The following is a 143,303-nucleotide window of genomic DNA, read 5'->3' on the forward strand; positions in this document are numbered from 1 at the left end:
CACATTCACCTGGAGATTGTTAGCTCAGACCCCTTGGTGAAAGTGTGCTCATTGAAATACATCTCAACTGTTTCATAGAAAAGGTAGAAATTCCTCTGCTATTCCTCTCCAATGTTTATATAACAAGCTGCTGAGCTCCAAGCGCTGATCTCAAACAACTTATTCAAGACTCGAGATTTAACCATTACTTTTGAAAGCATAGTTGTTATTTTCCTTGTTACATTTTAGAGAGGCAGAGAGAGGTAGGGTGGTTTTCTGGCTCATATTTTGCTTCACTGTGGGTTGTGCTCCAACAGGGCTCATTCTGTGCCCAGCCAGGACCAGGACTGTGCCCCCCTCAGTCCCTGCTGCCCCCCAAGCCACCAGTACGTGTGGTCATTTCTCACTGGGCAGGCCAGCCCTTCCTGAGAGAGGGTCCAGAGGAGTCTGCCCCTGATGAGGAGTTTTGCTCCTGCTGCTGATTTCAGAGCAGAGCTGGGCATGAGGTGGGGGCTGGGACCTGCTCAGAAGTGAAAAGGCTTCAGGATGGTGGGTGCTTCAACTCACGGTGGGGATTTTGGAAGCAACTTGTGACTTGCAGTTGGTCTCAGCTCCTCCAGCTGGCAGACACTGAGTGGCACCTGAGGATAGTCCCATAAATGTTCAGGGTTTCTGTGTTGGCTCCTGAGCCATCCACAGAAGAACCAAGTGAAGTTCCAGGGCCTCTGGAGCTCAGTGTGGAGCACTCACAGCCCTGTGGTGCTGGCAGGGAGGCAGCGGCTGGTTCCCTGTGAATCTGTTCCTCTGCACAGCCTGGAGTGCTGTCCCCACTGTGCAGCTTCATCTCTCGGGTCTGGGGGCTGCCACCAGCACCCTCCCTCCAAGCACCCTGACAAAGCACAGGGCAGCAGAGCAGCTGAGATTCATTAGGCCTTCAATCCTGGCAGAGCACCGACAGGAGCACGGTGTGTTTGTTTTTGAACAGGGCACATGTCACCGTAAATGCCAGCGGCCTTGGTGCTCAGAATAATAAATGTGCAAACAGCAATTAACAGTTGCGTCTTCTGCGCACATGCAAAGGACATAATTAGCCAGTTCCATCTGTTAATTATACCTGGCATGGTGCAGATATTCATATCCCAGCCAGAACTCAGAGAAGGAAGGTGAGCTTGTGCAAGCAAAGCTCCTCTCATCCAAACATTAGATCCCTTGAGCCTCATCTCCCCTCTCTTGGGTGTTGCTCAAAGCAGGAGGGCACAGCTCCCATCCCCTGCTCCAGCTCTTCACTAGGGCTCTCCCCAGTGGCATTTCTCCACTTTGTGAGGCCCCAGAAATAGCTTCTCACTGGAAATATCTGCAGAGCCCTTAGCAAGTGTTTTCCAGAGACAGCTTGGCTCAAAGCCCATCCAGGGTGGCTTTGAACAGAGTGGCACCTGTACTGCAGTAGGAGGTCTGGGCCAGACCTTGGGGACTGATGGGGCTGAGCCCAGCTCAGACAGAGCAGGAGCATTACACAGGCAGTGCCTGGAGCTGGCACTCCCTCAGGGGATTTTCCAGCTCCAAGGAGCTGGAGGATGGATGTGGCTGCCTTGCCACACACCAGCTGTGGGTGAGGGTGGAGGCAGCTCTGGGGAAGGGGCTGGAGACACAGCCAAGGAGCCTGGTGTGAGGGATGCTGCCTGGGGGCCATTGGTGCACATCCCACCCCTGCCACCTCTACCATTAGGAGTAACTCCACATTCCAGCAGGGAGGGCAAAGACCAAGCCCTGGCTCACAGCCCCACTCCTGTGTGCTAATTTCAAACAGACTTGCAGGATGTGCTCTCATGGATCTAAGCAAGCAGCAGAATCTTAACTATCAGAGCTCCTTGCTGGCTGATAAAATATGGATAAAGGAGCCATCACTTCAGAGCAGCAGGAAGAAAAATAATTGCCAAGGTTGGCTCTCATTTGAATATTGTTAAAACCCTTGTAGCGTGGCGATGGCTGCTGCAGGTTCATTCTGCTTCTGGGAATAATTTTGCCAGACAAGATTTCACTCTGCACAGAGCAGTGGTAACAAGGGGTGCCTCCTAATTGCCCCAGCAGCCCCAAGTGGTCTTCCTGCTCCAGCCAGGTCCCCTCCACCCTGGTAGGGGGACCTCGGGTGTCACAGCCCCATGCACCAGCTGGGATGCAGCAGGAAATAGTGTGAGCCATGGAGGAAGGAGCCACAGAGAGAGGAGCTGAGTTTTGGTATGATTTGGTTTGGTTCGAACAGGCTTTATAGGGTGGGGTTTTGGTTGGTTTTTTCCCCCGAGCTGGTGCAGAGGCTGACAAGGACGGTAAAGTGACACTGACTAATTGAATTCTGAACTAGCAGGAGCAATGCAAATATCTGACAAATTGATTTAATTGCGTTCACGTACAATAAAGCTGAGATCTAAAAGGTCAGCTAGAAAATGGAAAGGGTCCCTGGAGTGCTAACAGAAGGAAGCTGACTTTAATACACATTCATCACATTTTATCATCTAATTAGTTCACACAATGCCAGACTGATAGACAGAGGCCTAAACAAAAGTATCGATTGATTATTAGCCACATATCTATCATATTGCCTGGAGCTGGCTGTCAGCACGGGCTGGCAACTCCTGCCTGGTGTATCAGCAGAGGGGGGCATTTGATATATAGTTTTTCTATAGCAGAATTTAGACTCTGGAAAGTGTTTTACACAGACACTGAATGATAAAGATCCCTGCAAAAGCTCTCTAGCAAAACCACCATCAAAACCCAGCCAGTCTTGCCTGCATCGAGAATATTTATGAGCGTGTGGGCAGCCAGCCCTGCTGGGTGAGGAGTCCAGCCCCAGCATTGCTCAGCACCTTCTCTGCTGCGCTGGGACGCTGCTCCTCTAATTCCCCACGGTGCCAACACACCCCGGGACACTTGAGCTCCTTTCACACTCTGGTCCAGAGCCAATGCTTCACCTTTCCTGGCTGGGAGCCTCCCTGGAGGAGAGAGGGCAGGTCCAGGGGCAGCTCGGCATCCCCCAGGTGCCGCGGGGCTGAGCCCAACCTGTGTCCGCTGTGCTCTGCTCTCACGGCCCCTTGGCCGCACTCCCTGGGACTGAATTTACTCCTCATTAGTAAGACGGCAAAGTTGTAATTCCATCAGGAGCGGGGTGGCTCCAGGGTGGCCCCAGGGTGGCCGGAGCCGGTTCCTGCCAGCCGGGCGGGAGCTGTGGCAGCGCCGGCCCATCGATAACCCGCGCTGGAGCTCGGACACGAGAGGATGACTCCGGACAGCGGCTCCTCACCGCCCTGCTCCATCCGCCGCTCCAGCTGGAACTGGGGCCAGCCTGGAGCAAGTGCCGCAGCCAGGGAGCGCTTTGGAGGCGTGAGGGGACCCCTCCGAAAACAGGAAAACACCGCGCAGAGCACAAGCAAACCAAGGATGCCAACCGAGTCTGCAAAGTCACGCTCCAGTCCTGCCGCACACCTACACCTGCCTTTGTTTGCATTATTTTTGTCAGAACATATGGGATGGGACCTCACTAAGTCGACTCGTTTTCCCTTTTCCTTTTTCTCAGGCTTTATTAATTTGTATCTGGGATTATCTAATCATTTGGGCTTTAAATATCTACAGTTAGAGAAGAGATTTCACCATGGCCTGATTCAGAAGAATTAGCTCCTGCAAAGATTGACATGTTCAACAGCTGCCAAAATAACATCAGACTTGCAAAGAAAATGTCCTCACTTTTTTATTGTTAAAAAGTGCGTGGAGTTAATGATGGGGATGGGGGAGTCGGCTCTGTGCACAGACTGTGCTGGATGCAGTCGTTAGTTGGACTGAGCTCAGAGCCCAGAAGTGAAGCAGTTCTCGGTCTCAGTGTTCAGCTGGGGTGGGCTGTAGGTCAGACCCCTGGCCGGACCCGGCTCACCCGCAGCACAGCAGCCACTTCTCGCTCCCGAGCCAGCCCCAACGCTGGGAAAACCTTCCCTCGGAGACCCCCGGCAGCGCAGGCTGGCCAGGGAGCGTCCCCCAAAGGCTGTGGGGTGTGCCCTGCCCGTACCCCTGCCCCTCTGTATTTTGCCAGCGGGGGAAGGAGCTCGGTCCTGGCAGTCCTGCAGCACCAGCCTGCACCGCCTTCATCTCCCAGCGGCATCTCACCCCCACTCTCAGTGCCTCCAGGAATGGAGCAGAGGGCCTGGGCACAGTGTGATGAGCAGGCTCGGGCACAGAGCTGGCTCTGCAGCCTGGTGTGGCTCTGACCTGGGGAATGCTTCCTGCATTCCGGTGTTTAGCCTGACCCTCATTATCTCCCTGAACAGAATACCACAGCTAAATTATTTTGAACAAAGCTAGAAATAAAAGGATAATCAGGTTATCCCAAATGACAGCTGCAACATCTGTATTTTCTGATACAGTGGCACATTTGTTTTACAGAATATTGTAATGAAGCTGAAAAACTTGTTGATGATATTTCTTTTGTCCCTTCCTCAAATGAGCAATAGTTGGCTCTCCAAAAGAATATAAATTGATGCCAAATGTGGGAAACAGGGTTTTTCTGCAATATCTGTCATCTGTTCCTGCCTTTGTGCATAAGCCCCCTCCTTGCAGCAGTGAGCACATGTGGCCCCAGCCCTTCCCTGGCTGGTGGGCAGTGTCTGGAGCTGCCTTCTGGAACCTTCACATCCCCAACAAGTTGAGTTTCCAGCCAGAGCCCCTCCCTGAGCGGCTCCAGGCCTGGAGCTCAGCACTCACTGGCTCAGGCACTCAGGGGTCTCATGCCCAGGCCCCCTGATGGAGCAGTGGATATCACAGTGCCACAGCATCCACAGCCACTGCTGGCTGCAGCCCTGGCCACACAGAACACCATCCAGCCAGTTTGCTCATCTGCAGGAACACTGATAGGTCTGTCAGCTGGGGTAAGAGCCACTCTGCCACCCACTCCGCTGTCCCCTGCTCAGCCCTGCCTCTGCCTGGGCACGAGGGCTCTCCTGGAGCCTCTGCAGGACCCCCTTCTGTCCAGTGCTCTCCTGGCCATGTGGATCATTTCTCTGCACACACAACTCCCCTGTGGCATCTTCTGGGGACACTTAGGGCTCCTCATCACCCAGAGCATCCCCTAAGGGCATGGGCAGAGCCCCTGGCCCCTGTGCCCAGGTCTTTGGGTGCAGGATCTGGCCCCCAGCCAGGGTCTCTGTACAGGTGCTGGAGCAGCTCCCAGTAAGCAAAGCTGCACAACAATTGCAGATTTTCTATTTATGCTCTTTTTTGCTTTCAGCTCTTTAGCTCTGCTTATTCTGTAGGGATTATGTGCTACTCACTGCTGGCCTATTGCTTCAGTATTTTAATTCCTTTTTCAGCTGTAAACCCATTTTCCACACTCTTTCAAGGAAAGCAGCAGCCACCACAGATTGCTGCTACTGGATGGAGGCCAAAGGCAGGGCAACACCTTCCCAGCTCCAGGGCAGGACCTGTGCATGGCCCTGGCACCAGGAGGGGCTGGCTTTGCTGACTGTGACAGCAGAGACTCTTCCTGAAGTCCTGATGAAACTTGGGGCAGCTCTTGTCACAGATTTTACTTTCCCAGGCATGTTACTTTTATCCCAATCAGTGGCTGTGGCTCCCTGTGGGCCTGGCTGTGGTTATGCCAAAGGTGCCAGTACAGCAGGACCACATGGGGTGCTGGCTTGGGTGACAACCCACAATTCCCCGATTTTCATTTAAATCGAGCTTTGCACCGCCTTGATGAGGGAATGCATTAAAGCCAGGATGGCTGATGGTTTTTAAATAAATTCCAAGATGAATTCCACACATATCCTGCATTAATGTGGAAGGTGGAGATAGAGGCTGGTGTGAGCTGAAGCAGAAAGTATACTGTAAATTGAGGCTTGGCACCGAATATAAATGGCAAAGGTTTCTGAGTGCCAGTAACAGTAAATCAGGCCTGAGCAGTGCAGTGATAAGCAGCGAGATGAATTGCCCCCTGCCCAGGCAGGCACACGGTCTGTGCTGCCCCGGGGGACGCAGCACACTGCTCCCCTGCTGGCCACGGTGCCAAGCTGGGGCTGCCCAGCCACAGCCTCCCCTGCAGCTCCAAACAACCTCGGGAGAGCCCTGCAGGAGCCAGCCGGGGCAGAAACCCAGAGGTGAGGCATGGGAAGTTGCAGGGGTTAAGGAGTTTCTGAGGCTTTTGCTCCTCCAGACAGCCCAGGTAAGGAAAGGTGATTGTATCAGCAGCAGGAGAGGAGAGGGGGGAGAAGGAAAATGACCACAGAAAGACAATTTTGAGAAATGAAAAGACAAATCAGAATGTTTTTATAATGAAAAAGGAACCTATGCAAAATTGCTTTTGATTAATTGTGAGTTAACTGAACTTATTAAATTGGAATTATTTTTCAGAGTGCCACATGAGAGCAAGGAGGTGTCAAACCCGCACTGCTGGCAGAGTTTGGTGTCAGGTCCACCCAAGCAGGGAAAGCAAGAGGGAAATTGTGTGCCCAGCCTTTGCTCGGCCACTTTCCTGGGGGCTGTTGGGGAAAACAGGAGTGTTGAATGGGGTACTCCAGTAGAATCTTGTGGTAAATTGCCTGTGGGGCACCTCCCACCCATGTCTTCACACAGGAATGCTGTGGCATTGGACCCAGTATTACCACACCCTGTGTGCTCTGTGCTCAGCCTGGCACCAGGCTCCCCACGTTCCACTGGCAGAGGAGCTGTCCAGGTACAGTGAGATGCTCAGGATCACCCAGAGCAGTTCTGCAGCCCTGGGAAAGGCCTGGATTGATCACAGCAAGGTGGGACAGCAGCTCTGGACCACCAGGACTGAGGATCTGAACTGGCTCCAAGTTCCTCCTGGAAACCCAGCTGGAGTGGGGTGCTGCCAGTGATTCTGGGCTGCAGCATTTGCTCCTCAAAGGCAGAGGAGCTCCAAGGTCACACACAGAGGAATCTTCAGGACTTAGTGCCAGCTCTAATCCCAGGTCTGAGACTCAGGAACAAGTCCTGTTTTGTAAAAACATCCCCCAAATCATCCATGTCAGCGCACTCTTCCCAGGCTGGGTTTTGCTGTGACAGCAGCCTGATTCCTCTGACCTGGAGGATTATTCCAGATTTATGCTGGGATGTGAGAAAACCAAGGACTGATCAGGCCTGATGGGAACAACAGAAGGCAAATCCCAGCTGTCTTCCTAACATGTCCCTAATAATTAAAACCTTTTAACATAATAATTTTGCAAACAGATTTATCACAAATGGTCTGACAGCCAGTCTGCTCCTGGAAATCACTCCTCCCATTCCCAGCTGGGAGGAATCTACAATACAGGGCTTTCATGATGGCCAGTCCCAGTCCCCTTGCCTTGCTGGTGCCTCTCCCAAGGGAGGTGAAGTCAAATAGTCACAGGCACTTCAGATCCTTGGGGGAGGAATGGCCCCAGTCCCCCCAAGATTTAGGTGGGCAATTTTCAACCTGCAGAAGCTGTTTTCCAGGAAATGATCAGCACTCATTGAAACTCCATGGTGGTGCCATTGCCTCAGGTCCTTGAGGATCAATTTCCACATGGATCAGTCCAGCTGTGCTCTTGGCAAGGTGACGTGGATTCTCTTTTGTGTAAACAGCCATAACTTCAGAATTATTCAGGAAAGACAAGAGACCTCAAGAGATGTGTAAATGACCAACTGTCTCATTAATCAGACACAAATGCAAGCCCAGCAAAGGCTCTGGTTGCTGAGCTGGAAAATGCTTAAATTTATTTATTGAGACAGCAGGAATAGTGGATCCCTGCCCAGGACTAGGAGGTCCAAGAGCTGGGGTGTGGCCATGCTGGCAAGTGGGTCTGGAGTGCTGCTGGCCTGGGCACCCATGTCCTGCACTTGAGTTTGCTCCTGCTTCACCTGGGCCAAGCTCAGCCCTTCCACAAGAGGGAATCCAAGCCCAGGAGCATCCTGAGAGCTGGACTCACATTTGCCACCAGCTGCTCTGGTTGGGATTGTGGCACCATCTGCCTCGACCAGCGGGAGCACAGGCACGGAGGAGCCAGGCTGTGTCTGCATTGCTGAGAACTACAGCAAGGCTGTGCCATCCATCCTCCCAGGTTGCCATGCCAACCAAGAGGAGGCAAGAACCGATGTAATTTGCAGAATCACCCTCTTGACACACAATCCAAGCAGCTTGTGAGAAGTAGGGTGAAAGATGTCAAGGGATCAGGGAGAGACTCTCAGCGCCTCTCTGCAACCAGCACGTGGCTCTGTTCCATTTCCCAGAAAGGATTCTGACACCTCTGCTGCAGAGCTGGAAGTACAGGACCCAGACACTAGCCCATGGGAAGGTCACCTGGCGGTGGGAAAGCAGATTTCCATGGGAGCCCATGGGAAATCTCAGCACAACGTACCTCAGCATGTGGTGCTGTGATGACCTGGCTGGGTCACTGACCCAATGCTTGGAACTGCCTCAGGAGCTTCAGTCTCCCTCCCCATTGCAAGGAGAGCAGGGAGAGAAATGGTGGAAATTGCAAAGCCCTTTCTGCTCTTCATCCTCTTATTGTCATGCTTGAAGCCAGCTGGGACTATGGATGATGAAGACTCAGCATTGTTCCTCTGACCAGCTTCTGCCTGAACTTGCAGCCCAAGGAGGTTCTTTCCCTGGAGAGATATCCAAAGGGCTGGAAGTGACTGCCTGTGCTGAAGGTCTTGCTCAATAGCTGATCACATCCATGAAGCACAATCCATCACGTCCAGTCATCCCTGGAGCCCTCCAGGTTTGTCTTTCTGAGTGCATATCCTATTTGTATCCTGCAGAATGACACTGGAAACACAGGAGCTCCGTGCTGTGCTGCCAGGAGTGGGGCTTACCCAGTGTTGTTCCACAGGCTTAACAGCTCGTGCAGAGGGGAAGAGGGCACAGGGCTACCTGTGCCATTTCCTTGTGCCCAGTTGTGGATGCCCCCCAACCAGGGAGGTCACAGAGGTAAAAAAGAAAAAAAAATTATTTCTTCAGACATCCTGTGGTGATGCTCCGTCTTCTTCTGCACCAGCCTCAGCTCCTTGTTTTCTTTCCAGGTCTGTGCAGTTGCCACCCTGTGCACTGTGCTCCAGCCTGTGTCACCCTCACTGCACAGACCCTGTCACCCACTGTGTGTGCTGTGTGGGGCTCTGCTCCTGCCTGGGGTCCTTCCTTGCCAGTGGGATGGATGTGGCAAACAAGTCATGGGGCCTCAGTATCCTGAGCAGCTGCACGACATTTAATTCCATGTTCCTGCTTCAGCCTCTGATCTGAAATCTGAAGAAATACAGATTGCTTTTGAGAGGACTTTTGGGGTTTTCATGGCTGTCTGGAGCACCTGGGATTGCAGGTTCAGGTCTGAGCATCTCAGCACTGGGCTGCCATCATCACCAATCAATATCCCAAATTACCTCTTCACACCAAAGGTGCTGTGCTAATTTTCATGGATCCCCTGTATTTCATGCCCTTGGTGTCCTGTCATGCACTGGTGGTTTTAGCCCACAAGCTGGAGTGCAATATGCTTATGAGTAATAGCATCTTATTGGAGTGTAAAGATGTTCCTATTTCTCTGATTTATCCTGCACTTAAACTAATTCAGAATTCACTTACTTCAGAAGTACTGGAAGCAAAATGCTCTCTGTAAATAGCCTTGCTTTTCTAAACTGATATCGCTGAATGGGAAGATGGAATAACTCTCACTATCTATTTTCCCTCAGAGGGAGCATCGCTGTATTATTTTGACTGTTTTCCATAATGAGAACTATAGTTGATTCTTCTCTCAGAAAGGCTCATGATCTGGGAAGGACTATTTGACCTTTATGGTGGACACTTTAGAAACTCTGCTCAGGTGAAGCTGAAGTTTGTTTCAGCAGTGTCAGGCATCCACTCTGCCTCCAGCCCCCTGCACAGTGGGTTCTGAGTCACACAGTGCCCGACTGCAAGCCCTAAGCCTCTTCCTTTGGCATCATGGGGCCTTTTAGCTTTTCCTTTCCTTAAACATTCCCAAGACTCTCTCAAGTTTATGGGCTATCACTTCTCACATCCTGGAAGAAAATCTGCACCTGGCAAGGAGCGGTTGCATTGCTCAGCTGTGAAAGAAAATGTCACAGCTGCAGAGGGGGAAACAAGGAAGGGGCAGGGGATGTTCCCAGCACAGTGTCAGCCATTCATGGGACAGGGACAAGGAGAGCAGGTGGGAAAGGGCACAGTGATCCCTGCACAGGTATTTCCACCTCCATCACAGCATCCTTTCCCTGCCCTGTCCTGAACTCTGGGCAGGATGTAGCTGCCTTTCCTTTTGGGTCACTGCTCCAGTTTGGAGTCAGTCCAGGATCTCCCCAAAATCTGTGCTGGGGATTGGAGAGGTCCTGGGAGCCGAGTGCCATGGCAAGGACAAACCCAGGCTGTGCTGGCCAACCTGCTGGAGTTGTTGGAAGAGGGACCAGAGCTGGTGAGGGCTGGGGTCTGCCATCTGCTCCTGCTGCCAGCGAGGCCAAGCCCTGGTGCTCCCAGCCCGTGGGTACAGAGGAAGGGCAAGGTACAGAGAAGTGCAGCAGGGCAGAGGAGGCACTTGCAGCCTGGTTGTGGCCCTGACAGCCATGAGAGGAGGTGGTGTGAAGACACAGGGGCTGTTCCCTGGGATCTGTGGGCTGTAATTGCAAGTAACACCCTGGCCTGCCATGCACTGACACCAGCTTGCTCAGTCAGGCTCCCAGTTGAAGCCAAATGTTTTTTACATGAGTCGATTCTACCTGGAACTCATTCCTGCAGCTGGACTGGATCACAAACTGAAAACATTTGCTGTATTCTCACAGCAGGGGATAAGCTCAGGTTGTAGGATTCATCAGAGAGGACTACATGTGGCAAACATCCATTTTGTTGCCTAGTCCTCATCATTCCTCAATGTTCTGTCCTCCAGAGCAGGACTGCTCCATCTCTGGCAGCTATGGAATGGGAAATATAATCTCCAGGGAATGCTTCCAGACTCAATCCCAAGTGAAATAATTCAAAATCCTGAAAGAAAGGGTCCCTCAGGAGCCAAGAGAGCAGAGCCCTGCCAAGGAGGTGGCATGGGTGTTTCTGAAGAATAAATCTTAGTGGTAGCACACTGGGTACCTTGTTACCAGGCAGAGTGATAAATTAGGCAGCTCACAGAAGAGCTACAGAAATTATGAGGTAGGTGGAGGATCTATCTAATAAGCAGGGATTACATTACTGAAATCAGCAGGGCTTGGCTGAGTGGCAGGTGAGGAGGGAGAAGGAACCATGCAGGGAAGGGGAGGGATGAGAGAGAACAGATGATTTACAGGGATTCACACTTGGCATTGCTGCTTCCAGCAAAGGGCAGTAGTGACTGTCTTTGCTCCTTGGCCCAGGAAGGGACAAAAAAGGGAGAAGAAAAGGGACAAGGAAAGGGAGAAGTAAAACAACTTGGCTGGTGCTCAGCAGGGGCTGCATCCCCTTGAACACATGGCTGCAGAGCCTGGACTGGCCATTCCCTCTCTGAAAGCTACAGTGCATGAGGAGCACCTCAGAGCATGGTGTGAGCTGGAGGAACTGGGGCTGCACATCTGCAATGCATCCTGTCTCTGGCCCCTGAGCAGGTACAGGAGGTGTCCTGCATCGAGGATAGACTGTGCAGGGCTGCAGCATGTGGCCCATCTCCTTGGGCAGCCAAGCCACCCAGCTGGGTAGTTCTGGTGTGGCCTGTGCAGCTGGTGAAGGGCATTTTAGAAAGCACAGAATATACTGGTGGAACATTTCTAATCCAGCCTCCTGATATGAATGTGGCAGCAGGCCATGCAGCAGATGAGCTGTGTCCAAGGTAGGTGTGTCCCACTTCTTCCCATTTCAACATTTCCCCCAGTGTTTTAGGGACTCTCCCAGCACCAAGTGAGCAGGGCATTAACAGTGGGAGTCACAGGGGTCAGGTGGCACAGAAGGGAGGCCAGGTGGCCTCCTGGCTGTCCTGTTATGTTTGTCCTTGGCTGACTGGCTGCATGGTGTCCTGATGGCTCAGAATGAGCTCCTGAGCAAGCGCTGTGCAGTCCATGAGAGCAGCAGGACAGGGCCTGAGTCACAGCTGCCCTGGAGGCAGCCCTGGCTGTGAAGGCTGAAGCCACACAGTTGGGGCTGGTCTCTGCATGATGAAGCCTCTGCCAGCCTCTGCTACCTCTGCCAGCCTCTACTCCCCTTGGCCAGACTCTGCCAGCTTCTACTCCCCTTGGCCAGACTCTGCCAGCTTCTACTCCCCTTGGCCAGCCTCTGCCAGCCTCTGCAGCCTCCACTCTGCAGACTCCAGCCCTGGGTGTCATGCTCTCATCGGGGCTGGGGTTGAACAGTGTGACTTCTAAAACTGGGATCAAAGTCACTCTGTGAGCACAGGTGATCTCTGTGTCCCTCCCTGCCTCAGTTTCCCTCCCTGCCTCAGTTTCCCTCCCTGTAGCCAACTGATGATGCACTCAGATACTTTTCAAACCTGAGACAGCTTCTCTGTGGCTGCTGTCTTCCCCTTCTGACTATCATCACCGTTTAGCCCAGGATGGAGACAGCCAACTATCACCGTGTTCAGCCTGGCTTTGGGATGTCATCCTGCCATGCAATCAGCAAAGGGCTGCCTGCACAAGCCCTGCTCCTCATTCTGGAAGACCAAGATTAGAGTGGGAGATTATCTCCTGATCCTGTGCAGATAGAGCCACTCACCCATTTACGGCAGATGGGTCCTGCCTGCAGTGCCCTTCCCACGGGGCAGCAGACAGTGCCCTGCTGAGTGAGAGGCTTGGCTGGGGCTTGCAGAGAGGGAGCAGCTGCTGGGGAGCCTTGGGCTGGAACTGCAGCCCCCTCAGCAAGACACTCCTGGGGCTGAGCCCTGTGCAGCCCTACTGCCAGGGCCCTGGGTGCTGGCTGTGCCAGGCTGGGCTCTGGAGCTGGGTGCCACAGGCTCTGTGTGTCTCCATCTGTTCTCCCCAAGGAAAGGAAAGGCTGGCTCTCCACAGCACCAGAGGCGTCAGGTGGGCAGGGGCTGACTGAAGGAAACGTGAGGGGAGGAGGGGGAGCCCCAGAACTGCAAAGGGAAGTTTAGAGGGAACAGATCTGTAATTCAGTTGTCCAACAAAGGAAGGCAAATTTCCTGGTTTCAATTTTTTCTTGACTTTCCTTAGAGCTTGTTTGTCCCAACAGTGATAGAAGAAACCAAAGATCCTGAAGCTCCTGCATTCTCTGTGTTTGCCATAGCTACTCTGATTGCTGGGACAGTGGGGGCCAGGGGCATTTAGATCCTTTGAGTGTGCAAAGGCAGACTTCAGGAGCTGGTGGGACCTTGAGGGACCATTTGTGTCACCTGTGAGTGCCCCTTTTCTCCCCTTATCTCTTGCCTCTGCTATCACACCTCTCAGGCTGACTGGCTTTCCCTCTGGCTCCACTTCCAGGACTATACCCTGGATAAACCATGTTCCACAGCATATTTGTGGCACATGCATTTTTCTAAGTCCAAGAGTTGTTCCTTTTTTTTATAGCAACTGTTAACAGCATATCAGTGCAAGTGTGGGTTTGGTGCCTGAGCAGCTTGCCCAGTGATGTCTTCTTCCACCTTTGTAATTTTAGGTCAAAGAAATGAATGTAGGTTCCCAGGCTGTGCTGCTACTAACAACCATCAGAATTACCAATGATTCTAAACCCGAAGCTGTTTCCATGAATGGGAAAATGGCTTGACGGAGTGGAATGCCACCGCAAAACATCTTGAGTGCCTTCATTGACTGGAGTTTAAATGTCATTGCAGTTTTACTGGTTTTTTGCTATTCAGTATATATTTACAAACTTTATTCATTCCCTGAAGGATGTAGAGCACTGTGTGCATTAATCCACTTCTTTTCAAGGTGTTTCATTGCTTCTGTTGACAAGTAAATAATGAGGAGGAATTATGGGAGGTTAGCCTCTCGAGTTTCCTGAAAAATATATTCCTAGTGTTCATAAAAGTCAGGAAATTGAGGTGATAATCTCTGGAATTTAGTCCTTAGCAGAAGCAATAATTGGAGTATTGGCATATAGAGATTTTCAGGCCAGAGACTCCTGCAGGGACCACATCCTGGCTCACAGCTGGGCCCAGGTCTTTACAAAGAATTCCAGTTGCAGTGTAAAGCCTTCCAAGAGAAGAGTCCTGTGATATTCCTTCACAAATTATTACAAAAGGAAATTACTGTCCTTGTTAAAATACATCCTTTTCATTGCACTCAAATGAGTCTAATTCCTGATTCTCTTCAATGGATCTTGTTAAGCCTTTGATAGATTAGAGAGCCCTTTCCTGTTAGAGGGCTCCTGCTCTGCTCAGTGCTCGTGAATGACAACAGGAGCATGGAACTAGAAGGGACAGCTTGGGCCATCAAATCCCATTTCCCTGCAATTGCTGGCAATGATGTTATAAAGTCCATTTCAAACTCAATCTTAAAACTAATTGCATACCTTGCCCCCAATGCTCTTCTCAGGAATCTGTTCCAGAACAACATTTCTCCCACTGTTAGAAACCATCTGATTTTCAGCCAAAAGTTATTTGTGCCAACTCATACCTCTTTGTTTTTGTGCCAGCATGGACTATTATCTGAGGCCATTTTCCTCCTTTCTTGGTGCTCATCTGCTTGTGCATTTAGAGAGAAAGGGACATGCTCTCCAGCTCCCCTCTCACTTGGCCAAATATGCCCAGGTCCCCCTCAGATGGGCTCTGCAGTCTGAAGATGTCCTCGGAGTCTGACTCTTCCCTGCTCCTCTCCCAGTTTCTGTTTGTCAAGCAAAGGTGTGAGAATACTGGAGCAGACAATCCCATGTCTAAGCAGTGAGTGTGCCAGCACTCAGTCATCTCAGCCTTGGAGTGGAGTTCTGCTTCCCCCCATGAGCCAGGCCACGAGCCTTTGCACAGCACCAGCTGGGGTAGCAACACCTCTGAAAGGGCTTCCCAGTCTGTTCTGTGTGAAACATGGCTCTAACTGGAGCCTGGTCATCAGCATGTGCACTCAGACCCTGGCAGCTGGTGCAGGGAAGGGCTCTTAGCTGCCTGCCATGACTTATTGTCACATGTCCCCATAACCAAGATTCTGGGACAAATCTCAGCATGGCTGTCCCTGTGGATACGAGAGCATCACAGGCACATTGCCCACGTGGGGTGGCCACAAGTCACGCCAAGTGATGGGAACTTAGGAAATTCTGCATGCGAGGGGCGGCTGCTCCATGGTAGCCCACAACACAATTCCTTTCCCTTTGTCAAAATCAACTGATCTTGATCCCTGCCAAAATGTGGGGCATGAGCCTGGTGATCCACTGGACCAACCCACCCGGGAAATTCCCAGCTGGCCTTGCTAGACTGGCCATTGCTGCCTGCCTGGGAAGTGCTCCCATTGCTAATTGATGTGCCTTGGAGAGGCAGGTATGCAGGGTAAATACAGAAGCCTTTAAGAGCAGAACTGTCAAATAAAGTGTTACACTCCATCAGCTCCTATTGCATCCATGGCTGAACAGCACTAGCCAGCATTGGATAACACTCAGATCTGCTCATGGATGCGTTTGACATCCGCGCAGGAGAAATACACACTCTGTGATGAATCAGGAGCTGGAGCCCAGCAGCAGGCATTTAAGGCTGAACCATTTGTTTTAGAGGTCTTTACGTTTGGGTTATAAAATTTCCTCTGGGCTGGAAGCTGGTGCCCGAGAAGAAATTGTCTCTCTGTTCTGTGTGGTTTGCTGTAAATCCTGTTAGTCTCCTGTGCAGCAGGAGCCAGAGCCACAGGGATGGGGCATTCTGCTAAGCACTGCAGTTTGGGTGTGTTCTCAGTGTCAGAAAGACCAAAGCACTGTGACTTCATTAAATAGAGTCCAGTTTGAGGTTTATCTTATTTTTGAAACTGAAAACTATTTGGGTTTTGGCTTGGGTTGGGTTTGGGGTTTTTTTGATATCGGGAAACTTGAGAGCAGGCTTGTGGCTGTCAGTGGGTTCTCTATTTCGGAATAAACATATCTCCATGTTTGAGAAGGATTCATCTCTCAAGGTAAATCCACACACACCAGAACAATTACACGAGAGGCCATGTGTATGTGCTAATCAGAGCAGCCAAGCCAACCTGCTCTGCCAGGACTTCCTGGGATCATCCATCTGTCCCCAGTCCTGCAGTATGACCCACACTGGACCTACTGGGATTCTCATTTAAGGTTCAAGCCTGATTTCCGAATTGGCAGCAGCCTTCCTGTGGGCTCGGGCTGTCCATGACAGGAGCCGTGTTCCCCCCGGGCAGCGCCTGAGGGGACACCCGGGGCCAAGCGCTGCTGCCCCGGGCGGCGGTGCCGCTCCCCCGGCGCCGGGCCAGGCACGGCGGGGACGGGAGGATTCGCTTCTGTCGGCTCGGGTTAGTCCCCAAACATTCACATTACCGTAATGCAGTTGAAAAGGAATCCACAAGTTACAGGAAATGATTTACAGGACACAAGACACCGCATTTCAGAGGTCTCATGTGTGCCATAAAAAATATATTATGAAGGAATTATCTCCATTGGAACTGGAGCTGCACAGGGAGAACACATGTCCAGCTGAGAGCAGCATTGAGCTTTTGTTCATTATGGGAAACACTGGTGCTTTTCCTCTTTTTTTATGAATACATTTCTCAGCTCTGGGTAGCTACCTAATATTGGCATTTAATTTTTGTTTCCAAACGTTGCTTTTGCAATGAGATCAAGCGTAGATTAGACTCCAAAGGCACATTGCTCTGGTGGGAGTCCTGAGGGATTTTGGTCAGGCAAAGAGTAAAGTCAGGGCTCTGAATTTTAGGAAAGCAAACTGCCAGCTCTTCAAGGAGTTAGTCAATGTGACCCCTGGGAAACTGCCTTCAGGGACGAGGAGCAGAGCAGAGCTGGCAGGTCTTTAAGGACACTTTCCATAGAGCACAAGAGCTCGTGATCCCCAGACACAAGAAATCAGGCAAGGAAGGCAGAAGTCTGACATGGCTGAGGTGGGAACTGCTGGGGAAACTCCAGGGGAGGAACAGACTGCACAGGCAGTGGAAACAAGGAAGAGGTATCATGGGAGAAACATAGGGAAAGTGCCCAGTTGTGTAGGGATGGAAGCAGGCAGGCCAAGGCTGGAGCTGAGCTTGGCAAGGGACACACAGAATGACAAGAAGAGCTTCTACAGGTATGTCAGCTGAAAAGGGAGGTCAAAGAATGCAGGGACAGGACAAAGGGGAATGGCTTCACACTTACAGAAGACAAAGTTAGATGGGATATTGAGAAGAAATTCTTCCTTGTGAGGGTGGGCAGCCCCTGGCACAGAGAAGCTGTGGCTGCCTCATCCCTGGAAGTGTTCCAGGCCAGGGTGGACACTGGGGCTTGGAGCAACCTGGGATGGTAGAAGGTGTCCCTGCCCATGGCTTCTATGACCTTGAAGAATATCTTGCAATTCAAAACATTCCATGACTCTATGTTCCCTATGCAACAGCAAGGTTTGGAGATGGGCTTCCCCTGTAAAACCAAGGCCATGGCTCATCAGCTGGGGGAGCACAAGGAAGCTCTGCCAGCTCTCTCCCATCCAGGCTCACTCAGAACACCTCTGTGTGATGGGATGGACAATCCAGCAGTTCCCCAGACTGGTGAGTGGTGAAGTGTCACTGGCTCCAAATACTCATCCTGCTGACAGGCAGGATGAGTTACACAGCTGCACAGGCTGGAGACACAGTCTGTATTTTCCCAGTCCTGGCTCAAAAGTGCAGCTGTGGCCCTCATAAGTATGAACATGTAGCTGTTCTACAGCTTTTGCCGCTGGGGTCAGGTGCTGGGTGTTCCTGTGATCTGCTGCCCTCAGGTAGGGCTGGCAGTGCGGGTGCACAAGGTTAGATTGCTGCTCGTTCACCTGTGGGTTTAGCAAATGCCCATGTTCCTCAATACATCTCCATACATGGCACTGTTCTGCTGTGGGGCAGGATGCCAAGGGCTGTGACATGCCTCAATATCCCAGGGCAACACTCATGATGGAGAGACTCCTGGAGACCCCAGATGAGGTACAGGAAAAACCTGACAGACAATAATGAATTCCTTCCCCTCACAAAACACATCCTAAAGCCAAACCTGAGAACTGGAGGTGGGAAGTGACAAAACGTGGAGCTGGAAAGAGGTGATGGCTGCTCCAGAAAACTGTGAGGAGGGAGGCTGTCAGCCCCAGCCTGCTCCACTGAGGCTGGGACAGAGTTCCTGGAAGAACATCGTGTGAGGGTGTAATTGGCCTCATCTCCTGGCACCTAAACTATGAACCCTCCATGCTCCAAATTAAGTTCCTGCCTGCCCCTGCCCACAGTCTGCCACCTCTCCTCAGGATCCCAGGAGAAGGCTGCCCTAAGAAACTGTCCCAGATGCCCAAAGGGCCAGAACCAAGGCACCTGTGCCCTGCTGCACGGGACTGTCCCAGAGGATCTGTCCCTTGGCAGCTGTGCAGGAGCCACGGGCTGGGGTCAGAGCAGACTTCGGGGAGGTGGAGGGGAGCAGGCCAGAACAAGGGGCCCAGGAGCTGTGGCGCGGTGATTTTTTAGGGGAAAGGGAGGAGGATTTGTCGGGTACAGCCGACGCTGGCCCTGTTTCCGAGGCCGTGAGCGCTGCCACGAGCGGATGCGGCACGGCGGGTGGCTCTGGGCGGCAGATGGGGCAGGCGGGCTATGGGGCGGTCGAGGGCTGTCCCCGGCCAACCGGGCGGGCCCGCGGGGCTGCGGCAGCCGAGCCCGCCCGGGCCGGGGCTCCCCGGGCTCCCGTCGCTGTCCGCGGTGCTGCCCGGCTCGGCCCGGCCCGGCCCGGCCCGGCGCGCTCCCCGCGCTCTCGGCGGCGGCGGCGGCGGGGGCGGGCCGGGCCCTCCCCGCGCCGGGAACGCGCTCCCGCCTCCCACCCGACACAAAGTTTCGCGGCAGGAACTCGGGCGGCAACAGTGCGGAGCCGGTGGCAGCGGAGCGCGGCCGCGCCGAGCCCGAGCGCCCCGGTACCCGGCGGGGGCCGGCGGCGACCGTGCCATGCGGGCCCCCCCCCCACCGGCGGCGGCGGGGCGGGCGGGCAGCGGCGCCCCATGCGGCCGGGGCGGCCGGGCGGCGGCTGACACCATGTGCGCCCGGTGCCCGGGGCGAGGAGCGGGGAGCAGCCATGTCCCCCCCCGCCCAGCCGGGGGTGCCGGGCGGGCGCGGCTCTAAGGGGCCCCCGGCGCGGAAGCTCCTCTGCATGTGCAGCCTCTCCCTGTGCCTCACCTACCTGTGCTACAGCCTGATGGGGGGCACCGCTCCCGCCGCCCTGCGCTCCCCCGCCGCGCTGCCGGGCTCGGCGGCCCCCGGGGCCCCGCGTTCCCCCACCGCCTTCCCCGTCACGGCGGCCCCGCGCTCCCCCGCCGGCCCCCCGGGCAGCCCCGGCGCCCCGGCGCCCTCGGCCGCTCCGCCGCGGGCCTCCAACGGCAGCCGGGAAGGGGCGGCGGGCACCTGGCCGAGGACGCCGCTGGCCCCCGGGGAGGTGATCACGGCGCAGAGCGGAGCCTTCGAGAGGGACCCGCAGGAGTCGAGCACGACGGACGAGGAGCTGAGCCGGGCCGGCAGCCCGGGCGGCCGCGGCGGCGGCGGCAGCAGCACCACGCCGGACTACGGGGAGAAGCGGCTGCCGCAAGCCCTCATCATCGGGGTGAAGAAGGGGGGGACGCGGGCGCTGCTGGAGGCCATCCGGGCGCACCCCGACGTGCGGGCCGTGGGCACCGAGCCCCACTTCTTCGACAGGAACTACGAGAAGGGGCTGGAGTGGTACAGGTGAGGGCGGGGGACTGCGGGCGCGATCCGCGGCGGTGGCGGGGAGGGAGGAACGCGTGTCCGTGCCGGGCTGGGGAAGCTCCTGCGCGGTCCCGGGGATCCCCCGTTACCCCCCGGTGGCAGCGGGGGCCGAGGTGCGAGCTCCGGGAGCGCTCCGGGGACGCGGAGCCGCAGAGCCGAGCCGGGGCCGGGGCAGGCGGAGGTCGCCGGGGACCGCGCCTGGCAGCGGCGGGGATGGAAAACGCGCCGTTCTGCTGGGAAAGCAGGAAATATCTAATAACGTTCGCTCTCGGTTGCTCAGAGTGTGTGAGCAGACCGTAACAGTTCTGTTATACTTGGTGAAAAATACGCCTAAATAGGTCAGTAATTAATAATTACTGAAATAAACAAGATCGCAAGTTATTCCAGGTGCTGCTGGGGCTGGAGGGCTGAAGGATGCTGCCTTCATGTGAGCACAGGCTTTGCTTCACTAATGAGGTTTACTCTTTATTCAACAAGTTCCATGTCAGGAAGTTTTTTTTTTTTCCATTGACGAGATCTAATTCTGTTCGTGAAGAAATCTCTAAATACTGTTGTCTGATGTTAAGTAATATTTAAAAGGAATTCTATGCTAAAAGTCCTGGTTATTAGAAAACACTGGACTGTGGTAAGGAAGTGTTAAACGTCTTAACAGATTTAGCAAACCAATGGATTATGATGGCTCAGTGTTTCTTCTCTCTCTTAAAAATTTCTGAGCAGAATGCAGCACATCAGGAGAACTTAAAAATTCCCAGTAGCACTGTTCAAAGCAAACCATACTGGTTCTTGATGAGAAGTGGTCTGTGGCTGAGCTGGTGAAGCTCTTGTTGTGATTAGTATGGCAGCTGCTTAGTTGCTCTGAAAATGAAGCTAAAAATGAGAGGCAGCAGGCTAGTTACTGCCTGGATTATCTGGTCATTCTTTATTAAAATAAAGTACATGGTCTGCACCTCAGGGGTATTTAAAAGTGAGAAACTCCAGGCAGTTTTCTGTGGGGATTGTGGAAGCAAAATCTTCATAACACCTGGTGTGGCATTCACTTGGCTCTGGTGAACTGCTGTGGGATTTTCTAGAGGGATTTCAGGAAAGTGGACATCAGCACTGAAAAAGTGAGGTTATCCCTGAGAGTGTTTTCAGTGTGCTGCTCTGATGCGGGGAAGAACTAAAGGACCGGCTATGGTTTTGTGTTTATAGATGTAATTTCAGACACAGTATTTTATTATACTGAATTTTCCTGGAGGAAAGGCTTCCCTTGAAAAATAAGTTTAGAAAACTGTCTAGAAGAGGATAGAAAGTGGTGTATAAAAAAAGTTTGGTTTTATTCAAAACAGGCAGAAGATCAAGTGCTGAATATGATGAGCAGCTGGCTTTTCATCTTTAAAGTTATGCTACTAGAAAAGGGCTAGTGAGTGGGTGTAACTCCTCTCGTGGAGTAAGAGGCACACACACAGACCGGTTTTCATTTGCAGAATGCAGTTTGATATTTTCTATCCCTGCAGCAGCTCTCTGGTGTGTGCCGCTCATTTCAAGCCCTGGAGCTCTGCTGCTCGGGCAGGAGAGGTGGGAGAACAGGTTGGGGCACCCTTGGTGTGTGAGGGTCTGGGCAGAGCAGGCTGTGGGATGGATGCTCTGGGCACAGGGCAGAGAAATGCCTCTGGAGCTTTGTGCCATTGCAGCCCTGGCTGCCTGACCTACAGTTATCTTCACGCTTGCCCAGCCCAAACAGGTGCTTCTCCCTCCTCCTTCCAAGAGTGTTCAGCCTTGCAGGGGCAGGACACTGCTGGTGGTCTGTGCCTCAGCAGCAGCCACAACTTCCCTAGTGCTGTACTGGTGCCAGGCTGTCTTCATGGTCTGGCTTTTAGTGCCATCAAACACAAACCAAAAGCAAAATGGGTAAAGATCACCATCTATCCCAGAAGCTGTTTTCTTCCTGACCTTCCCTGAGATAACCTGATGGAGTGCACCAGGGAGGCTGACAGCTCACAGCTGTGTCCCAGGTAGAGTAATTGGAGATTCTTTTCCTATCCACAGAAATGTCAATGTTTTTTTAGCAAAGAAACAACAATTGAAGTTTTTACCAGCATCTCCTTATGGTGACTTCTGCATTACACACTGTGATCTTTTAACACGGTCATTTTTTTTCTTAAATAGTGGAATAAGGGAATGGCAGACCTTCAGGGTTTCTTGCTTTGTTGTTCAGTCACAGGATTATCTCCCAGCCTCGAGGAGCCGGAGGAAAGGGAAATGCCCTCTCCACCTTGGTTTCTCCACCTGTAAAATGGAGACAGCACCAGGGCATTGCCATTTCTTTGTGTGTACTCCACACTGCATTACCTGTGTCTTTGCTGCCTTGAGATTGAAAAGCCCTAAACACCCTGGATGTCTGGTCCAGGATCTCTCAGTGGCTGGAGTTGCTGCAAACACTGGGCCAGGGGACACCAGCTCTGTGCTGCTGGAGGCAGGGTGGCATGTCAGGATGGCAGTTCCTGCTCTGTTTTTTCCTGGGAACCTATAGGGAAGGCTGAAGGTTTGTATGCTCTCTCTGATGTCCTTAGCTCAGTTCATGTGGCAATTGCAAACAGAGGTCTTCCCACACATGAACTGGTTCAAACTGGGCAAAGATTAGTTTTGGTTAGTTTCTGTAATGCTGCCAGAATTGTTTGTGTGGTTGCAGTTTATGATTCTGTCTGTCCTAATGGTGGGCTGTCTGAAGGACGAGTTCCATGGTACAGCTTTCCTTAAACGACATCCAATCTTCCTCTGCTGTTCCTTTGTAAGCCGTTGTCTTTAGCTTGCCCCTTCCTTCCCCAGGATATGCCATCTTTCCTGCAGGAGCTGCTGCTGATTTTTAGCCTGTGTCCAAGTGTCCCTTGCTCTCTCACATGCCCAAGCACAGAGTGATCTCTGCATGTCCCCCAGGGCCAGGCTGGACTGCAGCCATTTGCTGTCTCCAGTGGGATGCTCATGCCTCAGTGGGCATGTCCCATGCCATGAGCTATGCCCTGAGCTACCCTGTGTTTGGAAAAGCATTGAGAGCCTTTCTCAGAGCACAAAAAGGATGGCAGAATGACAGAGAGGCCTCTGAGGCCAGGGAATGGAGGTTACATTCACAAATGGTCGTTACAAGCACAGGCGCAGCATTTGGGACATGCCTGAGTTGGATCAAGGGCACACAGTTGTGCAGGGGTGCTGTGGATAATGGGAACTGCAAACTGCCTGCAGTGTCCAACACCTGGACAGGTTTGTCCCCTTGTGGTGCTGGAGGCTTTGGTTTGGTCTCAGGGAGGTGGGCAGGGGTCTGCAGGGGAGCCCTGGAGTTGGTGTGGTCCCACTGGCTTTGTGTGACTGGAGGAGGAAGGGGAGGTGGTCCTGTTTGGCCCTGGGCAGTGGCCACCCTGCCCTGCCCCAGCGCTGTGGGTGCTGCATTGGGGTCACCTGTGCAGATGCCAGTTCCTCGGGATGCTCAAATGCTGCTGGTGACTGGTCTGGGGAATTCAGGAGACAAATGCTGCAGGTGGCTGTTGAAGGGAGTGGGAGCTCCGAGCCCTGCCATGGGGGGGCTTTAGCTGTGACTTTCTGCTGGTACAAATGATCAGCACAGGAGACCTCCTCACTTGGGCACCCTTGAGGTTTTCTGAGCTGAGTGGAACAGCCCAGTGCTCCCAGCCACCGTCCCCAGCTGCCTGCAGTCTCAGCATGGTGAGGGGGTTCAGTTCTGTCATGTTAGGCTTTCAAGGCTATTTTGACATCCCGCCTTTAGCAGAAAAACTGGGGATTTGTAACAGTATTTTGGGAACAAACTTGCAGTTTTAACACGAATATGATTTCTATAACACAAGGAGAACACATGATAGTGATGAGTTGAAATTGAGTTTTAAGGCTCACTGATTGGAAGAGTTAAATTCTGTGTGTATACATGCACATTCCTTTACTCCTTGCTTCCTCCTCAGTGAAACCCTCATGGAGAGGCTGCAGCAATATCTGTGATTAGATCACATTCCCCTCTCTGCCCTGGGCCTCCAATGCTGAGCACTTGGACAGGGTGTAGCTGTGTGCATGGAGTGGCCCTGCTGCAGGAGCCGTCACCATGACAGGCAGGGGAATGGCTTGCATGTCTAATGCTATTTGCACCGCCTGTCTGGGTTTTTTGGAGTGTTCTCCCAAGCAGTCAGGCCTGCGTGTTGTTTGGTGAGCTGCTGCCCTCATACAAATAATGAATAATGCCATGACAGGGAGCTCTTCTTTCAGTAATAAACACGTGCTCACGAGTCAGCGGTTCCGTGGCTCCAGAGCTGGCACTCCCGGTCACATCCCTGTGGACACTGAGCTCGTCTGTATGTGGGAGGTGGCTGCTGTGTGTTGTTATTTCTGCCATGGGCTCCACTCCCCATGGGCCATCTCATCTTCCTTCCTGTGCTGACCTGAGCAGTGGGGCCAGCCCTGAGTGCGCAGGGGTGATCCAACCTTGGAGCAACCCACGGCTGCTGGCAGGAATTGTGTCCATGTGTGTGTGGGGGGACCTTCTTCAATATCCCCTAGCAGCTGTTGGGCAGCAATAGCTTGGGGCCATTTCAGCCTCATCCCACACAGTGTCACCTCGCTGTGAGCTGTAGCTCGCTGTGAGCTGTAATTGTGTTGCTGGGTAATGCCTGTGCTGTTCTGATCGGCTCAGGGCACTCAGGAAATCAAACCCTTTCCATCAGCACCGTGAGCCTGTGCTGGCAGCACTGTGGGAACACCTGCAATGGGCGGATGGATTGGGGTCTGCTGTTGCCCACAGGCACTGCTGCAGAGCCTGGGAACTGCTGTGTTTCTCTGCAAAAGGCCTTCCCAGAGTGTTGTACCCACTGCACTTCTGGTAACTTAGGGAAAGTGTATTGATTTTGTTTCTGGGCCCTGCTGTGAGTTGGCTTTTGCTGAAATGTAGTGACTCAGCTGCCTCTCCCTTCTGTGGATCCAGTGTATTGGACTTTGCTGACACCTGGGTCAGCTCTGGAGTGGGGACTGTGGGCAGGGGTCAAGGTTTGTGCTGGTTGGCCCCAATGTTTCACCCATCTGAGGACTGAGGAGAGGCCACTCCAGCAGCAGGCATGGATTTTCTTCTGCATCCTGCAGCGACTGCAGTGAATCTGCTGTGTGCCAGAGCTGGGGGGGTCTCCTGGCTCTGCCCCTGCCTTGTGTGCTGGGCCAGGGGTACCCAACCTGCACCCTTCCTGGGCAGCAGTTGTCTCTCTCCTTTCTGCTCTGTTTTAGCTCAAGGAATGGGATGAAGGAATGGATTGTGTCTCTTGGCAGTGTTTTATCACCTGGTGATGGTTATCCACATGCTGCTTAGTTGTAGCCATGGGAATGGCAGCTGCTCTCAGCACCTGCAGCCCCTGTGTGCTGCTCTGGCTCTTCCTGCAAAGAGAGTGAGAGAAGTGCCAGGGCCAACACTCTGGCAGGAGGGCTCTGGAGCACCCGCTCCTGCAGGGCTTGTCCCTGCTTCTGCCTCCATGTGATATGTCTTTGTAGTTAACAGAGGGCACAGAGTGCTGGGAGAAAGGTGGGAGCAAGACAGGGAGGCAGCAGGGTGCTCTGTGTGCCCCTTGGCAGCCCCCAGGCACCAGTCCCCCTCTGCCTTGGCAGGGAGGTGTCTGGCCCCATTCCCTCAGACAGGTGCAGTGGAGTGACCAGGGCCATGTCCCAGCACCATGCCCAGCTGGGGCTCTGCCCTGCTCCCACTCTGATCCTGGTGTGTGTGGGAGAACAGGAGCAGCCACACAGCTCCCTCAGCAGGGTTATGGACACAGAGCTCGGCACACCAGCCTCATGTTGGGGACGCCTTTTCCAATGACTGTTGAAACATCCCTTGGAGCATATAGGAAACTAGCACATGTCACCAGCCCTGAAATCATTGAACTGTTGCACTGTAGTCTCAAGAACATCCTTTCTCTAGGATTTTGCTCAATAACCAATTTTGTAAACACTCTGGTGCTTTGCTGCTAATGGTTTAAGTGTTATCTGTGATGTGAAAGTTTGTGAGCTTTGCTCTCTTTGTGAGTGCAGTACTGCTTGTGCATGTAGAATTTACAGAAGACTCAAAAATAGGCCTGGGGAGAAACAGCCCCTTGGCAAAGCAAAAGGGGAAGTGCTGGGTGGTCACATTTTCTGGTTTAAGTGATGCACCTGACCCCTGCTTGCTCCCTGGCTCAGCAAGGCTCACTCTGCTCTGCACCGAGCCCAGACTGGCAGAGAAGGAGCAACAGCTTCTCAAAGAAAGTTATGGGCAAAGGCTTTAGATTTTCAAAGTCAAAATTCCAACACAAATTTGTGACACCTTGTATCAACAAAGGTCAGAGTCTTTTTCTTTTCATGGGTTTCTTTTACCTCTTCTTGTCATGGGGACTCCTTTTCTCTGAATCATTATTTCATGCACTTCAGGATGAATTTTATTGCTTTGGGGGCTGGGCTGATTCATGTGGGACATTTCTCACTGCTCAGAGTCTGATACACAGAGGTAATTTCTTTCAAATGATTTTTGCTTGAAGTGGTTTCAATGAATTGCAGAGGGTATGAGCATGAATGAATGGCTGAAGCATTTGTATGGAGTCCAAGTGAGGAACCTGCATGATCAAACTTTCCAGAGCATCCAGTGTGGATATTGTAATTTCACTGCTCTGTGCATGTGAGCAGCAGTTCATTTTAGCCTTTTAATCCACTTCTCAATAAGTATTATTTAGGGTTGTATGCGGTGTAAATTGGTTTCCCTTATATTTGAAAAAGTTTAAAGGAAACCTCAGAATTACAAGAGTCTTTTCAGTCACAGTGAGAAATTCCTGTTTAGATCAAAGGTTGGGGGAGTGGGGCCCTGACCTTGCCAAGAGCAGCTCCTCTTCCTGGAAATGGCCAAGCTGCTGCCCAGACTCTGCTCCATGATGGCACGTGGGCACCGCTCCCCACATTTGTTATTTAGGTAGCTGCAGTTTCCAAGCTGAAGGAGAATGTTGAAAGCTGACTGTAGAAGGCTGGGGAAAAGATTCATACTTATGAAAAGGAAGAAGAAAAAAGCCAAAAAACAGCTCTTAAAAAATCCCTCCAACCTTTTTTTTTTCTAAGTCTCCCATTTCCCTCCCCAGTGTCAACACACTAATTTAGTAAATGTTGCAAGGCACGGTATTTCCCCCCTTGTCATATTATACATCCAGGCATCAAGGATGGATCATAAACTTGCTCTTTATGGCTTTAACATTTCAATTGCTAGTCACATTTTATGTAAATGAAGGTATTTACCTTGACAAGCTCTCCTGTGAAGTACAGTACTTCTTTACAGAATATATTTGGCAATATAAACAGGCCAAATGCTGGGGGTGGATGCAAAATTCACAATTGATTTTTACAGCTAAGTAGGATCCTCCCAAAATATACTGGAGTTGTCGGCTCCAATCTTGTCAGTGCTTGGAGAAACTGAGGCAGGCAGACCTGGGGGAAGAGGAAATAGCAAAAGGACATCAGTTATAGCCACCGACCTACTAAACAGAACTAGCTTTGGATAAAAATAACTCCATCTGCCAGACTTTATTTTGTATTGCAGAGATTGCTGTAACACATTTCAAGCCAAAATCTGATTTCCATTCCCTTCAGAGCCAGGCTGGACAGGACTTGGCCCCCTCCTTTATTAGCAGTAATAATTTTGGGTCTGAGCAGAGCAGCACTGCTGTGATAGCCCAGATCTGCAGTTCTCCTTTGTTTTACAGCGTATTTCCTTTCATCTTGCATTGAGATGGGTACAGTGATATGTTTAGTATTAGTGTTCATCCACATCTGCAAATAACTTTATTTCAGCCCCAGCTCTGCCCTTTCTGTTTTGTTCTTGATGGAGACTCACACAATTAAGCTGAGCCATGAACGCGCTCGTGGGCAGCCAAGGTCAGGATCAGGACTGGGTGTTAAACCATGGATTCCACAGCTCTCAGCCAGGGGGGAGACAAACCCACACAGCCTTTGTGAAGTCACCATGGTGGTGGACCAACCCCAGAGGCTTTGAGGCCCCTCCAGGTGCTTCTGTGCCCCGGGAGGCTCAGCTGCTGCCCAGCCCTGAGCCCCAGACATGTGGGAAGGGGTCAGCTCCCAACTCAGCCCTGGGTGGAAGGTGCTGCATCACCTGTGCAGGTGACAAACTGTCAGTTACTGGGCTCTTCTCCTGCTGGTTCAACAACTAACTGACCGTTTTCATCCAAAGTGCTGACTCAAGAAATGCTGGTGGCAGACCATGGATCCTAAACTTGTTGCTGCTGGAGGTCTTTAACTGGCTGGTGGTTCATCTCTCCTTGGCGTGTTCCCTGGGGAGTGCCAGCACTGATTCTGCAGTGTCACTCCCCTGCACTGTCAGCACTCACAACTTTCAAGCTCATTTTAGGGCTCTCTATTTCTACCCTTTTAATTCCTGAAGTACCAGTCACTACCTCTGCTTAATGCTCTGTGGCACTGGGCTTGCAGAGCCGTGCACTGAGGAGCACTGCTAAGTCAGGAAAGGGCTCTGGGTACCCTAGGAAAGGGCTCTGCCTCCTCTGCACCTTGCACAGAAAGGCAAATCCACAGTCAGGCATGAACTAGAGGGGCTCTGAGACGCTGGGCCATGTGGTGGGGATGGTGATTTCACAGGATGAGGGAGGATGTTGTGGCCATTAATGGTGCTGGTGCTGAGCTGTGCCATGGAAAAAAGAACATTACATCTGCCCAGGGCCTGGCCACGAAGGGATGGCACCCAGCAGTGTTCCTGCTCCCAGCAGTGTTCCTGCTCCTAGTCTCTGTTAATGGCTCCCCCAGAGAAATGGGTATTGGCCAAATTAGCACAGTCCAGGGCACACAGGCACTGCTGCATTTGCTGTTGTAACCGTGTGTGTGACCCTCCAGGAGCTGGGTCTGGCAGGGCAAACCCCAAAAGGGCTGTGGAGTGTGGAGGGGTAGAGACCCCAGGGCTGCACAGCCCCTGAGATGGGGCAGCTGTTGTTTGGGCTGCTCATCCTGCACTGTCCATGTGGGGAAGAGGCTGCAGCAGCTCCATTGCTGGGTCTGCTGCACACGCAGGGATCTGGAATGATAACAGCTCCTTACTCAGCTCAAAATCATCTAGAACCCCCTCAAAAAATCGAAACCGTGTGGAAAAATGCCCGAGGCAACAACTTCATTGGTAAACTAAAGCATCTTGCTGAGAATTTCATAGACCCAGCAAATCATAATGCAATTTCCTATGCAAAAAGGGTTTATCTCTATCTAAATATTATTCCGCACCGTTACTCATTGTAGGGAAGTTATTGCTCTCCTAGGTTAACTGATTGAACTTTGGAAATAGAGCTCCAAGCTTATTGTACAGACGGGAGCTTGACTTTTATTGCTCCTAAATTGTAGTGATACAATTAGATGTGAATAAAATATACACTGCATTTAGAAAATATTGAAGTTTGGTATCACTTTAAAATTAAAAAAGATTTAAAAAAGCGTTTCTGCAGTCTAGCCCACCATGAAATTGGAGTCTATTTGGTATGTGAAACGTGTGATACAAATAGCCTAACAATTAATGACAAAGGAAGAGCTGGGATGGATTTATGGCTTAAACTACCCTGGATTTCACAAGGCTGGAATAGCAGCAAGGGAAATGTGTTATTAGATCATTACAGGCTTTTCTGCTAGAGCCACTGCTGCTAAAGTTACAGCAAGGTGTTTTATTATTGCTCTGTTCCCATATAATACTCCGAAGCACTCTCGTCTTGGGATGTGGTCGTCTCAGTGGGAGGCAATCCATGTCTCTGCTGCAGATGGGCTCCTTTGGAAAACCTTATCAGGAACTCCTCAGCTATTTTTTCCCATAGGCAGTGGTGAAGAAGGGCTTTCCCATGGCCAGGCTGTGTAAAGAGCTTGTTGATGAGTGTGTGAGTTCTGAGCTGCTGGCTGTCAGGGGGTGATGGATGTGGGAGCAGGGCTCTGGCTGGCGAGGGCCCCATGGCACCATGGTGGGTCCATCTCCTGCTGCCCTGCTCAGGGTCCTTCCCCGGGGTGCTCTGCCATGGCACTGCCACTGCAGCTCCCCTCATGACCCCTATTAACTTTTTCTAATGCTTGGAGTGTGTTGCAGGCAAAGGTGAACCTGAAGCTCTTTGCTGTGCCCAGAGGGAAAGGATTTGGGATGCTGGTGTAGGGAGGAAGGGAGGGCTCTGCAGGGAGGTGGATTTCACCTGTGCCTCTGCCTTCCAGTGAGCCTGTAGAGAGCTGAGCCCCCAGTTACCCCAAGGCTGGGGAGACACTCTCATCCTGCAGCACTACTGCTGCTGTTGGGGAGGATCTCAGCTGCAGCCCTTCCCCTCCCACATGTGGCTGTCAGCATCCAGGAGGGATCCAGGCACAGTACACCCCCAGCAGCAGCAGCATTGTGCCTTGGGCCCTCTCCTGGGTGAGGAAAATAGATGGAGGTAGGACTGGTGTTTTGGGTGCCCTTGGGGTGCAGGTTCAGGGCCTGTGCCATAGGAACATTGTATGGCCCTTGGGAGTATAAACTGCATTTCTAATCCAGCTTTCCCACCTTGCACTTCATATGAGAGTCATCTTGTACTGGTGCCTCTGTGCTGGAGCACACAGTGCAGGTTATGTATCTCCTTCTTCATTAATGGGATTTATATCCTTGGTGTTCCTTGCTAGATGACTTAGTATTGTAATGAAGAACATGAGTGCTGCTTTAATTAAAATGTAACCCCTGTATTAATATATATGTTGCCACTGAAAATTGAAATTCACTGAAAACTGAGCTTAAAAGCTTGTGGCAGGTGTAACTGACATGTGCAAGGGGAGGTGGTTTGGGGTGAAGTGTCCCAGCTCTGCAGCCCAGCCAGGCAGTACCGTGCTCAGCCCCCACAGCAGGCAGGCAGCTCCTGTCCCCATGCCTGGTCCTGGGGGTACCAAAACTGTCCCAGGGCTGTGAGTTGCCACCCGCCCTGCACTCAGCATCGCTGGGAACCTGTGCCAGTCCTGGTGCTCACTCCCAGGATGTTCTCTTTTACCAGGGAGGTGCAAAGCAGCTTAATGAACCAGAGAATTTGTTCCATAATATTACTTAAAAAAAAATCTTGTAAATGCAAACATTCCAAACCTGTCTCCAAGCTGTGCATGCACTGCCATTGGCAGTATGATCAGTTATGAAGATATTTTGCATTCAAGGATTTGCGGTTTCTAAGTCCATGAATATTCAGGCTCCAGCTCGCCCTTTTTGTCTGTGTTCCACACCTACCCTTTCCATTCCTTTGCTCTTTTTTTTTTTTTTCCAGTGGATTCAATTAGTTCTATTTGCTGCTTTAGCAATAAAACAATTCCCTCTGTGGCATTAAAATGAGTTTCTTTCATTATTTCATTTGGCTTCTTGTTATATGTGGAAGGAAGGTAGGGAGCTGTGCTCTGTGCCCCAGCTCACAGGGGCTGCCAAACCCTGGAGGACATGAGATGTACTTGGGGCAGCATTAGGAATTAATGAAGGGCATTGCTGGCGCAGAGCTGCAGGAGCTGCGCTGACAGAGCCACAGTCAGAGCCACCAGGAAAATCTGACCAGCCCCAGAGACCTTCTGTAGGACTTTGGCACCAGAGTCACTGCAGCCTTCAGTGTGCTGTGCTCCTGACCATGCTTGAGTTGTTGGGTCTGGTCAGTTCTGACACAGCCTTTGCATTACCTGTTGGTACTGAAATGCAGGGACTGGAGCCCCTGCTTGGCTCAGATGAGGCACAAGTCAATCTGAGCTGAAATATCAATTAAACCAGCAGATTGGTTTGTGGAAGCAGTGTGGCTGGTGCATGGCAGCCGGGGCTGAAGCTGGTCAAGGGTCTTGGTCCCGTTGCCTCCCTAAGCAGAGCCATGTTCACTGTGAGGAAGGCACAGAGGCACTGTGAGAGCCAGGGTAGCAGTGATGGTGTGGGCAGTGTGCACAAAGAATTACACTTAATGCCAGAACACTCTCGTCTGGCTACTCTTGGAGTGCCCTTTCAGGGGGCTGCAGTGGCATTGGGAGAGTGTAGTGTGGACAGACCCATAAATCATTCGTTTCGCACTGTGCTAAACACAAATCCTATTAGTGCACTGAGGAGCATCTAAGTAGAGAAAACAAAAAGGCAAGATAGAAAGAGGAAACGAGATTTAAATCTAATTGTTTTTCTGCCCGTGTTTCACCCCTGTTTGGCTGGGACATGATGAAATGCAGCAGAGGAGAGCCGACACAGGTGGGAGTGGGAGCCAGTGGTGTTCCTGCTCTGCTGCCCCGACAGCTGACGTAAGTGTTGAAGGTCAGCAAGAGGAGATGTGGCTTTGTGTATTCAAAATTATTTTTATAATTACTTTTCCTCCTCTTTCTATGACTGGGGAAGGTTAAAGCAGTTGTGCTGATTCCAGTTGCTTTTCCATTCTGAAGTTAAATCTAGAACCAAATGAGAATTTCCAGGCTGGTGGAGGGGCTGCGGACCCTAGGGTCTGACAAGCACCCAAATTTTTTGAAAAAGAGGTTTGTGCCTTTCCTGACCCCACAGAAAGGTCCATGTGCCTCTGCAGCAAAAAGCAAGTGGCCATTGGGGCTGGCTGCCTCCGGATGCAACTGCAGATTCAGGCAGGATGGGTGGCTGCCAGGGCAATGGGTTAGTGACAGCAGGTTTCAGAGGGACAAAGTACAGGAGCTGAACAAGGAAAGGTGTCTATTAGGGATGGAGAGCCATTTTAAAAGGAAGCAAAATTAGAGCATGCAGTAGGGTAAGTAGGACTGCAAAGTTCCATAATTAATCACACTTCTGGAACTCGGAAAGGAAATAAATGTGATAAAAGGATTTGTCCGAATACATTACAGGCAAATTGAAAAGAAAAAAAAAAAAGGCGGGGTCATCACAGCCTTGGAAATTGTGCTCTTCAGAAATCTTCAATCATCCTCACAATCAATTCTGCGTTTCTTTAATAGCACTGTCTTGGATTAACCGCTACCTGCATCCAGACATTAAACGAAGTATCGAGTATTTGTCTCTCAACAATACACTTGGAAATTGTTTATTTCCCTACTTGTCTTTTGTGATGTATTTCAGTGTTGTAACCCAAGCTGAAATCCAACCTGCCCAGCGTTTGGTCCTGCTGGCTCCTGCCCCAAGGATCTGCAGCATGGGAGGGTTTTCTCATAAACTACTTGTTTGTTTGTGCAGACGATTACACCGGCTTTGCTATACAACAGTATGTTTCTCTGCAGCAAACAATCTGCTTTATGGGTTTTCCTAGGAAAATATCAGCTCGCTGTGCTCACTAATATGATTCAATTGTGTTGTGTTATCTGACCTTTAAGGAACTTGCAATCTATAATGACATGGTTCTACAGCAGAGCCACTAGTAAAAGCCCTGGCTCCTGGGGAATTCCGGCTGCAAATAAGTGCAGCCCGGCTACAGAAGCAGTAACAAGGCACTTTAACCCCTCGGCTGCTGGCCTGCGGGGGCGGGTCGCCATCCTCCCGGCAAGGTGCTGTAGGGATGTGTGTGTGGGCAGCTGGAGGTGGGAGCGCAGCTCTGTCTATCCCATCCAGGAGCAGCCAGAGCTGGTCCCCTTGCCCCTGTCCCCAGAGGGCCGGGTGGGAGGCAGGGGACAGGGAGGGGACCCGGCCAGCAGATGTTGGCTGTGCTGAGCAGGCAGGAGAGAGTCACCCGTTCCCCGTTCCCAGGTGCAGTGGTTGGCATCAGGGCAGCACAGACTGTGCCCATTGCAGGCTGTGCCCATTGCAGGCTGTGCCCATTGCAGGCTGTGCCTTCCTCAGGCTGTGCCCATTGCAGGCTGTGCCCTCCTCAAGCTGTGCCCATTGCAGGCTGTGCCTTCCTCAGGCTGTGCCCATTGCAGGCTGTGCCCATTGCAGGCTGTGCCCTCCTCAGGCTGTGCCCTCCTCAGGCTGTGCCCGTTGCAGGCTGTGCCCGTTGCAGGCTGTGCCCATTGCAGGCTGTGCCTGTTGCAGGCTGTGCCCTCCACAGGCTGTGCCTGTTGCAGGCTGTGCCCTCCTCAGGCTGTGCCCGTTGCAGGCTGTGCCCATTGCAGGCTGTGCCCTCCACAGGCTGTGCCTTCCTCAGACTGTGCCCACTGCAGGCTGTGCCCACCTCAGCTTTTCCCACCGTCTGTGCATGGTGCCACGGAAATGATTAACTCTGCTGTCATCACCACCCACCCACCGCTCCCGTCTGTCCACTCCAGGCACTCTGCCACTTGTGGAGGCACCAGCAAGCTCTGCTGCAGATGGGGGGACCCCACATGTGTCCCCTTGCCCTCTCTGTGCCATAGGAGTGATGTCACTGCCAGTGCTGGCTCTGGGCTGCCACCAGAAAGCGTGGGACTGTCCTGACCTGGCATAACACGGCCTCTGCCCCCCTACTCCCTCCGGGTCTGCCAAGGGCCCAGGGAGACACAGCACTGCAACCCATAGACCTCACGGCACAGTGGAAGCTCAGGAGGCAAACTGTTATGTGCCCACATCATCCCTTACCTCTGGCTATTCTTTTCCCTCTTAGAATTTATCCACAAGGTGCTTAGGGGAGGTCTGTAGGTCTTGGTCTCAACCAGGACTGGAGTGACCCCCAGCTCGTAGATCAAATAGCCCGGTTTTCCCAGGAAGGGACAGATACACCATACACCAGCTCACGCTGCTGGTCCCTCCCTGCATCTGTCCCAGCATGGTTGGGAGGACCTCCGGCTGGAGCAGGACACGGTGCTGTTGAGGAGGCCGTGGGAAGCCTTGGGGTGTCTGTCCACGGTGCTCTGTTTCCTATATTTTCAGCCCACTAATCACTGTCTGATCCCTCTGATTGCTTCTGTCTGACTTTCCCTCCACGGCTGGAATGCTTTACCTAAGAGGCATTTCAGGGATTTTATTCAGCTGAGTGAAAGATGGGGGATAGTCGGGAATCTGTCAGACCCAGGAAACTGGCAAGAGATAGGGAACTTGAGCAGAGAAACAAACACTCCAGAGATTCACAGAATGATTTGGGTTGGAAAGGATGTTGAAGATCATCCTGTTCCAAGCCTCCTTCCACCCAGGTGCAGGGTGGTGTGGCTGGAGTGCTTGCTGCCAAAGACTGAGACTGAAAAATTTTGAAGGCTTGGTTTATCAGAAGCTAAGGACAGCCTGTGCCAAGTTCTAGGTGCTGGGTTTTAAGAAAGTTTCCTCAGTCTGCTGCACCAGCTTTTGGCAGAAATCTTTGTGAAACGACTTTTCCACTGAGGAACGGGAGATCAGAGAACTGTTCCCTTTAACACTTGAGTGTGCATGAACTTGCAGGGATGTTGTTTGAAGCTCTGCTACCCTTGTTAAAGGTCACCTTTTGATCCCATCAAATACCCTCTTTACCTGGAGATAAGATTTAAAAATGGAAGACGAAAGAGAAAGGGCTTAAGGAAGAAGGAGAAGGGGGAAGCTGGCTGAGCAGCCTGCGCCTGGCTGGCAGCAGGGGGGAGATTAAAGCGGGTGCAGGCACAGCCGGGAAAAGGGCTCTGCAGGGTGGGGATGGAGTGAAAACAGAGGGTCGGAGCATCTCCAGGGCTGTGGGGCAGCCCCTCGGCGTGTCTGGCCCCAGAAGTGCCCATCCTGTGCTGCCCTGCCCTGCCCTGCCGGAGCCTGCTGCCGCCACCGCCACGGGGCAGGGAAAGGAAACCGCGCCGGGACAAGGTCACGGCTCAGGTCAATAAATTATACATGACAATTAATCTTAGAAACCTGCGATTCGGGGGAGAAAGGCGAGGACACTGCGGATCCTGAGCCGGGCTGGCAGGCGGATGCCTTGGCTCCGTGTCAGCGCGGGGAAGTCGGTGGAAAACAAGGCTGTGCTGGGATGATGCTGAGAGCCGGAGTGAGTCACCCGGCACGGCTGGTCCCGGGGCCCGGCACGGCGGGCAGGGCTGGGGCTGTCACCCTGCTGGGGCTGTCACCCTGCTGGGGCTGTCACTGCCCGGCCCGGGCGCTTGTTCTCACTGTCCCCCCCGCTCACCCCTGCCAGCTGCTCAGCCCTCCGTGCTGGGGGTGCAGCAATTGGTTTGCCTGTTGCAATCAATTCCCATATGAGCTGTTTTAAAATGTATAACTGTCTCCTTGAGACTACAGCATTCAGCAGGTGGTAACACTCAAAGCTTTTTTTTTTTTTTTTTTTAATCTGTAGTAAGGATTTACAAAGGAAACCTTGACTTTTAGATTGATTTTTAAATAAGCATATATTTAGCTGTTAGTGCTTGAAGTACATATTGGATTATATTCTTCTGCAAACAGAATATTCTAATTGATCTTGCTAATAAATAATGAAAGCCAGCCCTGCTACATATAATTCAAGGTTACACTGCATTTTGTATCAGCAGCACTGGGGAGTTTTTTAATGCTTAAAAGATTATTTCTTTTGAATAAGGAAAAAAAAATGTGGGTGGGGGTGAGACTAAATGCTGAACTTTTCTCTAGAATTTCCTTTTGTTGTTTTCTAAACTGTAGTTAGCAAGTCTCACTGTTGAGACCCTCCTATACACATAAAGCTAAACCTAAAAGCCTCTCCCTCACCCCAGTGGCTGCCCCTGGGGAGTGGCAGCAGCCAAGGATGTGCAGCTCAGCCCTGGCTGCCTGCAGCTGGCCCTTTCACTGCCTGGTGGGTGGGGTGGGGCCGGGCCCCCCTTCCCGGGCTGTATTGGGGTACAGGTAACCTTGGCAAGTCCAGAGGAACCCCTGGGAGGAGCACAGTGCTGCCACTGGGACCTGAGATCAGCTGGAGCGTTGGTGTGCATGTTCAGCCTGGCACTGATCAGCCCTGGGATGGGGCACCTGGCTGGGGCAAGAGCAGCTTCCAGGAGCCTCTGGGATGGGACAGGTCCAGTCCCTGCACACCCTGGGGACACAGGGCCCCTCTGGGGCTGGGCTGGGAGCTGGGCATGGCCATGGCTCCTGGTGAGGGTGCAGAGCAGCTCTGTCAGCCAGAGCCCACTGCAGCCACGCTCTGGCCCAGCACCAGCCAGGGGCAAGAAGGGCTGCCTGGGGCTGGGGCACTCAGTGTGCAGGTTGTTGTGATTTGCAGATGTGGTGCAGGTTCCTGGAGTGCAGAGCAGGCATTAATCACCCAGTGACATTGCAATTACCATAGCGGACAGGCATTTATTTGGCATTTAAGTTGTAATTAGGGGAAATAACTATTTCTTCCCCATTCACAGAAGTTGCAAGTTGCAGCTGGCCAGCTTTGACCTGGTGAGTTTGTGCAGCTGAGCTGCATTGGCTTTGCCACGGGGCACAGAGCTCTTGTATCCAGTGGAGGTGACACGGGCTGTCACAGGGACATCCAGAGCAGCTGTCCCCACTCCACACCATGGCCTCTGCCTCCGGAGTGGTGGCAGTGACTGGAGCAGTGGAGAGGGCAGGGCACCTAGCCCAGGGTCATGCCATCCCACAGGGACCATGGGTCAGGGACACAGGACAGTATTGCTCCCTAATTCCTACAGTATTTCTCCAATCTCAAATGCCCTCAGCCTGAGGACTGGGACAGAGGCCAGGCAGGCACGCAGTGGGGACTGGCAAAGGGTAAAGCTGTGTGGCTCTGCATCCCACGGACTGCTGGAGGGAGAGCAAGATCTCCAGGGCTAAAGCAGTGGCCAGTGGGTCAGGGCTGAGTGGATGCAAAAGGTTCCATTCTGTTCCACACCTGTGAGACCAGCAAAGCTCCTCATTCCTGAGCAAAGCCCTGTGTACCTTGTGCTGGGACCTGCCACTCCATTCCCCATTGGGGATAGGGCAGGGGTCCATGGTGGCACAAGTGTCTCCTGACCCTCTTGCTGCCTCTCTGCTCCTGCTGCAAGAAGCCATTTGTCTATGGAGTCAAGAGTGGTGCAGGAGGATGAGCCAGTGCAGGTCTCCCAGGCAAGGGGAGACATTCCTGTCATGCTTTTCCCATAGGCAGCTGGCAATCTCTCACCCACCAGCTGGAGAGACAACATGATCAGCCAGGAAAAGCAGCATAATATTAAAGAGCTGCTGACACCTCATGGGAAATTCACTTTAAATTATTTTATTTAGGTGTGTGCCTGTGGATTTTTCTGCTTCTCCTCCCCTTGCTCCACACTCCAGGGAGGACTCTCTGGAGTGCAGGCATTGTACTGAATGGGATCTCCTAGATCTCAGAGGGGAGGGGACAGGGACACAGAGCCAAGCCCACAGAGTGGCTGGAAGCCACATGCCATGTCCCATGCCTCCAGGGCTGCCTCATGCCCAGCACACCCAGGTGTGGGAGCAGACTGACGTGGAGCCACAGAGCCCCAAGGGCTGCACGGGTGGGTGTGTTGGGTGGGGGCAGAGAACTGGAGGGTGATGGGATGAGGACAGATGGACTCCTCTGGGTCTGGCCAGGATCAAGGGCTGCTGCTGGTGGCTGTTTATTAGCTAAACTTCTCATGGGCTTGCCTTTTGTCTGTCCTAGGAAGTCATAATGAATATGGATATGAGTGCACAGGGAGATGGGATGGTTAATTAGAGGGGAGTCCAGGGAGTGGGATCTCCTGGGCTGTAATCACACCCTGGGGAGGAATCTGGTCCTGTAGGGACCCTCCTCACACTGCCAGGCTGTGAGACCTGGGGCTGTGGACTTCCCTCTCCACAGACCTAATTGTACCTCATAGACTTGTTGTGTGAGTCGGAGTTAATTAATGCTCATAAAGCAACTCAGCATCTTTGGACAAGAGCAAAGGTATTGTAGCTGCTGTTAGGATTTACTAGGCAATGCACTTAGTGCAATTTCAGAGAGTTATCAGCCAGGCAGCCCTTTCCACAGCCACTGTGCTGTCTGTGTTTGCCACAGACAGGTTCACAGAGAGCTCGTGCTGTCTGCCAGGGAGGAGACAGCAGCACTCTTTGTCTGCTCCTCCTGAGCACCTCTTCCCCCCTGCCCCATCCCTGCTTCTTGAATCATCCCAGTTGTCACTCTTTGTCCTATTAATGGCCTGATGTCATTGTGACCTGTGGCTCTGGTCACAGTGGCCACCAGTACTGTCATGAACAGATGAAGAATAAAAGTCATCCCATTTGTCCTCAGCTGTTTACCTTGCCACCAGCTCTGGTGATGTCAGTCCATCTCCTCCAGCTACGAAGCTCTCTGATGACACCCCCACACTACAGCCCAAACTACTGGGAGCCCAGATGAAGGATGTGAATCCAAACTAGCCTTTGCTCTGGTAATAGTCTCCTTTTTTCATGCTGCTTCTGGCAAGCAGAGGTGTGGGACAAGCTCTCTCTCAGGCTAGGTCCCAGCTCTTTCAGTGTTAGAATGTTCCTGTGTCCTAGAGACTTGGGAAAAGTGGAGCATTAAATCTGTCACGGGAGGAGAAGAGGGTGAGCGTGGCTGGGGAATGGCTCAGCCCAGCCTGGCATGCCTGCAGGATGAGGTGGGGTGGAGGGTGTCAAACCGGCGGGTGTATTTATAAATATCTATATGTATGTACATGTGTCTCTGTGTGTCTGTATACATTTATTGGGTTAAGAACTTAAGGACCATCTGTTCCAGCTTTTGGGGGAAGCTAGAGCCATTTCTGGCATATGCTGAGGCTGTAGGTGATTAATCACCAAGGGCTCAGTGGTTTGCTGCCACAGAGGGGGGTTTGCTCTGCAAACCACAGAGACTGGCTCTACCAGCCCGTGATCTGAAGCCAGGGTGATCCCATCACCCTCGCTGGCCATGAGCAGTAAGGGCTGTGGTGGGTGGCAATGTCCCCTCCATGTGTTTTGTCTCAGGGCACACGGTTCCCACCCTTGAGGAGAGGAGAGCTGCAGCCTCGAGTTCAGCTTGAAGTAGTTGGACTGGTCACTCCTTTCCAGGCTGCCTCAGGGAGAAAGTCCAGTGTCAACTTCTGTGCCCCATCTCTGCACAAACCATTCTTTGTCACCAGCTCCTTTTTCCTCCCACGACATGAAAACTGAGACCTGTCACCTTTCTCTTTGCCTTTGCAGCAGATGAAGATGTCAGGAGCCTGACTGGCTGTTGAAGAGATCTGCCATTACCTTTTTTCTCCTCCAATTTTTGAAATCATTTCATAGGAATCCAATTTTCCCTTTCATATTCACTTCTGCAAACAGATTTGAAAAACTCTTTGTTAGTCAGAATCATCTCTGAAATGTACTGCTGTATTTCTTTTTGCTATTCTAATTAGCCTTTTAACTCAGCACTGCTTGTATTTATAGCTGGCTAATCCTCCCTCTCCAGGCCCCATCCTCCTCCATAGCGGAACATTTCCACTGTTTAGAAGCCATTTGCTCTTTCCTGTTTTGTGTTTCCCAGTTCCTTTGCTGTCGCTGTTTCAATGCTCCAGCTCTTGACTGAGCTCCCTGATCAGACGCAGGGTCCCCTTTGCTGCAGCACCTTTCCTGGAGTGAGATTCAGCTCCAGGCTGGCACAAGCCTTTGAGCAGCTGCCTTGATTCTCTCCTTCAAGATTATTTCAAGACCATCTATTTTAGCTCTTCAGCTCCCACCATCCTCTCCTGCAAAATGGGCAGCCCAGGGTGGGCATGGATGTGAATACGATTGCCTTGCCCATGCCAGTGTGGGCAAAGAGCCTCTGGCATGTTTTTGGTGGCTCCAGTCTTGTCCTACCATCCTTTGCAGTGCATGAGTGTGACCCCTGTGTTCTGACCTCCCTGGGTTCCTCTACTCAGACCAGTTCCTGCATCTGTGCAAAGGAAACAATGGAACCAGATTTTTTGTCCTCATCCATCATCCTAATTAATCACCATAGTTTAGAATACATTTTTACTTTTTGATGCTTTTATGTACTTAGGAGGAATCATTTTGCTGGAGTGTTCTAGTAAAGCCCTTCAGCTTAGCATTGGGAAGCATCACAGTGTGCCCAGGGTGGGTGTGGGGGAGTAAATACAGTCTTATCCCCCAAAGCCAGGGGGAGGGCACCCCCTAAGAGCCCATTTTGCTGTGTGCCTCTAACCCTTGACTTAGGAGCAATTCCTTTGCTAATGCTTTAGCTCTGCATTTATGAAGCTTAAGATAACTCAGAGCTCTTCTGGAGCAATGCCAAATGCTGGCATAAAATATCAAAATGTCTTGTGTGGTGCAGAGCTTTATCTGTGGGCTGGAGCTGTGGGGCTTTCCCTTTATGTGGCCCTCCTGCCAGAGCTCCTCAGAGTGGGCTTTCAAAGAGCAAATACGCAGGAGATCTGCTGGCTTAGCACAATTCCTAAATGCAGATAAGGCTTAGAGCCTCACACCAGGTAGGAAGATTCCAGCATCAATTAAAGGGGCTCGGTTGTGCAAATCTCTGGCTGTGGCAGGCAGAGATGGGGAGCACTGACAGATGGTCTGGCACAGGCAGCACGGAGAGCTGCTGAGGCACCCTGGGTAAAAGATTTCCTGGTGGCCTTGTGGCAGAGTCTAGGATGACCTGGGGCTCCCAGCTCCCCATCCCCCTGTGTCTGGTCCCACCATCGTGGCCACTGTTTTCACACTCCTCAGCATGTAATCTCAAACTGTCTCCAAGGGCAGTAACCACAGAAATGTCAATCCCTAAGGCTGAGGGGGATCCTGTGCTGAGAGAACACCCCCTGGCACAGGGAGTGGGGCTTGGGGCAGCCCCTGGTGTGATGTGGGGATTGGGGCATGTGGGGTGGGCTCTTCTGCATCCAAAGTCCACCCATGGCACTGTCCATCGAACTTTGGGAGAAGGTGCTCCCTCTCCACATTGGAGAGCTGGAGCCCCAGGGCCATTCCAGCATGGCAGCTCCTGTGGGGAGGAAGGAGGTCAGGGAAGAGGAGGATGTTGGAAAACAAGGCAGCACTGAGGGCACGGTGAGGAAATTGTTTCTGTCAGGGACTCGGATGAGAAGCAGGAGAAATCAGGACTTTCTTCCTAATACCACATTTTTAAATGTGCAAATTTGTTGCTACTGAATTATTTGCTCCACATAAAATATTAGTTCTTGTCAAGATATATCTTTCCTGTGCATAAACTGCATAGTTTGATGCCTTGGGTTTTTTTATTCAGTATCTCTGCTCCTGAAAATTCATCTACATTTTATCATTTGCTCAATTTTCACATTTGTGTGACATTTCTGAGCTAGTCATGGCATCAATCCTCTGTTTCAGGAATCTCAAAGCCCTGGTGAGAAAGAGGGGCTCGGAGTGCCCCCAGTGACAGATCTGCCCCTGGCATCAGGATGCACATAGCAGGGTTTGGAGCAGGGAGAACAGATGTGGGTGGGTGACAGCTTCCCAGGGATCTGTTCCAGGAGTGGTGCTGAGAGGCTCAAACATGGACTGTGGCCAGAGGCACAGAGCCCAGCTCACTGCAGCTCACTGGGCACCAGGGCACAGTCCTCAGCAGCCTCGGGCTGAGGACAAAACATCATTTTCAGGCTGAAAAATTGTTTAATTGCATGTAGCACTGGGTCACAGCATAGGAAAAATATTAAAAGAGGTAAAGCAAGAAATCCCCCTAGGAGCATATTCAGCCACCAGGATTGGACATGACTGCCTCAATGTTTCAGCAGTCACAGGCATCTTCAATTCCAGCTTCTCAGTGTGGATCTGATGCTTCAGTCTCCCTCATCCAGCCTCCATCAGATCTGGCAGTGACATGCATCTGCCTTTGGGATACCATATGGAGCTTGGAGAGATGGCTCAGGCTGCTCCTGACCCTTCTCCAGCCTCCCCAGGTTTCCCTCTCAATCCTTCCCCCAAGCTGGCATTCCCTCAGCTGGTGCTCCAGGCTCACAGCCTCCTCAAGACCTTGCAGTAAAACTTCACACATCATTTATCACGAGATGTATTAATGGTACAAACAATCTCTTAGCTTCCTTTTATCTCAGCAGGCCCACCATGTGCTTTGCCCATGACTATTAGCAGCACAGATGACAGTTTAGGCAGTGAATGGATGTTTTCTAGTTTCTTTTCCTTACCCCACTGTATTAGTGGGGGTTCTACCACCAGCCTAATGTGAGAGCAGACAAGGACTTATAGCATGCAGGGGGTTAAAGTCGTGTGTGTCATTTGGGTTAAAGTCGTGTGTGTCATTATGCACAGAACAAGATTTCTGTCTCCCAGTCCAGTTGGTGTTTTTTAAGCATCATAAATCTGTCTTCTTGCTGCTGGAGCCAGCAAGAAATCACACCTCACTGTGTCAGTCTCCAGTTGGTCTCTTGTCCTGATTTAAGCAAAACCATGCAGCTGATGTTACTGTATGGGAATGCAAACGTTAACACCTCATCTGCGATGCTGCCGGTGGTTCTGCAATCATTAATCTAATGAAACTGGTAATAACTCTTGGGGATGTGGTTCTGGGTGAAATCTCAGCTCAACCAGAGACATGCTGTGCAGCCTGTCCGTTCAGGCAGCGATTTGTCATCTGCAGGATGGAGGCACCTGGAATGAGATGACTCCTGGAAAAACTCGATGCTGTTTCTTGCTGGGAGCAGACTGGGAACGGTTTGCTGATGGAGTTGCACACACAGCACCGCACCAGCAGCCCCAGGGCAGGGATGGGCAAGTGTGGTCTTAGCAGGAGAACTTACAAAGCCTGAAGGCTCCTTGTCAAACCTGACTGAGCACCTTGCAGCCAGGTGTGTCAGCACCTTTCCAGCAATGTGAGATGTTTCTCCAGGTGGTTTCACTGTCAGGGGCCAAGGGGAAATGCAAGTGCTCATTCTCATTCTCACTCTCGGTGAGAAGCTGAGAAAGAGCAGCCAGCAGAGAGGCAGGAGGTTTCTGCTGCCAGGAAAGGGGCTCCCAGTAATTTGCCCACAAGCCTTGGGAAGGTTTACTCCTCTTCGGGGGTGATGCACCCTGGTGTCCATGGTGGCACCTTCCTGGTGCTCAGGCAGGGATGTAACCCACCTTGAGGGTGTCTGAGTGTGATGGGGGCCAGCAAGGGCCTGAGCTGCCAATCCAGCACCCCAGGTACACAGAGCCACAGCCCTGCTCTGTTAAACAACGCACCATTTTGTTGTCTTTATGGCTGGAGGCTTTCATGAGAACATGCAGTTTTTGTCTGCACTCCAGCAAGAGGAAGAAGGATGCTTATAATCTGGTGCTGGAGAAATTGGCTGAGAATCAGAGCTCTGTGCCAGCCCCCTTTGCTCTCCCAGAATCTGCAGCAGAGATGCCTGGGAGCATTTCTTAACCGTTCTTTTTGCCACAAAAAAAAAAAAAAAAAAAAAAGAGAAAAAAGCTGCTAAGTCAAAACCTAAACAGTTTGCAAACTAAAGTTGATTTTGATGAACCTTCGGATTTTAATGTGTTTGGGGGAAAAGTTCCATTGTTGACAGAACACCTTCTCGCGGCTGCGCTGGTGAACAGGCTGGAAAATGAGTCAGAATGTGAAGACTTAATTACTTCAGGCCTAGCATGTAAAAAACCCAAAACTAATAGGGCTGATTTCTGTGAAGGCAACATTTCCATAGATGCCAAAATCTTTCCATAGATGCCAAATAATTTATTGAGAGATCATAAGATGTTGGTCTTTCATTCTCACAGGAAGAAAATTTTATATTTTAAAATCTCTTCAGGAGAAGAGAACCATTTATGGCTTGTCTGTAAGCAGGAATTCCTTCCAGACAGGCCCCAAGAGGTGTTTGTGTGAGCTGGGCAGGCTCTGAGAAGGACCAGGAGCTGATTTCAGGCTGGCAGCCCTTTGTGCCCAGAGGTCCCACTCTCCAGCACACCTGGGCCAGGAGCCTTGCCCAGGGACACCCTCCCAGGCAGCCCCTGTGGATGTGGAGAGATTTAATGTGCAGAGATCCAGCTCCCTTGCTCTGTGCTTGCCCTTTTCTCTCTGCCCAGGCTGGCACGGCGTGAGTGATGGTGCCAGCTCTGGGAGCTCCCCAGGAGATCTGCCCAGCTACTGAGCCCTGTTTTAGCTGTTGCCTCCTCAGAGGCCTCCCAGGATGATGCTGGTTATCCCGCTGGTTTTATGCACTTCCGAGGGGGCAGAGGGAGAAAAGTTTATGGCTGCATTTATGAGGAGCTTGAGATTATCTGCATACGCTAGAAAAATCACAGAGGCTATATAAAAAAGGGAAAGTGCCATCCCTCAGCAAGCGGAGTGAATTGGTATTAGCCTGCAGTCAAAGAGGATCTTAAATTATTGTTGTCTTTTTGTATTGCTGTACAGTAGTTTAAAGATAAAAGCCATCTGGGAAGAGTTGAGATAAGTTGTGGGGGGAGCCAGCCGAGCTCAGAGCTCAGACACTGACTGCAGCGTGCTGGAATGAACGCGCTGCTTGTGAGGGTTTGTGCTTCACTTCCCTGGGCTCAGGGCCATAAAGCTGGGACACCCAGGGGGGCAGGGTAAATCCTACCTGAGCTCTTCAGCCTCTTCCCCACAGCTGCCTCTGCAGATCCTGCTGGCTGCACCTGCCTGTTGCAGACACCTGCTCATGCAGCAGCTCTGGCTATAAATTCCCTTGCTGTCCTTGGTGTGTATTATCACTGCTCTTTCCCCAAAACAGAAGCTGCAAGCCCTGGGCTGGCTTTTCCCCATGTCCCTGTTGCCTGTGACTTCTTCTCCATCATGGGCACAGATCAGATGAGGTGCTTGTTCCTTCTTTCCCAGCACTGAGGCGTGTGGCTGGGCATGTGGTGAGTCTCTTTGGCTGTCCTCGGGCATGGGGGACACAGCTGAGGTCTCACCCAGTAGAGGAAGGGGGGCTGCAGGGCCCCATCCCAGCTGAATGTGGGCCTAGTGCTGACTGCAGTAAGGCTAACGGAGTGAGAAGCCCTCAAATCAGCTGGCCCCTGCCTGGGTTGGTAATTTAAACATGGGTTTATTAGAAATAATTAATTTAGCCTGCAGCAGAATGGCGCAGGGAGAGCAGCAGGAGCTGGCACGTGGTGGGAAGAGGAGATGGTGGCACCTGTGGCTGGGGAGCCAGGAGTGCCAGTCTCACTGGCAGCCCCTCTCCCCTGCTGCTGCCACCCACAGCTCAGTCCCACGGGATGGTCTGGGGGCCTTGCTGCAGGCTGTGGTCACTGCCTGAACATACAGTGACCCTTTGGCCCTTTCCTGGGAGGAGGAGGAGGTTTCTGGCAGCTGTACCCTGAGCAGGGAGTGTGCTGGGCCCAAAATGCCAAAGCAGCTCCACACAGCCGGGTGTGATGGCAGCCTCAGAGAGCAGCCAGCAGGGACAGGACACTGCTGGAGAAATGGCCTGCTGGGAATGTTGAGAGGCAGCAGTGGAACTCCCGGGGCTCCTATGCCAGGGCACAGCCTGGGTGACATCAGTGCTGGCTGCTGTGCCCCTGGCAGCTGGGCAGTGGGGGCACAGGGAGCACAGACTGGGCTGAGCACTCAGGGCATTCCAGAGCTCTCTGCTTTCCAGACTTGTCCAGGAGGGAAACCCACCGGGAGCAGCCCCAGGCAAGGTGCTGGGGTGATGGTGGGCACACTCTGTGCTGCCCGTGGGGCTGGGGGCTGCTAATCAGCCCTCCTGGCAAGCATGGAGGCATTACTGTAATCTAGTCTGCAGGAGATAAAAGCTCCGAAAGCTTTGTGGAGTCAGACAAGGATAAGCACCGACAAAGTCTGGAATGTTTTTTCAAATGATAATGGCTGTTCTTAATAAAATGCCAAACACAACAGTGGGCAGGGCTGAGAGCAGCGGCAGCTGAGGCTTCATGGCCATCCTGAGCATGGCCACCCCAGCCCAGGAGCCAGCTGGCCATTAACATTGATCTGGCAGCCCAGAGGATTGCCCAGCTCCACCTCAGCCAGCAGCACCCACTGGCTCCAACACCTCAGCAAAGCCCATTCCCACCCTCCAGCAGCTGGGAGCAGCTGCCCACTCCACGGGCAGTGCCAGCACTGCCCCTGCTGCTGCCGTGTGATGGACAATGCTGGGAGGGACTTCTGACCTGTGCCGGCCTTGCTGGGACGGAGCCACTGCCTGGGCACCAGCTGGAACACAGCTGGAACACAACTGGGGCTGGAATACAGCTCAAATCCAGCTCAGGACGGGCGCAGAGCAAGGGAGTCTGAGAAACTATTGCTGATTCCCCAACGGCCTCAAAATCTGTCTTTGTGTGGTGGTGCTTTTTGAATTGCTGCATTCACACAGCAGCTTGAGGGGAGTGATAAGGCTCATGAATATGGAAATTTTTCTCAGATGGGGGAAGGGGGTTTGCTGGGACCTGGGGTGCTTTCCTGAAGCGTTCTGATCCTGCCTTTCCTGGAGCACCATGTGCTCCGAGAAGTGATGTGTGAAGCAGCCCCCGGTGCTCACACCCACCCTGGCTCTTGGAGCCAGCACAGCGCTGGGACCAGGGGCCCAGGACAGGGTGTGGGGGAGCTCTGTGAGGATACCAAGACATTTTCTGTGCCTGTGTGCAGACACCCGGTTTTCCAGCAGCACTGTGGGACTGGGATGCAGCCCGTGCTCTGCAGGAACAGGCTCATTCAATTCAGCACGCACTGTCCCCGCCGGCAGCACAGCCCAGCATCGTGCTGTTTGCCCAGTGCAAATGGCTCTCCAGTTTCTTGGCTTTGAGCACTCCTCTCCCTGCTAATCTGCCTGCCAGTTTGAAGCCAAACTTCCCCTTGCTCCTTGCAGCCATCTGCATACAGCCAGAGCTCAGAATAGACATGCAGGAGCCCTGTTGCTGGTGAGGCTCTGTGTGCCTCCAGCCACAGAGTGGCTGCATGATTTGGTGTGTCACGGGAACCCCACCAATGCTGGCCTGGTTTAGTTGTGTCCTGGTCTGAGCCCCAGGGCTCAGTGCCAAGGGCCCCCAGTGCCATGGGGGTCAGCATCCCAGTCCCCAGAGCCCTTCACTGCCATGGTGCCCCCAGTCCCGAGCCGTGGGGACAGCCACCACCCTGGGGCTCAGTGTGGCTGCACTGCTGCTGTCCCCAGCCGCTGCTCCAGCCTGCTCTGCACACATCCACTGCTTATTGATCGCTCTAAAATCTTTAAAGATTAACTTCTGGGAACAAATATGACATCTTTATGGAGAGGCAGAACAAGCTGCTTTAGCATTCGGGTGGCTGCTCTGCTGCACGGAGACATCTGTTTGCACCAGAGCAAATGATCTGTCAGTGTTCGGGGGCGCGTCCTGCAGCAGCTGCTCCCCTTGATGGCAGGAACAGGTAACCTTGCCATCCCTGCAGCTGCACAAGTTGCACTCCTCACACTTGTTACTACACCAAGTTCCTGGCATGTGCTGTGAAACCAGACAGTGTTTTCACTGTGTTCAAACTCCAGCATAAAGCCAGGTAGGGCATGGCCTTCCAGAAGCTTGGAGGGAGCAGCTGGCAGCAGCTGAATACATCCCAATTTCTTTGCCACAGCTGGAGAGAGCTTTTCTTGTGGCCACGACGGCAGAGCACACCTGGGAGCAGGGGCCTCTGGCTCCCCAGGGGTACAGGCACCACACTGAAGGACAGCAGAGTCTCCACGGTTATTCTGCTGCAAGAGGATAACCTGCTGCAAAGAAATAACTCTCCTGGTGCAAAGCCCAGCCTGTGGCAGGGCAGCAGACTGTGTGAATGAAGGCACCTTTACCCAGAGCAATGAATCATCATTAGAAATCACTCGATGTCAGGAAGAGCAAGTCACATATTGGGTCATCCTGCTCATCTCACTAGCCAGCATTTGTACATTCCCTCTGGGATACTTGCCAGGGATCTCTGATCCATCTCATGCTGTGGAGTTTTCCCCCTTTCCCTAGGATGGCAATTTCCTGATTAGCATGGTTTGCTTCCAGAAAACTTTCTCCAATATTCAGTCTGTGTTTTCTTTATGTTAATTTCTTGCCTTTACAGCACCTGATTAATAACTCTGTTTATGCCACTAGAATATTTGCAGACCATTGCCTTTGATGTGGGGACACTTAATAGAAGAGAGATGTCTGTAGATCTAATTGCTTGATGAAGGGATGAAGAACATTCTCTGTTCCCCTGGGTTCTGTAGGACCAGCAAATGTTTCTGTGGTCTGACTGTGTTGCAGCTGATGATCCCCTGGGCTGGCTCCAGCTTTCTGGTCACCGTTGTGACCCCCTTCTGCAGGCTTCTTGTCCCAGGGAATATTGCTTCCACAATGCAATCCAGAAATGGGACAGGGTTTCTGTGTGGGTTTTTACTGACTTGCAAATTAGGGTAAAAACCCACAGGAAAGATGCCCAACAGTGAGTGCCTGGGGGGGTCCAGGCTCTTTGGCTCCGCTGTCCAGGTGTGTGTGTGCATTTGGCACTCCCTACCTGTTGTTGAATCTGTCAGTTCTCTCTGTTTCCCCAGCTCTGGCTGTTGTTTTTCCTCCCTGGCACGTGGCAGTTCCTCCTCCATAGACACATAACGCTGCATCCCCAGGCAGCAGCTGACATCCAGCCCGATGTGCATTTCCCAGTTATCCCAGTTTTCCTGTAGCTCTGCTGAAGCCAAACTCCCTGTGCAGCCCAGGGTGCCAGCTGGGCAATGCTGGCACCTGAGCCTGGAGATCAGTGTGGCTCCCTGCTGCTGCCCAGGCAGCTTCTCCATGCAGCAGCTTGCAGGAGCTCTGTTCCCCTCCTTGGCTGAGACTTTGGCAGCCTCAAAGTAAAAAGAGGCTCCAAAAGGTCTTCTGACCCCCTGCAAGGCTCCCCAGCCTGCTTGAGTGGAAGGAAAGGATCCATTAATGTTTGGCTTCATTTCTGTTTATCAAAGAGAAAAAAAGCTTTTGTCAAGCATCAAAGTGGGGATTCGGGACACAAAGCAACTGCTTTGCTGTGGGCTCCTGAGGAACCTGAGGAAGGAAAACACTTGTTCAAAATTCCCCACTAAACTGGTGAATCTGAAAACCCCAATTTGTTAAAAGAAGAGGATCAAGAAATTCCCTGTCTGCTGTAAACCTCTCTGGAGCCTGGAGCTCCATCCAGGTCTGAAATCTTGGGCAACAAGGATGCCGGCACTGCGCCCTGTGGGGATTTGGGACTCCAGGCTGGGCTGAGGCTGGAGCTGGAGCCAGAACCAGCTGTGCACAGAGCCCTCAGACAGACCAGAAAGCCCCAAACAGGCTGAAGCAGCTGCAAGGGAAATGTAAAATAAACATGTGGCCTGAAGTCCGGATGTGCAGTTTATTTTAAAACCTAATAACTCCAGATAATTGATAGTGGAGTGCAGTATTTTCCATGCGTTGGATTACGAGCGTCTGTCGCTCACCAGAAGCTGTAACCTTGAGCTATGAGACATTATTGGCAGTATTTAACACAAATCTGTTTTCCATCATTGTCAAATCCCACTTCAATATGCACCACAGGAAGAAAGCCGAATACTAAATTGATTTCTTTAATGGGAAGTGTTCTTCAGGAGATACCGACCTGTGTGGAGATGCATTAATAGGATTACAATGGAACCTTTTTATTTTGCTTTATTTTTAATGGAGATTTCCTATCCTGACTCACCTACGAGATGCTGCTTGGCCTCAGACAAGCAAGTAAAGGCAAGGCAAGGCAAGGCAGTGTACCACGAGGAGAGTGTCTGTCAGTCTCTGGAGATGTAGCTCCTGAACGTGGGACTGTTACTGGAAACAGCAGCATTCACCAAACACCAAAGGAGAGCTCACAGGCACTGCTGACTGGGATAAGGTGCTGCATCCTGCTGCCACCTGAGAGCACCCTGGATATCCCTCCTTCTCCTGACCCAGCAACCATTGGGAGGACGTGGAGAAGCATTTGGAGAGAAGCAGGAGAAAAGCGAGCCCAGACTTGGCCTGGAGCTGGGTGTGGAAGCCGGGGGCCCAGCACAGGCTGTGCTCAGCCTGTCCCAGCGCTGGTGCTGTGCCCGGGCAGCCAGGGGCCAGGGCAGTGGAACCAGCAGCACTGGCCACCGTCTCCTCAGGCACCGGGTGATCAGTCTGGGGATTGCTGGTGCCAAGCAGGCAGGAGGAAGGTTTGCCTTCTCCAGGAGAGTGGGAGTTCTGTAAACGACAAGGTAATTACCTTACTTCAGCATACGCTGATTGACAGGGACCTAATTGACTGTTAAGAGCCCCATGAACTGCTCTCACTTCCTCCTCCTGACATTGCTTGAGCTGAGGCTTGGCTGAGAGTCCCAACTCCGGGCATTTGAAACCTCGCAGCTCTTCGGGGGGTCTCTCCAGTGGGATGAGGAGTCGGGAGCTACAACCCCCCTTCAGGGCTGGTGGTGGTGCCACAACCTTTGGACAGCAGGTTCACCTGGCAGCTGCTGACTCAGACGTAGCTGGGCGCACGACAGTGCCACATTAAAATGTCTGTGGCAGAGTTGTGGGCTACTGCAAGGTTGTTTTCAAGTCTGACTGGGAAAGCTGAACCTTTCCTTGTGATATGCTGAGGATTTATGTCTGTAAATATTGAGGGGATGTGGAGGAGGTGTGATGAGTAATGAGACCATGCAGGGCAGACCCTCCACAGGCAGAAGATTTGCTCCTCACAGCTGCCCTCTAGGGCTGGATGGTGCTGCCCAGCTGAGGGTCTCAGCATCAGCAGGGTCTGTGGCAAGCAGGGTCTGTAGCATGCAGGGGCTGCACTTGAAGGATGCTGTTCCCGCAGAGAAGAACCACCAACCTTTTAACAAGCAAGGCTCTACAGATTTACAGGAGCACATTACGTGTTTCCAAAGGCAGTATGGTATGCTCTGGAGCTAATTTGAAGGAAGATTTTGGATTCAGAGACAATGCTGCTCTGGCATACCCTGACAGTAAGTGATGCTGTTGCCGTGACAACTCCCCAAATCTTCCATTCTCAAAACCCACCTGGGTCTCCAGCTGCTCTGGGAGTGCACAGGGTGGGCTAGTGCTGCACCCCCTCTCCCTGGACACCTGCCTTTGACTCATCCCACTGGCCCTGCAGCTCCAGCCCATCAGGCACTCACAGTGCTTTGCTGCAGCTGCCCCACTTCTCCTCTGCTGCCTGTACAACACTGGGCTCTGGGTAGGTATAAACAAGCTGCCACTGTGATGGATAAGAAAATCACAGCGTCAGTTAGAGTGGATTATAGCTTTTTCTCCCCTGACAGGAAGGAGATGTCTCTCCATACAAGCCTGAGGTTGCTCAGGGCAGCCACCACCTTCATCCGTCAATGCTGGTCCCCAGGCACTCCTCAGCCAGAGATGCATTTGGTCGGAAATGCATCCACGTGGGCTGAGGCTTTTAAGGTGATCAGAGCTGATGGAGGCCGTGCTGCCCGGAGCTCTGTCTCAGGCAAGAAAGTTGTCCTGCTGCCTCCAGAGAAGCATGGCTTGTCCCTTCAAGCTGCAAAAGGCAGAGAGAGTCTGGAAAAGCCCCAGGTGACAGGGGGAAAAGTGACTTTGCCCCGGGCAGCATGTGTGCCCAGCCCATGAAGTGGGATGGAGTGTGAGCACCTGCCTGTGGGCAACCGTGAGAGATTCAAACTGAGCATCATCAGCTGGAGCCAGGGGAGCTGGGTCTGCCTTAGAGCAAGGTTTGTGATGGGCCAGATAACACAGAAACATCTAATGGGATTACTTGTGATGCTGAGAGTGTTTGGTGTGCTTCAGCTTTGTCCTGTGCTCAGCACAACCATGAAAGGTAGAGCTACCAAGTGTCCTGTGTGGTAGAGCCCCTGGAAGGTAAAGGGGTCACACAGGAGCAGCACTGAGCCTAGGCTGGGGTTGTTGTTCCTGGCAATGTGGGCAGGTTTCCCGGGGAGGCTGCTGCCCTCTTGGGAAAGGCTGTGCAGGGAGAGCAGTGCAGCAGCACACAGCCGTGCCAGAGACATCCCTCACTGCCGTGCCCCGGTGACACTGGGGCCTCTGGGCTCCGGGAGGATGCCCTCCTGGTTGTGTGGGAGCACTCTGAGGGACACAGGCCGTGCAGCATTTGCTGGGAGTGCATTGGAGTGCATCGCCTGTCAAGCAGCATTGATCCGGGTCTGTCTTATCTGAACGAGCTGTGGCCCCGAGCAAGTGCCGGGAAGACATTCCACTTAACAAGCGCAATTAGGGCTGTGACAATGGCAGGAAAGGAGCTCAGCAGCGGTGATTAATGTCCTCACACCTCTGTGTGCTGCAGTGGGGCTGCACGGCTGCCTCTGGTGCAGGATGGGTTGACCCCAGCCCTGCTTACCTGCAACACCTATTTGCTGGAAACTTTCAGGAAACTTTCAAGTATGAAGGAGAAACATTTCCTCTAGGAAAGTTTGTGGAAATGCAGTGTTTGCTGTTGGAACCAGACCTGTTGATGTTTTCCCTGGCAGACAGGAGCCAGGGCAGGGGCCGAGGCAGTGACATGGTGCTGCCCTGCAGTGACAGTGCAAGGGTGGCACTGCGGTGTGGTGTGCCACAGCAGCTGCCTGGGCCAGGACAGACAGGGCACAGGTGCCACTGTCAGCTGGAACCGAGCTACTCGCGTTACAGAACTCTTTCCTGCTGAGGCTGTGCCCATTTTCCTTCCCTATAATCTGGGGCTTCTTCAGCTGCTTCCCACCCGTGCTCTGCCAATGCCACCAGCCTAGGCTCTCTTAAGGTCGTGCTGTGGTCCCAATGCTGGACCCTGCTGTTGGTGAGTGCCAGAGATTTCATTGTTTGTTTGCTAGTGGAGGTGAGGATTAACGTGATTATTTTGCACAGCAATTACTGGCATGTGTAGCAAGGAGATCAACATGTGAGGAAAGAGGAGTGAAGAGGTTTAGGGAAGTGGGATGCTTGGGGGTTGAGACAGGGTGTTTGGGTGCCATGAATCAGTGCTCTGTGGCTAGGAACCCACCCGGTGTGGGGAGCCTGCTGGCTGGGGGCTGTGGCTGCCCTGAGCAGCCAGTGCAGCTGAGTGCCAGCCCCTGTGATGGCAGGTGCCCAGCACGGTTGGCACCCGCTGCAGGCAATGGCGGGCGGAAGCTTTCCCTCCCACGGCACCATACGGGAAGGCTTCTGTCACTGTGCCACTGCAGAGACAGGAATTTAAAAGTGTGACAAGGCAGGTTCCTCTGAACTGCCTCCAAATACCCGCCTAAGAATAGTATCTCCCTCCAGAAGGGTGGCTGGCTCCAGGCTCTTGTCTCCCTGTGCTCCCAGCACTCCATCCCTCCTCCTGCCAACCTGCGGGCTGTGACCAGCTGCCAGGATCGATGTGTGAGGGGCAGGGTGGGATTTAGGGCTCACACAGACAGCACAGATCTTCTTCTGCAATGTAAATCTGCACTCCACCTGCACAAAAGCAGAAGTCCCAGATTTATTTCCCAGTTCCTTCCCCTGTTAATAGCAGGCCCTTTGCTCTGCCTGTGATGTCTGGGCACAGCAGCTTTACCAGGTGATGAACCTGGCTCAGTGAAGCCAGACTTTGTGTCAAACATGGTAATGTTCCCTAAGCACAGCCCCAGCAGTGCACAGCCTAATGCCAGCCCCACAGCTCACAGGGCAAAGCCCTCGTGTCCTGCCAGTTCAGATACAGCAAAGCTGGTGTGTGTGGCACGGCAGAGGGGGAAAGAAGCTGGCAGGGGCTTCCTCCCTGTTTGCTTTCCACTGCAGACATTTACCTTTGAAGTGATGTGCTGGAAGGTTTCCTGGCTGATTAAAAAGCCCAGCATTAGTAGGCAGATGGAAAAACAATTGGTCTAGATGAGGCTTCCTGGACAGCAGTGGAAGTCAAGGATTTAGTCTAGCCTGATCTTGGAAATGGTTTAAACTCCTCAAAACAAGAGCACATAACCTGCTGCAGAGGTTAAATTTCAGTAAACCTCCCTGTCAGCAAGCTCCAGCAGCCTCTGTTTGCCTTCCCAGTGATGGTTGACAGAGGTGAAGTGCCTGGAGTTGGTCCGTGCACTCTGTGCTGCTGCAGCAGCCCTCAGCTGCTGCCAGGACAGATCCTGGCATCCCTCCATGCCCCTGAGCTGTGCTGCTTCATTCCAGCACCTGGCCAAACCTGTTCCTCTGAAGTGCAGTGTTCTGAGCCTTCAGCTGCCTCCAACCGAGCCACTGGTGGTGGCTGGACCCTCTCCCAGGACTGTGGTGATGAGCAAGGGAGCTTACTGCTGCTGTTCGGGGACCTGAGACCTCTCTCCTGTCCACCTTCTATTGCTTGTGGGGAAGCTCTGCTTCATGCTCTCCTTGTACCTTTGCAGGACCCTCACAGCTGTCCATGGGACCAAGACAGCTCCAGCCATGCTGGAGTTCACCCCTTCAAGTTGTAGTATTTATTCATAAGAAACTCATTGTCATCTCTGTGCCAGGTTCTGGAATTTCTTCTGCCAAATCCTGCGTGCATTCCTTTGATACAGAGGCCGAAGCTGTGGAAGTGACAGCTAAGCCCCAGGTTTTGATCAGAATTTGCAGAAGGTCAGATTGCCTTGTGAGTCTCCAAATCCGAAGAGAATTCATGGGCTGCAAAGTCAATGAAGTGCCCAGCCTGAGGGTACTCGTGGCAGAGCAGAGGTGATAACGTGTTTGGTGGCCACAGTTGACAGGAGCGTGGTGGGGCAGAGAGCAGGGTGCCTCCTCACTGCCCATGGCTCTAAAGGTTCCTTGGTCAGGCTTTGGTGTGGCTCTGCTCCTGCCTGGTTTCCAGGGGACCCATGGGGAAGCACGAGGGGCTGCTCTCAGCAGCTCTCAGGGATGGTACCTGGGAGCAGCAGAGCCCAGCCCCAGTGCATTCAGCCTGTTCCTGGGCAGCAGGAGCAGGGCAGGCAGAGAGGGAATGTCTCCGGACTGAAGACCAACTGCCTTCATCAGCAAGCATTAATTAGTCTTTGTGTTAAAGCCTCCATCCATAGCAGCTGTGCACAGGAGCTGTGAGGACAGGGAAAATTCTTCAGCAAGAACAAGCAGTGAGACTGTGGGTTCTCAGACCTTCCCTCCAGAGCTGGAAAGCCTTCACACCAGGAGCACCAGCCAAGAACTGCTGGCAATGCCAGGCAGCCGAGCACAGCCCTCGCTGCTCCATCCTTGTGCATAAATTACCTCCAGGCTCTGAGCTAAACAAAGGGCCCTGAAATAATTCTGCATTTTAATAAAGTCAGCATTCGTGCCACTGTCGTCCTTACAGAAAGAGAATTTGCATTTCCTTCTGCCAGCTCACCCCACACAGCCCTCTGGCACTGAGGCTGTGCACTTACCTGTGTTCCCACCAAGGACAACATTAGATTTTGTTTCTTAATCACTGTGACACCAGAAACAGAGTTAAGCTGCCCAAAGCCCCAGACTAGAGAGCACACCAATATCTCCAAAGCCCTCCAGTGTGCAAGGGTGTCTGAAAAGCAGTGCTCTCCAGAAAACTTGTGCCAGTGGCTGTGATCTCCTTGTGTCCCCCTGGATCCCTGTGCAGCAGCCTGTGGGCAGGCTCACACCCCATGGATCTGAGAGCCAGGGAGAAAGGGCTGCTGCTTGCACTGCTGATCTGTATTCCTGTAAAATCTAGACAGAAACAAACTGTTTCTCCCTCCCAAAGGGAAGGGATCCCCTGGGCTTAGAGTTGGCCACCAGCTGTGCCTCCAGCAGGCAGCACATGAGCAGCCTCAGAATTCTGTGCAGGTGCTGATGGGTGTTGGACAGGTGCTTCCTTGGGCAGGCAGAGCAGAGCCATGTCTTCCTCCCCTTTGATGGGTCTGTCACCCCCCTCATTTCCCTTCTCAGCCCCCTGTGCTGGACACACAGGTCAGGGGGGCTTGTCTGGCCTGGAGCCCACTGCCTTTCCAGCTGGAGTTGAGACTGGGGCCAAGGCAGCAGTGTATGTCTTGCTGAGGGGCTGCTGCAGGGGCAGAAGCACTTTCCTGCTCCAGGGTCTGCCCCTCATTCTGTGAGGGTCCTCAGCCCACACAGCTCTGTCCTGCCACTGCTAGGTTGTCCTGGGCTGAGCAAACCTCTGGCTGCAGCAGTCCCCGTGCATCGCTGCAGGGCTCACTGTGGGTCCCTCTCCCCTCTGCTGGGCAGACCCTGCTGTGGGGGATAGCCGCGATCACAGCTTTCTGCGTGTTCAATTACTGCCAGCTAATGATGATTAATTTACAATTAAGGGCCTCTAAAGGGTAGTGTGTCTGTTAAATAAATATTGATCTTTCATTTGTGGCCACAGATATATTGCCCCAGTTATGGAAAGCGGTGCAGCAGCAAAGCTGGGCTCTCCCAGAGAGAGACTCCCCATAAACCCTGAGCTCACAGGGCTGTGGAGGACTGGGGCTGCCCAGGGCAGGGGACTGGGCTTGCCTCATCCCAGGAGCCTGGGCCCTCAGGGCTGGACAAGGATCATGATATCTGGGGTATTTCAGTGCTGACTGGGAGTGCTCAGTCCTGTTGGTCCTGTTCCCATTTGCAGAAGGGGTGTGGGAATGGGGATGCTGGAGCTGGTGTTTCCCTCTTGCATGACCCTCAACTGGCCTTGTAAAGTAAACAAATTGTCCAGAGGGTCCACTAGCAGCCTGACAACAGACTTCTCACTGAATATACAATGTTTTCCAACCCCATTTCAGCCATACTCTGGAGTCTCTCTCTGGCCAGTGTGATCATGCCCACACATACATGCCACAGTGTGGGCTACCTGGCTTCTATCTGTCTGATCCCACTCTCCAAGAGTATTTTTCTAAAAATCTCTTATCAATTATGTATTAGCCATACAGCCCTCACCTTTTCCCAAGGTGTTGACCCCAAATAAACAAAGGCTATTTCAATCATTTGCCACAACCATCCAGTCCTGAATTCTGGAGGGATTTCTGCAGGAGTGTAGCACTCTTCTTTCTCTCCTGTAATTCTTTTCCAAATGCAGATGAGGTGGAAAGACCACCACCCCCCCCCACCTCCAGCCGTGGCCCAGGCAGTCCCTGAGTGTGCCCTGCTCCTTCTCCCTAGCACATTCCCAATCACTGTCCTCTCATCTCCCTTTCCCTCGGCAGCACATTCCTTGGAAACAGGCTCACCAGGAGAACACTCTCTGGCTTTCTCTTTTATTTGAGGCATGTATTTGGAACAGTGCTTTTGTTCCAAATGAACACGTTGATTCATTCAGAAGTGCAGTTTCTGTTTTTGAATCAGCGGAACTGTTTATGCTCATAGTGTCCATAAAACTGTTATTTTAGTCCTGACACTGATGCTTATGAATAAAATTTAGATCTCATTCAGAAGAACATTAGCTGTAGCTATTTGGCTTCTTGTTAAAGCATTAATTTTTATTGAGACCGCATTGCCAAGCAGCTCCTTCTGCGTCTTGCAACAACCAAGTACCTCAAAGTGGAGCCTTGGGTAGTTCCAGATTGCAGCACGTGTCCCCCAGACCCTGGGCTCCAGCCACTCCATCTGCAGTTCCTGGATGATGGTGGGAGCCTCCCAGTCCCCGAGGTGAGCAGGGCACAGGGGGGCAGGGGCATTGTGCTCAGGGGAGATGCTGGGCTCTGCCAGGAGCTGACACAGCAATGCTTGCCCATGTTGGGTGTTCTGGTGCCAATTAGCTCTCCTATGTATTTATTGCACCTTTTTGCTCGAAGCAAGCTGTTAAATGTCAGAAACACTTTAGCATTTTAGCAGAAAGATAATTTTTAATAGATTCCACCTACAAAAAGGAGCTGACTGGCAGAATATTAAACTCGGGGAGATTTATTTTTACTCCGTGCCTCCAAACAGCTTGAGATAACCATTTTTGCATGGCTCCTTGCTGATTAATGCTACTGTCTCTTGCCTGTCCTCCTCACTCCGTGCTGTGGCAGCTGTGGTCTTTCACATCCCATTAACCTTGTCTGCAGAAGGGATACCTGGCCAAAGAGAAGAATTAGCCCTTGTAATTAGGAATGTAAACATCTCACAGTGCCTGCTAACATCCACACATCCTTCTCTGCCTGCTCCCGGTGCTTGTTAGGGCAGGATACCCCCAGACAGGCTATTCCTGTCATCAGCTTCCCACATACCAGCTTTCAATAATTTCTAGTTGAAGAAGCATATAAAGCTCAAATCAAACCCAAAGTAGCTTTGGTTCTTCTTTGGGATTAAGGTGGGTGCTCTGTCAGTGCTGGTTTTGCTCTCTAAAAGTGCACTAGCAGCTGGTGGGGTTTCCTGGGACTGTGGTTAGTGTTTTCTCTTCCTTAGCAGAGCTGGTGGATGCCTGGGACTCGTGGCTGGCACTGGCCAAGAAATTGTGTTCTGAGTGATGATGATGTTTGTACCCATAGCTGGTGGCACAGCACCAGGCCAGCCCCAAGTGCTTCCACAGCAGCACTGCCTCAGGTGTTACAGGGATGCCACCTGCCACCTCTGCCTGTGGCCAGGTTTGATTTTTGGATTTTTGGGTATCAGTCTCTTCTCAGTATAGGCAGTGACTCCCTAGTGCTGGATGGAGCAATTGAGTCATTGCTCATAATACAGCAGCTTCTGAAAATTCAGGTGACTTCATTTGTTTCTCAGTGATATAATGAACTGTTTTGAGTGATGTTAGATTTAATGGCTAAATCAATGTGTGTATTTAGTGTTAGCCTTTATTTTAGCACTGAGTGACATGAGATAAGCAGACTTAGAGAGTGTTAATTGGTTTGTGTTTAGCATTTACACTAATCAGACTGTGCAGTGCTGCCCAGAGCTCTTCAACACTAGTAATTCTGTTTATCCAAACCAGGAATTGTTTACTCTATTGACTGGAGTGGCATCGGGCTGTTTTTTCACTCTCTTGGATGTTACATGTGTGAATGAGCAGAGAGCCCTGGCCAACCCTGAGTGGTGCCACACAGTGTGTGGGGAAGGTGGCTGAGCAAACCCTGATGAGACAGGGCACAGCAGGGCCCTGTAGGGCAGCAGTGCCAGTGAGAACCAGCCCTCCATGTCACAGCCCATGGCACCAGCACAGCCCTCCATGTCCCTGCTCCTGTCCCCCCTACCAGCACTGCAGGAGGTAACAGGAGCCCACACTCCCTGTCCCAGCCTCTGCCAGGGAGAGCTCCCATTACCCCATTCCTGCACAGGGCCCTGCTGAGCTCTGGGCAGCATCATCACAACTCACATGCTGCAGGGATGTGATATGGGCTGAGATATTGGGGCTGTGCTGCCCAGAGAGGGGAACTCCCAGGCCTGCTGGGCAGTGTGGGTGAGCCAGGACCCTCCTCTGCAGTTGTGCCTGGGCTGCCTGGCCTGGGATCACATCCATCTTGTACTGATGGCAGCAGATGTCTGGGCAAGAGCCCACCAGAGCAGCCACAGCACACTCTGGCAAGCCAACAACACACAGTGTGGCTGCCTTCAAAATGGCTTGAAAATTGCCTCACCATTGCTCTATTCCCATCACCTGGCTGGTTTTATTAGAGTTGGTTTTGGATCATTTAATTTTTATCTAAACATTCACTTCCCAGCTGAGCTCTTGGAGACCTCTGTCTCCCCAGGCTGCTGCTGAGCCCCTGGAAATGGACCTGCCTGTAGGATGTGCTGACAGCCCTTGCTGCTGCTGGAGCTGCCTCCTGAGCCATCCCTGGCCCTTCCCTGTGCAGTCCCAGTGGTGATTTTGCTCCTGGGCCCCTGGCTCTTGCAGGGGTAGGTATGATTCACCCTGAAAACCCTGGGTGTGCTTCCCCAGCGGGAAGGCTCTGGGTGAGAGACATCAGACATGCCACATGCTGCTCCTGTTCCAGGCTGCTCTAGGCTGTGCTGGGAGGCACAGCAAGATGAATTCCCTTTGATTTTGTAAAGTGCTGTTTTACTGATTTCTGCCAACCAGCTCCAGACTGGGTTGCCCCTCAAGTGCCACCCTGGGGGTAATGAGGGGACCCTGAGTGACCATTATCTGGAGCTGCAGCAGCACTGTGACATCCCTGGGATGGACATGAAATCACTGTGTGAGGGCAAGCAGAGGGATGTCACTGGGGCTCAGGGAGGAAGCTCTGCAGTACCGTTTGCACTGACTGTGTGATCCGAGTCAGAATGAGAATCATAAATCTTGATTATTCTCTGTCTCAGCTGATTTGAACCAAATGCCTTGGACAGGGATATAGTTCACATCTCGCTGAAAACTGCAAAAAAACTGATTAAATGTACAAACTGATATCAATAGCACTCTATCTCTGTTAATGCCCAACCTGTCAGAGTTTGGGGACAGGATCCTGTGTGGGTGGGCTCTGTCCCAGCCCAGAGCAGCTTCCTGGGGGGTTTCAGGGTGGTTTTCTCCCCACTGGTATTTATTTTGGTACTTCATTCCTGCAATTCTGGCTGTTATTATGATGCTGTCAATTACAGATGGCATCTCTGATTCTGATTGCACTTTGCTTACAATTAAGCATCCTATAGAAAAATGGAAATGCTGGGTCATTAACATAGTGTAATAATAAGGTAAACCATTCAATTATGGAGGAAAAACCACTTTGAATAATAAGGATATTGTATGCCTAAAAGACATACAGATGCCAGTGTATTACCATTCCTGCATACATAATAAATGAACTTAAACCCCAAAATAATCAACAGAAGCAAATAATAAATAGCTGTGCCCTCGGCAGCAGCCTGGCTGGCATTACTCCCTCCAGAGGCAGAGGAGCAGTTCTGGGGTGGGAATGGACGAGTCTTGGATCTGTTTAGCCCTTGGCAATTGTTTTGGGAGATGCCTTGGCCGCTGCAGGACTTGTCTGATGCTGGGACTGACGTGGTTCCCACTTGCATGGGGAGGGGGCAGAAGAGGGGCTGAGCACTGGTGTGCATTGCTGCCTGCAGTAGCCAGGGGCTCCAGAGGCTGGGTGCAAACACTGGTCCACTGTAGATTAAACAGTGGAACATCGTGCTTTGGACAGTTGAGAGGTTAATGCACTTGGGAAGATCTCGCCCCTCAGTGTCTCTGTGGAGGGGTTTGGAGCTGACTTTGCTGCCTCTTGCAACTTCTGAGAGCCCATCAGCTCCCCCCTGCCCCTCCAGCTGCCCTGCTGCAGCACCGCCGGCTTGCACGGATCCATCTCACTGACGACCAGAAAAGGAGAGGCTAACTGCAGGTGTGAAGGGGCAGAGGGTCATGCTCCTGGCCACCACCTCTGACCAGCCTGAGGCTCCTGTGGCAGCCTTGATGGTGGTTTTGTGTTCTGCCTTTTTGTGCCGGTCTCTCTGGCAGGAGGGCAGGAGTCCCTCTCCCATCCCCAGCTGCCAGCGGTGCTGGAGCTCAGCGCAGGATGTGAACGATTACTGCTGTTTTCAGCCTATTTGGCAGTATCGCTGCTCCATAACAATTCCCAGCCTTTTAGCTGATGATGGCTTACCTATTACTCTGGCACTGCGTTAGGATAACATCCAGATAGATCTGAAGAATGGAATTTATTTACTCTTTTCCCTGAAAAGCTTTTAGTATGATCCAGCCGTGGTGCTTTCACTTAGGCAGCCATTATTGCCAGGGTGTTTTTCCTGGTAGAATTTAATTTTCCAGAAGATGAAAAAGGACTCCTCAGGATACGCAGCTCCAAACCACTATATTTTAATATTTTATTTCCCTGGCCTTTTTTTGGGAAGGGCCCATCCCATCTTTGGGAAACTGGAGTGGTCTGAACCACTCGGTTGAGTCTGCTCAGTGTTAGCTGTCAGCTGCACGGTGTGCACAAAGCTCTCCCCATGAGTTGTAGCTTTCCCACATCCAACTGGCTGTTTCAGGAACCGCAGCCTGCAGTACCAACAGCATCTATTATTGACAGCCTTGAAACTTCCACCGGCATCACTTAGCAACCGTCAGGGCTGAGCTGGGTGGGAGCACTCCTGGGTGGGAGCACTCCTGCACAGGGGTCCCTGTGGGCTCCTCTTGCTCTGCCTGGGCCAGGAGGAACACGGCTGGTGCTGGGGGCTCGTCCTGCTGCATGATGGTGTTGAACTCCCAGACTGGGAATCCCAAGGGGGTGGGAAGGGAAGGGAGGAAGGGGAAGAAGGGGAAGGGAAGGGAAGGGAAGGGAAGGGAAGGGAAGGGAAGGGAAGGGAAGGGAAGGGAAGGGAAGGGAAGGGAAGGGAAGGGAAGGGAAGGGAAGGGAAGGGGTGCAGTGACTGCTGCCAACAAGGTGCACTGGATTGCATGTTTCAGAGAGGTTTCTGCCCTGCACAGATTGCATGTGCATCAGCATTTCATCTGCCCCATAGCTGAGCACTGGCATGGGGCAGGCAAAAAACAGTGGGAAGTGAGTGAACTGGCACCGACGAGATTGAACTCCTGTGTTGAGGAGAAACCTGGACTGGGAGCAGCTTGATGTGAACATCCTCAGTAAGAGGAGGCAGGACTCACCCCTGCCTGCCCGTGTGTCCTCATTCCAGTGCTGTGTGAGAAGCTCGGACTAGGGCTGCTCTGCTCTAACTGTGACTAATATAGTAATTAAATCTGGGAGACAACACTAGGAGATTCCCAGTGAATAGGATCATGGCGCTTCTGTAGAGAATGGTCGTGAGACTTCATCAAAATAATTTTGACAGCAGAGGGGTTAGAAATATGCATTTCCAGCCATTTTTTACAACCTGTTCCATGGTTGGCTGCTGACCAACAATAAATCTTGCACTAAAATTGGGAGAGATTGGGCCAAATTTATCCCTGGTCAAACAATGTCACACTGAATACACCTCTCCATCCACAGAGCTGAGGTTCCTTTGCTCAGCCAAAGCCAAGTGGTGCTGAGGGCTGTTTGTGACACCTGAGGAGGTGTGTGCTGACACAGATGTGCCGAGTGCTCCCAGCCTCGCCAGGAGCTCCCCCAGTGGAGGAGCCAGCACATCCTTGTACACACAGGGGTGCCCCTGTACATCTCACAGCTGCTGGTGAGGAGGGCAGGGGCCGAAGGGCAGTCCCCTTCAGGGGGCACATCGGGCACTTCCCCATCAGGAACCCCACTAAGCTGAGCCTATGCAATTAGTGTGAGGGCTATGCACTGGCAGGCAAGGGATTTTGGCACAAGGCAGCAGCCGCCTCCCAAAGGAGATCCACTTGAGGAAAGAACAGAAGAAAGCAAGATTTAGCATTAGGATCATAATTTCAGATTACATTGTGCAAGTATCAACAGTCTATACTCATGAGAGCCTTAGGGAACACAATGCTGCAGCAGGTCTCTCAGCCAGTCTGATCAGTGAGGGGTGGTTTTAATTGCAGCTGAATGGATCTAACCTTGTGATGTCTGTTCAGAAAGCACTGCCAGATTAATATAGGTTCCATAGTTGCTTCTGCTAAAAGACTTTAATGGATCAGCTTAGTACTCTGCTCCATGATTATAGCATTCCTACCCACCTATCATGCCTGAGCCAGATGGTCCCAGTGAAATCAGAGCATATTTATATTTTTGTCTGCTATTCAGCCACCTGCCCACTGATTTTTGTGGCATAGTAGTAGGAGGAGAGGAGACTTCCTGGGTGCAATTTGCCCTCCGCCCCTTTCCTTGCCCCAGTATCCGCCCCACCTCCTAGAAGACCCCGGAGGAGCCACAGAAAGGCTATGCCCTCAGAGTGCTGAGGAGGCTTGCCCTGCCATCCTCCTGGACAGCAGCGTGGCTCCGGCTCCTGGCACAGACACAGCTGCTTCCCGGGGTGCTGGGGGATGTTTCCAGTTCTATCGGTGATGAGAGCCATTAAGAAGGTACAAGTACTAAAGAGATCCTGAGCGATGCCTATAAAACCTTTGAATCCTTGACAGAATCAATAGCAGGTTCTCAGGAGTAACTTCTTATCCAGGCCAACTTAAGCACATGCCAATGAGCCATTAAAGATTTTGCATTTTGTGGAGACACAGAAGCCCTTTCATTGTGATTGTTGGACGCTAGACTAGGCGATATTGTGAAAAATCACATTAGAAATTGACTGTGCTCCAGAGGCATTTTCCTCGGTGTCCGGAAGTGTGGCTGGAATGATGCTCCCAGTGATATCCTCCCGCCTGGGCTGCGGGGCCGAGTCCTCCGAGGATCACTGTGTGAGCAGCACCGAACCCCCGGCACCGCTGGGCGACAGAGGGGACAAGGGAGGGACGGAGCAGGAGAACTGTGCCCCATGAAATGCCGGTCCTGGGGATGGAATGCAGCCGAGCTGCCGTGGGGTGCCCTGAGCCATCCCACCAGCCCAGGAGCAGGAGCCACGGGCAGCCTGTGTAGGCAGGTACTCACTGAGACAGGTACCCACTGGGGCAGGTACTCATTGGGACAGGTACTCAATGGGTAGGTACTCATTGGGACAGGTACTCATTGGGACAGGTACTCATTGGGACAGGTACTCAGTGGGTATGTACTCAGTGGGACAGGTACTCATTGGGACAGATACTCATTGGGACAGGTACTCAGTGGGTAGGTACTCACTGGGACAGGTACTCATTGGGACAGGTACTCAGTGGGTAGGTACTCATTGGGACAGGTACGCATTGGGACAGGTACTCAGTGGGTAGGTACTTATTGGGACAGGTACTCATTGGGACAGGTACTCAGTGGGTAGGTACTCACTGGGACAGGTACTCATTGGGACAGGTACGCATTGGGACAGGTACTCAGTGGGTAGGTACTTATTGGGACAGGTACCCACTGGGGCAGGTACCACTGGGACAGGTACCCACTAGGTGGGTACTCACTGAAGTAGGCACTCAATGGGACAGGCACTCACAGAGACAGGTACCCACTGGGGTGCTCACAGCCCCGCCAGGCGCTGCCCCTGGCCCGAACTTACCGCCTCTTGGATACTCGGATACCTTTGCTATTAACACGGTTTCCAATTTGGCATCTCGGTTGCCGTGGCAACGCCAAGCTGCCATTCTGTGCTCAGCTCGGCTCTCAGTTAGTCAACACGCGTTAGCACCTGCGTTGGTATGGCAACCCAGGACCGCGCTCCGTCCGGCCCGCCGTGCGGACAGATGGATGGACGGCTCCAGGCAGCCCTGGCAGCGCTGTACAAGGGCTGGCCCTGCTGAGGGGCACTGAGACCCCACCAAGCCCCAGCTGGTTCTTGTTCCCTGGCTGCACTGGGATCCGGGGCTGCCCCTGCTCCAGCTGTAGCGTCCTGGGCTCCACATCCTGCGCAGGCTGGGGGACGCTGGGGAGAAACTCAGCAGGGCACAGAGCAAGGACGTGTCCTTGCAATCCCAAATTGCCCCTCACAGGAGTGTTCTGCATGGATAGTGAATGGCTTTGGAAACTCTGGGAGGCGGGAAAGCTCCTTGTCTTGGAGAGGGAAACCAAAGGTACAGGCAGCCACTAATTTGGGGTTATAAGCCCTGCAAAACCAGAACAGAAGTCACAGAGAGAGGTGGTTCACCCCCTTCTCCCAGCCACCAGATTCCTAACCATTAAACTCTTCCAGTGAGTTTCCTGGGGATGGTTTGTGCTCTTTTGGCCCCCAGTCTGAACTGGCACCCGCTTTTCTGAAAGGGCTTTGTAATTTGTGTTTAGTGGTTTTTAACAGACATATGTGAGCTGTTTGAATTAGAGCAATGTGAATCTATTAGGCAACGACAGATGCAAGTTTTGTGCCTCTTATTAGAAGGGATTGGCTTCTGAGGTTTAGTGATGTGCAAAGGATTGGACTTTGGAGAGATTAAAATTATTTTCAGCGTTAAGCACAATATTTCTGAGCTAATGCACTCACTCTTGAATATAGATTCACAGACCAAAAAGATTATAAAACATTAAACCTATGTAAATTCAGCTGTAAATTTATGTTTGAACAAATTCAACAAGAGATTTGACTCGGGGGCTTATAGCAAATGGGTTCTGCTTTTAATGCTCACTGCAGGCTCAGTTGCAATGCCGCTCTCCCCTTGAAAGTCCCACGCCTGCTGAATTACTGGCAGGTCACAGCTGACAGCTCAAGCAATTATACTGGAATGTGTTAATAATAAAAAGAAAAAGGATTCATGTTTGTCTTTTCAGAAGACAAAAGCAGCTGTTTGCTCCACCCCAAGGAGCAGCAGAGAGGAGTTCTCTGGGCAGGTGACTCTTGCAGCACCCGGCCATTTCCTCTTTCCATGGCAGCCGTGCAAATCCTTGTCCTCCTCTGCGATTCCCCAAGCCCTGGGAGTTGCTATGAACTTTTTTCTCTTGTTGGGAACATGAAAATACACTTAACAAAGACTCCTTTTGAGTGGGATTGCAGGAAACCTGCAACATCGTGAACAAGCTGCCTACACAGAGATAAATGACAGCTGTGACTGAAGGAATAAACAAGATAATCTGGATTTAAATAAACCACAAGGGGATTTTGGCAACATGCAAATTCGCAAATTTATAAAATGTATCCTTTGAAAGTAAAGAGCTTGTTTGAAGCCAGCAGTTAAGAACAATTACTACAGCACATTTTCCAAATGAGGGCTTAGAGCTGGCCTCTGCTACAAGCCAGGGCAGGCGGGAGCCAGCTGTCCTGCCTACCACCCACAGTGGCTGGGAGCCTTCTCTGCACAGAGCAGAAACCTGAAGGAGTGAGAGCAGCAAGCCCCAGTGCAGCTCAGGGGTGCTGAGGGTGCACAGAGCAGTCTGTTCCTCCTCAGGCTCGGGACACAGCACTGGGGAATGAACAGGAAAGGAGAGAAATACCAAAAGCCCAAGCAAGTACTCAATAATATATATTGGAACATCTGCTTGGAGGAGGAGGTAATTCCTGGCTCCAAGGCCAGCATGCCAGTTTAGTTTTGGCATTGCACAGTGTAGGGATGCTGCACCAACAAGCACAAGGGGATGGTGCCTGTCCCGTAAGGGAGCAGAGGGTTTGTTCATGCCTGTGTCAGCAGAGCTTCTGCCAGTGCAGTGTTGTCATTGCTCCCCTTCTTTCAGGTGAGCAGTGATGGAGAGAGAAAAGTGCAGGAGGGGAGACACCAGTGGCAGAGCTATGAGCAGACATGTCCCACTCCAACACTTCAGCTCCTGCAGTGCCTGTCAGGTGCAGTGACTTCGTGGCCATGCATCTTTCAGCAACCAGACTGGCCTCGAGAGGGACACAAACACTGCAGGGAAAGGCAAAGTGTGTTCCAGAGGGAGCAAAGCCCCAGCCCCACACTGCAAACTGCTCTGCACCAGCCACTGCAGGAGAGTGATGCGGAGCCGTGCTCTGCCTGCACACACAGAGCTGGTTAGAATTCCATCGGCACACACACAATTAGGGCAGAGCACATGGCAGCAGCTCTGTGAAGGTTAACTGCTCTGAGGAGCATTCCTGCCGTGCCAGAGGCTCGGTTGCTCCAGCTTTAACACCCTTGTTATTCCCAGCAGCAGGAGCTGGCCGTGCTGTGTGGCACTCTCTGTTTGGCAGCAGTTATCGTGTGCCACCGGCTGCATGCGGGCACCTGACCCCAGGGCTGCAGGCTCAAGCCTCCTTCAGTGCACAGTGTAGCTTGGGGCCTGCCCCAGTAGGGCAGCACATGGGGAGGGGCTCTGAAACACAGCAGAGTTTGGGGTAAAGCCTTTCTCAGTGTGTGTCCCAGAGCCACAGTTGTTCCAGGCTCTGCAGGGCCAGGGTGTCTTGAGGATACTTTGTGGCTTCCAGCTTTAGGCTAAAAACTGTACAGCACAAGCCGAATCTGCTTCTCCTCCTCTGTTCCTTGATCACTGCTTCCCCATTTTCTCCTCAGGGCCAGCCCATCCATCCATTTGTCTTTATTGTGTATGGAATTTTAACACAGTCCTTACATTTTGGCAACACTTCCAGATTATTAGCTCTGCAGTTTCTTGGCTCCTGTTTATTGTGGTACCATCATCTGAAGGGGCACTTGTAAAACCCCCAATGTCTTTGTTTTATGCAAACCAAACCAAATGCCCTGGGGTAGCTGGTGCTGCTGTGGGGGACAGACACCACTGTGGCTCTTGTCCTGGCTGTAGGTGGGTCGCTCCCCATGGTCCCCTCCCAGCTGATGGTCACAGGCTGTGAGAATGGGCACGGAGCAGCCCTGCTGGTGGCAGCACATCCCACTCCTCCACCCCCCACAGTGGGCACCCAAGGGCTCATCTCTGATCATGCTGTGGGTCTTGCTGTGATGAGCATAGCCATAAAAGCTGCTTCCTTCCCACAGGGCCTTTAATTCTGGGTACTGGATTCCCCAGGGAAGCTGGTCTGTAATTTTGTAGCATCTGCAGTCCCCAAGTGCTCCTATCCCTCTTAATTTGTTCAGGGTTTTCTTAAAGGAGTGAATACCTCAAGATGCATCGTTCTGACTAATCCTTGCCCCCGTGGTGTCACTGCCACTCAAGTGGCTGATGCAAGGCATGCGTGAAGCACCAGAGTGCTCTGGGCAGAAGACAGGCTTGCAGGTGCCTGCCATTGGGAAGGCAGCTCCAGCAGGACCTGATGCCAGAGGGATGGCTGGCCACCAGCATGCTGGCCCTGAGCCAGAGTCCTGCAGCCCTGCAGGCTGCATTGCTGGCACTCAGCAGGAAAGGTTCTGCAACAGGACAGGGGCAGCCACAGGAAGGCCAGCCTCTTCACCCAAAATGCTGAGGACACCAACAGCCCTGTGGCAGCACCAAACCCATCCTCACTCTTACCTTGGCACGAGACTCCTCATCACCCCCAAAAACACCTCAGCAGAAGAAGCCAGGTGCACCAGCAGTGAATACACAGATTACAGGGGCATTAAAGCCAGTTGATGCCTGTAGCAGTCAAATACGAGGTGACACTGACAGGCACATCCAGCGGGCTGTGCCTCTCATCTGCTTCTGCTCCAGGCTTCAGCTGTGTTTTTCCTGAAATGGGTCTTCCTGGGGCCCAGCAGTTTGACGTCAGCATTACTGTGGCTGTCACTGCCCAAGGTGCTCTCACAGAGCCATTTCAAGCCTATTCACGTTATTTCCTCACCATATGCTTGTACTAAAAATAGTTGCAATACAAAGGGATAATCCTGCAAGGCCATGGGCATCACCATCCTCCATGTCTAGCACAGGAGATCTGCCCAGGGCCATGAATGCTTCCCCAGGGCAATGACCTCATTCCTGTCCTTGGCTCTGTGGCAGGGCTGGGGCTGCCCACAGCCAGGGCCATGGTGTGGGTGGGTGTGGGCAGCTGACAGGTCCCTGGCTGTGGCACTGCCTCCAGCCCCAGTGCCACCTGGCAGCACAACAGGTGTGAACCAGGCTGTGATGCTCTTGCAGGGGACACCTGTAGGTCCCTTCCAATAAAGCTTTTTCCGTGATTCTGTGATCACTTAAGACCCTCTGGCTGGCTATGATAATCTTTAACTGGTGGCACTGGGACAATAATTTACCTCTTCATTTTCTTAGACATAACTGCTATCTCACTGCAGTTTCGTTTTACAATATGGTAATATGCTATCCAGGAAAATCTTGCTACATGCTAATTTATCCAGTAGGCAAATTCCTTTTGGCTAATAAAAGTGCTTGCACAGGAAGCTCAAAACCCAGCAGCAATTAATTATTGACAGAGCATGTGAATTAGAGATAAAAGAAGAGTCATTCTTTCTCACACACAAGATAGTAAATAAATTTAATTATTGTACTAGAAGCAAGGGATCTTACTCTGTATTAAGTTTTATTAGCTGAGACATTTAAAAGCATGTCATCATAACAAAAAGGTCCTGTGTAATCCGAGCTGCGCCTCTCCTTACACGGCTCTGGAGTGAATGGGCTTAATTGAGCAAATGGGAGCAGATGGCTTCTGAGCAGGCAAGTATTGTGCAGGTTTAGTGTCAATTAGCTTAGGTCTACACACACCTATGGCAAATCGTCTGCATAATGTCTCACCAAGACTGACTTTACAGTTTGGGTGCCCACAATGGCCAGGGGCTGAGAAGAGACAAAGCCGGAAAGGCTTTTTGCCCACTCATGCCTGGCCCCTCACTAACCACCTCCTCTGCTTCTGCCCAGGAACGTGATGCCCAAGACGCTGGAGGGGCAGATCACTATGGAGAAGACCCCCAGCTACTTTGTGACCAACGAGGCCCCACGGCGCATCCACTCCATGGCCAAGGACACAAAGCTGATCGTGGTGGTGCGGAACCCCGTCACCAGAGCCATCTCGGACTACACACAGACCCTCTCCAAAAAGCCAGAGATCCCCACCTTCGAGGTGCTGGCCTTCAAGAACCGGACCCTGGGGCTGATCGATGCCTCCTGGAGTGCCATCCGCATTGGGATTTATGCCCTGCACTTGGAAAATTGGCTCCAGTACTTCCCCCTCTCCCAGATCCTGTTTGTCAGTGGTGAGAGGCTCATCACTGACCCAGCTGGGGAAATGGCCAAGGTCCAGGACTTCTTAGGCCTCAAGAGGGTTGTGACAGAGAAGCATTTCTATTTTAATAAAACAAAGGGGTTTCCCTGTCTAAAGAAGCCAGAGGACAGCAGTGCTCCCCGGTGTTTGGGCAAGTCCAAGGGTCGAACTCACCCCAAAATAGACCCAGACGTCATCCACAGACTGCGGAAGTTTTACAAACCCTTCAATGTCATGTTTTACCAAATGACAGGCCAGGATTTCCAGTGGGAGCAAGAAGAAAGTGATAAGTAGAAGCACAAAATCAGGAAAAAGTATTTTTTGTTTTTGGGATGTGAATCATCATTTGAGACCCAAAACTCTCCTGGGGCCAGAGGCTCAGCCCTGTGTGTAACAGGCCCTTGTGTTGTCAGGGCTGCAGCAGGAGCTGCCCCACATGTCCCCTTCTGGAACTGTAGTGGCCTGTCACCTCGGGCTGTCCCCACCACGGTGTTGGGGGACAGGGGCAGGTGGGAGGAGGAGGAGGAGGCAGGGGGAGCAGGGCTCCTCAGGGTGATGGGGCACTTTGTGTTGATATTTTGCTGCTTGGTGTCCCCCTTGCAGCCAGGCAGGCAGGACCAGACCTCCTGCCAAGGCGAGCTGGGTGAGAAGGTGGTTCCCAAAACCCAACACTGGGAAAAACCCATAGGTTTGATTTCTCCTGCCCTGCACTTTAGTTTTGCCCAAACAGCAGCATCAGATCTGGTAAATTCAGGCCTTGTGCACTCACATGCACACAGGTCTTTGTGTGTGGAAGGAATAAAGCCAGTTATGCTGCAAAGGAACTATGTACAGGAACTTCATTTGCACCAAAAGTTTCAATTACTTCTTGCACTAAAACTAGAATTTACCAAGTGCCACAGACACCTGGCCTCAATTCTCCTCTGACTGATGGGTGCACCTCCACTGTTGGAAGAGAGTTGTTCGTTCTTTGCTGAGATGCAAAGTGAGATCTCTCAATGAGATCTGGGGTCCCCCCGGGATGCTGAAAGAACATTCTCAGGCTCCCCAGGAGTGAGCCAGGCTCCCACTGCCCAGCCAGGCTGCCAAGGCACAGTGTGGTGCCACACATGTCCATGCAGCACCCCCTGGCCAGGCTGTGCTCCACGGTTTGGAGCTGGATGTTGCCAGTGGGGACAGAGGGGTGGCTGCAGGGGACAGCCCTGGCATGGGGTCTGGCAGTCAGGACCCCTGGCACTGCCATTTGCTTGCACCTTGAAAATGCAATCCCTGCTGCTTGCAGTAGACAGCTGGGGTTGCAGAACAGGGAAGCAGCCTTCATCTTACTTCAGAATTACAAGAGAGCAATTAATTCCCAGAGCAAACACTGCTCAGCGCACAAAACCTGTGCTCTCTAGTGGGAATGACCAAATCACCCAGATTTGCAAATCCTGGTAGAAACTATAGAATAAACCTATATCCCCACTCGATCCCCCAGTGTCATGAGAGCTGTTTGCTGGCCTCAGCAGACAACAAGAGTAGAGCTTTCACACAACTGCACAGTTCCACCTCCACTGCTGCAGGAAATCAGGCAGAGGGAGAGCAAAGGTGAAGTGCAGAGCTGCTGCAACTCTCCCTCACATGGTGACTTCTCAGGGCACTTGGATACTGCTGGCAGCTCTCTTTGCTCTGATGAGGGCTAAGACTACCTCCAACTTGGGGTGTAGCCACAGGAGAGCCCCCTCCCACTGGGCAGATCCCCAGCAGATGTGCAGGATGGGGTTGCTACAGGAGGACCAAGACTCAGTTCTGACTGAGGTGAAAGAACTCCCCACAGCTCCAGCTAACAGATTGAAATCACTGATGCATTTCTGGGGTGACAAGCTGACCCTGCTCAGGGTTTCAGGGTCTGTCGTGTGGCTCATTAGGCCATGGAATGGTGCTGGTGCCTTGGACTGGATAAGAAGAGCTGAAGCCATTTGGACCATTGACTACATGGCCCGTGCTGGAGGGGCACTGTGAGGGCCCTGTTGACATCACGTCAGTTCCCATCAGCCTGGTCAGATTTAAAAACAGCTCTTTTAAAAACACAGTTTTCACAAACCCACAAACTCCCAAATCACTACAGGAAAATTGGAATTACATAATAAGAATAATCTTACAGATAATAAGAATAATCTTACAGTGCTTCACACGTTATTAAAATACCAGAACAGGTCTTACATGAATCCTGTTGCATAATTTGGTGCAAGATCCTGAATGGAGGACAAGGGGCTCCAGGCCCCGTGTCCCCCTCACCAGAGGGATGTCTGGGAATTGCTGCTTGTCTCTGGAGTGCTGCACCCCCAACGTGGTGTGGGGCTGGCCCGGTGGGTGCTGGGACTGGCAGCTCTGGTGACTGACAGGGGCTCAGCTCCAGGGGATGGTGGCTCCTGGCTGGGCTGGGGACATGCTGCTCCCGCTATGCCCCTCTACCTGCCCCCACACTCACTCTCCTTATTTCTGCCATATATTCAGAGGTTTATTTTTTATACCGGACACCATCTGCAGCTCGGCAGGAGCTGATGGGTGCCCACTGGGAGAAGAGACCCTGCTCCATGGACACCAACCCCTCAGCTTGGTGGGACAGGACCCTCCAGCCCCCAGCCCTCTCTCCAGGGACAGCTGTGGTGCTACCAGCACTGCAGTGCTGGGAGGGAGCAGGGACATGCCAGTCACCCTGGGGTGGGCTGGGGGCATGGGGACTGGGGTGGAGGGTGGTGTTGTTTTGTTCTTTGGAAATGTGCCCCATGTATGCCCCACTGCAGCTGGGGCTGGATGGGGGGATTGTTTTTTATCTGGCCAGAGAGAGGCCTGCCAAATGAGAGTCAGGTTAATAACACTTTTTAAAAAATCTATTCAAATGTCAGCATTAGAATACACAGGAAATTGAATTTTGTATTTGGTTTCAATTAGCAAAGCATAAATTATATTTAATTTTATGCACAGACTGAGTGATTCATTGTTCTGGAAAAGCTGGTACTTTCTGGTTCAGAGACTGGAAATGGAGAGCAGGTCTGTTCTGAACCTTCCTTGCTGTGCTGTCACTGCCTCCCCAGTGCGTCTCTGTCCATCAGTGTCTCTGTACCTGAACGATGTGACTGTCCTGAACTGAACCCTGGAACCCCCAGCACTAAACAATAAATCATTGTAGCAGCTGCATTTCTTGGCTCCATTTCTCTTGGCCCCCCAGCAGCACCAACACCCCCTGAGCAGGAGCCAGAAGGGGACAATGCTGGCCGTGACCAGCCCAGCTGATGCTGTGACTGGTCCCACAGGCCATGCCCCCCCCAGCGAAAAGGGCTGGGAAGGCACATGCTGCAGCCAGGATCAGAATCATGACCAGGACAAGGATCACCTGGGCCAGCCTGCAGGTGTGGGGGGTGCTTTCCTCACTGACCTTTCAGTTTGGGGTGCACCTCCCAAGGTCACAAAGAACAAATCCCCGAGCAATGGCTGGGAGATTTCACTTGCTGCTGATTAAGGCTGAATCAGTGGCTAATAAAAAGAGAGGGCTAAGAGAGGGCTGGCTGCCAGGCAAAGAAATTAAGAGGAAAATTTTTTTATCTTATTTTGTTCGCACAATTTCCTGCTTGTTTGAAAAAAGGTTATTTCACAGCATGGTCCTATTGTGTCATCTGATAAAAACCACGGAAAAACTTTTATCGACAAAATTAGGAAGTAGTGAACTATAAAATTGCTAATTATTTTCTAGTAAATTTACTTTTAAATAACTTTAGACACCAATTACAGGCACCATTAAGCACCATTAACACTGGGTATATTTACCAAACAAGGATGGAATACTTATTCAAATCAAGATCATTTTGGTGTAGATTTTTCTGTCTGGAAAGCAGCCCCCTCTCACCAGATATTTAAAAAGCCATCAAAAGATCAATTACACCTCAAGTTCCTAATCTGTGAGCTGCGGTGTGCTGTAATTCAACCCTTGAAGGAAACACCTGTGAACAGGAGCCGCTGTCCTGAGGAGCACCCGCGCCTGTCCTTCCCTCCCGCAAACCCCGGGGAAGCGACTCTCACATCCAGCTGATCCAGCTGTCTCTTGCAACGCCTCCATCCCTGCTCCGAGCAGGGTTAGCGGGGTTATCCCCCTCGGCACAGCCCGTCACCGACCGGAGCGCGGCTCCTGCGGCGGTGCCTTGGCTGCCCTGCGGCGCTCGCTGCTGCGGCCGGGCCGGCGCCTCCCTGTGCGCGATGCCCGCAGCCCGTGCTGCCCTCGGGACCGCCTGTCCTCAATGCCTGCATCCCCCCCTGCCCTCGGGAGCTGCGGGACCGCCTCTCAATGCCTGCATCCCCTCCTGTCCTCGGGAGCTGCGGGACCGCCTCTCCTCAATGCCTGCATCCCCCCCTGCCCTCGGGAGCTGCGGGACCGCTTCTCCTCAAAGCCCCCAGTGCAGGGCTGTTGCATCTTGCCCTCCTTTGTGCCAGAAGCCCGTGACCCCCGGGAGCTGCGACACCTTGCTCTCCTCAATGCCCCAGCCCGTGTCCCCGGGAGCTGCCCGGCCGGTGCAGGGTTGTGGCACCTTGCTCCCCTCAATGCCAACCAGCCCGTGCCCTCGGGAGCTGCGGGACCTTGTTCCCCGCAATGCCCGCAGCCCGTGCCCTCGGGAGCTGCCCGAACAGTGCAGCACCTTGCTCTCCTCAATGCCGCAGCCCGTTTTCCCCCCCGGGAGCGGCCCGGCCAGGGCGGTACTGCGGCCCCGGTGCCGCTCCCCGTGCCGGACACCGCGCCGGGATGATCGCCGGCTCACGCCTCGTAATTGGAGGTTGCCAAGCGGCTGTCAGAGAGCTGGCTGCAAAGCTGCTACCTGCTCCCACTTTCCTGCTGTCATCTTTGACATCCTCATTATTTATTAACTGCCCGGTACCCAACAGGCTGCCGCCGATGCAGAGATGCTCAGATTATGCAGGTTCGATATGCTGCCTGCCTCCAAGGTCACGTCCTCCAGGATGTCTTGCAAACCAGATTGAAGAGGTACCAGCAAAGATGCAACATGTTCTGTATTGCTGATGCCAGATTTCAAACAGAGCCCTTTGAATAAGGATGACTTACTACACAGCATCATGGAATCGTGGAATTGTTTAGGTTGGAAAAGGTCTCCAAAACCATTAAGCCCAACCGTTCCCCCAGCAGTGCCGAGGCCACTGCCAAGCAATGTCCCCAAGTGCCACATCTACACGGCTTTTAAATCCCTCCAGGGATAGTGATTTTGTCACTGCACTGGGCAGTCTGGGCCAGGGCTGGACAGCCCTTTCCATGGAGAATTTTTTTCTTAATATCCAATCTAAACTGGGCCTGATCCTTTGGTTGTCCTGTATGTGCTGTGTGATAGTAGTCAAGATGATCTGGTCCTTAAGCTTTGTCAGCACCAAGGTCAGGCTGAGAGGCCTGCAGTTCCCTGGAGGGTTTCTGTGCCCTTCAAGATTCCTGAGGAAATCTGTCAGCCAGGCTCCTCAACAACTCAGCCTGCCCTCTGCCCACCCAAGGACACGGTTCTGCTGACCCCTCCTTACTCCCCCAAACCCAAATACTATCATTTGGGGTTCTCTGTGCCCAAGATGGGCTCTGACCAGATGGTAATATCAGGCCCTGCTGTTCCCATTCCTGTGTGCAGCTCGGAGCATTCTCTGCAGCAGCACCAGCAAACCCAGGCCCCAGGATGTCAGCTGAGATCCTCTTCCAGCTTTACACTGTGGGGCCAGGGGTTTGTCTGCACACCCCAGCCCAGGGGGGTGGCTGTGTGGGGATTATTATTTAGTTATTTATTTGGGCAGGTTGTGACCCTGCAGTGCCCTGTTACAGCTTGGTCAGCAGGAATCACCCTGACTTTGGCTACGGCCTCTCTGGTACAGTGCCAGTGCTTGTGACCCTGCACCCTGCAGTGCTGTGGCATTGTCACCCTGTGTCACCAGCCTGTGACATCCCAGGCAGAAACAGCTAAACAGTCTTTCACATCCCAGATTTCCCAGGGCCCTGTACTTGGGGGTTTTGGTTTTGCTAACCTCAGAAACTCTTCCTCTATGAGTCACTTGCTGGGAAAAAGATATGATTAGAAAAATTCTGGTGCCTTTTAAGATGCTCTTCTAACTTCTGGTACAGGAATAAATGTTTGAGGGTCACATCACAATTACTTTACGCCACCAACAGGAATATTTTGAAGTTTTCGCTGCAATATAAAGACTATTACCAGATATCAGCACTTGTCCATATGTACCCTGTGCAAGGCTGACAGATGTACCTACAGATTAAGAGATTTCTGCTTTCATCTCTGCTGTCCCATTGCCCCCATAGGACCCACAGGGAGGGTCACTGTGTACACAGTCTTCAAGGAAATGGGAATGGAGGGAACTGGATTTGTTGCAGCACCTCATTTGTGACCGAAGTCATTATGTGCAGAGAGACGTACGGGTAGCTGAAAGACAGAATTAATATAGTAAGTAATCCTCTCCCTTTAGCATATCTTTCTGCATGAAATAATGGTTTAATGTCTAACTTTTCTAGGCACATGCTTTTCCTCATAACAAACACTTATATGAGATGCAGCTATTTATGTTTCAAGGCAAAAAGTGAGGAGTGTAATGGACTCTACTCTGACTATCCACCCATGAAGAAATTCCACTGTATCATGGGAAATGAGGAAAAACATTTTATTTGGAAGCAATTTCTTTCTTTTTAAGCCATTCTTATCCTTCTGCCTTGTTCTCTGTTGGAAAGGATATTTGCTGGCTCTGAAATTTGTTGGCAGGGCATCCCCAGCAGGGATGGGCACCCCTCACTGCAGGCAAAGGTGTTCCTGGTGCCTCCAAAGCAGCAGTGGCATAAAGGTGAGTGGCCTGTGCTGTCAGCTCCAGGAGTGCTGGCTGTCCCAGGGGCAGGGCACTGCTCTCCACCACTGCAGTGCCTGACCATGGCACCCCTGGCTGCTCGGACCTCAGGGAGGAGCTCCTGGCTCCACTGCTCCTTTCACCTACCATAGGCTAAATCTAGAGCAGTGTGGGGCAAAGATCTGTCCCATATGGAGACCTGCCTCCAGGGTGCTGCTCTCCGTAGTGTCCAAGGCACATCCCACAAACAGCCAGACCATGAAGGAGCAGTGAGCTTTTCCCTGGCAGTGGTACCACTCAGTGCACTCATCCGGATGACGCAGGAGATGTCTGTGTTAGGAAGGCAAACGATACATCTGGCAATTTTCCACCCAACTGACAGAGATAAACAGGTAGAAATATACCCCATTAATAGTGTAAGCATCCTTCAAAGCTTTTGTGGAGTGGTTGTGGGGCCAGCGTGTGGCAAGGGCTGGTGCTGCAGCCAGGGACCTGAGCAGCAGGTATGGCAGAGCCACCAGGGACTGCAGAGCCACCAGGCCTGAAGTCCCTCACTAGCAGAGACAAACCAAGGGCTGGCAGTGGCAAAGGGAGACATTCTCCAGGAACAGAAGACCCTGGGAAGACATAAGTGCCCCTGGCAGCCCTGCCAGGGCAGCAGCATCATCCTGTCAGGTGCCAGCTGAGCTCTGCTCTCCCAACCACTGTGGTCACTGCCAGCTCAGCCTTGGCAGGTCCAGTGTCCCACCCCAGGGACTGACATCATCCCTCTCCCAGGGGACCCTGTGCAGCACCCAGCAGGGATAACCAGCCCTAGTTCAACAAGGGCTTTCAGCCCTAGTTCAACAAGGGAAAGCTAATGGCAGGGTTTTGCCTTGATCTAAGAAAGCTACTGCAGGATAAATTACAGTTAATGAAAAGAGTGAGGAATAGGCAGGTCGTGGGGGTGACCTCGCTCAACTCTTGAAGGACTTTTTTTCTGACAGAATCAGCAGCTGAGAGCAAGTCCTTTGTCAAATTCAGTTTTTGCCAGGGAATCTTTACATTCACATGACATGTAGCTGGAGGGCTGGATGCTGTGCCTGCACCAGAAACCTCTCCCTGTCCAGTGCTGTGGTAGAGGAAGGAGAAGTGCTTCAATTCCTAAATGTTCCAAATTTACCTGTGAAGAAGCATCTCATCACAGTTAATTCATACTAATTTAATTTGATTCCTCAACACTGGGACTGGCTGCTCCCCCAGTCCTGTGTTTCAGAGGCACAGTGGTTGCTGCTGGAGCACCAAGCCTCCAGAGCTGGCCGATGACATGAGCTGCTCACAGCAGATGATCTTCTTGGAGTAGGGCAAGTGCTTTATCGTGCTTTGCCCAAATGCTGATGGTTTTGACTGCCCTGTGGGCTGACCTGTTTGTCCAGCAGATATTTTACTGCCTAGCAAAGGTTTACTGCTCAGAAGTTTGCTTTGTCTTAAAAGACCACTGCATCCCCTGAGACAATTTTGCCATTTCTTAGTCCTTAGCACTGGCACCATGAGACCAGGCTGCCCAGACACTCCATTAGTGACTGTGCAAAGAGGCTGCAATTGGAACATTTTCCAGTTCACACAATCTGCCAGAGTTCACAGCAGAGGAGAGTCCTGCTGAGAGGGGCTTCACAGCTCCTGGAGAACTGCAGCTCCCAAGCTGGAGAGCAGGCACAGCAGCAAGCACTTGGCTCATCCATTTGGTCCAGGGCCATCTCTACGTCTCTGTAATACAGAAAAACAGTTTAACTAATATTTTTTTCTAGCAAGATTTGATAATAGAATCATAAGTCTAGTATTTTTCTTCCAGATATGACAACTTATGTGGAAAAGTTGATTTGTAAGATTTACGGTATAAGAATTACTCTCAGAAAGGAAAAAATCAAACAGACCCAAGGCACTGCTCCCAGAGACATATGCTAGAAATCTTCTAATGCCCTGAGAACTGTGAGTTTTAACCCCATTTTAATATGGAAAATGTCTTTTCATGTAACTCAGAGGGAATGGCATGTGCCACTGGCTTGTCCATTTCTTTTGCTCTCTTTGCAGCAGCAGAACTCTCAGACCAGCCCATCAGCTCTTGGTCCTGTCAAAACTGCAGCATCCAGTTATCAAACACAGAAAAGAAGAGTTCAGAGCAGTGTGAGCTGCAGCCCTGACCATGCAGTTAGGCTCTCCTGAGGGGGCTGCACACATACCAACACTCTCCAACAGACAGGTGCCTCAAACTCTGCACAGAGGAGACTCTTTCCCCTGCCCCAGGGAGGGAACAAGCTGACTTGCACCTTCTTTGGGAGGTTACCTGTGGAGACAGATCATTGGCAGTGGCCACGTGGCTGCTGGCCCAGTGCAGTGCAGACTGGTTGGAGAGGTGCTCATGGCGTGACAGCCTGGTTAGGCCAGCCTGGGGGCCATTTACACCACGGGCTACATATAAGATGCTGTTGCCATATTTCACCATCACCAGGCACACAACAGCTGCTGGAGCCTTTCCCATGCCACCAAGGAATCTCTCTGTGGGCACAGCTGCTGACACTCAGTCCACACAGCACCTACAGTTTCTCTGCTATTCACCATCTTGTTTTATGTTTAATGAGTTCATGTAACTTTTTGTGAAGCAGCAAGGAAATGTTTTCCAGGGAAGCCACTTCCAGCACATCTTCTGTGTGTAGGTTGGATGTTATGGAACAGTGGCTCTGTTGAATGCATTAGCATACAGCACTTCACTTACTCACCTAATCTACATATTTTTCTCAGAGGGTGAGGAAAACCTCCAGGTGCTGGGAGGAAGCTCAGATACCTGGGGCTCAGCCCCAAGGCAGGTGGGCATGGGCAAGTGTGGGGCAGAGTGCTGCAGCTGCCCCATGCTGTGGGTCTGACAGTGGCCAAGGGGGGCTGGCTGACCATGTTCTCCAGCCCAACCACAGTAAATGGGACCTGCATGAGGCAGTGCTGCCTCCTGCCAAACTCTCCCATTCATCTGCTGTCCTCTGGCCAGGCGAGGGGACAATGCCAGCCCGTGTCCCACCACCCTGGCTCCAGGAGGAGGGGGAGCAGAGCTGCCCCACAGCCCCCTCCTGGACTGTGCTCATGAAGAGACACACACATGCTTCTGGGACCCAGGCATTTTTTCATCTTGGCACAGAATTCTTCCAGAGATGATTATTTGAAAGATGAGTCACCAAATACAATAGCAAAGACACATCCTTGACTTACTTGCAGAGAAGGGATGTGACCAGCATTAAGTCTCCATGCAACATCTCCATCACACGGCGTCTGGCGTTTATTCTAAACAGCTCTCAGTCTTGAGCGGGATTGTTTTTTCACATCAGAAATCCAGCTACTTTTTCGTAAGAAATGTTCCTTAATGAAAGGAAAACCAGACAGTGTTCACGGATGTAAGAATCATTATAGCACAGCTATGTGCTCTCTGCAGCTGCTGCCTGTTACAGCCTGTTTGTAGGACACAGGCATACATGGAGATGCACATCAGTGTCCCTGCACTGGGGTAGCAAGGTTGTGCCCCTCAGATGGGGCATAACCAACAGGATACCTTTGCACAAGGAGTCACACAGAAAAGCCCAGGGGAGATAGGTGCCTGCTCCTCCCAGGGTGAGTCCGTCTGGACAGGAGGAAAATTTTTCACAATGAGGACACAGACACAGAATAATCCCCCCAGGGAAGCAGCCCCTGCTCGGCCCCTCCCGTGCGGGCAGGGCCCGCGGGAGGAGCCCCTTCCCTTGGCCGAGAGGAGCCGGGAGGAGCGCAGCGCTCCCGGAGCAGGGGCTGGGTGTTGCTCTGCCCCTCTGCTGAGCAGGGGCTGCTGTCTGGGAGCCTAATCCAACCCAGCAGAGTGTCCTGACCTTGATGGTGTTGGTTTAACTAGGATATGAAATGCAAATATAGCCTAAGCTCAGTAATTCTGGCACCCAGCAGAGAGCCTGAAGGGTGGAATGCTTCCCAGAAGGGTCAGCAAGAGCAGAAAAAATTATATAGAGCAAATAAACAGAATAAAAGGCTCCTCACTTATCCTGGTGCAGAGGGCTGCAGCTCCAGGGGACTGCAGGAGATTGTGCTGCTCTGAGGCTTATCCTCAGGGACAAACTGCTGATCGGGAGACAGAGGAAAGGCGAAGGGCAAAGAGTCAATTTGTTTTAAATAACTGCAAGCCAGGAGGAAGTCACCCCCATTCTGCTTCTTGGCTGCTTCTCTGTCACCCATCACCTCGCCCCACAGCCAAGGCAGTCCCCTCAGGGATTTCCCAGGGTCTGAGGCCAGACTTTTGGAGAGGGGATAATGTGTGATCAGCCTGGGAGGGGAGACACCCTGGGGGCAGAGCAGGCCCCATCGAACCCAGCCCTCCTGCTTAGAGGAGCTGCTACCACCAGCCTTGTGGAGACCTGGATAAACCCCAAACTACTGCTACCAGACACAACCCCCCCTTGAACTGAACAGAATAAAATACCTATTTTCAAGTCAAGGTGGGGCTTGCACGTTGTCAGTAATCTCCAGCAAAACCCTCCAGAATGCTGATCCTGGCTCTGCATCTCCCAAGAAGAGCAGCTCAGGCCCGGCTGTCAGGGTCACAACCTGGTGTGTCTTGGCCCCGTGGGGATGGGGGAAACTGTGCTGCCAGCTCCAGCACGGAGCAGACACAGAACAGACCCCAGTCCTTCCAGCCGCCTCTGCCTGGACCCTCAAGGTGCCCCTGGAGCAGCCCCCGAGCAGCAGAGCAGGGGATGCACCCCTGAGACATCCTCACTGTCCGCCCGGCCCGTGCGGCACTCCCAGGGGAAGGACGGAGGGGCCACGGCTGGATGGTGGATGGGGATAGTGCTCATGGCCTGACAGCCTGGTTAGGCCAGCCTGGGGGCCATTTACACCACGGGCTACATATAAGATGCTGTTGCCACATTTCACCATCACCAGGCACACAACAGCTGCTGAAGCCTTCCCCATGTCACCAAGGAATCTCTCTGTGGGCACAGCTGCTGGCACTCAGTCCACACAGAACCTACAGTTTCTCTGCTATTCACTATCTTGTTTTATGTTTAATGAGTTCATGTAACTTTTTGTGAAGCATCGGCTGGATGGGGACACGGCTGGATGAGGACACGGCTGGATGGGGACATGGGTGGATCAGGACACGGCCAGATTGGGACAAGGCTGGGCTGAAATTAGGGACATGCCAGGGGCTCTGGGGCACAGCCAGGGGTAGGGAGAAGACTGGCCAAGGCACAGCCGTGAGGAGCACTCTCATTTCGTCGTCATGACTTCATTAAACTTTTAAAACACAAAGTACAACGTTTATTGAGAAGAATCTCTTTCCTACCAATTACAGTTAATAGGGTAAAATTAATGTACCAATTAATATGGCTTCTAAACTTGGTCTAATATGTTAAATACTGTTCCTATCTCTGTAAAGGCAGCAAAATAAAGTGATGATCAGGATAGGAGCTAATAAAGTTTTGCTCCTCTGTACTTAAACTATTTGGCATCACTGAGTTAAGGTACAGGAAAAAGGAGATTATTTAACATTTTAAGGTTTGTAAGACCCATAAATCATTTCATACACGCCATATTTGTTGAAAAGGATAGAATACATTCAATTTTACACTATATTAAACTTCATCTAATTTGAACGTAAGAACAGACCAGCAAAATAAATGACCAATTTCTGAAGCAGAAATTACCATTTGGCTGCTGCCATTATGAAGCTGCTGGTATTTTATCATGTTCTTAACATAATATTGCTTGTCTATTGATGCATAGTTATAGTGCTAGTCCAAATTGGAAGGCGGTGAAAGAGGACAGTGCAGAGGGTTTTTTTAATAGGCGTCATTTGTCAGATGTTATTTCAGAGGTCTTTGCACTGATGATAATATGCAGATTAAACGAGAAGTAAATAGAAAAAAAAAAAAAAAAAAAAAGAGAGAGAGAGAGAGAGAGAAAGGAAGGCAGAAAGGGAATGAGAATTTTAGCCCATTTTGGCTGCAGCAGGTGGACCAGCCCCGGTGGGACCAGATAGCAGTAATTAATCTGGGTTTTAGGGTTTCTGCTGAAACCTCACAGTACTTGACAAAAGGAGATTTCCTTCCTTGCATCCCGGTGCTGTGGGGCCACAGGGACCGTGGGAGCACCGAGTGCCGGGGCAGGGCCGGGATGGAGCTCCTCCCGCCCAGCACTGTCCCCCCCTCCTCACTCTCCCTGCACCATCCAGAAACCTGAGCACAAATAAAAATTATGTTTAGTTTGCAAAACAGGAGGAAGGTACCTCCATCCTCTAGAGTTCATTGTTCTGCTAGACTTGGTATTATAGTGGCAATATATTACAGAGAAGAAAAATCAGCTGGCTGCTGCCTCCAGAATGACAATGGAAACCACAAACACACTGGAGCCGCAGCTGCCCAGAGGGGATCTGCCAGGGCTCTGCAGGCACTGGGGAAGGGTGTTCGTGGGGAAGAAATCCCACCCAGCCCCATGGGCACAGCATCCCATGGGACAGACAGACACCTCCTGCACAGCAGGGATGGCCACAACCTGGGACCCAGCACCCCTGGTCACTCCTGCTGCTTCTCAGCCGTCTCAGGCTCTCCAGGCAGGAGCTCCTGTGCCAGGGCAGACCACCATCCCAGGGCAGGGCATCTCCCCCAGCCACTGACCACAGACCACTGACCCCAGGGCAGTGCACCATCCCAGGGTAGGGCATCATCCCCAGGATGGGCACTACCCAGGGCAGGGCACTCTGCTGGCACCAGAGGAGGCCATCACTGACCACTGCCCACAGTGCCTGCCCCAGTGCTGTCATGGGCACAGCTACAGAGGTGAAAACAGCTTCCTACCAAATCCACCAAACAACAACAAACAAGGTGGTTCATTTGTATTAAGGACAATCATCCTGAGCCCTAATCCTCCCGTTCCCTCAGTGAAGGGCTTCTGCTGCCTGCAGGCTGTCAGGAAAGGGGGCAGAGCAGGGGGCAGCAGTGCAGATCCTGCAGAGTGCTCTGCACTGGCAGCTACTGGGAACCCCCCCCCAAGCCTGAGTCTGCTTAAACCAAATTAATTGCTCAGATATTAGAACTGGAACTGGGTTCTGTGCCTGCAAATCTGCACGGGGATATGTTGTGCTTTAACATAGATTTCAATTACTTCCCAACCTTCAGTGTGATGATGTGACATTATGCTCTACTGCCAGGGTTTGCCAGCATGCTCCTACTTTTATTTCTCCTGTTAAATATGGTCTTTGTTGCGCTTCATTGATCTCTGAGCATATTCTGCTGTTTACAACTTTGATAATCTTTGTGTAATCTTCAGGGGTAATTGAATTCTGACAAACATAGCTGAATTTTAAACACCACACAGATTTCAGTACATTGAAGAGCCATGATATGAAAGTCAAAACTGGAAATGGGGAGCAGCATTTGCTTTCAGTGTCTGTCCTGAGCAACCAGAGATGAGCCAGGCTCAGAGCCCAGGGACATTGACAGCAAGGTAGGAGACATGACTGGGGGTGGGGCCAGACCTAGCCCAGAGCTTAATCCCAAGTAGACAATATAATGTCACTTAATGATTTTTTAATATACACCCCCAAGACACTTCTGCACTTGCACAAAGTCCAAGAAATCCCACTGGGTCTACTCTGCTAGGATAGGATACAGTCAGCAGCTACCAATCTTCACTAAATACCTTGGGAATTGCCCATGTACAAATAAATTATTGTTTTTATGGGCATATATTGCGAATTAGACAAGGGGGAAAACGTTGCAGTTGGATTTTGATGTAGAAGGTTTTTTTGCAGAGCCCATGGGGCACATGCATAGCGCTTCCATAATCATTATTGTTATTTATTATTTGCCAGCACCAGGAACGTGCCCAGCCCAACACAGGCCAGATGGAACACGGCTGCTGGGCAGGACTGTGCTCCCAGAGCCTACAGACCCCGGGCACGCACCCAGCCTCCTGTTCCTGCCAGGATACCAGCACCATGCCCCTTGCCCCAGCCTGTTCTCCTCTGCCCCCACTGGCCCCAGCTGCTGCAGTGAGGCACAACCTCCCTTTTGGTGGCTGGAAAAAACAGCTGTCTTGCTTGAGGACATCAGATTTTTGATGCATTTTCTACAAACTTTAATTTCCCAAACCCTCCTCGCTCTGGATGCAGGGGGACTGCTCAAGCACGCTATAAATTAGTATGCCAGCAGAGCTGCTCCTGGAAGGAGGATAAGCTCAGCCAGACAGGAAGGAGCCTCCAGAAATCTCAGTGCTGGAAGGGAAAACTTGCTGCTCTCCTGCTGTTTGTGCTGGAGCTCTGTGTCTCCAGCTTATTGCAATAGCACATGACGGCCTCGGTGCAGCAAAGATTTTCTGCTGAAGGGTCTGAGCTGCACAGAGGGTCCCCACGCAATCGAAAGAAAAGGAATTAAGGGGTTGTCTGGTCTGAGAAAAGGGATATTGAATCTAATCTGAGACGGTGTAATTTGGAAATCCAATTGCAGTTGTCCATCAGCAAAGGCAGCCGGTGGGGAGGGGAGGCAGGAGGCTGTGGAGGACCAGAGCCCCCAGCAGCAGGGCAGGGAGGGCTGAGCCCCACAGGACCCCAAGAACCCCAGGACAAGGCAAAGCCTCTGCCAGCTGCCACAGCCCTTCCCAGGGGCTCCTCCACAGCCTGGCACTGCCAGGGGACCAGGGCAGGACCCTGTGGGTCAGGGAGGAAGGGGAGCAGGAAGGGAGGAAGGCGGCCCTGAGCTCTCCCCACCTTCACCCTCTGCCCCGGGGAATGGAGCTAGGGAAGCGCTGGGTGCCCCCACAGCCAGCATGGCTCATCCCGCACCGAGCTCATCCCCCCGGGCACTGCACGGCTTCCCCTCACCTCCCTCCCCTGGAGGTAAGTCGGGAGAGACCTGACACCGATTACGATTGATTTAACATTTTCTGCTGGAGTTTGACTTGGGCTCAGATTCCTCCTAAGAGTTCACTTGCCCAGGGTCATTGCACTGATATTTTACCACAAGTCAGGCAGTTTTTTAAGCTCCTGGATGGACACAGTGACCCAAATGAGGTCAGAGTCCTCTACCATGTGGCCCTTGGCTAAAGGCTCCTGCAAACCACCTGCAGCTCCCAGGTTCCCCCTCGCCTCTCCCCCAGACAGGAGGCTCAGAGCTGGACAGGATTTCAGATGCCAAATGTCCATGACTTTGCACACAGGGCTTGGCAGTAGTACACAGTCCATGTCTGACTGCAGAGCCCAGGCAGAGCTGCTCCCTGCTGTGGGCAGTGGGTCATGGGGCCCCTCACCAGGGTGGTGTTGGCTCAGCAGCCCTCCAGCCGGCTGAGAATCACAAGGGGGGCAAGGGACACAGATGCATCAGGGCCACCCCTGCCCACCAGCCAGCCCCTGGAACTCCCACGTGTGATGAAAGGAGGGCAGAGACACAGACCCAGGCTCAGTTGTATCCCCTGGGATGGGGGGCCCTGATGGAACCTCAGGACTGGCCCTGCCCTGATGGAGAGGTGGGGAGCAGATGAAACCTCCCTGCAGCACAGCACTGAGCATCCCCCCAGCAGGAGAGCTGGAGCAGAGCTGCTCTCAGCTATTAGCTCCCCACATGTGCTTTATTTCCTGAATTAAACAGCAGAATTATAATGAGACTTGACGTTAAATTCCATAAAAAGTCAAGCTAATCAGTGACCAAACCTGTAATTGATTCTTTTGCTAGTTCAATACTTAATGCTACATGTTAAGCAATAGGATTTTACAATTTGCTAGCACTTCACTTACAGAGAATTAAGCAATAAAAATCTATTCAGAGTACAAGCAGCAGGAAGGGAGCCACAGCTGCCAATACGTGAACAAGCCAATGAAGTGGCTCAACATTTGCATCAGTATCTTGTTTTTCAGAGTATCTACCCCTGTTTGATACTGAAACCTCTTTAACACATGCAAGGAAGGTGTGAAACCCCTTGGGAGGTGACGCTGAGGCAGGAATGCCGTGGATGAGGTGCAGGTGGCAGCAGATCAGTGCCAGCCCTGGGGGCTGGAGGGTCGGTGGCAGCTCGAGGAGCCCCCCCAGCCCAGCCCAGGGCACCCAGGTCAGCCCAGGGGTGTGCAGGTGTGCTGAGGCACAGAGACAGGCACCTGAGGCAGGCACCCATTGCCTGCACAGGAGTAGAGCTCCTGCCCTGCTCCCTGCACGGGGGCAACCCTAGAGGGGACAGCATGGCCGAGAAATGCTTCTTTCTTAGAAAATGCTCTTTTCAAACTTCTTGCACTATTAGTTTGATATTGTTCAAGGCAAAATTCAGCCCAAGGAAACAGCTCCCACAGCCATTTTGTTGTGGTTTGAAAGCAAAACGAGTGAGAGGCTCCAAGTCAGAGATACAATTTAATAAGAAGAAAGGTAAAAGGTAAAAATAAAATAAAATAAATGCAATAACACAAAGGACCACTGACAGAGTCAGAATACAACCTGAGCAGGATGGTGGAAGCAGTCCAGGTGAGGTGCTCTTCCTGAAGCAGTGATCCTGTAGAAAGGTCTGGGAGCTCTGGCCCTCTGGGAATCCAGTGGGTCAGGGCTGCTTGTCCTGTCCCACATACCAGATTATATCCAGGTGCGAATGCTTGGCTCCTCCCCCTGGGCAGAGCATCTCCCAATGGGCTGATGAGTTGTGAAGTGGGTCCTTGATGGCCCATTAAACAGAGATAACCCCTGGAGGGAGTTACCTGTGAGTCCTGGGCAAGGCATTGATGGGCCATGAGCAGAAGACACCCCAAAGGCCATTAGCAGAAGAGGCAGGGGCTTGGGAAAACACTGCCCCACCTGGTTTCAACAGTTATTGAAGATGGTGATAGAATAAATACTTTGTGTACATCCTACACTGCAACCCAGGACACATTTCCATAGACAGGTACCAGAATTCAGTTTCAAACAGTTTGTGTCTTAAAACGCAAAATCACCCACATCCCTCTTTGCCCAGTTTGCCAGCTAAGCTTTCCTTCTTTGGGCTTTTCTTGTGTTCCAGCACAAGTCAAATCCTTGTCTGGGAGCCCCGTGGTGCTTCTGCTGAGTGTTTATCCCCCAGCAGTGACAGCAGAGCCCGTGGCAGCACATTCCTGGGAAGGGAACACTGTCACATGCTGAGCCACAGCAAAACCCCAGGTTGGTGCTGCCATGACCTGCTGGTCCTGGCAGGTGTGGGAGTGCAGGATACTCCCCAACACTCTCACCTTTGGCCCACCTCAGCCAGGCCTGGGCAGTGCAGTAGGAGAGGAAACACAATTATTATTGTGAGGGGAAGGGCTGTGCTCCTGGTCTCCCAGGGGGTTCAGCTTCCTGCTACAATGATTCAGGGAATATGCTGAGACAGATTTGATGAATTCCGCTGAAGCTGTGGAGCTGCTGCATTAGGCAAACACTTTGATGATTGTCAAGCCAGCCCCATGCTGTCAGGGCTACTCTACATTGCCAGGCCAGGGACAGCAGGTGCTCATCACTAGACAGCACATCCTCCACAGCTTTTAGCACCAGCCCTGCACACCCAGAGCCCACAGCAGCACGTCCTGCAGGCTCAGAGCCCCTTTCCTGGACTCTCTTCTTCTTTCAAACACATGCAGATGTCCTAATCTGAACACCCAGTGCCCAGGCACCAGCCCCTGACTGCACCAGCTGAGCCAGCACAAGCACCACACTGCTGCTCTTCAGGGGAGCAAGGGCCGAGCAAGGAGAGCTGGGTTAGGACCAAATCTGCCTCAGGTGTGAGGGCATGGCCCTGCAGAGTCTCCTGCCAGCAGACCTAAGCCAGGCACACCATGCTGTAGAGTGGAAATGCTGGAACCTGGCACGGAAACAGATCTACAGCCTGAGAAAAAGCTTCTGAATGAAAACTTCAGGTAGCATTAGATCCCATTTTTAATAATGCAGATGAACACTCCCAAGAGATGTGGCTAAGAAAATAAAATTTCTCTGAGCTGGAGGAGAACACAGAGAAATCAAACCCCATCACTAGGCACAGCATCAGGCTGGGGGAGCTGTGGCTGAAGGGAGCAGGGACAGGGTGATGGCACAGCAGAGTCCCAAGGAGCTGCTGTCACCACTGTCAGACTGCAGGCAGCATTGCTGGCTTGTGGAGATAATATCTTCAAAATATACCTGGCTAAAGGATTCGTGTCTGACAGCTTCAAGTGTTAGACAATTTGTACAGCACAAGAATGTGTCTGAACACTTGTCACTGCAGACTTGTACAGGGAGCTGTGGCCACACACTGGGCATGCCCTGCATCTGTTACAGGTGCATCCATCACCTCCACTGGCACTGTATGGAAATCACTCTGCACCCAGGGGATGTGCTGCTGCCACCTCCACAGCCAGGACACCTGGTCACAGTGCCCTGTGTGCATTCCCGCCCTTCCACAGCCCTGCTGCAGCTATGCTCTGACTGCTGGCAAGGAAGAAAACCACAACTTTGGGTGCAAGGGCTCTGCTGTCTCCAGGCCAAGCAGAGGAAGCAACTGGGAATGCAGGTGCCTGTGCAGATGGGAGGAAAGCCACAGCTCTCTGTGCTGAGCCAGGAGCTCTCAGCAGCAGACAAAATCATGATCTTGGGTCAGTTCTGGTGGACAATTGGAGACTCAGTGCTGCTTCAGGTCTGTTCTTTTGTGCCCAGGCTGGAGGCAAGAGCAGAACCCAGCGGGTGTCAGTGTCAGGAGAGGCAGGCCCTCCACATGTGCCAGCCAGGACCCAGAGAGCTGCAAGACACCTGAGCATTTCTCCAGATGGGATGTCTGGAGGAGCAGCAGGTGCAGCTTCACCTTTACCAGAGCTCAGGAGACACACTTGGTGTTTGGGGCTGAGCCTCTGCTCAAATGCATCCCCCACTCCTGTGTCATTTCCCCTACAACACTGAACACCTCATCTCCAGGTGTCTGCCAGGGCCTTCAGCCGTGAAATTGTGTGGCTCTGCCTTGACCTTGGACTTCCCACAGTGACCATCTCCTGCAGAGCACATGCTGCAGCTTGGGGGCATTTTTCTGAATCAGCCAGTGAAAAACACAGCCTCAAAATGTGACCTCTGCTAATTCACTGGGATGCCTCCCCTGTTTCGAGAGGAGCCTCAGCACAAGGCCAGGAGCTTGCCTGCTGCAGCAAGGGCTCCAGCAAGGGCCCTCTCCTGCCCTCAGCACCTCAAGCCACAGGGGGTGCTGCAGACATCATGCTGACCATGGACTTGACCTCACATGACCCCAGTAAAGGCTGATCCCAAAGCTCAACTGCATTTGCTCCCAGTCCACACCAGTATCCCTCCAGCTACAAATGTCTCTTCCTCCCACTGTGCCCTCAGAAACAGGCGCCACCTACAAGGATCCAAACGCTTCTATTTCCCCAGCTTCTTCCAGAAGATTTAAGAGATATTAATCTCAAAATTGAAACAATCTCTAACCTGGTGTGCTGCAGAGCAGGCGGCAGAGAGGACCCACAGTCCTGTGCAGGGACTAGGCTCAGGAGGGCTAGCACAAAGCTCCCAGGGCACTGTGGGCTGGGAAGCAAACTGCATCCCACAGGATGCTCCTCTGTGCCAGAAAACTGTCAGCCTTCCACTACCCATGGGGAGAGCGGAGCCAAGACAGATCCCTGAGCCCCCACCCAGGCAGGGGAGCCTTAAAAGCAATGCTCTGGTTTCCCTGGGGAGGAGAGAAGCCCCTTGCTTTTCCCACCACTCTCAGGTTGCTCCAGTAATCGAGAGGCATCTGATCTTCCAAGAGTCTGATCGAGTGAGAATGCCAGTGTCATTACCGAGTTAATTAGAAAAACTCAAATGGAGCTTTAAACATTTTTATAATACATTTGGGTCTTTTTGGCAGGATTATTGCAATCTTTTGGGTTTCCATTTCCCATTAAAGCACTCTCAGTAGTGCACATATAAAAGCCATGTGATCTTGGCTCCTTGCTGCTTTTTTTCCTTCCCCTCCACCCCTCCTTATTTGGGTGAGATTTATTAAATATTTTAATCAGTTAAATTCTGGCAGCTTAAACATTTTCTTTAATAGCCTTGTTAAATGTGGATTAGATTTAAAATCCCTGCCTCTGAACTCTGAAGCAGCAGTATTTATATGCAATGTTAAAAAAATTAAAAGCTTTACAAAGCAGTAATTACTCCTTTGCTGCAGGAGGAGGAGAGATTGACTTTCTAAGTTATTTTTAGGCAAGTTTTCCATCCTCGCCATTCCCAGACAATACTACACAAGCATCATTTACTCTTCCTGAAGGATTCCCTTCAAGGAATGTCAAGGTGTGGCACGCCTTAGGTGCAAAGCCCACACCACCAGCCTTGGTTTGGTTTGGTGACACCAGAAGCAGCCAGCAGCCCCTGCAGGATCTCTGAGCACCCACACACAGCAGCACTGTCAGGGAGAGGGTGCCCAGCCCTGACCAGGAGCAGCTCCTGAAGAGGGGCCCCATTTCCTCTTCCTTTATCCCTGAGCCCAGCAGATCCTAAAGAGGGGCCCCTTTACCTCCCCGTTTATCCCTGAGCCTGGCAGCTCCTGGCAGCCCCACCTGCTCCCATGGGATGCGATGTCCCAAAGCTGCAGCCCCTGGCCGGGGCAGCCCCTTCTCCTTATCCATCATCCCCTTAGTGACAGCTCTGGGGCTTTTGCTGTGCCTGTGCGATGTGCCCTGACTGTCCCTACAGCTCCATGAAGTCTTGGCAGAGGACACAGAGACCTGGTTCAGTATTACTTGAAGTCCAGGAAAGCCTCCATGTGCCATTAAGAAAAGCTAAAGGAGAAAGAAGGGAAGTTCCTTGTGCCATTTTCCCTTCCCTCCCCTCCTGCTCCAGCAGGAATTTCCCCCGGGCAGGGGCTCAGGCGTGCTGGGAGCAGAGGAACTGCCCTGGGGCAGCAGCCACTGATCAGGACACTCATGGCCACCGCAAGAGCAAAGCCACAGAGAGGGGAGGGTGGCCTGACCACCCCTCACATCTTCTGGAGCAGCTGTCCTGGCTCCTGGGGTGGGTTCAGGGCAGTGTGTCCCCTGGTACAGCAGAGGGGACAGGACAGGGCAGGGTGGCCCCCAGGCACAGCACAAGCTGTGTCTCAGCAGTGAGCCCGAGGCAGCAAGGCTTTCCTGGGAGAAGGTGGGATTGATCTGTGCCCCTCTGGGTGGTCTGGAATGGATGGATGGTCCAAGGGATCCCAGGGCGTGCCCAGAGGAAAGGTGCCAGGATTGTGGCAGCACCCTGGACTCTGGGAAAGCAAAATCCATGTGAGGGAAGGAGAGTTCCCCAAGCAGCCCTGGATTGCTGAGCTTCCCCTCACCTGCATGCTGTGAAAGCACAGAGGAGCCCCCACAGCCCTGCCTGGGCAGCACAGAAACCCCTCAGCACGGGCTGTGGGAAGGATGAGCTTTGCTGAATATTTCTGAGGAACAGGGGGTACCTTTGGGAGCCTTATCCAGGTTTTAATGAAGCTTTTTGCCATTGAATGTAAGTCAATTTTCTTGGAGTGATTACCCCATCTCTGGAGGATATTGTAGGAATAGGTAAGAACTAGAGAGGGACAGGAATAATATCAAGGACTAGAACAATTCTCAAATAAGAAGAGACAGAAAAACAAGGTAGAAACAGAATGAATAAATAATAAATGGTCTTCAAGAGACAGTCTGTGAGCTCCTCTTATCCCACTCTCATAAAACAGGAAATATGATGTTGAATTAAAAGGTGAAATAAAAGGTAAACACTTTCCTCATGTGAGCTGTAACAAGTACATGGGGCTCAGCATGGTGTGATCCCAGACACTCCCCTGGGAGCTCAGCTCTGCCTCACAGGCTTCAGTCCTGGGATGCAGAGAAAGAGCCTGGGATGTGCTGGTGCCTTTGGTCCAGGTGTCAATCTGGCTCCCTCCTGCAGCAGAGGCATCTCCCTGAGCTGATGAGGAACTCAGAGTTGGGGTTTTTGGGCTGAGGTCCCTGCAGCTGCATGATGTGTGGGAAGGATTCTCTGCCAATGCTCTGACATGCCAGTGCTGGGGTTTTCCACCCTGGGGTGCCAGCTTTCACCCTCTGCATCTGCAGCTGGTCCTGCAGGGACTGTCATGAAGCCACAGGTAAAACATGGGAGCAAGCAGATTTAGGAAGTGGTAATGCAGGAAGAGGTCATGAGCAGACTCGTCCTGCCTCAGCCAGACCTCTGAAGCTGGTTCCCAGGGACAGGACTTCAGGGAGCAGAAACTCCTCTCAGTTCTGCACCAGAGAATGAAGACTTTCTCCTTTTAAAATTCATAAAACAACCCAGACTGCAAGTTACAAACTGCGGAGCTCTTATTTACATATATCACTGCAAGAAGCACAGTGCTCATTATGAATTATTTAGCATGATGCACTCTCACACCAGCCCTGCCTGCTCTGTGGCCTCCTCTCAATTAGACCTTTGTGGCAGAGGGGTCAGTAATAACAGGTCACTTAACTGTAAATAAAAGTGACACTGGGAGAAATGCTGGAGTATTTATTTGTACTGCTGTATTACTGTAAAACTGTGTTTATGGAGATAAATGTTTACATGTTTACTTGTCATGCAAAAAATGTGTTTAGCAACATGCACCTGACACAGTTTACACCCAGCATTGTGGCTGCTCCTGCTACCTTGGCTGGGCATTGCCCAGGGAACTGCTCACCCTGCCCAGGCCAGCATGGCACTGCACCCAGGCTCAGGACAGGCACCATGCAGGCACAGGAGAGCTGTCAGGAGCAGTCACTGAAATGAAATGTGGCAAAGAAGCAAATGTGCTTACAGTGAGTTTGGTTTGTCAATTTATTTGTCTTTCAAAAGGACGGTGTTTTAAGGAGAAGTTTTGGTGCTTTTCCACCTGATGCCTTTAATGTTCTTTGAAAGGACAAATTCAGTAAGGACTTTAAGTTCTTCATTTTGGACCAAATTAAACACTTCCCCATACAAAAAGGCTGCCTTTTGTTCAGTGTTTTATGGTACTCTCTGCTTTGTAGAAGTTTTTGAAAAGTCATTTAATGTCAAGCCAATGTTTCTGGGCTTTTTGAGCAGCAAGCAAATAGAAAAATGAGGCACTCCCCAGGAAGCTCTGTCCCAGCTGGCAGTTCCTCCTGCCTTTCTGCCTGGCACCCTCCATCCATCCATTCCATCTCCCAATCTCCACCAGCACAGCTGCACTGAAGTTTGCTCCTGCTGCCTGACACAGGGCCATGGGCTGGGGGATAGTGGGGATCCTGCAGCCTTCAGTGAGGCAAGGACCACACTGGCCTTGGTCTGCAACAGTCCACAGCTTCATTGCCATCAGTGGGATCAACCTGCATCAAAAATTAACTGCTGCCCAGTGGAGCTCCACTGTCAGCAGGTGCTGCTCCTGGGATCATCCTTGCTGCCAGGGGATGGAGAGAAGCATGGGATGAGGGTCCCCAAAGGCCAGCACATCCTTGTAGAGATGTACCCCTGGTCCCTTGTCCCCAGAGGATGCAGCCAGCCCAGCCTCGCTTTTCTCTGTGCCTTTGCAAAAGGCTCTTGATCCTAAATCAAGGGGACAGTAGCAGCATCTCCCTCCAGAATGCCAGGATTGGCTGCTGCCTCCCTCCCTGGCCTGGCAGGACAGGGCAGTGGGGCTGGGGGCTGCCCTACCACTGTGGGACAGGGCTGGGATCCTTCACATCCAGCAGCAGCCCCGTCTCAGGGCTCAGTGTGGCTTTTCCCAGGAACTGTTATTAGCTCAGTATGGGAGGTGATAATAACAAGCCATTAATGGGAATCTGTTTGAGTGCCACTGTGTGGCAAGATCATAAATTAATGGTCATTTCATTTATTGTCATTTTATCCATAACAAGATGCTGATTTTCCTCCTGGGGTAATGAAATTGATCTGTAAGAACCATAAATCCTCCCCCGTGGTGTGGCTGGAGCAAGGTGCTGGATGAACAGGCCAATGGCAGAGATGTGGAAGCTCATGAATGATGTGGCAGCAGGAGGAGAGGGCAGCAGTGCTGCGGGAGCTGGCATCACACTGGCTCCTGTGCCAGAGAGCTCTGCAGGCTGACAGGGAGGTGTTTCAGGCATCACATCAGGAAGATCCAAACAGCTCTCGGTGGTTTGTATTTTCTGTTAATTGAAAATAATTCTTTAAAGGCAGATCAAAATGGCCCAGGACACTCTGTCACCTTCGCCCCATCAGGGCTGTCCCAGACAGGTGCTGCCCAGCCCACCTGTCATCAGCAGCTCAGGATCAGCCAGGAAGAGGATGGATGGCTTCTGTAGCCTTCACGTGGAGCATAAAACAAAAACACATTGAAAATTTATAGCTGACATGCTTCCTTTGCTGTTCCCAGCACCCCCAGACAAGCACCTTTACTCAGTGGACATGTCTGTCTCCACAATAGTGACTGCCTGGAAATAAAAATGAAGAAGAGAAAGTTTCTCATAATTGAGTTTTTAAATGAGAAAAGGAATGAGAGCTCTTAGGGTGATGAGTGCCCTCCTCACCCTGATGCAGAAGCAGCAGCAGCACCTGGCTCTGTCCTGCCCCATGCCCAGCTGGCTGCCACAGGGCCCTGACCCACTCTGTCACTGTCCTGGTCACACTGCTGGGACCCCTCTTCCTCCATGTGATGCCTGTTGGAGCCCTCACTCCTCACCCTTTCTGTCTCCTCATCTTGCTCTCCCCTTCACAAGATGAGACACCCTTGCCAGGCCCAGGGCAGGATGTGGCACCAGGGCTGGCTGGGGAGAGAGTTCCCTACCCAGAGGGATCCTTCAGCACAGAAAGACAGTGGGGAGGAGACCCCTGGGACCCTCAGCTGCTCCCAGGAACTCTCTGCAAACCAGCACCTCCTGTAGTAAGGTGTTTAGACAGCCTTACAGCTATCTGGGCTTCCTCCTTCTGCAACTCAGCAGAGATATAATTTTAAATATAGCTATTTTTCTCACTCAGATATGAGAAATATTAACTGGCCCAACTTTGCTGTGGCTGTCACCATCCTTTTAGCAGTGTGATTGCCAGCAGGGATTTATTGTCCTCCCTGCACCTGGGTTATTTGAGGTTTGTTTTGCTGCAGGGCCAGGGCAACAATAAATTTCCTTCTCCTCTGGAACATGCTCTAACCTCTCATTTTCTAATAAAGTGTTAAACCTTGGAGCAACCACACTGGCCTGGTGCTGGAGAGGAGTGGAGTTCCAGCTAAGCCTGTTGTGGGCAGGAGGGCACCCTTGAGGGCCAGGATGTCTCTTCCCATGGTGGCTGTCAGGAATTCTGGCTTCCTTTTCCAGGGAGAGCCCCCTGCCCAGGCAGAGGCTGTGCCCTGCCTGTCCCTGGGAGCCACACCCAGCAGAGTGTGCCCGAAGGCATCAAGGGAGGGTGTGCAGGAGAACCCACCCTGGGCCTGACCATGACAGTGGCAAAGGGATCAGCTCAGGGAGATCCCCCACCCCACAACCTGTATGTCCCCAGTGCAGCCCCCTGCCCACTCCAGCCACCCTCCTTCAGCACAGCAGGCCAGATCCAGGCAGTGGTGCAGAGACAGCAGGAGCTGCTGGCAACACTGAGCTCATCACCAGCACAGGGTTCAGGCTGTCAAAAGGGTCCCAGCCAGCAGCCTGTCACCCCTCACCAGTCCAGCCCTTCCTGCTCCTACAGGGCTGCAGGAGAGGCTGATGGGGCAGGAGGGGCGATGGGTGGTGCACCTGCTGCTGGTCCATTACAGACCCAGAGGTGACTGCAGCACCAGCTTCCACTGGCTGAGCTGGGTGGTGGCTTATGGCAAGGAGCTGTGTTGTGGAGATATGGTTTTTCCAATATATTCTGTTTGGATTGGCAAGTTGGTCTCACTCTTTCTCAACTGACTGATAAAGCACTAGACAGGGGATTAGTCCTCTTGGAAGCTAAAGAAAGAGGTAATTTGGGTTGTTTATAGCCTGCAAGGGTAGAATCAAAATGTACAATACTGAGAGAGTCAAACTTTTACAGCGTATGGCAGAGCCATAACTCAGAGCAAGCATCACACATTACAGTCCTGTGAAATGCATTCCCGTGACAAAAGGCTGGAAAGGCAGAAAGAATGAGAGGAATTAATCTGTTCTTGGGACAAATATTGTAATGAAGACAGGAAATGCCAAGAAAACTAACCCCTGCCTGATTCAGTGTTGGAATTGGAGTGTTTAGCCCAGAAATCCCAGCTCTGCTCTTTGGGCAGTGTTGGAAACAGCCCCAGCCTCAGTGTCTCTGTGGTGTGGGCAGAGGGGAACCCTAGCCTGACCTTGACTTTTCTGCACTAAAGGAGTAACAGCTTTCCCTCAACTGGGTTTTGCTGGATTTCCATAGCTATTAAATCTAATTGCTGAGATAGAGTTATAAAATTATAATTTTAACCATGCAATTTAGATGGAGTAACCGGTCGCCTATTTCTGTGATTATCCCTGATTATTAAATGAACAGCTGCCTCCAAATATGTTTGCAACAAACTAATTCAATGAGTGCATGTGCCTGAATATTCATGGCCCTTATTCGCAGCACAGACTTTTTCACTGTGACTTTAAAAGTTAATTTATCCTGGCAGTTTAAATAAATCCACTTCCATCAGCCTTGGTTCAGGCTCCAGACTTTGACACGGAGTTTGGCAGGCGGAAGGTGTCCCAGCCCCTGCCTCGACGGCCTCTCTCACAAGCACCAGCAGCAGTGTCAATCCCAGGCTTCTCCCGTGTCTTGTTTGCAGGTTTGACAGCTCTTCTCTGCACAGAACTAACACAGTGTGACACTCCACAGTCTGTTTGCTTTAGCTTTTCCACTAAAATTTGCAACTATGCCAGGCAGTCAGGAAGTAACCCGCCCTCCCCAAGCACTGAAATATGGGTACAGCTGGTGGGCACCACAGCCAGCCAGAGGCTCCCTGGGCCGAGAGGCCAGTGTCGGCTGAGGGACGGCTCCCAGCAGCCAGCACTCATCCTGGGACCAGGAATTTCATTCTCCTCCTTGCAAAGGAGGGGCCAGGAGCATCCCAGGCAGTTTCCAGCCTGCCGTGCCAGGGGTGGCTGTGGAGCAGCCACAGGGACAAGGCACCACAACACTGGGGGGCAGAAGGCAATGGGACACAGGGCAGGGGCCCTTTGGCAGCTTTGGCCATCTCTTGTGGCCCTGGGCAGGGGCACACAGCACAGACTGGGGCAGAGCTGTGTCAGGGTCTGGCTCCCCACAGGATAAATGCTATTGTCCCCAGCCTGGCCTGTGTGAGAACATTAAATGGATTTCTTGGAATTAAATCTCTGTGCACTCTTCAGAGTAAGCTGCACTGCTACTAACCACGGGAGCATTTTAATAACAGCCACAGCATGATACAGATTGCTTAGAAACCCGAAAGTATTGCCTGAGTGAGTGCCCAAGAATAGTTACTTCATCTGATGCTGCTCCTATCACAAAGCTCTGGAATTGCCCCTGGAGTCTTCCAGCCACAGTGGCAGCACGCAGCCTCTGGCCCCCAGCAGAAACCTCCTGCACTTGGGATTGTGCTGGGCTTTACATACTTACTGGAGAGAAACAGCAGCTGCTCAGGAGGCAAGCTCAGCTCCCAGGACACATTTCTGAGGTGCCTATTAGGCAAATGCTGGCAGCACATGCCTGGGTTCTCCAGGCAATCCATCCATCCTGCCCCCATGGAAGATCAGCAGCCGCTCCACTGGAACAGGCACGCACCAGTCTGGAACACCGAGCCTAGTTGGGGCAGTGACTTGTGCAACCTCAGAGTGCAACAGCTTCCTCACATCCCCACTGACATATCCTTTGGCAAGCAACCACCATTAAAAAAAAGGTCTGTTTAAAGCTTTTATTAAAAATCCAAGAAAAAAAAAAGAAAAGAAAAATAAGGCTACTGTGGCTGTTATCCAGTTTGGCTTATGGGTTAATAAGGTGAGGAATTCATGGATCTTTAACTTCCTCTGGAAGGCAGGTACATGAATTCAGAGCTATCATACACTAACTGTGTGTTTTTGGAGTTACCTTAATAATGGTACCTATTGTGAAGAAATGACACCAGGAGAGATTTTCTCCCAACCTTTTAACCATCTTTTTGGGTCTGCTCCACCAGTTTTTGAAGGGTTAAGATCCACTCTGAATGCTAATGATGTCATACAATGAGTGGTGTTGTTGATATGCCTGTTATATTTAGCACTCAGAGATAAGGGAAGATTAACATGGAGAACTACCCTGACACCTGCCCCAGAGACTAGAGATGCTGCTGTTCCAGAGCCTGACCCATCCCCACAGTCTGTCTCAGAAATGAACCACCCAGATTGGGTGGGGGTTCTGGTTAAGGAGATGAGTCAGATGCTGAAGGAGTGCATTTCCCCAGCTATTGAGAAACCCTCACTTTGCCTTCAAGAGGGACAGCCAAATAGTACAGCAGTGAAACCCACAGGTGTTACAACTGTCCAGGGTCCAGCCGAACCACAAAGGCAGTCACAGCCAGCAGCAGTTGCCCCAGTAGAAACAAGGAAGTCTAAGATGAAAGCTGAGCACCCAGATAAGGATAGGAATGGAGGAACCTCACAACCCACAGGGGAGCCAGAGGTTGCAATCATCACCGAGTCCCTGAGGTACGAAAGTCTCCGTAACCTGCACAAAGACATTGTGCAACGGGGACGTGAGGCTTATACTACCTGGTTACTCCGGGTCTGGGATCTTATGGGTACAGGCGTGCAGCTGGATGGTGGTAAGGCAAGGAACTTGGGACCCTTGACCCAGGACTCAGGTATGAATCAGATTTTTGTAAAGGAGCCAGGGTCTCTTTCTCTCTGGGAGCGGCTTTTAATGAGTGTCAGAGAGAGGTTTGTCCACAGGGAAAGAATGCAGGAGCACCACCATAGGATGCGCTGGAAGACCCTTGAGGAAGGGATCCAACAGCTAAGGGAAGTAGCAATATTGGAGGTACTCTTCGAGAGGGATGGACAGCATGACAATGACCCCGACAAAGTCAGGTGCACAGGGCAAATGCTGTGGAGCCTAGCAAACCTTGGGCCATCTCAATACACCACTTTTATTGCAACAATTGATGCAGATACTAACCGAGAGACCGTGGGTTCTGTTGCCAACAAGCTGAGGAATTATGAGAGCATGATCAATGGCCCAATGCAGGCTCATATCTCAGCTGTGATTAAGGAGTTCAAAGAGAAGATGAGGGAGGAGATGAAGAAAGTTTATGCAGCCCCTGTGCGAGTTACAGGCCCCAAATTCAGTGCCCAACATTCCCCAGCTAGAGACAGAAGGTACACCCCAAGGGCCAATTTGTGGTTCTTCCTGCGTGACCATGGGGAAGACATGGGTAGGTGGGATGGAAAACCCACCTCTGTCCTGGCAGCACGGGTGCGTCAGCTCAAAAAGAGAAACTCTAACCGAGGAACTTCCACCAAGGTGAAGGTAGCCTCGACCTCCCATGACCGAGCTGCCGGGTATGATGTGTCAGATCCCCTTGAAGGAACCTCTAGTATGTATGCCCAGGAAGGGAATAATAACCAATGTTAGAGGTGCCCTGTCTCTAGCCAGGGAGAGGCACGGGAAAACCAAATCTTCTAGACAGTGTGGATCCGATGGCCTGGCACATCAGAGCCACAAAAATATGATGCTTTAGTTGATACTGGTGCGCAGTGTACTTTAATACCATCGAGACAGGTGGGGGTAGAGGCTGTTTCCATTGCTGGTGTGACAGGGGGATCTCAGCAACTGACCCTGGTGGAGGCCGAGGTGAGCCTGACCGGGAAGGAGTGGAAGAAACATTCTATTGTGACCGGCCCAGACGCTCCATGTATTCTAGGCATAGACTTTCTCCGGAACGGCTATTACAAAGACCCAAAGAGACTCAGGTGGGCTTTTGGAATAGCTGCTGTAGAGGCAGAGAACATTAAGCAGTTGAACACCTTGCCTGGATTATCAGAAAACCCGTCTGCAGTAGGACTCCTGAGGGTGGAAGAGCAACGTGTGCCAATTGCGACCTCGACAGTGCACCGCCGGCAATATCGGACAGATCAAGATGCTGTGATCCCCATCCACCGGATGATTCGTGAGCTGGAGAGCCAAGGGGTGGTCAGCAAAACTCACTCACCCTTCAACAGCCCCATCTGGCCTGTGCGCAAATCCGACAGAGAATGGAGATTGACTGTGGACTACCGTAGCTTGAATGAAGTGACTCCACCGCTGAGCGCTGCCGTGCCGGACATGCTGGAACTCCAGTACGAGCTGGAGTCCAAAGCAGCAAAGTGGTATGCCACTATTGACATTGCTAACGCGTTTTTCTCCATTCCTCTGGCAGCAGAATGCAGGCCTCAGTTTGCTTTCACGTGAAGAGGTGTGCAGTACACCTGGAACCGACTGCCCCAGGGGTGGAAACACAGCCCCACCATCTGCCATGGACTGATCCAGACTGCACTGGAGAAGGGTGAGGCTCCAGAACACCTGCAATACATCGATGACATCATTGTGTAGGGGAGCACAGTGGCAGAGGTGTTTGAGAAAGGAGAAAAAATCATCCAGATTCTCCTGAAAGCCAGTTTCGCCATTAAGAAGAGCAAAGTCAAAGGACCTGCCCGAGAGATCCAGTTCCTTGGAGTAAAATGGCAAGATGGACGCCGCCAGATTCCCACTGAAGTCATCAACAAGATCACGGCGATGTCTCCACCGACCAGCAAAAAGGAAACACAAGCTTTCCTGGGTGCCATAAGATTTTGGAGAATGCACATTCCCGAGTATAGCCAGATTGTGAGCCCTCTCTACCTGGTTACCCGCAAGAAGAACGATTTCCACTGGGGCCCTGAACAGCAGCAAGCCTTCACCCAAATCAAGCAAGAAATTGCTCATGCAGTAGCCCTTAGCCCAGTCAGGACGGGACCAAAGGTAAAGAACGTGCTCTACTCTGCAGCCAAGAACAATGGCTTGTCCTAAAGCCTTTGGCAGAAAGTGCCTGGTAAGACTCGAGGCCGACCCTTGAAATTCTGGAGCCGAGGTTACAAAGGGTCCGAAGCCAACTACACCCCAACAGAGAAAGAAATCTTGGCTGCCTATGAAAGAGTTCAAGCCGCCTCGAAGGTGATTGGCACAGAAGCACAACTCCTCCTGGCACCCCGACTCCCGGTGCTGGGCTAGATGTTCAAAGGAAAGGTTCCCACTACCCACCATGCCACTGATGCTACATGAAGCAAATGGATTGCCCTTATCACCCAGCGTGCCCGTATTGGAAATCCGAATCGCCCTGAGATTTTGGAAATAATTACGAACTGGCCGAAAGGTGAAAACTTCGGTCTCACTGATGATGAGGAACAAGAACAAGTAACAAAGGCTGAAGAAGCGCCACCATATAACCAACTACCAGCAAAGGAAACATGCTACGCTCTTTTCACTGACAGTTCTTGTCGCATCGTAAGGATAAACCAAAAGTAGAAAGCAGCCGTATGGAGCCCCACACGACAAGTTGCACAAGCTACCGAAAGAGAAGGTAGATCGAGCCAACTCGCTGAGCTCAAGGCTGTTCAGCTGGCCCTGGACATTGCTGAAAAAGAGAAGTGGCCAAAGCTCTACCTTTACACCGATTCGTGGATAGTAGCCAATGCTCTGTAAGGGTGGCTAAGAAGGTAGAGAAAGGCCAACTGGCAGCGCAAAAGAAAACCCATCTGAGCTGCTAATATATGAAAAAACATTGCCTCTCGGGTGGAGAAACTAACAGTGAAAGTCCGTCATGTAGATGCCCATGTCCCCAAAAGTCGAGCTAATGAAGAGCACCGAAACAACGAGCAAGTAGATCAGGCAGCAAGAATAGAGGTGTCAAAGATAGACCTAGATTGGCACCATAAGGGAAAGTTGTTCCTGGCTCGATGGGCCCATGATGCGTCAGGTCATCAGGGCAGAGATGCCACCTACAAGTGGGCACAAGACCGAGGGGTGGACCTAACCATGAACAGCATTTCTCAGGTTATCCATGACTGTGAGACGTGTGCTGCCATCAAACAGGCCAAGCAGGTGAAGCCCCTATGGTATGGTGGACAGTGGTCCAAGTACAAGTATGAGAAGGCCTGGCAGATAGACTACATCACACTGCCCCAAACACGCCAAGGCAAGCGCTACGTGCTGACCATGGTAGAAGCCACCACTAGATAGCTAAAGACCTACCCTGTGCCTCATGCCACCGCCCGGAACACCATCTTAGGCCTAGAAAAGCAAGTCCTGTGGAAACATAGCACCCCTAAAAGAATAGAGTCGGACAACAGAACCCATTTCAAGAACAGCCTTATCAACACCTAGGCCAGAGAACATGGTATCAAATGGATATATCATATTCCCTATCATGCTCCAGCTGCCGGCAAAGTTGAACAGTGCAACAAACTCCTTAAGACCACCCTGAAGGCACTTAGTGGTGGAACTTTTAGAAACTGAGAAATGAACCTGGCAAAAGCAACCTAGATGGTCAACACCCGAAGGTCCATCAATCAAGCTAGTCCTGCCCAGTCTGAACCCGTGCACACAGTAGATGAAGATAAAGTCCCTGTGGTACATATAAAAAGTATTTTAAGAAAAACTGTTTGGATTAATCCCACCTCAGGCAAAGACAAACCCATCCGTGGGATTGTTTTTGCTCAAGGACCTAGTTATACTTAGTGGGTAATGCAGAAAGATGGAGAAACCCGTTGTGTACCACAAAGAAACCTAGTCTTAAGTGAAAAATGGGTGTAAGATTTCATTGTGATGCAGATGGAAATAGAATAAGGGGTGGATAATGTCCTGGATTTGTGAGATAAGAATGTATTCTATTTGCCATCTGTTGAAGGTGGGGGGCAGTTATCTTATCTCTTCCAAAAACAATGTCTCCCTCCGGGGAGATGTCTCCTGCTAATAGGCCATTAAGTGACTCACTGCATGACTGATAAGGTACATCATCCCATTGTGAGATGCTCCACCCAGAAGGAGGAACCAAGCATTCCTACCTGCATAAAATAAGCTTGGTCTAAGCCATCGGCCCAGTTTTTCTTCACTAGATTCCCAGAGGAGCAGCCATCTTCGCTGGATTCCCAGAGAAGCAGCTTCTTCCCTGCTGGATTCCCAGAGGAAGACCAGGCCCATCTACTCTATCACCAGACCTTCACAGAGAACTATACCCTTCTACAGGATCTCTGCTTCAGCAGCATTTCATCTGCCACTGCAGGAGGGCACAGCCACCACCCAACTGGACTTTTACCAACACCCTGACTCCTCAGGGTGTCAGGTTTTCTGACTGTATCAGTAGTTTTGTTTGTACTAATTACATTTGTTGTTTTTTTTTTCTATTTTAGTTTTTTCTAGTAAATAACTATTATTCCCATTCCCATACCTTTGCCTGAGAGCTGTTTTTTTTTTATTTTAAAATTGTGGTAATTCGGAGGGAGGGAGGGGGTTTACCTTTCCCACTTCACAGGAGGCTTTTGCCTTCCTTTACAGACTCCTGTCTTTTCAAACTAAGACAGAAATGTAAAGTAGGGCTTTCATTTTAACAGCATCCCTGCTGCTTTTTGTCTCTTCCTGTACAGAGGTTTCACAAAAAGATCCACAGTTTGACAGATGTTCAGATAATATTAAAGAGGGCAACATCTGATTGTGGGGGAAAAGAAACAGTTCAGCTGAGCCAGGCCAGAACTGTTGGACTGTGACGAGCTGTTCTGCAGAACCAAACACTCATAGGAAGGAGGGCTCAGAGGGGCCTGGCACCCCCTGCTAGAGAGAGAAGCCCATTTCACAGCCTTCCCAGCTCCTCGAGCCCAGCATATACTCCTAGGGGACATCCCTCCATCAGCGTGTCCTAGACCCCCAGGGACAGGGGTCTGGGTCTGGCTGAGGGTCCCCCACCTCTGCAGTTCCCATGGCTCAGACAGTGCTGCTTCCCCAGTTGCTCTGAGGGTGCTGAGGCTGCATCACCTGGCCTGTTTGCAATGGGTGGGCACAGGGACAGGAAGATCCCCAAGAGGCTGCCCTGCTGCTGGGCTCTGCCTGTCCCAGGCATCCCCTGAGGAAACTTCCAAGGATCCATGTGAAAACTCATCCCTGTGTCCCTTTGGGAGAAACCAACTTCTCCTCAGCCCCTGCATGGCAACTCTCAGCCCTGAGACCCTGCTCTGTGGGATTGTCCCCATGGGCAGGGTAGGAGCTGGCCCTGCCTTGGGACCAGGGGCTTTGGGTCCCTGCCCTGGGATCAAGGCTTGGCAGGGATGCCGCTCCCTTGCAGCTGGGGAGGCAGGAACAGGCACCAAGGAATGCTCCTGCTGTTCTAACAAGGAACAATAGATTAAAAAGCTAGTTAAAAATTCATCCAGGAGAGGCAGAGTTTCCCAAGCATATCAGAGTTAATATTTATAAAGGGGATTGTTGCTCAGTCTCAATTATCCTAAAAGCTTGGTACAACTGATGCATTGGAGAAACCACGAACACAGACATGTCAAGGGAAAACCATTCCCTGTGACCGCTAACAAAATGCAATCAGATCTGCAGCATGTGGAGCCAATTGATTTTCAACAAGTCCTACAATGTAAACAAATGACTGATTCTCAGCCCTTTCATTTCTGAGTGAGCACCAGACACCTCTCCAGCTCCTGGTGCAGGTGAGGCTGGAGGTAAACACGGCTGCAGTGGGGGCAGCTGCAGCACTTTCATCACCAGACAACAGCAGGAGCTTTGATTTTTGTTTCCCCAGCCCCTTAAGCAGCCCCTAAATAATGAACAATTCCTCATGTAAGCCACCCCCAATCACATGAAATCCTTCTGCTGCCAGTGGTCATGTCAGACCACATTCTGCCTTCAGTGATGCCTTCAGTTTTTTATTGCTTTTTGCATTTTGCATCCTCTGATGTTTCCAGCTTTGCTCTGATTTACTGGAGACAGACGAGACAGGAATATCTCCAAGAGCTTTCTCAGTGCTTTGTCAGTGGCTGCAGCAGTGCGCTGGTGTGTGTCTGTGCCAGCCGTACAGTGGCTGCTCAGATTGCTCCCCTCTCCCTGTGAAACCAATAATCCAGACTCCACTGCACCAGCAGCTGCCCAACCATGCCCCTGGGTATGTCAAACCTCAGCTCAGCACGACCAGACTGCCAATATCAGCCTTGTCCCTGGGCAGGGGTGGGCACCCAGGGGCTGAGGCTGCAGCTGCCAGGGCAGCCCCAAACCCAGAGGTGCAGCCATGGGACATCGGGGTGTCAGCCACTGGCACAGCTCCTTTAATTCATCCCCTGGCTACCCCCTCCAAAGTGTTTTGGTGCCATAGAGACACCAGTGAGGGGCAGTTTGTGCTTCTCCACCCTGCAATCCCTGCTGGAACACTGTTAGGTGGGACACCAATGGGGTAGCAGAGGGGAAAAGCCACATTTCCATGAACTGTGATAATTATTGCAACAATAGGTATAAAACTCCCAATAGGTATAAAAATTTCCAGAGCTCTGCCACCTGCCTGTTTCTGCCTCATGTGCAGAGTGATGAGCTGTCTGTTGCTTATGCAGTGCAAGGTCTCCAGGGTCTCCAGGGAGGAGGAGCCACTGCCCTATTCCCAGAGCCCCTGGAATCAAGGGCGTGGAGCTGTGCTCTCCCAAAGGTGCCACCCACCTTACCCCAGCAGTGGAGAGCTGCCCTCGGGGCTGAGGCCTGTACACAGCCATGTCTCCTTCCCAGCAGAGCAGGAGCAGTGTGGGGCTGCTGCCTTGGATGTCCCTCTTGGGCTACAGCTGCCCTCTGGCCACACAACCGAGTCCCTCCCAGGATCAGCTTCCTTTGTCCAGAACTCTCTGTGGCTGGGCATTCATGACCCCCCAGGGCGGGTCCCAGAGGTGGCAGAGCTGTAGGGTGGCAGAGCTGTGGGTTCCCCAGGGGTGTGTGTGGTGGGACACAGGCAGTGGGGAAGGCTGGTGCTGCCTGTGGCACGCTGAGGGCTGCCAGGCACAGTGCCTGCTCCTGGCACCAGGGGCTGGCACCACGCCCCGTGAGTGGGCGCAAATTCTGCCTAAAACACAAACAAAGGAGGAGGCTTGTGTGGGCACTGACAGATTCCTGTGCATAGAGGGACTCCACCAGGGCCAGGAGTGTTTCTGTTTAAAATTAAAATAGTCTTTTCAAAGCAAATTAAAACTCGCAAAGCAACCACGAACATCTGTGATCTCCTCACAAAGGCCTTCCTGGCTATTTTAGAAATTACCCTGTACCCATTATAGTATCAGCATAATTCTGCCTCTTTATTTCAAGCTTGCAAGATATTTATATTTCGAATAATTTTTACATAGTTCAAATGTGAATCACAAGCTGGTTTTTGTGCTTATGTATTAATTGCATGTGTGTGTCCAGTGCTAAGCCTTATTGCCATGTAATTTGTACAACGTAATTAACCATGTAGAAACCATATTACGTTGTGTTTGGAAGTGTTACATCCAGTTAATCTAATTGACTAATAACATGTTTTCATTTAGCAGCACGTACTGTATTTCCAGTGATTGAATTAATGTCATGTTAACGGCTGCTTTTTGCAACAACATTTGGCATAAATTGCATTAAAAATTGATGTTCGTACAAATGTATTTTGAATACAGCTCAGCATGTGGCCTGGGAAAACACTCCTGCTGTTTATTAAATCAGCTCCACTTACGAGTGCACTCTGAGGCACAGCACTGCTGTCCTGCTCGTGCACTGGGATCCCCTGGGCCACTGTCCCCGCCGTCCTGCCCTGGGGCTGAGCCACCCCAGCTGTGACACAGATTCCCTCCAGCTCCTGGGGCTGGCAGTGCCCAGGGTTACAACTTTACTGCCTGGGCTCTTGTGGTGTGTTTTAAAAGGTCTCTCTGTTGGTGAGATTGTGGTGGGCAGGCTCCAGGCATGTGCTGGCAGAGGCAGACCCAGAGGGACCACCAGCCAAGCCCCAGGTGAGCCCCTGTGGCTGCCCCTGGCCAGCCCACCGTCCTCTCCCACAGCACCCAGGACAGGGTGGACATGAGCTCCAGAGCCACCTCCTTCCCTCCTGTCCATGGTCACAGGGGGTCCCCAAGGAGGTGCAGCAGCCAGGAAGCTCCCGCTCCCCTTGATCTGCTGGGAAGCAACTGGAAGTGCAATGCCCAGAGCCCTCTCCACAGCCACCCCCTCTGGAGGGGCCAGGAGAATGGGCATGGGTGAGGCCCAGGGCACACAGACAGGCCAGTGGTGTCCAAGTCTGTAACCACAAGCCCAATGAAGGAGCCCAAGGCTCCTCCTGTTTCTCCTTGATGGATTAAAAATCCTGATTTTTTTTTTTTTTTTTTTTTTTTATTCTATACCCGTCAGTGTATTCTGTTTCTGCTGGGATGGAGGGAGTTGGTTTAAGATACTTGTGAAAGCAAAGCTAAAAAAGAACAGGAAAATTGTTGGTTGTGGTGGCACTCGTCCAAAGCCAGTAAAGCAGGAAAACAAGGCACAGATATATTTGTGCTGATGGCAGGTTGATGTCCTGTCTCCTCACAGACATTTTCCTTGCCATTGCAAAACTGCATTTTCCCCACCTCTGTAAGCACCACTCTGGTAAACCCGAGGGGCTGTAAAAGGCACTACAAGTGGTCTGTGAGCCAGGGAGGGTTCATAGCTTTGTGTGGGAGAAAGTTTCCCTTCCTTGGTTTGCTTTCTTCTTCACAGGCTCCATTCTCCATCCCTCCTACGGCCGCCGCTGATCAGCCCCACGGGTGGGCATCCTGTGGAGGGGACTGGCTGGAGCTGCATTGCTGCTGCTGACTGCAGCTGTAACCCCAGGGCATGCAGGTCCCGTGCAGGAGCCGCCGCAGCCCTGCGCACCTGTGCGGTGCCAGGGGAGCAAAGCCCCGCAGACCCTGCCGGGACGGAGGGACGTGGTCCCCCAGTGCCACCGGGACAGCGCAGGGCACACGGAACTGCCTCCGCCTCCCCAAACCGGGCAGCTGTAGGCTGAAGCATTCAGCCAGGAATGCTGCTCTCAGGGGCCATCCCTGTGGGATTCAAAGGCAAAACACGGACTCAAGCTCCACCCTACAATCAGCACAAAGAGGAGTGACAGCCCTGACTCATGGCAATGTACCTCATTGGACCGCAGCCTGTTATTGCATCCCACCAAAGACCTCTGAGAAACAAAACCATAACCAGAAAGAAGCTTAAATCACAGAACCTCAGAGCAATTAAAAGTCATGTTCATATAGAGTCATTAGTGCTGATTCTTACACTCTTTACATAGGAGCAGAACATAATAATCATTTCCAATTAAATTATGCTTCTCCAAGGTGCATTAACCACTTTTATCCATCCGATTAATTGGATGCATCTCTGCTGCATGGAGCAGTTACACCACTCCAGAGGGAAAGCACACAGTTAATAATACCTGCTGCTGTGCTGCTAATGCAGGAACACTCTGCTGTGACACCCACGGGCACATTCACTGCCAGCTGTCCACCGAAACACAGCTCTGTGGATCCCTGCTCCTCTTCTGTCCTGTGCTCTATTCGCTCCTGCAGTGTGACAAGGGGATGCACCAGTGCCTGGCCTTCACACCAGAACCTGGATCTGTGTTCCCTTCCTCCCAGGACACCTGGTGCTTCTGTGGAAAGTGGCAGCTTCTGTGAGGAACTTGCAGAGGGCCCAATTTGTGCAGGAAGGCTGACCTGCTGCCATGACCCAGAGGTCAGAGTTTAGTTCCTTCAGAGGGATGAATGTTTCCATGTAAATTCTTCGGGCACTCAGTTCTTCAGACTCCTCAGTGAGCAATGAAGGCAGATTCCTCGCACGCAGCAAAAGTGATGTTTGTGCAACACAGCAGCAGCAGCAGGGCAGCATGTACCTGAAACACAGTGAATGGGACACCCAGAGGTGTGTGATGGCCTCAGTGTGTCTGCCGAAAACTGACAGACACGAGGGTTTGAGGATGGAGCTCCGAAGTGCCTTCCCACAAAGAGGTAAGAAGAGATCTTTAAAAGAATTGTGTGCTGACCTTGGGGCTTTGTAAATCAGGTCAGTACAGTTCCAAGAGCCCTACCCCCTTCTCATGGCTGCAGTTCCTCTGTGGGAGCAAGCACTTGGACATCCCTTGGAGACTGAAGTAATTGCCCTGTGATAGGAGGCAGTGCAAGCCTGGAAACAGGCAGGTGCACCCAGAGCAGTGCACACATGGACCCCAGGCAGTGACACCGGGGAACAGTGACACTGGGTGAGCACCGGAACGTCACCAGGCTCCCTAAACCAGAAGCACGTTGAAATGAGTAGGAATGCAACAGAGACTGCCCAGGTCTGAGGGGCAGAGGTCTTTTCCAGGAGGCCTGGTGATCCTCTGAGCTGCCCTGGAGGGGAGGTGTTGGGATGGCAGAGGTGTGTATGTGCTCCCACGTCCCCACACTGCAGGGATAGCAGCATTCCCACTCACTCTCTCTGCAGGCATGGATAACATACCCTCAGGAGCATGCAGTCATCAAAATGTTATAAATTGCTGCCTTTTAAATAGTGTGGTAATTTGCTAGTCCATTACAGGAGGAGTTGTAGGATGCAAGGACCACACTATGAAAAATTAAGCCTTTGCGTCACTGGTGACCTCGGCACTGAGGCGCTCTCGGAACTGCTCCATTATATGTTTGCCTGCCCTGAGCAATTAGCCAGCCGTCAGCACTCATCAGCGTGTCACCGCGCTCAGAGGACGGCGGGGCTGGCATTCCCTGCCCCGAATCCTTCTCTGCGGAGGTTCCAGTCGCCGCTGCTCCCCGGGAGGTGGCCCTGGCAGGGAACCACAGCGGCTCCGCGGCCACCCCTCCTCCTGTAATTATCGCAGCTGTACAGCCAAAGCTGGGAGCTGCACCGCCTCATTTTAGTCCAGCAGTTTCATTCTCTAAATTCCTCAGACCTGGGAACAGTCCTTTCTCTTGAGCAGCAGTGTTTTCAGTGGTAGTGCTGCTGCCCAGTGCTCTCCATGCAGAAGGCAGCACTGATCCTTTCCAGCAGCACTGGGGCTGGGGTAGCTGTGCTCCCCATTCAGCATCTTGCTGGCAAATTCAGCCGGACATTCAGCTCACACCAGGAGAATTATGTTCATTATGCCAGTTTTGTGCAAGGCAAAGGGATATTTCTTCTAACCCATGTTTAATTTTTCAGCATAAATCCATCTGAAACTAAACTTCCCCTTCATTTTATGTGCTTAGATATTTTCTCACAAGTTGCAGGTGAAATCCATGTCCTGGCAGACACATAAAAGCAAATGCAGGAGGGATGTGTCCTGACAATATACACATCATCCCTGGAGATAAATATTTTCTTGCTGGGGAGGAAATGCACAAACACCAGCTACTATTTTTTCTCAACATATATACACCTTTCAGGACAAAAATAAACATGTGAACACAGGATATGTTATTCCCAGGCTTTCTGCCCAGAGCCAAGGTGACAACCAGCAGTTCAGAGGAAACTTGCACACCAGTTACTCTCAGCCAGCTCATTAAAAACACATCAGGGAACCTCCAGTACCCTGGGAACCCCAGAAGCAGTTTCTGATCCTATCACACACACAAACACACGGGCTGCTGCCACTCTGCTCTAGCAAAACCCCTCAAAACGGGAAATGCAGGAATGGGTGTCAACAACATGGGGTCAAAGGCTGGCATAGCCTGGCAGGGACCCACCATGCCTGGGCACACAGTGCTCCCACTCTCCTCCAAGGATGAGCCAACACTTCCACCATGGGTGGCTGTCCTGGTCCCTGTTGGTGCAGGACAGCTGTGAGCCAGGGCAGGACCAGGTTTGCATCCTCCACATCCCATTCCTCACAGGAACACCAGCAGGGAACTTAGTGGGATCGTGAATATGAATTACTTTGACCTCACTTAGTCTGATATGGTAGAGTATTAAATCTCTATTTTTCAAGCATTAAGCCTGTGTAATAGAAGGATGCTGTGAGCAATTTGCAGTAAGATGAAGGGATATTACTGTCCTGGGAGACAGACAATCCAACCACATCCACAAATTGATAACAGAGATAGTGGCTTAGGTTCAAGCTAGCTATTAATTAAGGGCATGTTTTATGTGGAAGACAATACTAGCTTACACTGGCAGGTACTTGCTGGCCTCCTCTCCCCTGCGGTGAGCGGCGCTCCCGGAGCTGGAGTGCAGCCAGGTGGGTTCATACCTTGCTGAACCACAGTTCACACGTGTACATTTGAATCTCTGACAGACAAAATTAATTTCTCAAGCCTTTAGCCCTGGCAGCTCCGAGAGCGGCTGTGGTGGCTGAGGAGCGGTGCCGCCGGGAGCAGCGCGCTGGTCCTCCCTGCAGGGACAGCCAGGGGCTGCGCCAGCCCAAAGCTCCGGGGCTCCGGCTGCTAATGAGCACTAACCATGTCCCGAGCTCTTCCTCTGCCCTCAGAACTCCCTGCCTCGTTAGCTGGCTGATCCGCAGCTCTTAGCAAAGAAATCCAATATCAGGTTTCACTCCTCTCATCTTGGCTGTGGCAGCCCCCCTCAGCTGTTACCCCTCTTGGTGCTCTCAGCAGGCTCGTGTTTCCGAGCCCCTGTGGCAGGACTCTCATCTCACATCCACTCAGTAACTTAGGATGATTACACAGGCACTAGTTTTGTCCAAATTACTAACAGAATATTACCCTTTTACAATCTTCTGCTCCTCGCCCCAGAATTTAGCAGCAAGCCTACAACATGCTGACCCCTGTGCTGGTCAGCCCTGACAGCTGACCCCCATCCTGGCACAGAAGATGCACCAAGGCTTCAGCTTCACTCAACTATCCCTCTCCCCAGCCTCAGACAGGCTTCCATGCAGGCAAGTGCATGCAGGGACATTCACCCTTGGGAGTTCACAGCCACCTGTGGCACAAGGTGAAATATTACAGAGAGCAAGAACCAAGAGACCCTGGAGCCTGTCCAGCTGATGGAGCCAAGGCACACGGCAGATCCTGAGCAGGAGCAGTGCCAGTGTTGAAGTGCTCCTCTGCCCAGCAGGAAGCTGCAGAGCCAAACAGTGCAGGTCAGCCAGGGAGGTATGTATGTAATACTGGAGAAAGCAACAAGATATTCATGTGTCATTAATAAATTAAAGCATCCCTTTTTATGGACAGACACCTATGGAAAAGAAAACAGATAAACCAGGGGGCTGGTCTGGGGAGACAGAAGAGGTTTATTTTTTTTTTCAGATGGGACTAGAGAACAGCTGAAGAATTGATGAGGTGGCAAGGACAGGAGATGGCTCCAGGCTCCTGCCACCACATTGGAACCCCTGTGCTGGGCCACAGGCAGGTCACACACACCTTTCTGGAAAACTGTGTTCAGAGATGGGGGGAAACTCTTGGCAGTCAACCCTTACAAACCATGACAGCTGCCTTCAGGCTCTCCTGATAAAGTGTCTCCTGGCCACTGGCTCCCAGAGACATCTGTCAGAGCTGGGGTGTGTCCATGAGCTGGACAGGAGCAGACCTGCTCAGACATCCCCAGCTGACCACAGCAAGGACAGGCAGGGGCCTGGTTGGGGCTGTTGGAGAAGGGTGTGCTGGTCAGTGGTGAGAAATGGAAAAAGGAACAAAACAAAGGGAAAGGACAATTTGGAAGTCAGGCCACTGAGGATGAAAGAAACAGCCCTTATAGTGGGAGAGTTCACAGCTGCAGACGTATCTGGCCACAGGTTCACCCTGTCTGCAGGGTCTCCTTTAAAAGCTCAATGCAAATGTCCTCATGAAGCCAAAACATGTCCTGGGCTGAAGTGACCCTCTGCCCAGCCAGTGTGGGAAGGTGTGTGCCTTCACACACCTGGGCCCTGCAGCCACATGCTGCCACTCTCTGGAGCCAGGATCAGCATGCTCCTTGCTCAGCACGCTGCCATTCCAGCGTCCCAGGCTGCCTGCTGCAACCCAGCTGCATGTCTCATCTTGGGTGAGAAATTTCTCTTTATACCAGGCTGTCTATTCAAGTCATAAAAATAGGCTTTTTTTCCTTCTGTAAGTGCAACACTTTTCATATTTTTACTTCCAGCTGTCTAGATAGTATTTCACTTTTTTTCATTTCTAGTACTCGCTCTCAGTTATTTAATGTGAATTTCTAGGGCATGGTGCCCTTAGCAGACATCAGAGCAATATAACACAAGGAATCAGATATACACTGTTCTAGGAGAAGGCAGGAACAAAAAGACAAACTAGGCTCTTAATACATATGGTGCTTTTGATTCATGGAATATAGAAAATTGTATTTGATTATATCAGTAATGGAGCCTCATAACTTTAGATTAGGGTTATGCTGATGGCCCAACTAATGGACAGTTTATTGCAGGAATAGATTTCATCCTATCATATTTTTTCCTTGTATCAATTACTTGGAATGTTTAAATGTCTCATTTCTGTGGATGTTTATTGCCTTATTTTCCTTTCTAAGAAAAGCCTACACGCACACAATGCCCTGGTGCTTCTCTTCCAAGGGGCAAAGAATTACAGGGCTGTGCTCCTGGAGCACAGAAACTCCCATCACCTCTGGCTGCACAGGCCAGGAGATCCACTCTGGAGGTTCACAGCTGCTGGCACCACTGTGACATTAAGCTGTGAGGGAGCACAGCCAAACTTCCCTTAGCAGACATGTGATGCTACTGGAAAAAAAAGAAGTAAAAATTAAAAGACTTATTAAATTAACCTGTCTCAAAAGCCAAAGGACTGTGTGGGATTGCTGCTACAAAGTCAACAGCAGAGCTGATGATAAGAGAGGTTGGAAGTAAAGATTGTTTGGTGGAGGGAATCTCATTTGCAGTCAACTGAAATGGTAATATTATTAATAACAACAGTAATAATAATAATAATCATCATCATAATTAGTATTTCAACAACAATTATTAAATAATATTATGAAACCCTGAAGAGATATGCTTGTTTCCCAGTAAAGAGTTTAGGAGGCTGTTTGAGTCACCAGAGATGTTACCTATCGATCCCAGAGCCAGAAGGCAAAGAGGCTAGTGGATTTTTAATTTTTTATTTTTTTTAACTTTGCCTAGCTGTAACCACACCTGAAATCCTATTTAAAAAAACCCAAAAACCAAAAAACCAAAATCAACCCTGAAACAAGCAAACAAAAACCCCCAAAGAAATATAAAACCCCTCAAAACATAAAAAACTTCTAAGCAAAGAAGAGTAACAGAAATATCCCAAACTACAAAAACAACCCAACAAAACAAATAACAATGAAAACACAAGCAAACAACCCCCCAAAAAAACCCTCAAACCCCAACAAAACAAACTTGCAGAGAATCACACCACCTATGTCCCACTTTAAATACAACTGCTTGACACCAGTGACTTCAGAATGATCTCTGCTATTTACTTTACACAAGTGTGCCTTGCCTCACTCCAGAATTGATACCTGCCAGCCAAAGGAGGACCATGAGAGTGATGTCCCTGAAGAGCAACAATCCCAGGCCAGGAACAGGCACTGAGCATCTGTCAGTGTCATTGGCACTGGCAGAGAGCACAGGTTGCACGTCCCAAAGGGTGCCCAGCGATGGCAATTTTAACTCTTTTTAACCTTTAGCTGAACTCTTCCATTTGCCCTGGATGCTGAGAGAGGAGGGTGCTGGGGTTCTTCTGTCCCAGTGCCTTTTGCTGTCTTCTTGGGGAAGAAAGGGCCTGGCAGCAAGGACACAGGATGGCCCTGCCAAGAAGGGCACAGTGGCACGGTGGCCACAGCAAGAGGCTTTTCCTGAGGTGAAGTGGGATCTTGCATCCTGCTCCTGCCTTTTCCTGGAGCTTTTTCCTTCAGGCTCAGTGGAAGCCCCAGCCTGAGCTGCAGCTCCACACACAGAGCCAGCCTGAGCACGGAGGCTGCTCAGGGACACTGGGAAGGGAGGGGACGCCACACGGGGACAGTCCCCACAGGGCTGGAAACCTGCACAGCCAAGGCACCTCAGCTGGCACACTCACACACAGGTGGCATGTCATCACCACTTCAAGAAGAGAGCTGGCTCCACTTATTTTTTTTCATTAAAATGCAAATTAATTTAATAAAAAGTGGAATTGTAAATTAATGAAGCGCTTTAAAATTCTACATAATACAAGGCTAATACTTACTCTACAGTATTTCCTCCAGTTAATACCACCACTAACTCCCCCGAGTGGCAGCAGCTCCACCAACCTCACTGACTGAGATGGGGTCAGATCTTGCAGAAATGGGCACAGCGCCTTCATACACTGCCCCAGCTCCTGGGGCAGTTCCCAGGCTCCTCATCCTCAGGAATCTCACCCTGCAGTACCTGCCTGCACCCTCAGGGCCAAGGCACTCGAGAGCAGAGACGCTGCCTTTCCTCTATAAATAGCAATGGACCGCTGTAATTTACCCCTCTCTGGGGGTGCTCTGCACACAGGGCTGCGGCCAGACAGCCCCTCTGTGCTGCTGTTGTGTTCACGAGGAGCTGAGGCTGACGTGCTGTACAGATCCCCTCCAGCTAGCCAGGCTCTCAGCAGCCCCTCTATCCCCACCACTGCTGCCCCTTCACTGCAGGAGGGAGCAGAGACACAGGAGAGGGCACCTAGGCAAGGCTGACAGGGGGCAGTTACTGCCCAGGACGCCCTGTCTTCGGGGCAAACCTGGCTCAAGAAAACAAAACATTGCCTTGAACATATATGCACAAGGCTTGTTCTTTACATCTTCCCTTTCTAATATCTACTTGCATGGAAACCTTAGGAGATCCATCCTTAAAAAATTAATGCTTAAAATAAAGTAGAACCAAAGAAGCACACTAGGAAAATATTGGGCACAATGAATGAGGTTTCCAACGGGATCTATCTCTCCTGACTCACAGCTCCACATCAGAGATCATCACCTTCTGCTTTTTTTTTATAGTAAAAGGAAAGAAAAGGCAATTCTGAGAATAATTCAATTCATCCCTGAAGTAAGCATCTCAAGCAGGTCAGTAAAACACCAAAAAACCTGCCTTTCCCCATCTGCTGGTGATGAAGTGACTGGGCAGAAAACTCCTGGAGACGTGGCACTGGTACCTGCACAGCTGGGTGACAGGAGCCCTTCCTGTGGCCCCTCCTGACAAGCCCCTGCCCTCCCAGCAGAGCCCACGGTTGCACAGGCTCCGTGCCAGTGTGAATCACCCACCACCCTCCCTTCCTGCCGTGTGTACACCGCACATTATCCCTTAAATAAAGCTCGCCCACCCTATTATTGTAATGTCAGCCCTGAACCTGAGATAAGCCCTACAGACAATTTATAATTACACAGCAATAGCTCTTCTACGCTGCACAGAGGGGCCATCGAGAGAGGATTTAGGTCTTTCACGGAGGCAGCGTTTGACAGGTCTCTGCTGTTATTTCATCCTGACAGCTCCTTGCCACCCAACTCCTCCTGTGACGGCACACTCGGGCTTTGCTGTGTGATCTCAGGTGAAGAGAGCACGTAATGGGCAATAATTGCGGGCGATTACTGTTTACTTGTTAACTCTGCTTGGCAGAGCAGCTGTGATGGACACAGGGACTGGAATATTCCCTTTTATCGCCTGTAGCACCGAGAGAGAACTGGTGCTTAATTCAAAGGCTGAAATCTATAAAAAAATAAGACGAAACCCATCATTAAATTTCTCTTAGTGGCTATGTGCATAATTCATCCAAACACCATCAAATATAAATGGCCTCGTGTCAGGCTGACAGTGCAGGCACAGCACATCCCGCAGCCGCAGGAGACAGCCTGGGCCGGGCAGAGCCACTGCCCGTGATGGGCTGGGCAGCGCCGGGGCTGCCCGAGAGACATGGTCACCGTGTCACCCTACCCCTGCTCCTGCCAGCCCCGGGGCTCCCGGCAGGACATGGTCACTGTGTCACCCTGCTCTGCAATCCCCCGGGTCTCCCGGCAGGACATGGTGGTGTGGTTTGAAAGCAAAACGAATGAGAGGCTCCAAGTTAGAGATATAATTTAATAAGAAGAAAGGTAAAAGGTAAAAATAAAATAAATGCTATAACACAAAGGATCACTGACAGAGTCAGAATACAACCTGAGCAGGATGGTGGAAGCAGTCCAGGTGAGGGGCTCTTCCTGAAGCAGTGATCCTGTAGAAAGGTCTGGGAGCTCTGGTCCTCTGGGAATCCAGTGGGTAAGGGCTGCTTGCACTGTCCCACATACCAGATTATATCCAGGTGAGAATGCTTGGCTCCTCCCCCTGGGCAGAGCATCTCAGAATAGGATGAGGAGTTGTGAACTGGGTCCTTGATGGCCCATTAAACAGAGATAACCCGTGGAGGGAGTTACCTGTGACTCATGGGCCAGGTGTTGATGGGCCATTAGCAGAAGACACCCCAAAGGCCATGAGCAGAAGAGGCAGGGGGCTTGGGAAAACACTGCCCCACCTGGTTTCAACAGTTCATGAAGATGGTGATAGAATGAATACTTTGTGTACATCCTACACTGCAACCCAGGACACATGGTCACCATGTCACCCTGCTCTGCAATCCCCCAGGGCTCCTGGCAGGACACATCACTGTGTCACCCTGCCTCTGCTCCTGCCAGCACCGGGGCTCCCGGCAGGACATGGTCACCGTGCCATCCTTCCCCCAGAGCTCTGTGCCAGGAGCCCACTCCAGGGCTGGTCCTGATCCCAAATCTCTCCTGCTGGCGTGCTGACTAACTAAAAATGTTGACTAACATTTCCCTCCCCCTAGAGTATAAAAAGGCTTGCACCGATTACAATATCCAAATTCTTTGTTGCTCCCTGCTAGGCTCTGAACTTTGATTAGGAGCAGAATGCCCTCGATTTCACCAGCCACAGTCTGGTACACAGCCCTCATTCCACACTGCAGATGTCAATCTGCAGCACTTTAGTGAATGCTTGCAACAAGTCCTCTGGAAAGTTTTTTCTCCAATTATTTGAAAAACACCAATTTATTTAATAAATCACAGAAAGTTGTTTTGCAAAAGTATCCTTTGAACCATTAGATATTATTTTGAATGCCAATTTTTCTTCCCACCTTATGGCAGGATAAAGATACCCCACTCAATTTTCATCAAAAGCACATGAAAGCAATTAAGGCTCCTGTAGTTTCTATGGAAATAAGGGATGCAAATTGGGATTGTGTGGTGCCTTTTTTCTTGAATTTATCCATAAAAATGCAAATATTCTTCAATAGATACTGAAATATTTGCCGTGTTTTAAGGGAGCAGAATACACAGATGAGGCTCTTTTGTCCACTGGCTCTTCTGGCAGAGGTTTGACAGCCTGTGGAGCACAAGCCGGCAAAAACTGAACGAGCCCTGCCAGAGCATGGATGGCAGCAAAGCTGGCTCCAAAAGCTGGCTGCCCAGGCCTGGGGACTGGGGCTTCCCCTCACAGTCCTTCAGTCACCAGCATTAGCAAATGGCTTCTCCTGCCTTTTCCCACAAGAGGACCCACCTCACCCACGGGTCCCCATTGATCCTTGCCCACAGTGCCAGGTCACAGCCCTGTGGCACTGAATTAGGACAGTGATATCACCTCCAGGGTGTGGAAACCAAGGGACCAGCACAAACAAATCACATTTGATTCGATGCATCTGCTTTACTTTCCTGCCAGACATTTCAGAGCAGAGAATCCAGTGCAGAACATCTTACTCTCTTGCTGGGACTTATCCTGCAGCAGGGATGGATTAAAACCCTGCAGCACAAGGTTTAATTAATTCCCTTTCGGACTGAAGGGTACAGAAGAGTTAATACCAGCAAAGGTCTCTGGATTATTCCCCAAAGTGCCGTCCAGCTCTCTCCTCTCTCTGCAGGCTGCAGTAGCGAGCATCACTCAGCATTCACCAATAAATAATCCAACAGCCTGAGGAGCTGCCAGTCTGCAGCTGGGCACCTCATGCCTGTCAGCTCCGGGTGCTAAGTGCCTCCCATGTAGGAGGCTGGGGCTCCTCCCCAGCGTGTGCACTCTGCCTGTGGACTTACCGACGCTGAAAAGGTCAACAAATGCTATTTCAGATCACTCTTGTTTGCCAGAATTGATGACAAACCCTGGCAACTCAACTAGTGAAACTCTAAGCATGAACTAGAGCATGCTGGAGCTGCACAATTATCAGCCTGCAATTAATTAATTGTGCTGTCACTGTATGCACCTGAGAACAACGGTAAGATCAAAGAACTGAACAGAGATCAAAATGATTTGTAGATCACCTTACTTACAGCTGAAAGTGCCAATTAGATACAGCAAAGACAGAGTCTGGCTTAGCTGCTTAACAGCTCTGGAAAAGAAGTCACTCAATTGACTGTAGGAAAAACCCCAATAAAAGCTGGATTGCTTCCAGCCTGGGCAGAGGGGAGCTGTGATGGGCTGTCCATTGAATTCTCCTCTCCAGGGATCTCTCTGTGCCATCCTCATGTTGGGCTGTGCTGCACTGGGCTGGGGAGTCCCACTGCTTGTGTGGCTCTGGGACCCCAAGGGACCGCTTCCAGCAGGTCGAGGAGTCCCAGGAGAGGCAGGAACAGGAGCCCAGCTGTTGGCACATCCTCTGCTCAGGACCCTCGGGGGTGGTTGCCTGTGACCCATCACCTGCCCACCAGGACCCACAGCACTGGGAGGCTGAGCCATGCAGGCAGGCTGTGGAAGTGACTCTGGTGACAATGCCCAAGGTCTCAGTGTGCCAGTGACATTTCCCAAGGTGTCAAGGGCTGGCCCACAGCACCATTCTCTCCTGCCACCTCTGTGAGCTGCTCCACACCAACTGAGACATGCATGGCTGTAGTTATGGTGCTGATTTATGATTTTCTGTAAAGTTACTTGGAAAACACATTCCAGCTGCACTTTCCTAGTCTCCAGAAGAGACTTCTCCTGCCTGTAGACAGCCTCTCCCCTCTGCCAGCACACTGAGGGCAGCAGTGAGGAACCCTGATCGTTATCTTTCAGCTCACCCAAACATACGAGCTCCCTGGAGAAATTAAGAATTTGTTTCTTGCACATGTTAAGATGGATTACATGTTTGTGAGCACAGAGAGCAGCTCTGACTGCTGGGCTGCTGTCTCCTCTCTGAGCTCCAGGCTGAGATGCTACATTAGGCTGAGCTCAAGGGATGCTGCCCTTCCAGAGCCAGCTCTGCGAGCCCCTCAAAGCCTCCACACTCCTCACCAAGCACCCAGCCCCTGAGGCCAGAAAACATCTGCCCAAGTGCCCAGAGAAAAGGGATTTGCTGGACTCTGCTGCTGGCACAGGAGAGAAGGTGCCAGGAGGAGAGGCCAAACCAAGGAGGGGATTTCCCCTAAGAAGGGGGCTCTGAGCAGTCTCAGGTCCCACACCCCAGTGAGATGACTGCAGAGACCTGGGGCAGGCACTGCTGCCCTGACACATACTGCTGTACATGTGGCTGCTGTATTGGGTGTCCTTCCTTAGATGTGCCAGCTTTGTCTCCATTGTCTCCTGTTTATCACATTGTTTAATTTCTCTTTTTAATTGACTCAGACTTTTTTTAATTTCTCTGTTAAATTGGTGCAGACTGAGAGGCTGCAGGCAATGTCATCTTCACATCATCTCTCAGAAACCTCTCCAGTGTGAGGGTGACATCATTGGCCATACACAGCAAGCTGTGCAGGACTCACAGCCTCTCCCAGCTGGGGCCAAGCAGCAGGAACAGGGAGCAGATTTAAATCATGGATGTCTGCAGGACAAAGGCAATTAGCAGGGAGATGTCCTAGGCTGTACAGGAACTGCTTTCATTTAACATACAAGTGGCATGGCAGGCAGACAACTCAGCCTCGGACACAGATGACACAAACTATTTACATCATTCAAATCCAGAAGTTCCTGGAGGGAGCTTCTGAGGCATCTCACAATGAGAGCAGGCAAAGACAGCGAGCAACAAAATCCTGCCAAGACATGTGGTCTTGGAGCAGAGACTGCAAGGTCTGTTTAAGCCACATGTTTTTCTTAAGCAATACAGATACCTGAAAAACTATTGAACAAATGTTCCTTTGTGTTTTAAAATGCCTTGCATCTCACGTATTTTTGTATTTTTCCAGTCACATGAATTTCTTGAACAGATGCGTTTGTCTTCCTGGGTTCAACAGGGACAAGCCCACGGCTGCTTCGTCTGCCTGGTTTGACAAACCCGGGGGCTTCAGGAGGTGATTTTCCACACAGGTTTCTTTCAGTGGGTGCTGGACAGGACTAGAAGAACCAGAGGTGAAAAATGCAAGTTCAGACTTTCCCTGGAGAGCTGAGAGTGTTTGAAGATATGCAGCACTGCTCACTGAAAAGATTTTTAATAGCTTTGACCTTTGTGGGGTCTGTATAGTCTCCTTTTGTCAAAAAGTGTATCTGGAAGAATTGTGGGAAAGAGCTGAAGATAATACACATGTTCTGCAGCCTGTGAGGGGATTACTGAGCACTCCTTACTTGCTTGGATTATTGTTCCCAAGTTTAGACCATCAGCATCAGCTGCTGCAGGTGTATGGGGATTTATCATCAGAAAGGGAAAACCGTTGCTGGTCATGAAGCAATATAAATATTAGTTATTGCAGATGACTTATAAATAAATCATTTGAAATTACAAAATTAATCAGACAATTCATCTGACAAATAAGTATTTGATCAGCTCTGTCTGAACCACTGTGGCCAGCCAGGCACTCTGTAAAGAATCCCTGAAATTTATGGGAAGCAATATCCCTTCACCTCAGGAGGTGCAGGCACAGAGAGCCTGAACATAAATCGTGGGATTTGGGCACTCCAGACAAGGCAGGTTCCAGAAGGTTCCGGGGGCAGGGGTGAGAGCAGCCACAGGGCACAGCCACCAGGGTGGGGACACTGACCCCTGCATGGGGACATCCATGCACAGGGCACTCTCGAGTGGCCCGGTGGTTTTCGGCAGTGAGAGAACTGTTGCCACCCAGGTGCTCACATCGTTTTCTAGCTGTGCCAAGCCAACTTGAGCAGGGGTTTATTTTTTTTTCCAAACCTACAAAATGAGTGCATGTCAGTCTAATAGCTCTGTGTATTCGAAGTCTCATCTGTATTCAGCACATCACCAAAATGAGAGGAGGAAAATAGCCCCTGAAAATAAAAGTGTGAGAAAGAGAAGGAGACACGAGCCATTAAAAAAGCAAACAGCTCCCTGCATGTACTCTGCCAAAGGGGGTGCTGGACACAAGTCCTTCCTGCTCACATTGCACATCTTCAGTGCCTTTATCAGAACCATAAGCACTGACCTTCCCTTGTGCTGGCACATTCTGAGGAGTGAGGATCCCTTGAAAAAGAAAGATTTCATGTCCCATATATGTATTTTAGAAGGAAGCTTCCTATAAAATCACATACATGTAATTTTCCTACAGTCTCCAAATCCCCAGCTACTTTCAGCTGATGTAAAGAAAACCTGTTATCCATCTTACAACACTTGCACCTCCCCAGGATGGGGGGATTATCTAAAGCCACAAGAAGGAAGGTCAAACTTCTCCTGATATCAAGCAATTTCATGGTTGATTTTTTATAAGGGAGTTTTAGTGTGACAAACAAAACAGCAGCAACCCTTCCAACATCAGTGACACCACAGTCCCTGTGGCCTGTGTGATGGGACACAGCAGTGCCTTTGTTGAACAGGCCCCACAGCAGTGAACAGAGGACCATGGCTGGTGAGACCCTGCTGCGCCAGAGCCACCCTCTCCCAGCCCAGCACCACTTTGGTCAAGGCTGTTTTGGAGCCATGTGTGCTACCCTGCAGCATACTCCTCTCCCTGGAATGCCAGTGCTGATCCAGCCTGGATGTGGCAGAATTTTCAGGACTGATGTGAATATTTTCTACTCTGTCAAGCTTTTATTTAAATGACATTTGGCTGCAGTGCTAGAAGTGTGATATTGAAAATCAATAGCTGGAAAGTGTTTGAAAGCCAATCTAAATCAAATATTACAATATGGTGAAGTTAATCATCTGAAATTAACCTTATAACTGCTTGAATCACTCTAATCTATAAAGAAAATCAATATAAGCATATCAAACCCTGCTGCGAGCTGCTGTCTGTTTGAGCTGACCATGCAAATGGAAAATAATAGCCAGAGGATGTTTATTGCTCCCTGTGTGTTAACACTTCTTATAGGGCTGAGATGGGTAGCTGGATTCCCCAGGGAGATGTAGTTGTGAGATGCAGCAAAGGCTCCCCAAAGAGGCCCAGCAGCTGTGCAGACCCTCTGAGCCACCCTCCCAGCAGGGGATTTCAGAGAGCTATGAGTGACTAACAGGCTGTTTCATGAGGAGAATTGATTCTCCCTGAATGAAAAACAATTACCATGCACAGCACCTGGCACCCCCTGCTCCAGCCCAGCTCCAGGTTACACCCACAGTGGCTCTGGCATCCTGCTGGTGGCTGGGCTCAGCTCTGGCCACCAGGTGGGGACACAGGCACAGGGGTCCCCAGGGTGACCCCAGTCACCCACCCATAAGCAGCACCCCCAGCTGTGCCCACCACAATGCTTTGCTTGGCTGTCCTGGGCCATGTCACAGCAGCAGTCCCAAAGGTGACCACCCCCACTGTGACAGGGACACCTGGAGGCACTTCTGGCTGGGGCACTGCCTAGGGAGCAGCTCCACACCAAGGGTGACACATACCCTCCATGCTGGGGGACACAGGTGACAGCCCACCTTGTCCAGCTGCATCTCCAGAGTGCCCATCAACAGCCTCTGGAGTATGACTGATAAGTGCTTGGATAGCAGACAGAAATCTATAAATAACAACAGTTTCTCTCAAACTCCTTGTTTTAAAATAATGAAGACATTTCATAAAATAACAAGTGTCTCAAACATTGAGAGTAAAAGCTCAGAGAGGCTCTTTTTGAAGTTTGGGGAACAGATGGGAGAAGCGAGGTCCCAGCAGCAAATTGCATGGCCTCAGGAGCCTGGGACCAGTCAGAGCCAAGGAGATCTATCCCAAGATTTTCCTGATGCTCTTCACGGGCACTGGATCTGAAGAAGGATGAAGGTCTCTGAGCAGATGCCATTGTCCAGGGAGTGCAGCTGCCTCACACCACTCCTGCCTGTGCCAGGGTGAAGAGCAGTATTTGCCTCCAAGGTCCACTCACTGTGGAACTTCCTCAGCTGCCACAGACCCTGAGGTGAATTTATTTCTGCATTACAATAAAAGAAAAAAAATAGTGCCAATTTTTCAGCTGTCAGTTTGGCATGTGCTGGTTCCCATCTCGGTCTCAGGCCAGTGGTGTGGGCAGACAGGCAGCAGCAGCAGCAGCAGCAGCAGCAGCAGCAGCAGCAGCAGCAGCAGCAGCAGCAGCAGTGTCCCATGCAGAGGGGTGACAGCTGGACAGAGGTGCTGTGACACCAGTGACACACATGCAGTCTGAGGTGCCTGTGCAGCTCATGGCAGCACCTCCCCTGCTGCTCACGGTGTGCCTTTTGCCCAGTGTCCATTCCTGAGGTATTTCCTGCATTCCAAAGAGAGATGTGAATGATGTGGATGATGTGGATGATGTGCTGCCCCAGGGAGGGGCAGGAAAGCAAACATGGAAGTGGGCAGCAGCTGTCCCAGGAGTGAACATACCAGCTGGAAGGCTGAAGCTGCTGTTTGAAGCAGTGGGTTGCCATGGATTAGGAATGGTCCTTTGATATTGGAAATGTGTTTTAATTAGTTTCCTGCAACATATGCATTATTTCAGTTCCTGTGGAAAGGTGTTGAACAATTCCCCGTTTTCCTCACCCAAAGGGACATCAAGACATGTAAAAAATGCTTCATTTTTTCATACTTTAAGCTGAACAGTGAGTTCCTCTACATCACCTGCAGTGTCTCCTGACCCAAGAGAGGGGTCAGGCTCGGCAGGGTCCCCCCGCCTCACCCAGCCCGTCCCTCCCACGGCCCCAGGAGCATTCAGGGGGATGCAGGGATGCACCGGCCGGTCAGCAAGTGCAGCAGATGTAATGCTCAAGGCAGGCTTTGCCCAATGTCACTAACATTCACAGCCTATTGGAGAGGACAATTGTCCCATTAAGAAACTCGAAGACATTCTGGATTTCTTCAGCCTCAGGGCTTGGAAGCAGGAAGCATTTACTGCCTAATTAAATTTTCATATACTGGCAGAGCACAGCTCTTCTAGTGACTGTATTGGACAGTGTGCCGGAGTTTGCAGGAAAAGAGCAGGCTGGGGTTGCCTGGGGCTGCCGCTGATGTGGAGAGCCCCGAGGGCAGTGGGCACAGCATCACCTTCCGGCCACCGCATCTCCTCCCGGACACCGCATCACCTCCCGGGCACGACATCGCCTCCCGGGCACCGCATCATCTCCCGGGCAGAGCATCACCTTCCGGGCACCGCATCACCTCCCGGGCACAGCATCGCCTCCCAGGCACGGCATCGCCTCCCGCACACAGACGAACCAGCAGCTGACAGGCGGCATCACAAGGAGGACTCTCTGTTGGCTTCTCTGCTCGTTTTTAAGGGGCAGATAGCAGCCAAAGGGCTGACCCTGCTCCAGGCAGAGGTGAATACTGCAGCACCTGGCAGTGTCCTGGGCGTGTGCCAGGATCCCGGCAGTTGCTTTCCTTGTGCTCCCACTCTGGCCCCAGTAGCCCCCGCCGTTCAGCACATGGGCTCCCTGCACCTGCGGCTCTCAGAGCCAGGGTGGTTCCTTGCCTCTGCCCACTCTGCCAGCTCAGAGCTCCCCTCCGGGCTCAGCCCTGCTAAAAAAACTGCTCCTGACTCTCCTGGTGTGTGCTCAGCTGCTCTGCACACCAGGGCACAGGTGGAGAGCTCAGCAGACAAGCTTACTGCTCCTGGATGCCCCTTGTTACTCTTGCCATGGCCCCAACCGTTATCTGAATGCCCTTGACTTGGGTGACAGGATGGGGACAAGGAGCCCAGTGCCATCCCCACCTGGACACAGCCCAGGGCACAGACATGGCATGGCCAGCATGGGCTGGGAGCACTGCTGGGTGTGCCCAAGGGTGTCCAGCCCTTGTTTCCTTGGTAAATAAGTGGGTGAAAAGCACCCATTGGGGACCAGGGACAGGTCTTCACACTAAACCTGCCATGGTCACTCACAGGGTGACTGGTACATCCTCCTGTGCCACAACTCTGCCCCCGTGAGCTGCTGCAGGAAACATTCCCACAAGGCTTCCAGAGCACAGGGCTGAAATAAGGTGCTGTCAAAACAACCCAGACTTGCAGCTGCTGCCAGGAGCTGTTGCTATTGTATTGTTCTTTAACAGAGACAGGCATTGGAGCTCAGAGAGGCATTTGTGGCAGTGCTGGTGCAGTGTGAGGGAGCTGGGAGAGTCTCCAAAACAGCCCAGGGCTGCCACAGGCACCAGGCAATGCCAAGGGCTGAGTTTAGCTCTCAAGCAGACTAAGGCAGAGCATTCCCACTGACCAGGTCACATCCAGACATACTCTCTGTGGGCATGTAGTGCTGAGTTACAGATCCCCAGCTCTCTGCTCCTAGACAGGGACAGCACCTCCTCTCCACACACATCCATCCAGCCCTGCCTCCCTCCCTCCTCCTGGCCACCCATGAGGGTCCACCACTGCTGCCACCAGCCTCCAGCTGGGGCTGAATGCAGCAGAAAACCTGCTCTGTGAAGGTGGCAGCCACATCCAGCTACAGAAAAGCTACTGCTGGAAATGCTGGAGGGTGAAACAGAGACAGCAGCAGCCACTGTGCACTGCCCCACCACAAAACACATGTGCACACACCTCCCCCATGCAAACACTCTCCAGAGCTGCTGCACACAACAAAAATCCTGAGCAATTGAGTAGTTGAAATGCTCTGTTTCAGTCCAGCCAGGGAAAAGCCAGTGTTTGATCAATATTTTCCACAACAACCACTTCCATGTGATAAATGCAGTTATAGGGAAAAGGAACAAATTAACCTTCTGGTGCAGATGGCAGCTACTGCCTGGGAAAAAAGATGGCTCAATTCTGCAGGGAAGCAGGGAAGGGCCATGCCAGAGTTCCTGCAAAACTGGCCAGTCGAGGCAGCATCTGGAAGGCATTAATGAAAATCAGCCCCAGGAGCACACACCCACCTACCTGTACAGGGGGAAGGCAAAACCAGTCACTGAAATGGCACCTGCAGGACTGGGAAGAAGCTGAACCAGGAGAAAATATATGAACTTGGGGCAGCTGATAGATGAAGACAACTGAGGAACTGTGCTGCAGCACCGTGAATGTGGGAAGATAAAAGGCATCTCAGAAAGTGCTTCCCAACATCAATCCTTCTGCTGGTGACAAATTGTCTGAAGTCAGGGTAGTTCAGCAGCTGTCTGGATCAGAGATTCCATCACAGATTTCTCAGCCACAGGCAGCAGGATGCAAATGGCAGTGAGTGGAGATGTGCAAAGGGTGCACTGTGTAAGGTGCCATGCACAGGGGCAGTGCAGCCCTGGGAAAACCAGGAGACTGAAGAGGGGAAATATAAAAAGGTCATTGTCCATGCAAGGAGAGGAAAGGCAAAACCAGCACATGGTGAGGTCCATCTTTGGGCTGGCCATCCACAGTCTGCTCTTGAGGGCTGGAGAAGGCAAAGCAGACTTCCCAAACAGAAAAAGAAAAAAAAAAAAAATAGCTAGAGAAAAAGATCAGAAAGCTCATGGGGATGAAGTCATCAATTTCTCTCTGACCATGTATCTCTGACCATTTAGGTTACATTTACTCTTCTCCTAGTGGGTGAAATGTGGGTGAAAATATGGTTCACTGCTCTGCAATCTATCTTGAACTTGATTTTGTCTGTATCTGAAAGTAACCTTGTGCTGCATCAGCCTCAGTATCAGAGTTCAGGAAGAAGGATTCTGTCTTGAAGCCTGGTCCACAAGCTCTCCAGGAACTCTGCTTTCCTTCTGAACCCCCCCTGCTCCTCTGCCACTGCCTGGCTTTGTGCTGCTGGCACTCTTGTTGTGGGCACAACACCATAGGATGCTCAGGAGCTGGTCCTGTGCAACAGCCCCCTAGACTGGCTGGGGTTTTCCTATCAGATCTAAGCAGATTCCGCCTCCTGGAATGAGTGACAAATGCAGTTTTCGTCATTCACATCCTGTAAATGCCTCTCTGCCATGAGCAGTGAGCAGCCCCAGGTGCTCCACAGAAAACCCACAACTGTTACCACAAAGCACTGCTGGGAGGAGGCCCAGAGCAGCTGCACTGCACAGCACAACCCTGCCCTGCTCCGGGGCTGACACCCTGCCTCACCTGGGTCTGCCCTCCAGGCAGGAGATCCTGACCTGCAAGGTCTGAATCCTGCTCTGGAAAAGGTGATTGAAGGAACAAAAGGTTCACCTGTGACCTGGTAATGGTGAGCAGCAAGGCAGAGGGGTCATAACATTTTTCTGAAAGAAGATGAAAGCCTGTTTGTGTTCTGGCTTCCCACTGAAACAAATACACGAGGCATGAATTTGCTGAAATTCATTAATGTTCTGCATATTTCCGGGAATTTAATTTATCAACTGGTAACTGCATAAATGGAACAGGCAAAAATGCTGAAAGTAGATTAAACATTGATGCAAGTATATATTGATTTGAACATTCCCGTGCCTTTGCTTGTGACACATCAATAAAATTAAATAATATCTTAATAAAATGTCTTGGTAATTATGTCTTTTCCCTTGTGTAAGTGTGCCCTCCAGCAATGTAATTAAAATCAAAATTACATTAACCCTCCAGTGACCATTTGACAAAAATTTAAGAGTCTAGAGATTTGTCTGAGCTCTCCCACCCAGCCAGATCACCTTTGGCCACACACCCTGCACACACTACTTCCATCCTGATGGTGCTGTGGACAGAGATGGTGCTCACTCACCACATGAGCTGAGTGATATCCAAAGGAGTCAGAGAACTCTGCTGGGAGAACAAAGATAGTTCAAAGGTTTGTTCAGGCTCTGGGAGGACCTGGCTCTCTGAGCCCTGGCTCTAGTCCCTCCAGGAGCATTCCCATGGTGTTCAAGCAGTGATGGGTCAGGACAGGCTGTGGTGCCTCAGAGCAGGATTCACCTGTGGGCTCGTCCACTGCCATGGGACCTCTGCTGTGGGGACACCCAAGGAACTTCTGTCCTGCACCCAGAGAACCATGGCAAAGCTAGAGCTGCCTGGGCTTGCCCACCTGTTCTGGAAGCAAACCCATGCCTGGGGTGCAGCAGAAGTCCCCTCCTACCCAGCACAGGGACACCTGCCACAGCTCTGAAGCAGCTCCTCAGAAATGTCCCCAAGAAGCTTTGCCATTTCCAGGAGTGACTGGAGCACTGACCAGTGAAGCCCCTTGTTATTCCCATTTAGCAGGAGGGAGCTGCTGCTGTCCCACTGCCAGATACTGACAATGTGGCCTTGCAGGAGCCACCAGCAATCTGTTTGCTGCAACTGTGCAGTGTCACGCTGTCAGCTTGTCACCTAAACTTGCCATTCAAATAATCTATTAGTTGTCCAATTTGTCTTTCTGTCGTGGACCATGTGATGCTCAGCACAGTGACTCTGTGCATTTTTATTGCTCTCCTTAGTTAATAAAGCACCACTTTGTAATTTGAGGGAATTGAGAAGGCATCTCTGTCACAGCACATCCCTGTCCTTGGCACCCACCATGTCCCACTGTGCTGTGGCATCTCACCAGAGCAACCCATCAGGACAGGAACAAAACTGCCACAGCCTTGATAGAGCTGCCACACCAAACCACCTTCCAGCCTGCTCAGGAGACCTGCTGAAGCTGTCACAAAGGCATCTGATCTGGCCTCAGACAGAGCTGGGCATGGATTCCACCACCTCCAAAGCAGAGCAAAAGGTCCAGAGTGAGACAGACCCCAGCCTGGCTTTCATACCTTCTTCTGTTTCACTTCTGGGCTTCAGAGTGAGAGGGGATTGCAAGTGAGTCCTGCTTGAGGAACAGGCAGCTGCTGGCTGTGTGGATGGAGGGAGGCCAGGGGATTCTGATCAGCCCCAGTGCCAGATTCAGCAGCAGATGTGTACTGCAGACAGGGACTTGGAGGCTGGATTGTGTCAGATCAGAGGCTTCTCCTCCTGTACTGGTGCTGGGATGGTGTTTGTGCCATAGAAGTGCATCTGTGTCCCAGAGACTGTGCCCAGGACATTGATGTGGCTCCATTAGGTGCTACACCCACAACTTCTAGGACTGAGGGCAAAAGCTTCCCCCATCCCCAGGAGATCACAGCTCTGTATCTGAGCTGAATCCAGCATAGCAAAGCCTTCAGGTCCTGGCTGGCAGCACACAGCATCCTTTGAGAGGTGACTGTGGGTATTTCATCTGAAGGACTTAGAGAGAACTTTGTAGCCATTCATTAGCACAGAACTTCCTGGCACCATCAGTTAATGAGAGAAGAGAGATAGATGAAAAAGCTGTTTCTAAAAACCAATATCAATCCTGAATTCACAGCAAAGCTTTTTTTTTTTTTTTTCCTGCTTGTTAGGTTTGGAATTAAAACAATTTGGCCAACTATTTCTGCTACTCTCCATATCTCATAAGCAGGCATTTTTCTATTTAGGTACAATTACAAAAAAACTTTGAGTTGTACAGCGAAGGGCTTGGAGTTTTCTACCCACTCACCTTTTTACTGAAATCCTTGTAACACCGTGTGCCATACTTCACCAGGCAGTCAAACACCATAGTTAAACCCCCAGTATGACATTTTACACCTGACTTAACCAGCACTAGATTATCAGCTGTTGGCACGAAAGTGCATTTTTTACAACTTGCTTGTCTCTGAACTTGTATTAAAGGGTCCTGGAAACCCAGTGGGACTGAGCAGGCTCAAGACAGCAGTGGTATAACTTTGCAGCTCCTGGCATGCTCACACAGACCATTAGCTGCAGATGTCCTTCTGAAGATCAAGAGCACTTCAAAGTCTTCTAAATTCCTTCCTAAGCTCAAGAGGCTTGGAACATTTGCACAGCTTACACCAGCTGACCCCGATTCATGAGGCAGCACTCAGATCCAGACTAAGACTTCTCCTAAAAGTAGTTTAAATGTCTCCCATTCTCAGCAATGAAATAATCAGTAGACCTCATTTGCACACATTTGAGAAGTCACATTTTCAGTAGTCTGCCTTGGTTTGTTTCTTGCAAGTCTGTTGCATTCACAATAAACTCGGGGGAGACTCCCCATTCACTCTCTCTAGAAGAGCAGTGAGGACATTCCTGTTGTTCCTGGCACTCTTGGGACCAGGCAGCAGCTGACATTAGTATCTGCAAGTTCAAAAGAAACACTGAAAATACTAACTGATTTCTGAGGATTATTGTTAACTAATCTGCAAATATTCTAGTGAGTGACAAGTGCTTTGGAATTTGAGGATCACTGATGACTCCTTTTGTCTGTGCTTACTGTTACAATATTAGTAGCAAAATAATTAAAATTCAGATAATGCAAATGCCTCATGAAAGAAAAAGCATTTCCAGTCAAAGATCCAGGGTTATGGACATTACCCATGGAGGCAGACACTCAACCTGTACCTGGAAATTTGGAAGGACAGGAATCCCCTGGCACACCGAGCTCATGCTCCCTCTTTCCACTGAGGAAGGACCTCCTGATTTACTGGCATGACAAGGATAATTCATTTTGATGTTTTTAAGAAAATCAACCAGGCATAGCCCAAGCTGGACAGTCCACAGCCTCAGAAACAAACACCATAGTACTAACAGAGACCAGATGGCTCACACACGGCAAGTGGCACAGCAGCATCTGCTCCAAAGGAGGAAAACCAGCACAAATAGCAGCAAGTTTCCATGCCCTGGCAGCTCCTGCCAGGGATGAGATCACAGTGGGAATCAATCAGGCAGGAGTCCACTCAGCATCATCAGGGATGGTGTTATGTGAGTGTTATGTGGCCTCTCCTTTAGCACTCTCCCCTCCAGTGGACACTGGCTCTCTCCACAGTGATGGGAGGTGCTGATGGTTTAACAAACTGCCAATGGGATTATGCAGAATGATTTTGTCAGGTTCAGGAGCTGTGTGAAATGGCATATGCTGGAAGCACAAGACTGCACAGCCCTAACTGCAAAGACAATGAGATGTGAGCCCAAAGCCTTGTGATAGAGAAGAAAAGACACGCAGAGCCTGTACATCTTCAATATTTCAGAGCAGGAAAGTCCAAGCCCTGCAAATGGTGGGCACCCCGGAGCTGCTGGGTTTTCTAGGACAGAGAGGGATTCCTGCAGCACACATAACAGAAACTGAGAGCACCACAGCAATGACTATCCCCTACAGCAAGAGCACTGGAAGGCTGGTCAGGCACCCGTGTCCAGCACCACTCCCTCCCACAGGAGGGACACACCCAGCAAGGACAAAGGATGGTCCCTTCATGACCTCTGCTACTGTCAGGACCCTATAACAAGAGCTCAGGCCCCCTAGCAAAAGGTGAACAGCTTACCTAACTTCATTAAAAAACCAGCAACATTCATGATTTCAGCCTTCCTGGGCAGGCACAAAGATAGATGAAAGGAATAAAGGCAAGCTAGAAACATCAATAAATAACTGCATCTTCTTATTGGCTGCAGTATTCAATAGTTTCAAATGTTTTCTGGTGCCTTTGGCAAGCAGAAGGTTTGCAAAAGTGCTGAGCCTGTCGCCTGTAACAGGTCATCATCACTTATCCCTGCTAAGCTGCGTTTTCTGTCCCTTCCCAGGAAGTGCACCTGGCTCCGAATGGCTGCAGCAGTGATCTGGTGACAATGGCTCTGAGCTAACAGGGCTTTCTGCTAACGGGGGGGGGGACAGTCCCAGATGGACAAAAGCAACAGAGCAACAGAGCTGAGTGCAGGGTAAAAGATGTACTTCAATTACTCTAAAAGAGCTGGGCATCTTCCCAGGTGAGGGGACCTGCCTGCCCACACAGACCTCCCTGCCGGCCTACCGGTGTCCAAGGGCACTGCTCCCCATGAAGGCTCGCATGTCCCCAGGCAATGATGTGCCCTGCAGGCAGGGACAGAGCTCCTCTGGCTGCATGGGAGAGCAGAGGCAAAGGCTCGGGTTGCCTTTACTAGCTGATAATGAGTCACAGACTTGACTCAATTCCTTGACTTACCTAACTCAGCAGCTCCTGAGCAAGTTCAGGGATGTCCAGCCAAGGGCAACGGGGCCACAGTGCGGTTTTGGGGCATGTCCTCTGTCCAGTGCAGCATCCCCAGCAGCCCTGACCCTTTTTCTGGGAAAGAGCTCGGCATGCAGTTGTACACAGAGAGCCCATGGAGAGCTCAGGAATGGAGGGGATGGGATGTGACAGACATAGTCTGGCCCAAGGAGGCACACAGGGTGTGACACTCACAGGCATCCTCACAGCAGCCCGGGGGAGCCAGTCCAGTTAAAAACAATCCTGGATCTCCTGCTCCCTGACAGGGCCATGGACCTGCACCAAGGATTCTCACAAGTGGAGTAGACTATACCACGTGGCTTTGAATGCTGTTGAAAATATTTAATAAACTCTGGAATATGAATCACTATCAAGGACCCTGAACATTAATTTCAGTCACAGCTGGCCACACTCTATCACCCTATAAACACCTCTCCAGTTTCAATTAACATTTCGCTATCTCCTGTCTCACTGAATATTATATTTAACTAATTTAAGAGGATTGGTAAAGATAGTTTTCACACTTCACATGAAAGCATAATGAAATAATGATACCTGTACCCACAAAAAGCATGAGGATACTGCATAAAGAGCTTTAAAGTCATCTGAAGCAAAAACTTCTCCAGGAGACCTTCATTCTAGCTTTGGCTACCAAGGCCCCTGTGCAGGTGTGTGCACATCCACAGGGCACACGGTGTCCAGCTCTGGACCTCAGCCCTGAGCAGCCACGGCTGGCTCAGCCACAGTGTCCCTGCATTTGGGTTTCCCCACGTTGTAACAAAGGCCTTTGGAAGGAGCAGGCATTTCCCATGGCAGACTCAGAGAAACAGATTATTGTTTGTCCTCATCTATAACCTCATTTGCAAAAAAACAGTACTGCAGGTTCTCAAAGTCATGGAAATTTAGGCCTCAGAAGGACAGAAGACAACTGAATGCTGTCCTTTGTGCAATAACCTTTCCTCTGTTTGAAGACTGTCACTTCCCTTCCTCTTTTTTTCCCATTTCAGGTCAAGAACACTCAATTCTTTCAGCCTTTCCTCATGAGTCACGTATTTTGGATCTCAGCATCTCTCTCAAAATTTTTCAGTACTTCACCAAGGTCTCTGAATTTTTTCTTAGAAGAAATATATATTTCATTGTTTTTAAGAGACAAAATATTTTTATTCTCTCATATTATATGCAGGGGGAATGTTTATACCTGGGCCCATACAGGCAACACTCATGTTAATGTATCCTAAAATAAGGCTTTGCTTTTTGGCATCGTCACACCCACATCCTTTCCTGCAAAAATGTTGCCTTGCCAGATATTTCATATATCAAAAGCAGAATATATAAATACATAAGTATGTATTTCTGCTTTTCAGTTCTCCCTTCTGTGCAGAACGTGGACTTTCTGTATCAGTGCAGTCTACTTTCCCATCCTAATTGTGCCCCAGGGACTGCTCAGATTCTCATCTACATGACTCAGGCCAGAGTTACAAGGTTTATAAGCATGTAGGCTCTGCCCTCATCCCCAGCTAGGGTTTAGTAGACCTCCCAATTTCCTACATTAAACAAAACAATTTTCCAATAATGTGTGTGCTTCATCTCCCTTCTGTGCAAGCAGAGGCAGCTCCCTGTGGGAGCACAGCTCCAGCTGCCACACAGCCAAGGGCTGTGGAAGGTCCCCGGGTGGGAGGGGAGTGTGGAGGACACTCCATCCCCAGTGACACTGCACCCCCAGTGACATCCCCAGTGACACTGCATCCCTAGTGACATCCCCAGTGACATCCCCAGTGACACTGCATCCCTAGTGACATCCCCAGTGACACTGCATCCCCAGTAACACTGCATCTCCAGTGACATCCCCAGTGACACTGCATCCCCAGTGACACTGCATCCCTAATGACACTGCATCCCCAGTGGCACTCCATCCCCAGTGACATCCCCAGTGACACTCCATGCAGTGACACTCCCTGCAGTGACACTCCATCCCCAGTGAAACTCCATGCAGTGACATTCCATGCAGTGGGACCAGGCAGTGCTGGGGAGGCTCCAGCCTGGGGTAATGCCCCCACTCTGGGCAATCACACCACGACTTTTGCCCCAGCAGAAACCAGATTTCTGAGGACTTCTGTGGAACAGAAGCACCAAGATGACCCAAAAAATTATCACCATGTTCTTTGTTTTCACCGCCATTAGGTCACCTTTCTCCTTGCAATAGTGGGAGTGGACAAAGATTACAGGCATCAACAATGCAGCTATTTTTATTGCCCAGAAATTAGCCTAGCAGGAATTCAATTCCATTAAATTCCGTTATTCTGGGATGGGAAACTCAATGCTGATTTCAGACAACAACAGCCACAAAATCTGCAGAAAGGCTCAGAAAGGCTAGAAAAGGAAATGCTGCAGGGGAGGAGTGAGGAGTGAGGCAGGGAGAAGGTGATGAACTGCCCCAGCACCCCGACACCTCTGCCCAGGAGCAGCTCCCTGTAGGGCTGCATCATTCCTGCTACCACGATCTCACTGGTAGTGCCACAGCATTTTTGAGACTCTCGACTTTGCTGAACTCATGCTGGACTCAGAATTTCTTATCCCCCACAAACTCCTCAAAGCAGTGAAAGTGCTTGCTCTGTTTACATTTCCTCATTCAGCACTGCTAAGAGTTTCCCATCGAAATGCATCATCCTTGAATGGGAGTCTATGGATTTCCACTCTTCACTGCTTGACCGATTTTATTGTCTTAAAAAATAGTTTCAGAGTGCCTGATAATGAGTACTAATTAGATGTGGTCACCTAGGAGACAAGGGGGATTCCTAAAAATCAGTGCCAGAAAATGTGATAATCCACAACTAATTAAGAAAAAAATTAATTAGATAAGCCCTATGTGTTTGCAGTTGTACAATTAGCAGCAGTCACCTGCCTGTGAGCTTCTGTGGGGTTAAAACACACAGGATAGTGAGGTGGGATTCCAACAGCCCTGGCCTCACCCCAGCCCATCAGCTTCCTGACCAGATCCAGGCTGTAGGTTCAGATCCAGATATGCAAGAGATGATTCTTGCTGATCAATCTGAAGTTCAGTTACATGGACCTACAGTTTTAGTTTCTGTGCACTACACAAAACATCATCCACCGAGAGGAGCTGTTGGAGCCAATGAAGGTCTTTGAAAGAGAAAGATTGCCCCCAGCCTGTCGGGGACACCTCCATCCTTACACAGATGCGCTGATGGGAAGCCAAAGGCCCTGGAGCCAGGCTGGTGCCCAGGTCCCTCGCCCAGTGCCACAGCATTGCTGTGCCAGCATGGCTCCCACCAGAGCTGGGGATGTTTCACTGCTCCTTCACAACTGCACTGGCAAACACCTGCAAGGCTTGGGGAAGATCCATGGCTCAGAGGTCCTGAGCAGCTCAGATCACTGCATTAAAGACATGAAAAAATATTTTCCTGGTTAGCTTTAACACTTTATTGAATAAAGTTTAAAATTCTCACCCTGACTCAATCCATCTGTTCAGGTCTCATCATATTTCCTCATTTTAAGTTTGGAGAGGAAGAAAATGTAGGGTGAGCAGATATAGGAGTTGCCTGATTTGAATTTCACTTCTACCCCATAACTCTTTACAGAGGTAAAGAAGAAAATGACATGTGGAAAAATGTTTCTTGGAATCACCAGCTGGAGGTTTAAGATTCATTCCCCAGTGTGTCTCTGCAGACAGCAAGAGAAGAGGATCAGGACTTGGTGACTGAAGTGGCAGTGTGGGAGGTGAGAAGTGAGCCCAGTCTGGCAAGACCAGGACGGTGCAGGGGCACAATCCTGACACCAGTCTGGAAACACTTCCTTCCAAACCCGATTTTAACATTATGAAGAAAGTTCCATCTTGTCTGCCAAACAGATCACCCCAAGTCCTTTCCTGATAGTGCACAACTGCATAGCTGCACCACTTACCATTGCATGCTCTAGCCAAAGGCAGGAGCACGTTTGGCTGCAGGGGCAGGTCCGGCCTCTACAGCTTTTTCAGGGCTGTGGCCACAGCCACACAGCCCAGGCACTGCTTCACCAGCCCCTCCCGGATAGCTCAGGAGCATCCCATTCCAGCTGGCTGAAAGCTCCTCCTCAAAGGCCCTGGGCTCATGTGAGCAGTGTGCTGGAGCTGTGTGTGCCCACGTGGGCACAGCTCCTGCCGCCCGTGCCCCTGGTCCCTCTGACACCCCTGCGTGTCCTCCTGCAGAACTCCTTCGGCCCCTGAGCTCTTGCCTCACTGCCTTGTCCCTGCTGACAAACCCCTCATGCTCCGTTCCTGAGAGCTGCAACCATGGCACAGCTGGGTCTTTGCAGAGTCTCCCACAGCACAGCTCAGCCTGTGAGGGGTTTCTTCTATCCTTCCCCAAGCACTGACTGTAGAAGCCAATGGTTTAATGTTGTCATTTCCTTTAGACTGGAATGCTCTCATTTTAGCACAGCAACTTATTTTTAATGGAGTTTGAAAAGATTTTTTTTGTATGTCCTCACTTCTACTCCAAGCATGTTTGCTCTCAATTTATTTCTGCTCTTCTTATCTTCTCAACAACTGCATCTCTTGTTCCTAGTCCTGCTCATTTTCTGCTCCGTATTGTGATTTTTCTTTAATTTCATCTTGTTCCCACACTTCCCAATCACACATTTCATCACTCCTGCTTCCCTATTGCCAACAATATGTGATTTCTTTATCTTAATTGTATCATCCAGTCATCTGGTTCCAGGATGGCATCTCTTTACCTCACAGCACAGTTCCTTTAATCATTACTGCTTCTGGCATGTATAATAATAGCTGAGACCAGCTGTTAGCTTTCACCTTCCAGTTACATTAAAAGGTTTTTTTTTTTCTTCCATATAAGTACTAATGACAACACAAACTAAAACCATCTAAACATCACTTCACACAGGCTGCAGAAATAAAATCACTGCTCCATGAGCTCCTCTCCCCTGCTCCCAGCTAAGCAGTAGGGAGCTGCCCAAGACCAGCCCTTGAGAAAACAGCCTTTCTGAAGGATCAGACTGAAGCCCTTGCAAGTATCCCATCAGCAGAACTGCCTGTGGCCACTGGCTGGTCACAGATCCCATTTCTGCTGTTTGTCCCCATGTCACTCCCAGGGGTGTCTCCATTCCAGGGGCTGTACCCAGATCCTTGCCAGGGTTCTGGCAAAGGGCAGTGGTCTCCATGGAAATGCAGCCTTCCCCCACATGGGACCTTTCTCCTCCCATCTGCCAGGCTACACTTCTTTGATGCCCCCCAATCCACCCAAAGATGACAAAGCTCCATATGCTCACAGCCAGCCTGTTGCCCAGCAGAGTGGGCTCCTCCCACCTCCCTGTTAGAGGGTCCTTCTCCCACCAGCCTGGGGGACTTGACATCAAGTGTCTTTCTCAGTGCACAGCAGAGGTTATAGACCAACTGCACCATCGAGGGTGCTGTCCTTGTCTGTCTCCACATGCAGGAGGTGCTGGCACAACAACCTGCCTGGCACTGTGGCATTCTCTGCACAGCTGTCTACACGAGCTGCCCTCTGTGCCCTCTGTGTCTCTGATCTCCATCCAGCTCCTCAGTCTATAGCACCAAGAGCCCCTCCCTCATAAGAATTTCAAATGGCTGATTCACGTTCAAAGCATCTTCAGCATTTGGGGGTCCTGCTCAGTGCAGGCAGTGACAGATCCTTTTCAGGGGAGCAGGAAGGAACTGGAACTGCCAGTCCAGGTTGGGAGGAGACACATGTGCAGGGCCGTCAAGCAGCCAGAGTGAAGGCACCACCACAGAGGTCCAGTAATTGTCCATTCCAGATGAAAATTCTGCTGTCTGGATCCACTTGTCCAACTCTAGGAAAAGGCAAAGAGCTTTGAATCCATCACAAATTATCAGCAATAAAAAGTTTTACATGGGGGTATAGGGAATAAAAACTGATACTACAAGCTGCTTAAATGCCACTGCAAAAGGCAGCATGGCACAGGAGTCACTGTACAGCTCTAACTCAACACCTCTGTCTGTATCCTGATCCACACGTGCTGCCTGGAAGGTCAGCGAGAGCCAGAGTTGTGCACAGAGAAACATTTTACATCTGTCAGAGAGTGGCATGGTGCCAGCCATGAATCAGCACAAGAGACTGTCTGGTCACCTGATTTATACAAAGGTAGAACTGAATTGGAGCTTGAATAATACAGGTCAAACAAAGAACAGAGTGGGGAATTATACAGCAGAAAAATCTGACAAAAGGACTTATTTGGACTGGAAAAGAGCCATTTACACAGGGCACCATACTTTGTCAATGTAAAGCAGTCCTTGCTGATCTGTCTCTAGACAGGCCCATGCTAAAAGTCAGCAGCTAAAGTGGATAAGGAATGTGCTCCATCATTACTTGGGGCATGAGCTGAGTTCCTGCTCTTCAGAGCAAGGCCAGGACCATGGCACTCAGATGTGGCCAACACAATTAACTGCTCTGGCATAGCAGGAGAGTCAGTCAGAGAAAAATCATCCTGTCCCTTGACTTTGCTATGGAGTTGATTTATCCCCTGGAGCAACTGTGCTTTCAGGGTTCAAACATTCAACAGATCCTAGGAGTCACCACTCACGAAACCTGGGCAGGGACAGAACATGGAGCAGGTGTGAAGCTTTGCCAAAACCAAAAAGTGCATGAGCTGTCCGATGAAGAGCTGCATGTAAAAGAGAAAAGGAGAGGAAGTCTTTATCAAGTGGCAAGAAAGCAGATGTTGCACAAGGGCTGGAGCAGGACAGCTTTGCTGATGTCTGCATTTAGCTACAGGGAAGGAAAATGCACAAAGAACTAAACAAGGCTCTAGAGTAACAGAAACGTGTTTAAGGGCCCCATAAGTCTTCCTGCCTTTATTCCTGCCAGAGCTAGAGGAGCAGGCAAAAATTCAGGGCAGTGCCACAGGCTGGTACTGAGCCTCTGCCTGAAAAGCTTTCACAAACCAAGGCGAGTGAAAAGACAGCATGTACAAATACTGAAAAAGATGTACAAAAGGACTATCAAAAGAGATGTTGGCAACTGGCAGACAAGGGGAAGGTGCTGGACTGGTCCCTTGGAAGTACCAGTTCTGCAGACCCACTGCTGCAGCTGTTCCAGGATGGGCCTAAGGCAGCAGGAGTTTCCAGGGAAACCTCCTATCCAGGAGTCCCCAAGGCTCCACACTGCTCACCTCCACTGACAGAGCTGAGTAGCAACAACACTGTCTCATCCCTCCTCGTTTCTGTACACTGAACCTGCACACCGTGTGATTTAAATCTTAGGCATTCAAGGCATGTTGATATATTCAAATATTTCTGCCATGCAAATAAGACTTTATATAATCCATTCTAGGCAGCCGTAACCTGAATTGACAGCTGAGGGAGCCTGCCACGACCACAACAAACACAGATAACAACCTTTGAGGGCAATGTCCCAATAGTCACCCCTGGATGGATGGGGAAAGCCCTCCTGGGCACTCAGGTCAATGAAACCACAATTCCCCACATGGGTTTGGGCTTATTGAGCAAGTCAGTGTTGGCACTTTGATTTCTCCCCCTAAAAAAGAATTGCTGAAGGAAAAATAAAATCAACAAGGAATTCCATCTGAAGCAAAGTCTCTGAGTCTTCTTTGAGAGGAGCTTTCTGAGGGCACATTTTTCCCAAGGAAGAGCATCTGTCTGAGTAGCACACACAGCCCAAGGTGCTGCCCTGTGCAGCCCCCACAAGCAGACACTGCATCCCCCAGACCAGCTGCTCTGTTTCTGCAATGCTTAAAGAACCTCACACCTGGCTTTGACCTGCCACCTCCCTGACTGCTTCCCCAGGGCCCCTCCATCTCTGCCAAGCCCATCACCAAGACCAGGGCAGCTGCCCACTGGGTTTCTCCAGACATCTCATTCTGACAGTGCCCCAGCTGGAACCCTGCACTCAGGCCTCGCCAGGCTGATGGCAGAACCATTTTCATCCTGCATGGAATATACACTTGTGGTCAATAAGGCCAGGAGGGACCTGATCATAGAAACACAGAATGGCTTGGGTTGGAAGGGACCTTAAAGCTCAACTAGTTCCAATCCCCTGCCATGGGCAGGGAACCTTCCATTAAAGCAGGTTCCTCTAGATTCACATGGAGCTATCCTCCTCCTCCCTTACACATTCTGTTTTCCACAGTAAACATCAGCAACCACCCCACCTCATACCCTACACCACTGACCCCAGAGCTGGGATGGCCCTTCCACCATTTTTGCTTCCCAATCCCTTCCAACAGCTTTCTGACTAGAGGTTTTCCAATGGAACTTTTCAGTTAACTTTCCCAGCAGGTCTCAGCCACAACAAATAGTTGAAATGGACTTTCATAAAGAAACAATTCTAAATCATGTGCATTAGCCAAGCTCCTGCTATTGATACACAGCAATTAAATAACCTTGTTAATGTATCTTTTCAAACTTCTTACTGCACAGACAGGAATGCCTTGAGATCTTATCACCCCTGCCCAGAGACAGAGATTTATAAACACAGCCAGCAACTTAGATGAAGATAGACCAACTGGTGCATGAAATCATACCAAAGCTCTCCTCAGTCTGCTCACAACAAGCAATGCAGCCTTTGGGGTAAAAACTGCTGCTTCAGAGAGAACCTCTGCCCCTGGCTACATATCTTTGAGAAACAAAGTTCCTTTCT

At 51.2% G+C, this 143,303-nt stretch overlaps 1 protein-coding gene across 1 annotated transcript; it reads left to right on the top strand.

The window, feature by feature from the left end:
- Positions 1-19,114: 19,114 nt before the first annotated feature.
- On the top strand, positions 19,115-72,899 carry HS3ST4 (heparan sulfate-glucosamine 3-sulfotransferase 4; the record flags this gene model as incomplete). The annotated part of the gene is made up of 2 exons (XM_083872937.1): positions 19,115-19,758; positions 70,447-72,899. The coding sequence occupies 2 exons, from the start codon at positions 19,115-19,117 to the stop codon at positions 71,081-71,083; spliced, it is 1,281 nt and encodes a 426-aa protein (XP_083729063.1). The 3' UTR covers positions 71,084-72,899.
- Between the last annotated feature and the right edge of the window lie 70,404 nt (positions 72,900-143,303).

This window comes from Zosterops lateralis (genome assembly GCF_965231275.1).
Source record: "Zosterops lateralis genome assembly, chromosome: 15".
NCBI classification, from domain to species: Eukaryota; Metazoa; Chordata; class Aves; order Passeriformes; family Zosteropidae; genus Zosterops; species Zosterops lateralis.